Here is a 119,862-nt window from a genome sequence, read left to right as displayed (position 1 = left end):
AAATTAACAAGATTATATAAGCTCAATAAATAGTACATCTGGTCCAGTTCAAGTATAATTCAACAAATCACAGCCTTAATCCTTAGAGAAAAGAAAAAAAAACCCTGAATATAACCAGCCTAACACTAATTTAGTGTCAAAGCCAGAAACTTTGTCTGATCTAATGGGGAAAATGTTTAATTCTTTCATTTTTTTCTTCAAAGGAAGTAGGTTGCAGATTGACATTAAAGACTATTTGAGGTCAATGCAGACTTCACAGAGATGAAAAACATAGTCCCTATTACAAAAGTGCAATCTTTGGTTGAGATGTATCGAAATGGTTTTGATATATTAAGGAAGTTCCTTTTTAAATATCAATATTTGTTTGGCTAGACCTGAGCCTGCTTTGTGCTATATACATATATATATATAAAAATAAAGAGCGTGGATTATAGTGATGACAAATTATGCCAACTAAAAAAAGTCAAGAGTTTAATATAATAAACCAAAAGAAACAGCACATTTTTACACAAGCTGAGGAAGGTAAGGGGCTGCCTACAGCAGAATTCTTTCTCAGCAGAATAGGTAGTAGAGACAAGTTGAGGAGTGCCTGTCAGCATTGCATGATGGCCTGTTGGAGAGGGAAGGAGATTAGCTCTGAGTTCTCAAAGTGCATCAGGCTGCAAACTGATCATGGGCATCATTAGGAGCTAATTGAGACTTGGCATTGCTTTCAACTGTTGAAATTTTGGGGAGGAAGGACCTTCTCAGAAGGGGAAGTGCCCATTTGGCTGTTCCCAGGATTTTGCAGATTGCTGTTTTGTCAGGACAGAGCCCAAAGGGATGGGGTGTCCAAAGCAGCCCTACAAATGTCTGGCTCTGATCAGGGCTGTGGGGCTGAGCTCTGCACCTGCACTGCTCACCTGAGTCATCTCCCTCCAGAAGAGGAAACTGCACAGGGCAGAGATGCCATCTAGAGCCACCTCCTTCCTCAGTGGCAAGCAAGGGCCTGTAGCTGTGACCCAAACAAGGTGTCTGGAGCCAGGACATTTCCTGCTGAGCCTCGGTCAAGGCTCCACCTCTGGAGACTGAAACTTCAATGGCTGGGGACCAGAGGACACCAAGACCCACTGTATCAAGGAGGAATTTTGTATTCCTAATGCAACTGTCTAGGGGAAAAAAAGGAGGTTAATTGCAAGCTGTGAAAAATGGGAGTGAACCTGGTTCAGAACCAGAGGAGGGGGAAAGTAGTTTGAATCATCCCCCATAAATCCAAAAATAAGCCCCTGGGTAAACACTCATTTTAATTATTCTTCTGCTGCCAGTCAAAATCTCATGGTTACCTGCTGCTTTCCCTGCCTGCCTGTATCCACCTGTTGTCTGTTTTCAGAAAGTGTGATTTAAAGCTCTTTGGCCTGGGAAAGTCTTTGTTGTGGATTTGTGCCTTGCCTATAATAAAGGCAGTGGACCTGTAGCTTCTGCTGCACTACAAATAAAGAATAATAACAGTGATACTTTTCTCATTTGAGGTTACCTGGGGATAAAGCTGCTGGAGGCACATGACTTTGATATACAGTCAGCTATGTCTCACATCCAATTAAGCTTAACCACATGGTCTAACAAGCTCCCATTAGGCTGGTGAGAGCCCCAGTTTGATAGCAGGGTTAGCTTCAAAGATTTGATGCCTGATTTCCTTCCCTTGTGTTCAGTTTGTGCTGAAGGGCACGAAGGGAACTTCATATTCAGATGATACATGACCAGCTAGAGAGCTGCACTTTAGAAGACAATTGCACAATCTTTACTGCCATTTTCATCATCTTACAGCCTGCAATACAAGCTCTTGTCCTAATGGCCCTGCGCTCAAGTTTCACTGCGATGTGAAAAACAAACAGTCAAAGGAAAACCCAACCCTTGAAGGAAAAATACCTGGTTTGCAATATTGGTGGGTTTTTTTCTTCTCCATAGAGGAAAATAACAATCCCCCCCCCCCAAAAAAAACCCCAAAAAACCAAAAACCCACCAAAAACCAAACCAAATAGACAAAAAAAAAAAAAACCCACAAAAAACAACAACAACAAAAAAAAAAAAAAAAAAACACCAAAAAAACCCACAAAAAAACCAAAAAACCAAAAAAACAAAAAAAGAAACCACCAAAAAAAGCCCTCACCAAAACAATAAAAAAAAAATCCCCCCAAGACTAAAACTAAACTAGCTGTTTTAAATGACAGATGGACACAAGTCTTAATATACTTCAAGCCTGGACAAAGGAGGATTTAGGCTGTAATGTTTTTCATTTCCCCTCATTGTTTGGTAGGCTCTGTCTGAATCTGGGATGCAAAGAATCCCTCAGCTTTCAAGAAGCAGGAATTCCAACTATGAAATCTGAACCTACCTCTGGTAAAAATGAGTGGAAAGCACAGGCCATGGAATGGAACAGGGCTTCAGGCAACAACACCAGGCACCTCTGAGAGACACTGCCTGGCTACAGGGTACTTCAGAGAATGAGCACAGCTGCTGGCACAAGACATAATGGAACAAATACTTTGGTGGAAGCAGTTTTGGCAATTTAGCCACTTTGCAATATTGTGCAACATCCCTGTCATTCTTAGGGAAAGCTAGAACCTGCTGGGAAACTGTTTCCTCTGCACAACATCTAAAGAGGACATCCAGTACCATCAACTTTTACAGAATGAATATTAGAGAATGATGATGAATATTAGAGTCAGGCAAAGAATGGAAATGCCTGCAAATCCCCATCTGCCCAGATTGCACAGGGCATTTTATAAACTCTGGGATCAATCCTGGCAATGGTTTGCATGCGTATTCACTTTAGTACACAAAGCCCTATTGAAATGAACCAGAAACTTGTACAGTGCATTTCAAAAGGACTTTGCAAAATACTAAGCAACAACTGTGCAGAAACAATAGGTCATAATAATGCCAGAGCTGCTGGTGCATCCTGTGTTCTCAGTGCAGTGCTCCGTGAGCCATCAGTTGTTGTATTCACCTTAAAAAATTCAGGGAAATAAAATACAAAAACAATATTAGAAATCTGGCGTCTTTCCATAAAAACCAGGAAAATTCAATGTTGCCAAGCTGAGGAAAAGCAAGCTTTAAAGAAAACAAAAAGACCCCAAAAGCAAGGATCTTGAATAAAATGTCTAAAAGAGACATGGTCCAAACATGTGGCACTTTAAAAAGCCTCTCATGAGAGTTTCAAGTCTGTAAGACTCAAAGTTGGCACCCTTTAGAATTATCAAAAAGTAGAGTTTCAAACACAACGGTCCCTGGAGAACACCCTGACCACACCATGGAAAATGCTGAAACCAGAGCAGGCTGGCTGTCAGCATGTGCATTGAACTGCTCTTGCTGTGCTGGCTTCAGGCTCTGAGGTCCCTGGGACAGACTGTGGCTCCCCCAGAATTCACACAACACTGCCAGTGTACAGTCAGTGCTTGACAACACAAACATTTGTCATTTCACCAAGCTCTAAGACATGGAGGTGGGTGCTGATGGGGTTTACATTATGCCATCTACTCACTAGTTTTAGCAAAATCTACTTTTATGCAAATCCTACTTCTCACTGGGGCAAATGGCTGAAGATATTTTAAGCAACATTAAAGCCTATAAATAGTCACATCTCCTTTCCTTCCAGCGTCCACTGGAGGATGCTGAGTGCTTCTAAGTACTCCACCTGACCTGACATGTTACATCAGAACTAAAACTTTAAGAATCCCTGAGAATTCTGATTTAATCTAGGAAACCACTCCCAGCACGCAGAGTGTGAGAAAGAATTGCTCCACTTCTAACAGATATGCCAGCATTGCTTCACCGTGGGAAACAGTTTCAGGCATTTTGGTTTTTAATGGCACTCTGGGCATAGATGCATGGAACATGCTCTTTATTTCCCCTCCTCTGTACAGTGCAAATTGACAGTTATATCATAGAAATTAAAAAAAAAAAAAAGGTATCAGCATTCACTCATTACAGCTCTTCCAGTTCATCTGCATCACAGTTTTTTCTTTGCAAAGTGAGGAACGATGCCAGTGTCATCCTGAGGCAGAGGGCTGCCTTCTTCCTTCATTTTCAGGCTCTCTTCTGCAAGCTGGGATAGATACTTCTGCAATCACATAAAAAAACCAAAGCATTGTTACCAAAACTGGAAATATTCAACACAGGATTCTTTATGCCTCTTCAGAGCTCTAACTCTTCCAATATCTCAAAAGGAAAAGAAAGCACACAGAAGCCCCATTTTGGTGAAAACTCAAGCTAGAAGATATGGCTGTGTCAGGCAAACTAGCTGAATACATGCAGAGCCTCAGAAGTTCAGAGCTTTACTGTGTGCCACAGGAGGAACTGGTGACAGAACCAGGAGGACTCCACTCCCCATCAGTCTGTATGACCAGACCTCACCTCTACTCTACTCCCCTGTGCTACAGGGCAGGAACTAACTCCACTGAGTCAACTGCATTCTGGTGTGTCAGAACATAAATGTGATTTCAGAGTCTTGATTTAAAGTTTATATATTATATTTTCAGCATGTCCAGCTCAGAGATACACCTTTTGTATGAGAACATTTTGTTTTAATGGAATAATCACACTCAGTAATAATCAACACAATTTAGCAATTTGGCTAGAGTATTTACCTTTATTGTGTTTCTCTAAGATAAAGCCTTTCACTGCTTTGGGTACTCACTGAGATTTAAAAGAACAGACATGGCCAGTGAGGCTTTCAGCCTTTTGGCAGTGCTCTTAGTTGGCAGAGCTGCACGCAAAATGGATGATGAATGGGTATGGGTCTCAAAATAGTGCTCAAACTATTTATTCAAGGTCAGGAGACATAGAAATGGATGGAAAGAAACTTTTTCAGCAACAGTTAGTGCAGAGACACCTGGGAAATTCCAGCATAATAATGTAGCAGTATTCTTTTTAATTATTTACACACATCACCTCCATTATACTCAAGAATAACTGATCTACACATTATTAGGATCATAAAACTCCTATTCTAGCTATTTTCTTATGCTGATTTATTTTGAAAAGGTCCTTTCACATCACTGCAAAATTCTCTACTTGCAGGATTTCCCCAGAGTACAGTTTACTCTTTGGCATCCATGGGGAAGAGATTAAATAAGAAATGGCTGTAAAAATCCTAAGGGCTGTGTTAGAATTGCCACATTCTCTCAGATAAATACAAGTTTTGAATATAAGAGGTTCATCTGAAAGTTACTCAGCAATGGTAATGAATGGACATACCCATGGACTGCACCCTTATTACTCTGACTAGAGAGACTGGGCTGTGGAAATTACACAACTCTCAGTCCTGATCTCTGGGTGCAAAATTCCACGTGGCAAAAAGCCAGAGTAAATGTTACAGTAGTATACAGAGATATAGGGACCATAAAGGCAGGGAGACATGTTCTGTACAGCATGAACTGTAATAAATCACTAACACTTGTCCCTGCATCAGATAACCCACGCTTTTGGGGCTTTTCATGAGCACCGACCAAAATAAGACTGAGTTCTATCCACTACCTTTAGCTGATTTTGCCAGCTGTCATGAGTACCACAAACAACAGATTTGAAATTTGAGATTCAGATTAATATATAGCAAAATGGAAGTCAAGTAAAAAAATGTATATTTTTTCATTTAAATACAAGTTTTGACAATTACTGCATAAAGCCAATGGAAAACAGGATGGAATATTGCACTGAGTTGCCAAGGTAGCTTCCACCAGATGAATGGTAGCTGGAGGAAGGGATGGCAAAAATATGGATTTTTTCGACACAGGAATTGCAGTGTATCCGTAAATACAAATATCACCTGGGAAAATAATTTATTATGATGAAGAGAATTAAAAATTACAAAAAGTCTGCAAGGCTGGCAAAGAAACAGCTGATTTTTTTAATCAGTGATTGATATTATTTGAGGGGCATTGTAGTTAGATAAAGTTGACTACTTCAAGACAAAACTATCACCATTTAAACAAGGCTTTTGGAAGAAAATTGGAAAACAAGCTGTTCAGTGTTGCATCCATATCCAAACACTGAACATATATTTTGGATGTGGCTCAAGGAGATCACATGAGAGACAACAAGTAGCAAATCAGCTATAAAAGACTCAAAGCTGTGACACAATTTGGGACACTGTTGTTGTCACTGGATGATGGCATTTGGCATTCAGGAAGGAGAACAGGAACACTGCAGCAGCACTCCCATAGCTGCACTACAGAGTCCCTAGTTCCTACATTGGTGGATACACTCATTAACTTGCATCATCACAGGAGAAGCCTCATATTCCTTGCAGAATGCATAAAAGATCATTATGGAGACTAAAAGGGTTCTAGCAGCACAGGGCAGTGATTTTAAATTTGCTAAGTTTCCATTTGAGCAGGCAAAAGTTGGACAAGACATTTACTTCCTGTATGTAGCAAGATAAGAGGTATGGCTCAACAGAACAGCCTGTTTTTATTGCTGCATTTGGCAGATTTAATTTTAACAGCTTTTATAGTCTTTGTTCTTTTATCTCAAGTCAGTGTTAGCTATCTCCCACAGTACTCACTGGAAATGTCTTAATGGGGAGAAAAAGAGGTTATTTTCACACTAAGTCAGTTTTAGTTGGGCCTGTTTCTTATGACTTTAACAAAATAAGGTAGAAAATTAAAAAAGAAAAATCCCTCTTCTTTGCATGGAACCAGTTTCCAGGGGCAGGAGCTGCAATCTTTCTTTAGAATGAGTTTCTTGGGGACAGACTTGCATGGGATACACAGCCTGCACTGAGTGGTGCCACCTCTGGTGAATCCCTCTGGGTTTTTTGTTTGAAGCAAAAAAAGGAATGCTAACTTGGCACCTGTTTTTCAAGCTTGCACTTAGAGGGTCCATTATGAGCAAGTATGAGAGCTCTGTAGGAAGCCTTTGGAAGCCAGAGGCCTTTGTATAATTACAGCTATGGAATTTCAGGAAAACCAAGAAGAAAATTCTCCCAGAGAAATGACTTGACTGTGAGTGTCAATGCCTACTAGCCAGCTAAGGAAAGAGAGCTATTACTTGAACAGAAGCAGAGTTACTGCATAGTTACTGTGGGCAGAGGGAAGGAGCAGAGAAAGGAGGAGCAGCCCTGCTTTGCTCTGCCATCACTTTTGCTAAGAGTATGAGAATGCCAGCACGAGTGTGTGTGTAGTGTACACACCCTGCTCACAGGCAGGACTGGGGGTGGGAGCCTCGAGGAGCCCTGAGCACGGGACATTAGGGCAGGCAATGCTCAGGCTGTTGTGACTGATTCTATTGATGGTGCCTCTCAAAAGCGACAAAGGCAGGTCTTTGATTGAACTGCAGGCACACATGGTCTCCCTGCGCTGTTACCAACTGCTGACGTGTTTTTGTTACATTCTTATGGAGCAACAAGCACTGACATGCTCCTGCACATCCCGATGGAAATGACCCAGCAGGGCTGCTCTGCACACAGGGAGGGGATTTCAGCAGGTCACAGGAAATGCCTGACAGAGCCCATGTGTCACAGAGAGCTGCGAACTGAAACATGCTGAGAACCCACACCAACACAGAAATGGCTCTGGCTATGATATCAGACAAATGCCATGTTTAATGCTCCTGATGTTAAGATGTACTGAACTGCTGGGGTCACTGCCAGTGACAGAAACATCTGGGACCCTCTGAAACAGGGAATTAAAGATCTGACTTGCATGCTGTGCTAGTCACAAGGACCAAATGTAGATGAGAAGTCTCTTTTTACCTATGATCCAGAAGTTGATTTCAAGGACCTGAGACTGAGAAATTAGCATGCTAATGATTGGAACTACTGAAAAGTTTGTTTACCTGAATTTCACTTCATCTGAATTCTGTCTACAGACTAAAAACTAATTTTTTATCGCATCATCTACCTTACACACAAACCATTCCACAAGCTTGTTGTTAGGTAGCTTCAGGTGTGTTTTTACCTGGAGATTTTTGTAGTGAACAGTACTCCTGCAGTGACTTGTCTTTGCTGTCTCTTCATTTGTATAGAAGAGTCCACAGAGCTTGCAGTAAAACCCAGTTCTAGGCACCACGAATTCCACGCCTGTTGAGAAATTCTGAATTACATTAAAGTGTCAGTTGAAATCCTATCCCTCTCATAATAAACTTGTTTTCAAAGAAAAAAATATGCTTTTTAGTTAAATATTAGAATAGGAAGACTGAATCCTGAATCACTTCTCTGATTTCCCTAATTTTGCAATATTGAGCTGCACTTTTAAATCTTGTGTATTGAAAACACACCTTTTCTCTTCTCTCTCAGATATACATGCTTTAAGATCTATTTTGTCATAATATTGACTGGAAACTTCACTCTGTAACCTCAAGGGCTAGAAAGGCAATAATACTGTTTAGCAGTAAATACATGTTCGTTACACAGATTGCTTTTGAGGATGTACTTCTTCCAGGTGTTTTGCTCATAATCAGTATTTACACAGTAAAGCCAATACTTCTGTTTATGCTTTATGCCAAAGACTTTTAAATTACTAAGTAATTTTTCATATGTATTTCACATATAGTCTAAGGGAACTTATTTCATCTCATCAGCTGCCTTTTGCCATTCATTTGGAATGAATTAGCAATGATCTAGAATCAAAAGGCTGTTTCTTTCAACAGCTACCCGTCTGTCATAGACTCTGTTCCTTCTCTCCTCACATCTGCTCTGAGAAATAAATATAGCGAGTAGCCTTAAAGTGACATCTTGTTGTAAGCCCTGGGTATTGCAGGGGGCGGCCCAACGTACCCAGGGGAATGCTGAGCTCGGTGAAGACGTCCTCTTGCTCCCAGCCTGCTGCAGAGGGCCTTTGTTTAGGCTCTACCTCCGGGAATTCCAGAGATCTCATTTCCAAGTACCTAGAATTTGCTTAACAAATGAATAAATGCATTGAATGAAAATAGTTTATTAAAGAGATGTTTGTAAAGCTTCTTGGGAACACTTTCTGGGTGGATCTATAAATGAAGTAAAATCAGGAAAAAAATGCTTTTCCATTCCAATCAGAGGCCTGTTTAGTGCAACTCCAGCAGCTGTGCTATGGTGTGCAGTCACTCTGCTTTCTCCCAGTAGACCATTTTTCTATTTCTAATTTAATGCTATGTTTGGAGGGGGTTTTGTATTTTAGTCTATAAACAGAGCTATAACATTACACACCTCTGGCAGAAGTATGGCCTGACTGCAGCTTTTTAATCACATATATTACTGCATGATCAGTGCTGCAGCTGGGCTGACACAGGGGCTGCTGAGATGGGATGGTGGGGGCAGCAGGACCTGATGAATACAATTCTCCAAAGCTGCCTTTTGTAGGATCCCTGCAGCATCATTGGCATCTTCTCCCTGGAGCCACTCCTCCCATCCTCATCTCTCCAAGGGATAGTTCCTGCTTTATGGCACTCAGCCACTAAAAGATTTTGGTTTCTGAATAGTAGGGATGGATGGTGGGTCCCTGCTGGCTGACACTAATTGACACAGCAGGAGATTCAAGATGTGGAAACACTGGGTTGGTTTGCTGAGGTAGATATAGCCAGTCAAAAGAACAGATGATGTCCCTTCCCATGATTGTTATCATATGAATTAATTTTATTTAAAAAGAAGAGGAATTTGCTATCACAAAGCTACAGAAATACAGATAAACTGGTCTGATTCTTCTTTTTCAGTCCTTACGTCAAAGAACTACTTTACTTGCCCTGACAAAATTTCTAATGGATTGCAAATTTCACCTAAATAAGGGATATATTTTCTTATAAAACAAACATGTTTTTGCCCAAACCAAACCTTTCCTGTCTTTCAAGTCTGTAGTTCAAAGATCTACAGTTTCTGGCTATGAGAATGAATTTTTCTTCACTTTTAAATATGTCTATTGCATGATTTAAAATAAAATAATATAAAATCCTAACTGGTTGGCTTTCAAGTTAACTTTAAACCTACCCCAGGATTCCAATATTGCAGCAGAGAACTTGGAAGACCCCCAGTAAGCTGGTAAGCTAAGACACTCATGGCCTTTGCAGCAACTGAAGCTCCACTTCAGTTGATTTCTGTGCTTCTGAGCTGGCAGCTGCATTGGTAGAGGGCCTAGAGCCTTGGAGAGCAGATCCCAGATAACGAGTCCATGTCTGAAACCTGGGAAGCATGAGAGGCCCTGGAGCTTCCAGGCTCCCTGCTGACAAGCTGGAAGCTGAGATGCTGGAAACACTAGTAAATATGCTCTTGAGACACCCAACTCTTTCATCAGCTGGCTGCCCAGGAAGCCCAGGAGAGCCAACTTTGCCCTGCCCAGTCCCATGGCAATATTATCTCCAAACATGCAAAGTCTGGCAAGGTGTCTTCAGGCCAATCAGGCAAGTATTAAAAACGAATGAGTTTCAAATCTGTCCTGGAGGAAGAAGTTAGCTCAAAATCAGATGCTCACATGAAATGCTTCCAGCATTGCACTCTCAAAAATCTTCCATCAGCTTCTTTTCAAAAGCCCCTGTCCATCACATGGGCTCTGGCAGCAATTAAAAAAGAGCATTTCTGACCAACATACTCAATGTAGTTTTTCACTTCATCTCACTATGCACAGCCCATTTTCAAGTATCATGGTAAGGAACTGAACTGACTTTCAGACCTCAAGATCCCTTTTTTCCTGACAAATATAAATAGGTAGCTATGATTACATTTATTGACATTATCTCACAGCACATCCTATCAGTTATATTAAAGGCAGCATGCAGTAGAACAGGACATGATAAAGCAAGTCCTGGCAAAAGGCATATATTTGCATGAACAGGGACTGAGAAGTAACAATCTATGCACGATATCCATATTAAAAATGCTTCAGTACAGTGTGTAAGAATACCCACCTTGTCCAGGAGCCAGCCAGACATTACAGATACTTTTCTGTTGACCTTCAGAGACTGTCACTCATTTCATTGACAATTCAAAATAAATTTAGCAAGGCACTGAAAGACTTCAGCTAAACTCATGTGAACCTTGACATGACAATTATAGCAGCTTATGCCTTTCAGAAAGCTTGCAAGCTGCTTATCATATTTCCTTTACACTATTCATCTAAGAGGCTCTAATGATTTAGCTTGGCCGAAGGCACTGGGGTTCTTTTACTAAGCTGCTCCAAGGACAAGCCTTGATACTATTAACGACACTTGTTCTTGTTAGCAATAAATTTCAGTCTACCCTCAGAGAAAACATGCAAGGCTCTCTGCAGGCAGAAGGGAAAAAAAGCAGTAGTTACCCTTGGCCTCTGGACACTCTTGGCTTCCATGTCTTGTTTCTTCACTAGTGTTTTTAATGAGCGTTTCCGTAATTTCTCTGCTCTCAGCTCCTTGTGATCCCATCTGTTTGTAATCATCTATAAATGCATCAGGGAGCTGGAGAGTCTCTTCTTTCAGATGAACAGAAGGTATTTGGTGATCTTCAGGCTCTAAACGAGTGTCAGAGCTCTTATCAATTTTCCCTTCCTTCTGCTGGCAATCAGACTCCTTAGCAGATTGGTCTTCTTTCAACTCCTCTGGCTTCTGTTCAGGGTCCAGATTTAGGCTTGATGCTTCAGTTACAGCATCATCATTATCATCATCCTCATCATCTTCCTGACAGCCACTAGAAGCTGCACTGCCCTTTGCTGTTCTGAAGTTTGTTTCTAAAGCTTTATGGGCAAATTTGTCGTCACTTCTTGTTAAGTGGCTGTGATCGTTTTTCAGTTCTAGCATGGTTGACATACAGGGACACATTTCTGAAGCAGCTTTATTTTTCTGATCAACTGGGACTATTTCTTCAAGCTCAGTTATATCAGGCTCCATAATTAAATCATCTTCTCCCACTTCATCTACTGTCACTAATTCCTCCATGTTAGCAGGATACCAGGTCTCACCTTCTATTTCACTTCCACTCTCCCAGTCTCGGTCCTGTCACAGACGTAAAACATTTGAGAGATTGGTGATTATAGTTAATCACTGTAAAAAGTGGTCCTTGAAACCAGGAAAAACCTTGATATGGCCATGTCTAACTCCTCTTGTGTTTTAATTTCAAAGAGTGATATGCCTTGGTGCTGTGATTTTAAATCTTATGCACAAGGACAAAAAAAACCTCTTGAATTATCACATAAACTTCTCTTTGTGAAGATTCTGTAACTGCCTTGGGGACTGCAGTCTCTCCAGTCCTCTGCTCCTTGCTTTTCTGTAAGCAGTAGAGCAAGGCACAATGTGTTACACTTTGTTATCCAATTGATGCTACTGTGTGATCTCCCTCCTCTGCCTCCTTCTCAGTGCAATGAAAATATACTGAACCCCATTCAAGCCACTGTGGCTTTCTCTTTCCTGGACCAGGTCCTTTAAATTCACATGGTGACTGAGAAAACATGGCTTCCTTCTGCAGTCATTTCCTTCCACCAGCAAGATCCCTCTGGCAGGGACTGTGCTGGGAGCCACTGGCCTAAACTTTAGGAAAAAAAGCAGGTTTACAGTTATACCCCAAGGCACATATTCTGAAATACCTCATACATGCAGTTTCAGACTTACAGGACTTAGGCACTAATACTGGACTTGTGAAGTCTTAGAATTAAAAGGTATATCTTACTTTTAAGATATACTTGCATCTTAGATTTCAACTCCCAGACTCCTTGTGTACACACAATCTATTAATAATCTGTATTCTCCTCCTGTTTGGCTATTCCCACACTTCCCCTCCTAGAATCCTAAAACAGCATGAAAACTCTGTGAGCTGGCACTGCTCTTGCCAGGAGATCAGTTTTCTGCAGCAACAGATATCAATATCTTCCATATTTGACCATCAACCCATGACCCTACAGAAATGAAGCTGGAGGAATTCCAGGGACATTGCTGTCCCCGACTGCAATGCAGCCGTAGGGGTGCTGTAAAGCATTATTTAATTAAAACCAGAAACAATCAGAAGACTGCTATCTATAGTTCAGAAGGCCAATGTTCTAAGCAGTATTCATCATATCTCCCCTCCTTCCCCACTAACTGACCACATCTCCTATTTTTGGGCAGGGTTTGCCAAGTTACCCACCTCACTTGGGCATACATTCCTCACAGCTGCCACTGCCAAGCGCTATGTATGTGAAGCAATGTACATGAGCAAAGAGTAACTAAAAAAAGAATTCTGGAGACTTCAGGAAAAGCTGTCCCTTAAAGCAGAGGTCAAGATAAGGCAAGCTAATTTTGACAACTTCCTTCATCCAACCCCTTTATGTGGTTTTTCATGAGAGGTTAATATTTAATTTGGGAGGACATTCTACCAAACCTGAGGTTTCAATCATTTTCTCAAAGAAGCTACACCAACAATGTGTCACCAACCTTCTCTTTCCTTGTGTTTTCCAGAATCTCTCCAGATTCTTTTCCTTGTTTATTATCTGAAGGTGAGCTCTTCACTGGAACTTGCTCCTCTTTTTCAAGCTAAAATAAATACATATACATGTATACAACACACAGTGGTGCTCTAGTATGTTTCTATTCTGGGTTTAGAGAAGCAAAGTCACTCACAAGGTCACATTCTTTATTTCTAAAGTTTATGCAAGTCAACTAGGCTGTGGGAAAAGACCCAACAATAAATTCCGTTAGCAGAGCTGTAGCTGTACAAATAAGAATTAAGAAAAAGAATTTTAAACTAAATTAGAGGTGTAATTTATATCACAGAGTTGGCTGAAAGACAGGTGGGGGAGAATGTCAATTCATTAAAATTTCCAGCCTCCACTCTTCTGTTCTCTACCCACATTTGTTATGTTGGCTCAGATGTGGTAAGGAGAGCAGCAGTGTTAAACACTGCAGAAGACCTCGACTGTTTAGTTTATTGACACAGCATCAGTTGAAAATGGAATTGGTTGTACAGTTCATACTTGGGAAGAACAAAACCACAGTACTACCTCATACTTAGTAAAAGAGGGACAAATCAAAAGTGAGTCCAAGACATACAAAACTATTTTTTCCTTTTAAAATAAATTACTAGCAATAGTCCCCAGAGAGGTATATCTTTAGCAAAGCCACTGTAAAACAACTTGGAAAACATGCAGAGGAGTGTGATTTAGGATGCTGTCTGACATTTCTCTCTGACGTCTCCTCCCAGGGAACCACACACCATAGTAAAACACCAGCCAAAGGAGAAAGATGATAAAAGGTGGTACAAACATGCTTATCTGGCATGAGGCAGTGCTGCTGCTGGTTACAGACTAGTGAGTTACAAATCTAGGAAATTCCACCAACTCAGCCCCTCAGGAGAAGAAGGTCAACTGGAAACAACCAACAATGGCCCTGGCAGCACAAAGGCACAAGCAAGAGATGGAGCCCTGGTCTGCCAAGCATATCTGCAGGCTCCTGTGCCAACAGACCTGAGGGTGGATGGCAGCAGCTATCCCTGGGGGACTCCAGGGGTGGCAAGGTGGCCAAGAGCCAGTAACCAGATCTCCAAGGGGTGGGGATGTGAGTATGGGCTGTACTCAGACCGAGCAAATGAGGTATCTGGAGGTGTTCCCCCTCCTACTTCTTCCCAGTGGAGAATCAAACCCAAAAACATTGCCACTTTACCACTGGAAGTATTTCTCCAGAGATTGCATAATTTTATAGGTGAGCTGATTCAGTGGTTTCTGTCATGGGAAGAGATTTCTGCCAGAACATTGAAGGGAGTGGTGTGAATTATCCCTGCCAGCCACAGTTGAGGGTAGGCACACATGATTAATAGAAACAATTGATCTGTTGAGTTATCCAGAAAGAAATGTTTCTCATTAAAAGTTCGTTCTCCATTTTGATAGTATAGCAACCACTTCCCTGTATAAATACTGTGCACCTCTTTAAAGTATTACTTAATTTCCAGATAACTCAGTCCTCCTCACTGGCAGCAGAAGCAGGTGATGGATGCAGAAAGAGCAGCTATGGGGCATTCTGCACAGAGTTAGGAGGAGGACAATTGCCTCTTCACACACAACCTGCATGCAAATAGCAGACTGTCACTTGGTTTCATTTGCAGCTGTCTGACCCCATCCCCTCATTTGTTACCCAAAGGTTCTATGCTAGATACAAAATGATAATGTCCATATAACCAATACCACAAGAGTGTAATAGATCTGCATGGTCTGGGCAAAAACACGGACAAGATGGCCTCCCAAGACTTCTTCTGTGACTACATTCCCTAATTTCATCATGGAAAAACATTTCACATTGCTGGCATCACACCCACAACAAATTCTCTAAGATATTTCAGAAAATGTATTACTTCACCACTTACACTTCCTCTTACATATAGTTTTAGATCTCTATTTACCTCGTTCTCAGGTGGTTTGGTTTCCTTTACATCACTGCCTTCAGCAGTAGCATCTTCTTGGTCTTTTTCAGCTTTCTTCACCTTATTCTTATCACTTTGTTTTTGCCTGGAGCCCTCAGATGCTTTGCTGTGCTTCTGTTCAGCTGCCTCCTCCCTGGCAGTGTCCTCATTGTAAGAATGCCTGCGTTCCCTTAACTTTGCCTCTTCCTTCCTCTTAGATCTCCCAGGTAAATCCTGCAGCTGCCTTTGAAACTTGTCAGATTTTGACTTAGAGGATTTTCTGTAATAATCATCTTCCCTGTTCTTGTAGCCGGACAAAGGGTGAAGGGACCCAGGGGAACCAGTCTTTAAGTATTTTTCTCGGTGTCCTCTGCCTCCTTCAAGCCGTTCATCCAAATCAAACTTGTCCAGTTGTCGGGAGTAATGTTTCCTCTCGTGTACCCACGTGTCCGTCCTGTCCCTCTTCTCGTCCCCATTCTCTCGCCATTCTCTGCTATCTCTTTCCTCTTCCCGTCGAGAGTAGGGGGACTGATCCCACGCGTCTCGCCCATTTCCCCAGTCGGTCCTGCTGGTCCCCAGCGGGCTGTGCGGTGAACTGCACGAGGTGAAGCTGGGCGTGTGGGACCGGGGTGACAGCGAGCGGCTTATGGGGCTGCGGGAGCGGGGCCTCTCGGTGCCGTACCTGCTGCAGGGGGAAAAGGCAGCTACTGAAACTGGCTGACCCACTGCTGTCTACCAATTCTTGTACACTGGAGGCTCATGGGGACTGCCCTGGGGACTGCGAACCTGAGACCCCAGGCCTTTCACAGACATGCACTGCACAGCTGCAAACAGTGAACAGGAGAAAAGGCAGTGTCATAGCCACAGAGCTTAACTAAATCCCCACAGAACTGTCAAGAATACATTCATTCATTCTTAAAAGCATCTCAGAAGGGTTTAGCATTAAAAGCTTATAATATATTAATACCTTTACAATGACCCTAATGTGTATACCCATAATACTCACTCAGCTAGGGCATCTCTGACACAGAAGTGACAAAGACCACCTGTTTAAAAGAGATGTTTTTGGACTGTGATTCCTCTCCCGTTTTGCTGAAAGTTCCAGAAGTCAGAGATATCAGAAATGTACCTAAATACATTTTAATCTGAACTGCCTCCTTCCCACTTGGTCTCAAAGCACCCCCAGCCTTTATGCTTTTCAGTCAACAGGGAGGAGAGTGGAAAAGTTTCATTTTTATGCTCTTCACATGCCAGACATACCTTCTGAGACATAATCAGTAGGAAAGAATTAGTTTCATAACATGCACAGTTTCAATTGGATCTCATTATACAGGCCCTGTACCAACTATTGAACTGTATAAAAATAGATACTATATTATAAGTGAAATCCCAGTTAGGAAAGAAAATTAAATATGAGAGGGAAGCACACAGATAATGCTCCTTATATCTGCAGATTTACAGACTTTCAGTTCCAAACTTTGGAGAAACTTTACCTGTCCACTTCACGCAGCAGGTCCCTCTCCCTCTGCGAGTGGATGTCCTGGATAATAGCAGCCACATTCTTACCGGGCTTCTAAAATAAACAAAGACACTGTTTAGCATGCTGCCCTACTCTCCAAGCTGACACAGGTGATTTGTCCTTCAAGAAACAGTATCCATGCTTCACTGAATTATTCTAGAACTAGAAATACTTAGTTTCAGTGTTGTGGTTACACTCTCTTTTGCAGTTGCCTTCTCAACAGCACGATCAAAGCAGTAAAATGATACAAATGGAAAATTTGCTCCATTACGTTGTAGCAGTCTCTCTTCATATTTGGCTGCTCTAACAGGCTTTGAAAACTAGCTTGTTTTCAAACCTTGTTACACAATCACTACAGAGCATTTTCTAGGAACTGGATCTAAGAGGAAACAAACCAGACAAATTTTTCTGATACAGAATCGAATATGTATAGCAGCCTATCTCTGATCCTCTAGGTATGAACTGCCTTCTCTTGATCTCAGAGTTATTCATTCTGGATTATAGCTCTAAAGGACTATGTTTAGACAAGGAGAGCTTCAGACAAGCTAAGTGCAAGATGTATCCTGGGGTGTTGATTACTCCTAGGTAGGATGCCCTACACAGTCTGGAGTGCTCACAATTCCTCAAACACTTGGAGCACACACAGATGAGCAACATAATCATGCAGGAACTCAGCAGTTTGTAGCAGTATGTGCTAGCTCATGACTATTTCCTTCTTGGTATTTTTATTTGCTTGCTTTCTTTTGCAAAGCAAAATGATTCCGTGACCTGAAAAATTGTCATTGGAAAAGCAGAAAAATCTTCCTGGAATCTAGGCAAACTATCACATTCCTCTGGGTAACTCCTGCCTCTCTGTCAATCTCCACCACCAAACATCTGAACCCCTCCCTGTGCCACATTAGGAAAGTCTGCCCTGATTTATGAACTTTTGGCAACTCATTTTAAGTCTCCTTAAGCTAGTATACACATACAGGAGAGAAAGAGGCTTTTCCAAAGGTCAAGTCAAACTATCCAAGTTCTTTTATTTTTTTTTTCCCCAAGGCTCATAAAGGACTCTTAACATTAAATTGGAACATTACAGATCTGTTCTACAAAATAACTTTGTGCTGTGTTAGGTAATACAATATGGAGCTCTTAAGCTCTGCATTGCCAGTTCTGGTCCAAGTCACCATGAAATAAAATTACTCTCTTAGTATTACATGACAGTATATAAGCCTCTATAAATACTTTCACAAGAGCAGTGATCTCTGGACATCACTCAAGTGTCCAGAACAGAAGTGTCACACACTCTACAGAAAGTCTAAATAATATTGCTCTGGTCTGACTCTATGTTAAATGAAAAAAACCCTCATGTTTTATAACTTAGGTCATTCACAAAAAATAAAAAGAAATCAGTATTCTGTTTAGTCCTGTTACCACTGCTTGGTGTCAAGACTGCTATGGCTCAGGCATGGAAGCAGTGAAAAAAGTACTGTTCTGGGCTTAATGCCTGACTAAAAGGATAGAATAATCTTATTTTTGCTGACATGTTGTATCTTACACATGGCTGTGTTTTAGATCTTTGTTAGACCAAGGAGTCTGCTCACAATGAAGTTCAGAAGGGATTTTTGAAATAATGGTATGAAACGATCATAGAAAAAGGGGTCTCTTCCAAGAGTTACAATTTAGAATAAGAGCAAGTGTAAAAGATCAATAATATACACTGCTTAATTTATCTTTATTTCTTTTCCCATCATATTCAAGCATTAATTAGAAATCAGTAATCAGCAAGAATCTTTTAAAATGTATTCACCAGATGTGCCATGGAAACTCATATAATTTGATCAAGAATGACCATCTTACCTTCAGCTGTAATTCCTTGTATCTTTTAGACATCCTAATAAGTAACTTGTCATCATTTATCATAGCAGGTTTTTCTTTGTAGTACTGTACCATGGCTTGGGCTGCTTCACTGTAAGCCATTTCCAGAAAGGCCTAGCACAAATGGAGAAAACTTTACAATCTATTACATAACTAAGAATACAAAGTAAAAGAGAGAAAAGGCAGCATAATAAATTTTCTCTGGATGCTTCTCATGCAAAATGTCTTGGTAGTACAAAATTGGGTAGCTTTCCAGGCCTGAAACTGAGATTATAATAGTCCATTCCATTTCTCTTTTTTTCTTTAACTGCAAATAATGGTTTCAAACCAGCTATTAAAGCAAATATGTCACCTTAGAAGATGGTTCAGTTAAAAACAAAATGACTGGTATCTAATCTTCCTTGACTGGCAGTGTTCAAGGCCAGGCTGGATGGGGCTCTGAGCAACCTGTTCTAGTGAAAGTGTCCCTGTCCATGGCAGGGGGTTAGAACTAGATGGTCTTTAAGGTCTCCTCCAACCCAAACCATTCTATGATTCTGTGATTTTTACACATTACAATCTCAAACATTTTCCACCAGCATGGATTCTACATCCATCCATTTTGTCTGCTGCAGGAATGTGAGAGAAGATATTCTATTCTTACCAGCTTACACCACTGATACACTTAAGATACTTAGAGTATACTTAAGCTACTATAAAGAACAAGAGAAGTCTGAAGTAACCCTAACAAATGGCTGAGAGAAGGCAGGAAGTAATTCACTTTTAAAAAAAATTAGTAGAAGTACAGATTCACAACACTTTTTCATTAAGATTGCCAGTATTTTTAAAACAAGAACTTGTTTACATGTGGTCATGTTTACATCCTCATCTAATTCAGTGACCACCAACTTTTTTTTCACTTTGAGAGCAGACTTCATGTATTTAAGTTTCTATTACTAAATCAGAGGTTTCCCCCCAAAGACTGTCTTCATGTTTATGTCTTTATATCTTTATGTCTTTTTGCCAACAGATGTCAACCCTGGTAACCCCAAATGTACAGTACCTGATTAGTAGATTTCATGAGGATATAGTTGGTGACCTTTCCAAATGGGAGGCCCAGGTTAATGACATCATTCTCTGTGCAGCTTCCCTCAGGGAGGTTGCAAATGTGAACAACTCGACCCAATGTAGATTTCCTCTGGGGAAACTGGGGGAAAAAAACCCAACTTAAACCAATGTTTGTATGTTAGATATTTTCTCCACTAGATAACATCTTACATTTCTGCAAAAAAATTATATGCTGTGCTCACCTGCTATTAAGAAAAAATATTCTTGCATTTTTCAATCCTGGTTTAGAAGTACAAATGGAAATGGAAATGTTTAGCTGCAGTCCAATGGAGTCTCTGTCCTTGGACTTTGCATAGTCCAGAGAGGATTTCTAGAAGGCAGACACCTCCTTCAAACAGGATCAACAATACTCCTGCAAAAACTAACTACTCACTGCAGTCCTTGCTGAATTTATGGATATTGGAAATCACTGCATGGGTGTTCAGGATAGCAGGGACTAAATAAAATCCTTCTTCACGGAACACACTGGGTGGGGGGTAAAAGTGATCCCACCTGACTTGTAAGAGGACACACAGCTGTACCTGGGGTTAGAAAACCTGCTACTTTTCCCTCTAACTGCAACAACACACAGGAAGAAGGACTTCCCCCTGGGGGCACAGTGAGCAGTGGACATGCAGAGACGCAGAGCTCCCAAACTGGGCTGGCAAAGGCACAAAGCACTGGAGTGGTGATCACTTCCCAAGGGTAGAAGTCTATTTTGGAGTGCTGGGGCAGTTCTGAAAGAGCTGCCCATCTCCCTGGCATGGGAAGCAGGCTCTACACCCCCTGTGCAAAAGACATCAGGGTACAGCCAGAGAGAATGTTAATTTACCATAGCTAATGACAAGCAAAACGTCACTCACACAGGATTAAATCTTTCCAGACTACCTCCATGTTTATGACCTCTCCATTAGGATTTTACTGAAGAAGTAACTCTACCTTCATTTAAAATTGTGCCATTCAAGGGAAGATGCAAATCATGTAATCTTGTGGGATCAAGTTCACCAGAGCCATCACAAATGTTTGGCTTGTCAGCAAGTTCACAAGTTACAGAGCTAATGTTATCTTATTTACACCTCCATCCTGTTGCCTTCCCTTCAGACTTCACCACTTAACCATTTGTGTATTTTTGCTGCATTAGAACCCTGCATTACACAGTGATCTGCTACTGAGCTTGCATCTCACAGAGCCCACTCAGGTGCGTAAGGTAAGTCAAAAGAGAAGTGCAAAAGTCCAGAAGTTAGGTTTTTATTCTGGCAGAAAAATAACAAAGACCTGATCCTGAAAAAAAGATGCAGCAATTAACTCCAATTGAACAGAAAAGGTAGTGATGTCTGCACACATCTGGCAAGGCAGCATGTAGCACAGAAGAACACTGCTACAGCTGGAGAAAAAGGAAACATCAAATGCAGTCCCAGTGTAAGAACACTCCAGATCACCAATCACCTCCTGTTTGTTTTGTTAGATCTGTTAAAAGATGATATGTAAGAGTCAATTGGACTAGAAAGGCTCAGCTCTTCAGTGCCTGGGCTCCGGAGCCCACGTTCCCACACACAGCCCTCAGTACATTAAATCAAACAACTGTAAGACATTGCCACTTCCCCACAATTGGCAATGGCTTAAATGAAAATGCTATGCCATAAACTTGCTGTAGTTCTTGATTAAGAAGTGGTCACATACTCGTGCCAGAAGCCAACAGGCTGCACCAAGCAATAATCTTGTCAGCTGATTGCAGTTAAACTGGATCCATCCATTAAACAGAGCTGTAAATCATGGCCAGAAAAGGAATATACCCTTTCCATATCTACAATCAGGAAGTTAGAGGAGCTGTTACATGCCAGGTGTTGCATGTAATTTTCAGTAATACTCAAAGTTAACTTTCTTGGCAACCAATGTCTACAAGGGGTTACCAATGCAGCTGCATGGCTATTAAAAAACCACAAATCTAAAAAAAATTATGTACAACAGCAAAATGTACCTCATATTAATTACAATATTATTTCACTCATCCAATCTGGTTATTTTTAATTACAGCTGTTTTCTTACATTTGTTGTTGCTGCTTCTTGCTTTTCAAATTCTTTATCCCTTTCTTGAGCTTCACATGAAATTTTTTTATAAAGATAGTAAGAAACAGCCAATCTCATCCCTGCAGTGCTAATGGCTCACCACGCCCAAGTGAAGACTGGTAGCACTTGCCTTTTACAGAGGGATAGAGTTATTTGCAGATGGACAGCACAGAGCAAGCTCTTCCAGAAATCTGAACACTTTGTTTATGATTACATGCAGAGTCAAGTGTAATCTCCTACTGCTCAGTTAAATGGCAGCAGCTTAGCTGAAAGTGAATACTACCATGCAAAGGTGTAATAAATTATAAGCCACCTGGGTTGCAGAGTGAATGACAGCTGGCAAACTTAGTCTTAACACCTCTAATATAGCTCCCTGTTCATCCAATAGGCTTCTGAAGAAAAAAGGGATTTACAGCATCCAGGAAAATCAAAGTTATTGTTTCTTTTATGTCTCAAAATACTGCAGGTCATTCAGAAGAGGACTCCTTCAGACAGCTTAAATGATAAATAGTGACAGATTCTAAAGAGAAATGACACTGGTATTAGCAGTGATTTCATTTGTTGCGAAGTTGACAGACATGATGAAAAGGAACATTCCTCTGTGCCCACTATTAGTCCACCTCTGACCTTGGAGGCAGCTGTCATGAGCAGCTCTGCTCTTTGCTGGCCTGCACTCACAGTGCCTGTGACAGGCAGAAGCTGAAACCCCTTCAAATAACCTCTTGCACAGTAAAAACTGCACTGTAGAAAATTGGCTGGATTAAGGAAATCTGTGTGAACTTTCTGCAAGCAGTGCCTGATGAACTCCAATGAACTGGAGTGCCACAGGGACACAACTCAGCCTGGCTTTTCAGTGTCTGAGACCACATCAGGAGAGATATATACATAAAAGTTAACAAGGTGAAAAGTTGAACCCCTGGATTACTGCTGCTATTCCATGAACGCCTTAACATAAGTCTTTGGTGTGTCCAGCTCTAGTTGTAGCTTTCTGATATGTGATGAGTTTCATTTTATGAGTTTCATAGCCCTAACAACTTTGTATTTTCATTATGAATATGGTTTTTTTCTCCTCTTTTAAAATGTTTCTGCTTTGTCAGTGTAAGAACTCCTTTTAATGTTGGTTCTTTTTTCTGGCATTTTTTGACTATAGAGCTAGGAATTCAAGTGTGCATTAGAGCAATATAAAACTGGGTACCTGTGCTGAAAGCAGGCAGGGACTAATAAACCTAAACCATGGAAGGCTCCACATCGAAACAAACTTGCTGAAAGGCTACCAGTGACAGCAGAGGATATAAATACTACACTAAAATAAACTAAGGAAAAGCTAATCCAGTATAATGAACTGATCTGGGACCTCCAGGAGAATAACAGTGAAGCTGCAGCCACTGTCCATGCCACTGTTGCTACCTGGGAGAAGGACCTCAGTATGAGAGAGGCAGACAGCAATTGCTACAAATAACCAGAGAGATAGAAGGTTGTTTTATGGGCTCAATATTGAAGATAACTCAAAATTAATCTAAATCTTCATCCCAAACTGAAGCTGACCTTCCTGGGTCAAAAAGACTCAGATAATGGGGGAAAAAAGTCAATGGAAAACACACACAAACCTATTTACCAACCTCCCCAAATAACTCTGACAAGCAAACATCTGTTAGCACTGGAAAAAACAAAGCAAAACAAAAACTACAATCAAGTTCATATTCGGTCAAAATCAAAAGCATAAAAGAACTGTAGGGAAGTTGAAATAACATTCATATTCAGACTACTGCCTAAAAGAAAGCCTTCAGGGTTTTAATTCCAGTAAGCAGAAGTGGCTTCTACAAGAATCTTCTACAAGAAACAGAGACATCAATTTGCTTAGGTACTCACTCTTACCCCTGATGGAGGAGAAGAAAATGTAGGACCTGGCTGGCCAAAGGATCTTGCTGGTGTAGTGATAAAAGAGGTGCCAACATTTGGTGGATAATCTAAATAATGGATTACACACATTTCATTAAATCTTGGCTCATATTAATTGCATTAATGTGCTCAGTAAACAATGCCCCATTTACATAGTAAATAATTTCATAGTCTCTACACTAAATTATACACTGTTTTGTTGTAGCATGAAAACTAGTTATTGTTTGAAAGAAAAATAAATTCATATTTCAAAGGACACAGTATTGGCTTTCATTATTTTGTGCACAAGTTCTCAAAATTTTTCCTTTGAAACTTTTATCACATTTCATTTTAAAAACACAGTTCTCCTCAGAGACTCATTTCCTCTTCAATTAAAAAAAGTGTTTTTAACTACTGCACATACAATTATTCACCTTCGATACTTGATGGATTGAAAACTGCTGCATTATTTGGTGATAAATGCAATGTTCCATCTGCTGAGCTTAACATACACCGGATACCAGTGCTGGAAAAGAAAGAAAAGAACTTTAGGGACATGCATGATATACCAAAAACATTAAAGCTTCATTGTTAGGCAGTAAATTCCCAGTGGAAAACCACTGAAGTAAGGGATATTCTGTTAGAAATTCACTTTGAAGAATACATTTTAAAATAATACTTACTTATCTGAAAAAGCCATACATTTTTGAATGTGAAGACTTCCCTTAATGTGCTGATCCCAGTCCTACGTTGAAACAAAGAGACAATGAACACAGGAAAAATCCTGAGACAAATTTACAAAAGATTATTCTTCCATTCAGTTTACCTTATTCTAAAACCAATACTGAGATGCTGAAGAAACCATGTGATGTCAGAGCCAAGCACACCTTCAACCAATGCATTTACTGATTCATTAATTGAATATTATCAATTATTTTACAAAAGGAAACCTTCTCTGTATTAGCTTTTAAATTCAGTGTATTTCTAGTAATGAAGCTATTTAATTCTTGCTGAAGACCTCATCCTGCAAAGTGCTAAGCACCTTCAATTCCTGCAATGTCCGTAAAGAACGTGTTCAGTATTCAAGGCAGCCGGGACAGTGCTTATTATTTCACTAGATCAGCAACATTTGTGAAAGTACACTTAGCTATTTACATTTCTATGATTCAATTGAGGCAGGCATTAAACACCAACTAACAGATCTCCTGAAACTCACTGCAATGGCATTCCCCCTGCACTTTTTAAGTGTTCAGTGAGAAAAACAAATGCCCAGCATGCCCTAGACAGGGTCTGCTTCAGCCCAGCACCACAAGCTGCAGTAAACAAAGCAAAACACTTTGTAAGCCATTGCTAAAAGACTAAAAAGTAAACATGAAAGCAAATATATTCAAATACCCCAAATCCCCAGGTTTTTTAGAGATCAGGTACTATTTAATCTGCTGGTCATTTTCCTTCTTACATACATGCTGTTATAATTTTATTGTCAGGCCACCATCAGCATGAGAACACATGCCTTTGTGGTTAGGTGCTGGTCCTGTGATGTGAGAGAAAAGGTCACAAGCACTTGTTGAGCAGGGCTCACCAGGAGGCCAGAACAACCATGGATGGCTGTGGGGCTCAGAGGGCCACTTAAGTGGCCTTCTCCAGACTTGACCTAAAAAACGTGACCTACAACACACTGCCTGGGAAATTAGGAAGCTGTTTCTTGAGGGTGAGGTTGAATTTGGAGCTCCCTTGGTAATATGAACAAAAAAGTGAGAGAGAGCACAGTCTGTACTACATGTGCAGAGCAGCTTCTTGCTTTCAGGTCAAAGTCCCTGGGGACCCTGAGACCTAATTTTCTTGTGAGACACAAGGAGGACAAATTTCCTACAGAGAAATAGTTAAAATAAGTTTACAAAAAAAATGTGTTGGTTTGTTTAAGAAAGCTGCTTCCATGAGGCTGTGTTAGGCAAAAGCCTTTGGGATCAGAAAAAGAGAAGCAGATGAAACTACAGACATGGGGTTGCAACACTGGCTTGAGTACTGGGGGATCAGCTTCAAGCTCCTCCCTGCCTCACTTTGGGCCCATGAGGTGAGCTAGGACATAGCTCAGACCTCATGTTTTTACATCAGTGCTGTAATCTCACCATCTTTCACGGCAGCATGTGGAACAAAACCCGATCTCGAAGCCCCAGTAACTGCCATGAAACAGATGTACCATGGCCTCAGCAAAACTAAGGCCTTTTGTTTCTTTGTCTCTCAGGGCACCTCTGTGGTGATGGACACTGGCAGTGAGGGGTGGCAGAAGCTGGTGGCCAGATCAGTCACCTGACAGCCTGTCCAAGGGTCTGACCCATGCCCAGGGACGCCCTCAAACCACTCACCTTCAGATCGAAGATCTTCTTGTCGCACAGGGCGCAGATGTGGGGGAAGTGGAGAGGGGCCACACCGCGGAGGTCGCCAAGCTGGTGCGGCGGCAGGGAGCGGGTGGGCAGGTCGGGTGTGCCGCCACTGCGCTCCTCCTTCTGCCTCATGCGAGGGCTGCCGAAGCTCTGCGCGCTGTGGTTGAGGCGGCTGAAGGCGGGGGGGGCGGCCGTGCTGAACTTTGTGTCAGGTGTCGGCTCTTCGGGGTTGTACAGCTCGTTTCTTATTTCATACTGCTGCTGACTCGCTGACGGCCACAGGCTGTCGCCGGGCATGAGGTCAGGCTTGTTTTGGCTGGGGAAATTAGGGATATTTTCCCACTGGTTGCTTGTACTGCTGCCATGCAAGACAGGGCCGGGATCTCCTTTCGGATGGGAGCCCGTGTGTGGGTCGCTGGGGAAGGCCCGTGCTGCACCGAGCTGTGCTGCTGCCCCGTAGGACTCCTTGGGAAATGTCACTGCCGCCTCGTGCTGCAGCTGGCCGGGAGCCCCAAAGTGACTCTCGTAGCGCGGCCCTGCTGCTGGGGTGGCAGTGTGGGTGCCGCCAGCAAGGAAGCCGTGCTGGCTGGACTGTTCCCCCTCTGAGGCAAATGCCTGAGAGGTGGCAGTGACAGCATTTTGCTTGTTGTACTCATAAAATCCCCCTGCAGCAGTAGATGTGGAAGCCCCTGCTTTGCTGAGACCCACCACCACGGGTTGCTGGCCGGAGGTCGGAGCCATGACACTTCCAAAGGGATTCATGACGATTGCGTTGGGTGCCTGGGCCTGGACGGCTCCCAGACCTCCCCCTGGGGCAGTTAAGGCCGGGCTCTGGGCAGAAAAGGCAATGCCACCAGAGGGGAACCTCGCGCCAGCGATGCCAGGCCCCTGGGGCGGGCCTGCGCTGTGGCCCTGTGGGGCGCTCATCACCGTGGGGTGCCTCAGCTGGTTGAAGAGTGGCTGTGACATGGCCACTTTGGAGAGCACCTGGTTGAGGACAGTGGCAGCGGCTGGGTTGTTGGTGACAGCAGTCTGAGCCAACTTCAGCCTGTGGAGCGTGAGCTGTGCCTGGAGTTGTGCCAGCTGCAGGCTCGCCGGTGAGGGGAGCAGGGGGCTCGGGGCGCCAACAGAGAATGGACTCTTCTCCAGGAGTTTGGCAGCACTGCAAAGGATCGGCATCTGGGTTAGCCAAATTCACCCCACACCTACCTACGCCCACCTCCTGTGAAAGCCCAGCATGGGATACACAGCTGCTGCCAGAGGTTTAGTGTATCCAAACTCAGGGAAAGCAAAGCCCATACAGGCCCTCCCACACCGTCCCCAAATCAGCAATTTTCCCCCTTTTCTGCACTTCATGCAACCTGCAGCCCCCCTGCTGAGACATCACTGATCCTGACTGATTTTGTGATACCTTCATTATTCTCTTTTCCTACAAAGCAGGTAATGTGAAGAAGAGGACATCAAATGGGATTTTAAAGCCAGCCCCTCAGGTATTTCCCACCTAGCACATCTGGCTGCATAAAGCAAGAGAAAATATTCCACATGCATTTATTTTGTTTACAGTCCTTGTGTTATTAATCTGAACAGCAGCTTGTTCTGTAACAAAGCCTATAGTTTTGCAAATGCAAATATAGAGGACGAAAAAAGTGAATGAGAAGCAACTACAAACAAGCTGTCCTCAAGAGTATTCCTTGTTCAGCTAGAATCAAAGACAAAATTTCTGCAGCGCCAGCTGGTGAAAATCAAGGTCTTTATACTTCCTAGAAATAAGAGGTACACTCAGCGTTGTCCTTCAAGTCTCATACATGGGATGAGTAAATTATTGAATTGCCTGCTTGAACTCCAGAGTTGGGAAAACAGAAGATGAATTTTTCAGGCATATGGTGGTTTCTTGCTTTGGGAAACACCTTTGAGATATCTCACCAATTCCCAGCACCACCGCCAAACTATCATTTTCATGCTCCTACTGGAAAAATGTTATCCTTCACTTTCCACCACCTCTGCTCACAGACAGCACAGCTACTCACTGACAGTGAGAGCAGAGAACACTCATACAACGGGACGTGGTCCAAAGCTCAATTAATTTATATTGTAAAAATGTATTGAGTTTCAATTGAGGCCTTTCAAAGTAGCAGGAACCATGCATCAACCACCACGCAACCCTCACTGTTAATAATTGGCCAATTTGCCAAACTGCATGGATGAAGCTGTAGTTAATGATAAATGTCTTGTCAGCATGCTACATTTGAAAACCACAAATTAGGAAAACATCTGCTTAAATCCAAAGTATGACTAAGAGAAAATGAATGGGTTTCATATTTAACATTTAACTTCCACTAGCAACTGCAAGGCACATCTGTCTCCCAAAACACAAACCACTGTTTGGATAAATGCATCATTATGTAATGACACGACTCCCTGCCAGCACAGGCTGACACCAGTGCTCAGCTTCAGAGCTGAGGTGCCTTTTGTTTCCCCATGTGGTTTCCATCACTTACTCCCTGACTTGCACTTACAACCCAGTTTGCTGTAAATTTGATTATGGATGAGAGTCAGTGTGCAAGTACAGTCAAAACAACATGGAGAGCCTCACAAACCCCAGCCCGGAGATCCTGAGGACGCACAAAGCTGCTGAGGAGTGCATGTGGTGAGAGGGGATGCCACAATGGCACACGCACTGTCATTGCCACCGGGGGCCATGGCATGGCCCTGTGCCTAGGCTGTATTGTGCCACCAGCATCTGGAGTGTCCAGACTCATGGTGTGTTTTCTGGCATTTACCACAGGCCTGACAACAGTTTTATTTTATAGCTAGTTATACCCTTTGTTCTTTAAGTAGCTGCAAAACTCTTTAAAAAACTTTTACAAAGCATGCAAATAAGATCTGCCCAGTGGTCTCAAAAAGAAAAGCCAGGAGCATATAATGTTTTCAGCACAGGAGCCACAGATGACTCCTGCTCCCAGCAATCTAATTCCACTGTGCTGCAAGCCTACGCAGCAGCGTCCCTATCCCAACAGCTGCAGCCACTTCCCAGCTCTGGTGGTTACCTGCTGGATACAGGCACAGGCTCCCTCTCCAGAGAAACCTTCTCACTTGACACTGCCACAAGCCCTGAAGCTGCCTCAGCCTCCTCATGTCTTGACCAAGTTTGGAACATTGTTTCCAAGAACCTGCACCCCCAGCTGGGCAATGCTCTGGGTGCTGGCTCTCCCCAGCTCTGTGCTTGCTCCTGGGATCTGCTGCTGGGTATGGGGAAGGCAAGGCCTGGAGTGCCCTGCACAGCCACACTGGAAATTCTCTGGCCACTCCAGACCAACAGCCTTTGGACCCTGCTGTGGAGCAGGGCAGCACCAGCCCCTTGTGCCTGCTGGCTCCATCCTGGATTGCAAGACAGCAGGCCAAACCAAGGAGAGACTGGGGCTCCAGGAAACCTTACCGAAAATGAACCCATTGTATGTTGAGTACCATATGGCATTCACACCATATGGCATTCATACCATGTGGTATTCAACCATATGGTTGTATGAAGAAGCCACAGTCTCCAATCCACTTAGAGAGGGACAGAATAAGAAGGAGCAGTTGCTCCCATGCACCAATAGGTTTGGGAATGGCCAAACCCTCAAAATCCATGTCTATTATGAATTTCCAGATTTCAGGGTGTTTCGGGTTGCGAAGTTTATCCTCCCACAGCAGAAACAGAATATTTTATCATCTAACCAAGGCAAAGAAGGAAGTGCTTGTTCTTGGGTCAGTGGGAAAGCAGATACAGAGATAGAAGGTTGGAGAAGAGCTGTACATAAAGCATCTTCTAGACAGGTACCCAGATTTAAGGATTTCTGTTCTGTTGTGAAATACATGGCGCAAAAGATATACCGGGCCAGCGTGCACAGCTTTGAAAGTTTCTTTCTTTCTTTCTATTCTACTACCACAACGTTTATGTATTTGATAACATAATTTTGTAAATAATCTTGCTACAGACTTACTAACCTGCTGGAAAGTACAAACACAAGGTGAGGATAGCACTCAGCTAAGGTATTTTGTGGGTGCCATTCCCCATTTGGACACACTTCCCACCCCCAGCTCATCCTCAGGTTACTGAAAGGCAGCCCCCAGCTGCTTGTGGGGGGTCTCTGCCACAAGATGATTGAAAGCAGCTGAATGAAGCTCTCAGGGAATTGGCCTGCGTCAGACACAGTTAGCTCTATCCTGTGCAAAACATTCCCGATTATAAGGTCAGCAATGTAAAAAGTAAACAGAACTTGTCCTCTGCAATTATTTATTTAACACCCGCTGTACAGCTGGCCTACACCAGCACCACTAGGAAGGCCAGAAATGGTCTTTCTTTGCTGAAATAATGACAGGCAGGAGTGCTGCCACACAGTTTCAACAAAGAAATCCATAGCCCAGACAAGTTTTCACACAGCTCTGAGAGACAGGAGTTGAAATTGTACATTGATATCGCAGCACTCACAATGGGATTGCAAACACTGGCAAGGTCATATCACCATAAATCAATTCAGCCCACCTGCTATCGCTGTAATCTTTATTATGCTTTTAGTATCCAGGAACAGTGTCAGAGGTAAGGTATCTAGATGGCTGGATTATTTGAGCAATCCTGTCTACAAGAGTGATGAAAAGGTTGACCACAAAACATGTCTATTAGAACAGACCAACAACCTGGAGCTTGATTTTCAACTGACAAAACTAAGGGTTTCACAATGCTGCCCAGCACCTTTCAAAATTAGGAAAGAAAAAAAAATCTGGACTAATAAATTAATGATCTGAGTTACAACTATTTATATATTCACAAATATTTGAAATGCTGCAGAAGGTGTGAATTTGAATACTTTCAAAAAAAATCTAATTCATAGCAGTGCAGAATTTTTCTTGTCTCTTCCATGAATCTTGCATATATTCTAAGATTTTTGCATTCCCTCCCCAAGACATACCTTTACATATAATTACACCTACCCGTCAAAATATTCGCAAGAGAAATTTTTGATAATTTTTGTTCCAGAGTGTGCCTTTTTTCCCCCAAGCAGTCAGTATTACTATGTTAAAATTTCAGAATTAAAATGACAAGGGCATTAACATACCCAAGTATCCTAAATGCATCATCACTCTGCACTAGTACAGTATTAGATTTAAATGTGTGCAGTAGCATGCTGGTTTTTCTAAAGCTGCTTCTGAATCAGTTAGCAAACTTTAAATTAATGATTCAGGACTCCTGAATACATCACACAGAACCATCTCCTAACTATGCAAGCACAAAATAATTCTGTTATGCAGCAAGGTGAACATATCCCTTCCCTGTAATGTATCACTTATGAGAAATATACCAGGCTGCCTTCTCTAAACTCATCCAAAATAATTGCCACTGTACTAAAAAAGCAAATATGCCTCAAAAATATACAAATCAACTGTTTGATGATGAAGTTAGCAAGATATTAGCAGTAGACGTAGTTTTCAAATTAAAATGCATAATTTGACAGCACTTCATTAAAACTGCATGCTTGTATGTGAGGACAGAATCCAGCCTCTTGAACACAAGGGAACTACAACATCATATTTCAAACACTGTTAGGAGTAAAGACAAAGTTCAGCAAATTCCACAAAATATATTAATGATAATAAAATTATTATAATTACATTTAATATAATGCTGTTTTGCTGATCTTATTAATAATACAGGATCTATATTTATTTTTGCTTGTTGAATAAATCCAGCACTTAGACCAACAAAGACTGGAGCACTGGTTAAAAATGAACTCTGGAAATTTCTCCTATATTCTTAAGTTGTTTCTGGCTGATATTAAATAACTGCTTATTTTCCCTTCAGCTCCACAAGAAGCTGTTTTGTTGGGTTTTTTTGTTTAAGTAAAATGAATTTTTTTGTCATAAAAGCTTAGAAAGACTGCTGAAAGGAGATAACCCTTCACCTTCATAATTTAAACTCTGAAATCATCTACCACCAAACTTTTTTTCCTGAGCTCTGGTTAGAAATTATAAAAAAAAGAGATCATGTTTCCCAGTAAGTTCAGCTAATGATGGGGAGCACTAAAAACCTTAAGCTACTTTAATACATGTATAAGCTGCAAGTAAAACCTTTCTTATCCCAAATAATGATTTCTAAAGCCTTCCATTACACTATTGAGAGAGGAAAATAAAACATCAGCCAATGTATACATGTGCATTGCCAAGTGAGTTTTGCATGTTTGGCAATGCTAAACTCTACTACCTGGACAATTATCTAACCTAACAGTTATCTAGAAGATGAAATGTGAAATGTTATCACAGAACTGCTAACCCTGATATTTACAAAGCTAATGGGAGTTAAGTGCTTGCCTCCTACCAAGAGTCCTTGTGCTTGTGTTTTGGCTTGAAACTTTGAAGCCAAAAGGTTCTCTTGCCAGGCAGTTTTCACTAAGAAAGGAACAAGATAAAAGGGCAAAACACAGTAGCTTTGTCTTGGATAACAGTTCTTTGTTTTGATCACAGAAATAAAATTGGAAGTGATCTTAGAAGGATGGTTAGACCAGTTGCTGAAGCAGGATCAAGCTGAACTCAACCACTTGGGATATATTTGTTTAATCTGCTCTTAGGAAGCTACTTTGGTGGATATTCCATGACCTTCAGGGTCAAATTGCTCAAATCCCCTTAATTTTATAAAACTCATTAGAAGCCTATGGTGGCTGTCCGCTGACACCCTAAGCCCATCATCCCACGCCCACAGAGAAGGGCTTCTCTCACCTGTAGCTGCTGCTACCATATCTTCTCTGCAATCATCCCAGCTCCCTTCTCTACACATTTTGTGTGCTGCACTTGTTTGCAAACCCCAGGCTGATTGCTTTTCTTTATAACAGCCCTGTGGTTCCCTGTTACACCCAACCCCTTTCCTGAAGGGATATTGCCCAGATATGCTGGTTGGGAGGAATCTTGGGAGCTCAGGTGGTCTGACTTTCCACACAATAAGGACTAGCTCAGTCCTTGTTTTTTTTGACTGTCCAAAGGATTAATTGTATCACAATTTCATTTTATCCTCATCAATATTGCATCCACATTAGATCAGATCTGGTTTGTCAGGATTACTCTGAATTCTCATGGTGCCTCCAGAGCACTTGTAAACTCTCTCTTCTCAGCATCAATTTAATGGACACTTTGCTCACCCAAGTTATCAATGAAGGCATCAAATAATCTAGGGATGTTCCAAATAAGGCAACTGTGGTGTGCTTTCCATTTGCTCTCCAAACACCAGTAATTCAAGGACATGTTATCTACCTTGCAGCTCTGGTTTGCATGCTTAGGAGACCATGTTTTTTCCTCCCTGACAGTCACTTCTGCTTAAAAAAATCCAACAAAACATACTTGCATTTGCAAGAACAAAAGGGTGGATCACCTCTGGTGAGACTGATTTCTTATTAACAACTCTTGCTCTATATTTCTGGGGAAGTTATCTTGGATTGTTGTTTAAAATCAACTATGTGTTCTGGCTTCTTTGCAACAACATTTGCTTCTGTTTTGTTCTAGCTGCTTTCAGTTGCTGAATCCAGGGCCATAGAAAACAGTTGGCACTTAGAACACAAGAATAATACCAGGTACCACCGAGGTCTATGCCGGCTATCACATTTCCTGTATATGTTACCCAGTACATGTTTTATCCTGAAAATATACTTCTTATATTGTGTGAAACTCCAGATTACATACTGGGCTTATCTCTGCTTTCCCCCACACAATGCATCTCTCCACAAATAGTTAGGTAAAGTTCAGCTCTTTTCAAGTAAGGCACATATTCTAGCAAAGGCACTACATAAGGCCAAGGCTCGAAGTCATTATTTCCAAAAGCTGGGAAAGTTATCATATTGTTTCGTGATATTTAAATGTTGCTTGGTTTTGATGATGTTCCACAGTATGTCAAAGATGTCTCTGAGCACTAGTGTGCACATAGGAACATTGGTTTATATTTTAAATTTCAGCATACTAATTCCTTTAGCTATACTGCAAGCAGCTAGCTGTAACTGCTTCCCAAGGAAATGCAATCCTTTATTTACTGAAATTAAAGAAAAATATTTTTCAAAATTTATTTTAAATTTACACTAAAACCTGTCAGAAATAGCTATAGCACCAGACCAGTGCCCTCAGTAACATGCTGCAAAGTTCTAAACTAGCAGAGAAATTGTGTCACAGTTTTGTGGGGCTTTCAGGGCTTGCTATAACAGTCTAGCAGTGTCATGCTGCCCATGCCTGTCTCTCCAGCACCCTTCCTGCAACAACTCTTATCAGCTAGGCTTCAAATACCCTTTACTGGCCAAAGTCCTGGTTGGTTGGATGATCTCTGCAAACCAGCATCCCAGCAGGGGTCCTGTAAGGAGGGGTGTTGAGGGACCCCAATAACTCAGGACCCCAACAGCCACGGGCCCTGTGCAGATGATGGTGTCGGGGTGCTGAGTGTCCAAACCCCTCCTGCTCCTGCCCCAAGCTGCCAACACAACAGCACTGGGAACTTGCCTGGGACCAAGGAGCACAGAAGGTCTTTTGGGGGATGAAAAGCAAGAGAAAAGGTGGTATGGACCATAATGCAAATCCAAAGGGTGGGCAAAAAGGCAGGCACAAGGATTAGCATTGGCAGAGCCAGGTAACTCTGTGGGAACAGGGCAGGGGCTCCAGCAGACGCACCCCTGTCCCGGAGCGCGGCCGCTCTGCCACGCGGCTCCGTGCACCCGGCGCTGCTCCCGGCCTCCCCTCGCAAAGAACACAATTCTGGGGGGAAAGGATCTGGAAAACTTATTTTAATGTAATGAAGAAAAGAAAATGCAGACCTTAAAAAAGAAAAAACTCAATTCAGAAATCCTTTAAAGGTTTTTACATGAACGCATAGACAAATGCGCAACTGAAAAATAATCCTTGACATATAGTATTTGCTACAAGAGATATTACAGTAATATCTCACCACACCTCCTGCTAATGTGTTCTCTGCATGACATTGTTAACCACTGCAATAATAATAAGTTTGAATGTATCAATATCTTGCAGTGCCTGGAGGCACAGCTGTTTTCATTTGCGTGTTGAAAGTAGGAGCCATAATGTGGTAGGCAGATAATTCTTCATTTGAATAAGCCATTTCTATTTCACAGTAACATAAGACAACATAAAAGCCCTTTTACCAAGGTAATATCTTTACTTTGTAGACAGGAAAATGACATATAACTGTGGAAAGCATAGAGTACAAAGAAGGATTTTTATTTCTAAAGTAGCTTCATTTGTGTTCAAAGAAGGGATTGCCATTTGTGGGGGGAAAAATTGAAACTCTCCTTTCATTTTTAAATATTAGTGCCAATGATACATTTGAAAAGTTTAATGAAAAAGCGTATTAGTAAACTAAGTCTCTGGCAGAACAGTACTGACACAGGCTACAGAAATAACATGCAAACCTGAGCTCCCCTGTTTGTATGCTAGGTCAGCTGAAAAGTGAACAGCTTGTGACCACAAGTCACCCAGGAGCATCACAATCATTTCAGAATTAATCTAGTATCACCATCTCCCTTAAAAGCTGTTTACATGCTAGGTGCTGCTAACCAACATAGCACATGAGTGCAGGAGCAGAAATGCTGGAATAGCTCCTATCTGAAGTGGCCGAGATGGTTTACTTTCTCTTTACTGCTAATGTTGAAATGTTGGCAATTTAAAGTAATAAATTCTTTTAAAAACCCAACCAAAGCCCCTGAATCTTCAGCTATTTTTCAGTCAGATTTATGATTGGAAAGCCTTCGGCCTATTTTTCGGTTTTCCCTTTATGCATATTTTAACACAACATAAATGTTATAAATTCCTATTGTTTAGGTACTCTCACATGCTACTGGTGTACATAAATTATACATGAACCTTGTGAAGCCCCAATCTAATTCAGCTGTTACTGAAGCATGTTGCAAAGCCTTCCTGATTTCACTGTAACAAGAGCAATGCTTCTGTGCCCCTTTTTGGTTATATTTAATTTACGCATAAAAAATAAAGTAAGTTTGCTCTCTTTCCATGATGTCTTTGAAATCAGCCTTTAATACTAGGTCATTCATACTATTACACAGAAGTAATATGCAGGGTATTTTAGCCTAGAAGCTTTCATTATCTGTTTTGCAATGAATGTTGCTCACTGTTTTCTTTAATGAATTCCAATTTCTATGCTAAAGTAATTTAATGTGAATCTTAAAAGGTATATGAGAGGTTTTCTTTAATTTTCTTATGTTAGAGGGCAACAGTTGCATGAATCAGACTGAGCATGTTCCTTCTGGCAGAAAACAGCCTGTGCCAGAACTGTTGCAACTCTTTGGCTTTGAGAAGTTTAATTTATTGTCTTAAACAATAAAATGCCATTCAATCAACCTTGTGAAACAAAACATAAAACAGGACTGTGCTTAAATCTTGAACAGGAACCAAAAGAGTTTTCCACAAAGGAAACAAAATTGGAAGAGGCGTTTTGTATTAAATAACATCAATTATTTTGTTCTCTCTTTCTGTCTGCCTTCAGTATTAATTAGGAGTAACTGACAGTTAATATGCTCCAAGCTCTGCATGGTAAAATTGATTAGTATACTAAGACAGAAACTAAGAATCAGTTTTTGATGAAAAATATCAGGTTTCAGAGCACTGCATGTGGCAGCCGTAGGAAGGAAAAAGTGTGAAGATATTAACCTATCCCCAACACTGAGCTGGGCATTCGCCCACTCCTGCTGACAGAACTGTCAATGGACACGGCCAGCCACTACTTTTAGGTTAAACACTGCCTTATTTCCTCTCAATTTTTGCTTGATGGTCTGTCAATTTTTACTATAATGCACTGCTCTGCTGAGTAATGATTGTCTAAATGTCTATGGAGCTTACAGGACTGAAGAAAAATAAGTTTTTACTTATCCTACTAGCCTGCACATTAGATGTTACACCTTGTGTTATTGATGTATCTTTTAACTGCAAAACACCCTAGGACCCAGATTCAATTTTGAGTGGAAAGACATCCAAGAAAGTTATTACTGCTATTTCCTTTTTTTAAAAAAATATATTTTATTTAATACTATCATATTTATTTACCAGCCTTTACTTCTGAAAATAAAAAACTCTCTTGAAGTATAAAGTATCAGTTATTAGAAAAACCCCAAACAATAAAATGACAAAACAAACAAAAAATAATAATGCTTTGATTCCTCTTTTTTTCTTTTTTTATTCCAAAGAACTCTATTCATAGCCTAATGAAGGCATTTCCAAATTCAAACATCTTCAAAAAATTTTGGTATTTTGAGTTGTTCCACGATTTGAAAACAACTCTTTGCCCACTGCTTGTAAACAGCACTAATGTAATTCTGCTTTGTGCCTACTAACACAGACTATGAGGCTTATTACCGGGTGGTTAACCATGGCAAATCAATAGGATACAATTGGGTGTGGAATGTCTTTTAAAGTCTAAAAGCCCTTTATTACAAAAAGCTAAGCACGATAAGAAGCTACTGCCCAAAGCAGACCGTATCTTTAATCTGAAATCCCAGTTAGCTGTTGCCGCCAGAGCTGCACTTCCCTGTCTTTTCCCTTCGTTACGGAAAGAGCTGAACTTCAAAATCAAATTTTAAAGATCCTTAAGATACTCCACTTGGCACATCAGTGTCCCTCCTTGCTGAGAGGACGGGGACACAGGCCTTTTGGCAAGGCGGTGGGTGGACACGGGTGACACGACATGATCTTACCTTCTTGCAACATGAAGGGCTGCCGGGAGCAGCGAGCTGGTGCGGAGGGAGCGTGGCCAGGAGCCGATGTCAGCGTTGCGCACATGCCTCCCAGTAACGTCCCACTGACATTCTACCTGCTCTCTGCACCCCGATTATTTACAAGCTTCCTTCCAGAAAGTCACAACTTTAGGAACAAAATAACCCACCCCAAATGGAGGACTGGAAGGCGGATCACGTGGCCACCAGGAGCCCGTCCTGTTGCATTACACGCAGCAAGCGTGGATGGCAAACAATATCGGTTGATGTTTATGCCATATGTTCTCGATCTCTTCAAGTATCAGCACCAAAATCCTGCTTCTGTACAGTGTAATACCACAGGATCCTACTGGGAAGAGGGTCACAGTCTAATTAGGCAAACTGCGGAAAAAACACGGCTCACTAATGAAGACTGAGGGAGACTGAATTTTACAAAGCAAGTCCTTGCTCTGGAAGACAACAAGCATTAGCCAGCTGAAGTTTTAACAGTTTCTTAAAACACACACTCAAATAAGTTACATTTCATCCCTGGAGCAATTTGTCCAGGTTTGGGCTGGCTGCTTCTGAAGGACAGTTGAGGTTTTGAGGAAAGACACTGCTGATATTTGTTAGCTTGAGCATATTATTGCTCAAATCAGCTCTCCGCCCACTCAGAAACACTCAGCGAAAGGCAAAGTCATCATCCAGCACTAATCCACTGCCCCAAAAGTGTGCGATCGCTGACCTGTGCCACAGGTTCTGCTGGGACCCCAAAGCAAGAGGTAGCGCAGAGCCCACACACCCGCATGCAGCCTTCGGCAAGTTATCTCAGCAGGTTCTTCTCATTGCTGATCCACCTTTTCCTTGAAAACCAAAGCTTTCCAAGAACAAAATTTGCCCTTCCATAAACCCAAATATATTACGCCTTACATCTAGGGGGCAAAATCGAGGACCTTTCCCGTATTTCACACTATTAAAAAATTAACATAGACAGACAGCTTTCTATTTTCCTGTCTCTGCTTCTAACGTGACATAGTATATATGTCAATTAAGAAATAAATTCTCTTATTAATAAATAAATTAGCTGTTCTCACACATCCAAAGATCAAAATAAGGCAAATACTCCTATTTTGCCACAGGAACATAAGCCTCTTCAGCCCATCAGACAATGTTTCCTACAGCAAGAGCTTGTTAAACTTCCTTTTTCCAGCATTAGTCTGGAAACCTTTTGCAATAGCACTAGCACTCTGTATGCTACATGATCCTTCTATGGAAGATGCCATTTCCAAAATTACCTTGCAGTAAGGGAAACCACAAACTAAATCAACCTACAAGCGCGCACCTCTTACCTTAAAAAAAAATATTATAATCCTGCAATACTTCACACTCATTCAAAGTGGAGACTGGAGGGATCTCCATCCATATTTTCTAATTTTTTCTTGCCTTATTTCTTCCTTCCTGTACCACGTCAGAGAGCTCTCCCCGCCCCTCAAAAGGAGAAAACTATTGTTCAAGTTTTTGGCTTTTCTCCAAATATAAAACCCCCAAAGCTTAAGAGATGGCGAAGACCATGACTGAAAAAGGAAAGGCACCTAACAGGTGGTCCAAGGGGGTTCCTTCACACATACAACTCCCATCAGGAAACAGCGTAAAATTCAGGGGAAGGAGAAGGAATTAGTAAAAGCTACAGGGCTTTTCTACAGCCTGTCACTTCTCCCCCCAACACAGGCGCCCTCATGCTCTGCTCTGCATCTGCATTACATTAAATGGGGTGAAGAAACACAAACCAACTTTCACTCGAATGTGAACTCTCCACTTTGTGTCACCCTCAGGACAATCATGTGAAGCACATATGGCGAGCTCAGCCTGGGAACCGCACGGGACCTTTCCGGCCAGGAGCAGAGCTAATCCCCACCGCTGCCCGCACGAGGTTCATGTGACCGAGCGCTGCAGGTTCTCCCTGCCCGCAGCTGCTGGCCCAGCCAACTGCGCCCTGTCAGCAGGCGGATGGCATTCTTTCCACCGAGGCACGGCAGGCCAACGGGGAAGGAAAGCAAGGAGAGTAACACGGGCAGCTTGATTGCAGAAAACACTGCCTAACACACAGGCTGCACGGCTGCTGATCTCTCCAAAGAGGGAAAAAATTCACTCTCTCAGTTATAGGGTTTTCCCTAACCTGCATTTTCATCTGTCATCAGATACTTGAGTTTCCCTTCGCACCCAGGGAAAGAACGTGCCCCAAAACCGTGGTGTTCCTGGCAGTCTGGCAAGTCTCATCCCTGTAGCATGTCCTCACTTCATCTGTCTGCTAAGTTAGGAGGAAGAAGAAAGAGAAAGAAACAAGCAGCTACTCCTTTCCTGACTTGCTCACAAGGAAAGACATGCCATTCACAATAAATCAGTTAAAAGTTAACATCTATCTGCCTTTTTTTGGGTTTTTTGCAACCTTAAAAGTGATCAGAAGGGATCAAAAACTCCATTAATTTTAAAAGTGGATGCACTTCGGAGAGAGACTGTGAAGTCTCTCAGCTGGTTCAATTTCAGCTGGGAGCATCTTCATTGTTTTCAGATAGTCCCAATACCCACCTTTTTGGCACCTGCAAGGCCTCCTAACTGCCTGATGCCCTCTGCTAAAGTAATATGATGCTCTCTGGGGCTGGTGAGATGAGAGAGGCTCACTGGCAGTCTTTAAATATTAGTGGGAGTAGGGAAAAAAACTATTCAGACCACTTGGATCAAAAAATGAAAAAGCATAGATGAAGTAGTGCAGCTGAGAACAGATTTTAGCTGAGCAGTTGGCATACAAGGAGAGATATCAAGTCAAAGGCAAGAATATATTTGATGAGGAGGTTTAAGTCCTGTGATGCAGCTTTTCAGGAAATTTGCTCTGTAATACTCTAATTTGGGATTGTTTAGACTTGACTTTGTAATTTGGCAATCAATCTTTTTATATAAATCACCTAAGCATAATTTTTGGGTTCTGAAGTTTCTTCACTTGTTTAAAAATCTCTTTTTATCACAGCAAACATCAAAAAAATTTAGATTCTGCCCCGTCTCCAGAATTTCTGGATCATAGTATTACTGTTACAAAAACCATCAGTACGTCATTTTGAAAACATCCTGAGAAGTCAGATGCATCAACGCAAGCCAAGCAGAAATGTGACGGATCAATTTGAATATTTAAACAACAGAATTTAGAAAAAGAATTGGACTGAGATCTCCAGATGTGGGAGCATCCCCACTCAAAGAAGACTACTGAATAAAGAACACGTCCTGATATGTGGATGGAATATGAGCCTAAAAGTTTCTTGGCATAAACTACCTTCTACAGAGTGGGCTTTGGAAGAAGCTTATCTACATATTCCACAAAAATGAGCTTTAGAGTCATGCTTCTATAATAGCCAAGAAATGAGATGCTAGCAGACAGAACTGTAGTTGGATTTGCTGTAAGAATTCCCATATTTCTAAAACAATCAAATAAGTTGGGTTTTTTTTTTTACATGGAGTGCGTTTCATCCATCTTAACCTCTACAATGTAATGCACAGTAAAATAAATTATCTTCTTCACCCAATAAAAAAAAACTTAATAAACTGTCTTCACAGTGCAAGCAGAAAATTCTCATGTATTTCTTTGGCTTTTACTCACAGCCAGTCACTCTTCCTGAGCTCCATCCAGCTCCATATAGCAATATTCAAACAAATTATTTTAAAAAGGGAAGCTACGATTCTTTCTGTAGTCAGCATTATAGCCTAATTAAGCATTACAGCCTGGTCCTACAGACCAGGACAGGAAACCACCTTCCTTACTGGGCCTGGAATCAGACAACTTCATCTACAACTTCTTTATGATAGACAGGAAAAATTAACATATGTCTTGAATGTCTATATCTAAACTAGTAAGTTGAAGACCAGAAATATTCCACACAACTGTGATTCCAAAGTGTTTGGGCATCTGGACATTGACATTTTTGAACAACCACTAGCAAGACCATTCAAACTTCATAAATACTTTTTAACATGACATCAAGAAACAATGACAGACCTTAACATAGTCTTCTGGGTTTGTAAGTGCAACCACTGTTTGATAATAAAACAGGCCCACATCAATATTTCTGATTATTTTTTTAAGATGCTCAAGTGCCTGCAGAGATTGAGGCTTCCAAGATTGGCAGCATCAAATGTATCTGCTAATATATACTAGTGAAATCACAGCGTAGTGCTGCTGCCAGAGTCCAGGTCAATTCTGGTATCAGGGGGGATGAGCTGTAAAACCTGGGTTTGGGATGATAAAGAACCCTCTGGGTCACACAGTATGAAACAACTGTGTTACACCTGAGGTCAGACTCAACTCTTTAGTGGTCTTTTCTAGCTAGGAAAACCTCTGCCAAGCTGAGATTTGCTTGTGTGTCCAGCATTCACACTTCTTCTCCACCTGGTTCAAAGACTGTGCTAATCAAATACGCTAGCAAGTATTTTTGCGGCACATAAAATACAATTTAGCAAAGAAGATAGTTATACTTTAAGCATGGCCAATAAATCCCCAGTCATCCATATGTGTAACAGACGCTGAAGCCTTCTCCCTGCAGAGAAATGCTGGCTTCCTGCACTACTGCTGGCTGCTTCCACCTAAGGGCAGAGCACAGTCACCTGCTTTAATGTTTTTCCTATTTTTCTGTTGCTCCTACTAGGTTTTGTATTGTAGTCCACAGTGAATGCAGTGGTTCATTATCACACAGGGAAATAACTTGGTGGATGGGACAGCAGCTGAAGATCGTGTTCAGTGCTCAGCACCATTACAAAGAGATCCTGAGCAGTTTCCATAGGTGCACTGGTTTTCAGTTAATTAATTGGATTATCTAAAATCCTCCTGCACGACAGATCAGTCTCAAAGTCTCTTGTCAGATTTAGTAAGCCTTCAGTCAGGTCTTCCAACTATGATCCAGCCTGTGTTCTCTGTGTTGCTAATTCTTTCAGACACTTTCACCCTCTGATTTGTCTACTGAAAGCAAAGCCTTTGCTCATCACTGGAGCTTCAAAGAGAATAACACACACAGTAAGCTTGGCTGCCCACTCCAGCATTAACATACAAATAACTCAGAGGGCTATCTAGATGTCATTGATGAAAACTCAGTAACAAATAATTTAGTTGAGTTTTGTCCCATTTGGCCATACATTTGGAAAAAGGCATGGTCAGCTAGGCTTTCACCAATACAGGATGGTGTTTTCTGCAACACATCTGCTCCTGCTCAGTTATTTTCACCTAATACAATGCACTGATGTAGAGGAAATTAAAACTACGGCAGAACTGCCAATAATTTGCAGCACAAGAAAGATTCATTAATTTTCTCCTCTAGGAATGAGTGTGGCTCAGTACATGGAGCTAGACAGCCCAGCTCTTCAGCAACTCTGTCAGGAGCATGCAGAGGTACGCAAAAAAGCTCTTTCCCTGTCTTATATGTCGGTCCTGAGGGGTGTGATGGAGACAGCCAGTCCCAAGTGCCATCTGCCACGCTACATGTGAGCATCACACTCTGCTGGCCCTTCACATGCCTGCCTGGATTAGCCAATGTCAACAACAGAGTTACACCCTTCCCTATATGGGCACATGAGGGGCATCCAGCTCCATGTGCCCCACGGGGGAGGGACTGCAGGGAGAGGACAGACAAAACACAGGCTTGAAGCCTTAGGAAGCAATGCCAATCTACTCCTGACTCTTGAAACAGGATCAGAGACCCTGGGAACAGAGCCCTGGAGCAGTCGAACACACTGAGCAGATTTCGTCCTGAATATGAGTCACCTGATGGCAAGGCATAAGACAACCCAGCGTTTTGGTGCTGCCAGCCTTTTTGGTTCCTCATCTCTCATCCTCTCCACATGTTGCACAGCTGGTGTGGTGAGTACAGCGGCCCTTGAGCAGCTGAAATGATGCTCAGGGGGAAAGGCTCAAAGATCTCAGCAGTCTGGAGTATCTCCAGGCAGGGTGCATTTATCACCAGTGCCACAAAGGCAGGAGGGAACAAACTCAGATTGTACCGAGTGCTTCCCTGTGTGCCGCATCCTGGGTTTGTTCAGGAGAAGGTTGCTGACCTGCAGCATGAGCAAGGACAGGCCAATGGTCCTTCTGGCCTCCTGGTCTCCAAGAAGGGAAAGAGCACAAGCAACACTAGGTCTATGAACAGATCATGGGAAGGATACACATGTGTAAAATTAAGCTGAATGGTGGCTCGAAGATGTCCCAGGGTGGTAAGTCTGGGGGTTGAGCAGAAAATGAAATTATCAGCAAAAACACAGAGAGAGTGGTTGGTTAGAATGTATGTTCTTCCATCTGAGGCACATACTTTCAGGAAAAAAAGATACTAAAGTATTTTCACATGAATCAGCTGAATGTAAATGTGAAATATTGCATGAAAATCACAGAATAAGCCTAAGAGTTAATATCAATACTAACATCTAGGATGAACCATTTTAATAATGTCTCCACTCTGCTTCTACCCAGGAAAACATGCTGATGCAGGCTGGGAAATCTGAGGAGCAGCTCATGTGATGCAGACTCCTGACATTCCCCCAGACGTGACTAAGCTTAAACAAGTGGCATTATCTGGTGCATTTGAAAGCAAGATGTGAACAACATGATCATGGAAGCTTTTTTTGGTACCTCTCAAAATGTTCCTGTTCAGGATCAGGATGGGGTTCCTGAAGTGAAAGACGTTATGAACAAGTTAAAATTTGCTTGCAGCATTCATGGTCTTGTCAGCCTTGAACTCAGGAGAGAGTGCTGAGAGCTAACAGCATGAATGTATAAAACAGTAATTCTGTGAAAATGCCTACAATGGAACTGACACCATCTCCGTGACAAAAATAACTACAATGCCTATCACAGAAAACACAGGCTTAGCTAGAAATAGAGCCTAAAAGTAGGCACTCTTACTCAGTTTTGCAAGTTTTACATCATCACAAATACATTGATATTTTAAGTCAGCTGCCTCCAAATTTAGAATTAAATAGTAGGTCACCACAAATGCTATTTTTGAGTCATGAAGCTGAATACACAAGTGAGTTCTGTATTAACCAAAATATTGAATAAAATTAAAATAAAAATAAATGTATGATGTGAATCCCAGATGCTATTACCCTAGTGTGTGTGCTCAGCTCAGGAACACCAAGCTCAAACAGCACCTAAGCTCCTGTGCAGGCAAACCCTAAAGGCACACAGCAGCTAGAACTCTTGCACTGCACTTTTCCTTATTCTTAGCATGGGATTAATTTTATTCTACATTCATAGGTGTTTCTTAAAAAAAAAATCTTGATATTACAAATGAAGACTTCTGCTTTTGAAGAAGGTAGAGTAAAGAGATCATTCTTAATTTTAAAAGATTTTCAAGACACATATGGTTTGGAGTCAAACACAGCCTCTTCAAACAGAAACCAATGTATGTTTTCCATCTTAAGAAACTTGTAATTTGTCATCTTTCCTACCTAGACTTTTGCATTTAGCTCAGCAACTACTGGAGGTGCTCACTGGCTGATACTGCCACCCAATGGCTCGTTAGTCATTAACAGATTACAAAAAATAAAATTAAAGCAGATGTAAAGCAGAACCAGTTCTGCTTCAGCTATGGGAACAGAAATCACCTTCATAGTAGGACATTTCCATTAAAGAGCTCTTCTTAAAAATGACCATATAAAATACTCATTTGAGGATGGTGCAAATGGAGCTGAATATTCTCACTACCATCTCCAGCAACAAACATGGGTGAGTTATTCAGCTGACAAGGACAGCAGCTTCTGCACCCAGTCCTCAGCCAGGCACTTCTGAAGATGTTCCCCCACTGCAGGAGAAGGGATAAAGAGCCTCTTTCTCCTTTCTGGCTTTCTATCTCTGGCTACACTTTAGCCCTTCCTGATATAAAGAAAATCTGACTGGCCCTGAAGACTTTTTAATTCAGGGCATGGTGAGGGATCCAACAAATTATCTTGTGATCTCTGAATGTATGTATGTAGAGAAAGTAAAAGGGACTTCAAGAAGAGAAGTAAAATTAATTAAAGATTGAGGAGAAATAGAAAACTCTGTTTCCATTCCTGCAATGAAGTCCATGAGAGATTTCTTTCCCCACAGGTGGAGGAGATCCCACAGTGGGGAAAGCACAATGAAGCTTCCTGTGTGGAAGAAGATGGGAGTTTACACCTGGTGCACACCTTGACTTTGTCTTTAATTAACAGGGGGGGGGTTCCCTTCTTTCTCCCATCCCAAGTGGTCCTGAAAATGTCTCCCCATCCCAGGCTGCAAGAGCCTGACTTTGTTTGTTGGGACCCTTTCCCTCACAGCCAAGGAGGGTCAGATGGCTGCACCACAGCCCCAGCCTGGGCACCTCTTGGAAAAAGACCAGCCTTGACCTGCTCCTGACTCACAGCCACCAACAACACCCATCAGCCACTCAACAGGGAGATATGGTGAGGCCTTCTGGAAGCAGGATTCCAACAAGAAAAACAAGAGATTTTGTTTTCTCTGAAAAAAAAAAATTATTATATGTGCTACAAGGTCCCAACAATTTTACTTTAATGTAATAATTTGATTCACAAAGCAATGTCTAATAACTAGTTCTTTTTGTCATTTTCTTGTTAACAAACAAGACCGATCCTGCTTTATTTTCTGCATACAGTTATGATGATAAGCATCTTCATGTGTATTTGCTGTGTCATAAGCAGTAGTAAAATAATTTCCATATTTTTTCCCACTAAGTACTAAAAAAATTTCCTTTGGGAAAAAAATTGTAAGTGCTTTGTTATGGACTCACAGCAGCTTAAGACACCCATAAGGAATGCACTGAAGTTACAGAGGGGCTGCAGTTGGTCGTCCTGCTCTGTGTGCAGGGCATCCTTCCCACAGTGGTATTTGGTGAGTGAAGGTGGAATAACCACTAGATGGGGATGTCTGGCTTCAGAATGTTAAAGAGCAAAGAGTTAAGAACTGTGTAGCAATATCTGCAATAAAGCTTTATCAGAGTATTCAGAGGAAAAGAAAAAAAAGGAATGAGAGGAACAGAGAACACATGCACTTGGCTTCTCCATGTCTTTCACTGGATTGAGTGAAAGACCATGCATGGATTCATATTGTGCAAGGGATAAACAGTACAAGAGAAACAGGTAGAAAACAGTATCAGATCGATGTGCATATTTCCAAACTGACCTGAAAATAGTTTCAACAAATATCCAGGCAACAGCAAACTGCTGGTGTATCTCCCCAACCTTCTAGCAGGTTCTCCCACTTCTGACCATCTTTCTTCTCTGGCAAGGGATCTTTTGCAGTTCCACCTGCTTGTCCTTTTTCCCACCCTGCTGTCCACATGGATCCTCTCCTCTTCCCTCCAGCACCTGGTAGCCAAATCCTGCCACTCCCCTATCCATGCCTTTCCACCAGGTTACAGCTAGAACTTCAACATGCATCTCCTGTCTAAATGAGTGGGACCAACACCTTCATAAGATGCGCATGGCCCTCGTCCCTTCCACCATGACAGAGCTCTTCAAGTGGTTCTGCAGATCCCAGGGCTTGAAGCCTCTCTTAGATGTCCTCACCCTCAAACTCTTCATAGCACAGGCAATGCTTTTTCTTTTCCACTTTATCAGCTTTGGGGCCCACTTGCTCACTTGTCTCTCTTTCTCTCTGTGAGTGCAATGCCTTCTGCACTAAAATCCAAGGTCCCTTTTCCCTCCACCTTCAAATCCCCTCTTCCAGTATTACCCTCCTCCCCAGCAGTGGCTAAATAATCACAGAGCAGTAGAGCAGTGGGGGATTACTCAGAGATACTTAAATATTTCATATATCACTTGAAAATCTCAGTATATGTCAAGAGAAGGCTGCACTCTGAAGTCAGATTCTTTTACAGAAGACACCTGAGGAGCCCTGTTAGGAACACAGACAGATTTGGGGGTATTCCAAATAAACTGTATCTTCCTTTTTCTAAAGTTGAAAACCATTTATTCCCATAAAAGCTTTCTAACTGATATTTGTTCACATTAAAAAAAACACACGAAGCCTTTTAAACTTTTCATCTATTGCTTTTTCTTGTCCCAAGGTAAAAGGTTACAAACAAAACACCACTCTTCAATGCTTTGAAAGTAGCTGGTCATCTCCTTTTAAAACACTGTTGTGTAAGAGTGAAAAATGGCACAGAACTAAAAAAAAAGTTATTGAAAAAGTTTCCTTCAACTTAGGGAGCAAAATCTTGGATTTATTTCTAAAGCTATGTTTCAGAGATGACACATATTTAGTCAGGCTTTTATACTCTTGAGTAAGCAAACAAAAAACCAGTCTATGTTCAGCATGCTTTGTCATAGCTTTCAACTGCTGGAAAGCAAAGGTAAATACAAAAAGCACTGCAGGCTGTATTCCTCACCACCATTCTTTTCACCCAAAGATGAAATATTTATTGATCTCAGCAGTACAGACTCAGCCTTCTCTGGGCATTTGCTGTAACATATTAGAGATCTGAGGAGATGCTGTTAATGGTCACATGGGAGCCTCAGTGCATTTACAATGCAATTCTGTCACACCACTGTGACAGAACTAGTGACAGAATTAAATTTTTCAATGTAATTCTTAAACTTCCATGCCTTTACACTACTAAACATTCAGTCAGGCTCATTACAGACTTTGACACGCTCTGCATCTGACTGTAACGGAGCATTTTGTCATTTGCAAGACAGCATTCCCCATGCTCTGGTCCTGCTCAGTGCTCTGTACAACCAATTAGGCTGTGGAATTCCCTCCCATCAGGCATGAAGAAAGTAATTCATTGCATTATGCTTCAGCATACCAGTATCTGGGTGGGCACTGCTATTTACTAGAAGAATAACTATATGTGTGCATAAGAAAAGACTTTAACTACAGCTCCATGAAAGATCCTGGGCAGAGATCTCTTGAGGAGCTGCAGACAATACTCCCGAAAGGAAACCTGATTCTATCCTCGGAATTACAACATCATCCACTACAGCAAGGAAGCATAAAACAGCTCATTAGCAGCCCTATCGAGTGACAGACCTAAAGCCAGCTCCAAAGTCACCCACACCTGTCTGCCTATAGCGAGTGCCAAAAAGCCAAATTCCTTCGGGATTAGAATCCTCGTCCCTTTTCTACATCTGCATCTTACAACCCCAATTTGCTCCAGGGAATCACAGGTTTTAGAGCAGCAGGGTGCACAGCAAGAATGAAAAGATAAGCAGATGCTGTAGATCCTCCCCACAAATGACCAAATTCTACACTGCGGTGTTTTAAATGTGAAAACCAAAAATGCCATCATTTTTAATTAGCACCATTTGAAATAGCACAATATTAAGTCACCCAGCAAAAAATACACACTGGCACTTCTATTATACTGGTTCCTTTATGGTTATAAACAAAAAGGCACAAGTCCTACCATGATCTTAGGATCTCATTTATAGTAGGCACCCTGAGGTGTTCTTTTGACAGAGTAAGAACAAAGAGCATTAATAATATACTAGTTAATGTGTGCTTCACACTGAACTCCAATACCACAGTGAAAAGCCTTAATTATGATAAAGCTGAGCAGAACTCTTAAAAGCAATCCAGAAAAATCTATTTTTCCACATCATGATTCACAATTATGTGAATGTGTCATCAGTCTCCCAGGATCTGTTTTCTACAAGCAGTGGGATTTTTTAAAACATGCTTTACATACAGGCCTCAGGGGTGATCTATCAGGAAAATTGAGAGTGAGTACAGAGAAATTAAATTAACAACTGACATGCACCTGTATCTGTCAGAGATTCAGCAACAGGACTACAAAGACTCATTCAACTCTCTATAGGAAGAAGGGAACAGCCTCAGTGAGATCAGACAATTTTATCCTTCTGGAAATCTTTCCTAATTGTAGCAAACTGCTAGAAAAATAATGACGAATAGATAATACAAAATGGTAGAAACGGAGAGAGGAGAGAGATGCAATTTTTTTGAGGCATTTTAATACGAAATTTCAGATAGTTGTAATGATGTCTTGAAAGTGTGAAAAAGGACTCCTCACTAATGCCACCCTGGTTTTTTTTCCTTCTTGATATAATTAGCATTATTACTATCAGAATTTAGTGCACTGTTACAGTGAAGGACATAAAACTAGATGCAATAGAGCTGTGGTTGTACACAGCTGTAATAAGACCAATAACTCTGATCCTATAGAGTAGAATAAAATTACACAGCAGAAAATGAGAACTCCTCACACTGCCAAAACACTACAAGGTACAGCTCTGAGGTACAGCACACATGCAAGCCCACGTGTAAGAATTTTTCAGAAAAAATTACAATCTTGCAAGAAGCAAAATGAAGAAAAAGCCTTCTGAATACTTCCCTAAATGATTCCTTCTACTGCAGCAATATAAACCTAGGTGAGCTTTTTTCTAGATATTAAACTCAGCTTTAAGTTTTTATCCCAAATAACATTGAATCTAAATAGCTGAAGACCTATTTACTTGAAGAAGGCCTGGGACTTTTCTGTCTGGGAGAGAAAAGAATTTAACAACAGCCTGAATTTCTTGATCAGTTCACCACAGCTTCCTCATTGCCTAGAACTGCCTTAAATTGCAATTCTAATTGTAGGCTTAATTGATTCTTAAAAGAAATGCATGGTTTTGTTGTAAGGAAAAGATGCACTAATGCTGGAGGACCATTTAATCTCTCTCTTAACTTACAACTTGTCTAGCAAAAGTTTGAAGCACAATAATGATCCTGAAAGGAAAGTCTCAATGGCACCCACATCTAAACACCCACCTGCTTCCCCCCACTGCCAAGCTACTATGGATTCAGCACAGACACCTAACTAGCACCTTCCAAATTTTGGAACAAGCCTGAATGAACAGGAGGCAGGGCAGATCCAGAAGCAGGTTTAAGGAGGCATACAGCTGGCCTGAGAGTGGCACAGGAATTCAGTAATCTGAAGGGCTGCATTCCTGGCCCACATGAAGGGACCTAGAGCCCCAGCTACAGGATGCAAGAGCTCAGAAGTCCGTTCAGTTATGTACTAAGGAGAGATTCACACTGGAGTAAAAAGTCACATATCATGGCAAAATGTTTGTGAGAGAAGCTCAAAAGCTCCTTATTACAGGTGGGAGGGCAGTAACTAACAAGAATCCACTTACTAGGTTCCCCCTCCCTGCCAGAGCAATGAGACACTTCAACTATTTCTCACTCAGCATTTTGCCTTTTACCTTAATAAAACATGCAGAAATCTTAAGGAATTTAACTACTCTACCTGGGCTTTAAAAATCTCTATCTCTGGTTAAGAGTCTATTTCATACAAATGTGCTAAGAGGTATCACCTTCAGTAGGGTTTTTAGGAATAAGTACCTACCTTATAAAGATAATAAAAGTCAGATCCATTGGAAACAGCTGCAGGTTCTTCTAACACTTGCAGGGCATCTTTAAAGAAACCCCTCGGATCTGTAGCTGCAGTGCCAGTGGGAGAGCCCAGGGTTGTGCCTGGCCACTTGGTTACACACACAGTCTGGAAGCTGATGCACTGGATTCTGCTCTGCATCATCACCCTGCCCTTGCTCAGCCAGAACTTCAAACCCCACAGTCTGTCTGGGATAATACCTTAAATCCTAACCCATGCCTCCCTTCCAAAAAATGTACACTAACCCAATTCATTGCTTTTGTTTTATCTGTTACGCATATTCAGTGTTCAACTGCACAGTAGAGGGCAGTAAATCTTCACATGCCATGGCAGAAACCCTCCCCCCTTAAGAATTTAAACAATTTGTGAATACATTTATGACATTTTTCAGCACACTGTAGAAGTAAACTCCCACTCAGCTACACAACTTCAGCTTTCTCACCAACCTTTTCCCTAGGTGTACACACATGATTCTATTATTTCACACAAGGTTCATTCTAATGTTCTTTAATTTCAAAAAAGCCATGGGATGTACATGCAGTTTAGTGCTCTCAGATGAAGACTGACTTATTTCAGTGTAAGATAACCCAAAAACTTATGAAATGTTCAAGAGAGGATTCTTAATCACAGCTGTAAATGTGTTGACACACAGAGAGTGAGGAAGGGAAAAAACATACTTGGTGTTACTGACAGTATGTCAAACAGCATTACCAGAAAGAGATGAGCTGCAGCATGTGATTTGGATGACACTTTGAGACACAGAGATATATCTTGATCTAGATTTTGTGCCATAAAAGAGCATCCTCTTCCTGCCAAGCCTCTACAAAGCTCTGAATCTCCCTTAAGTTCTCTAATGTTCAGCATTTAACCTCTTCTACCAAAGATGCCATTTCAAGTTTTAAAACACCCCATGTCCCAGTTCACAAAAGGTACATTTGCTTAATAATTTTACAGCTACAGGTATGTCTGAGTAATTTATAGGACACATGAAACCATAAAAATTGAGCCAAGAAATGGTACTTATAGGACATGAATTGGTAGAGGTATTCCCAGTTCCCTGCCTTGGTTCTTGGATCATCATCAAAATGAATGAAGATTTGCTAGACAAGAATTTTGTTTAAGTTCACATTTAGTTAAGTGGCCATTTTTCCAGTGAAATTGTAAAATTCACGCCAGTGAGGAAGGCAGCCCTTCAAGTGCCTTCTCTTCCAGTGTACAAATTCAGCTCATCTCCAAAAAATATTGTTATGCCTGGTTGTGTTTCAGAGACTTTCATAAAAATCAGTGAGAAGCCATAGAACAGTCTCTATAAAGTAATAATGATACTAATTCAACCAGATTAATATTGTACTGACTTGTAACAGCACACAGAAATCTGGTTTACATCACATCTTTCTGACGGACTGCATTCCAAAATAATTTTGGTGCCAGCTCTCACATTCCCAAAAGTGTTTTAAAAGCCACCTTGCAACCATCTGCAGAGGTCTCTTAGCTTGCATCCACCACTTGAACACTGACTCTCTGGGAATTCTGGGCTAGCATTCAAGATCAGTACCCTGGCATCTGCACAGGGCAGTGCAGAAGTGTGAAATCTTTGGGACTCAAAACTCCACCAGAAACATCTTCTGATCACGCTTCATTTATATGAAAGTCAGTCAAACAGCTCCTGCAGTTCTGTTTCTCATGAGCAGCAGCTGAATTGCTTGCACAAAGCAATCTGCCTGCTTGCACTAAAGCAATTGCCTCTGCATTGCTCCAGTGTGCTGGGGCAGCAAGGACAGAGATTTATGCCAGGACTCACAAACAATACTGCCCTTGTACCCTCTCCGCTCCAGCGTGGGACTTTCTTGCCGGCAGTGGGGAGTGCTTACCAACAATACAACTTTTCTTTCACAAAATAATGTTGTAGATTCATTTCTCTTGTAATTTTGAAGTACTCTGTACACACATTGGATATTTTCTACTTTTCAAAGGACCCCATCAGGGAGGCCTGGCAGCCATTTATTGCAGAAAGAGAAGGCAAAGAGAAAGCTGCCTACAAACCCCAGTCACCATACAGATGAGCTGGATGCAATGCAGTATCTTCTCAAGCTGAAACTACTTGAACCCAGGAAAAAAAGTTAAGAGGAAATTTTCTTTAGATCCTCACAGCATTGTTAGAAGAAGAAATAGGAAAAACCTGCTTTAAATCTACCAATTTAGTGGGGTATGCAAAAAATCTCACTGTTTTCAAGAAACCTAACAAGAGCATTGAGGTTGTACCTATGAAAGGTCTCAAAGCTCTGAATTAAAATTTATCTCTTTGGTTTATCACCCAGCCTTCACCTCCCAGCCCCAGAGCAAAGCACACTGGCTTCACACTATTTCACAACATCTACATCATCAGGAAGAGCACAGGATCCTCTACACCACCAGAGAAATTTCAGCCCAAGACTCTCATTCAGCGCAACATAACTTGATTTAGGTGAAGCACAGAGGAACCTTATCAATTGTAATCTGATGCTACACAGCCTATGAACATCTCCCCTCTCAAGTGCTGAACTGGACACCAAACTTAAGATTTCCTTGTCAAATTTTTATAAAACTCCCTCACAATATAATCTAGTATCTGCAAAGTGGCATTATCATCCATGATTAGAGCTGAAAACTTGCTGAAGAAAAGGCTATACACCATAATTTAAAAAAAAAATAATGCCACTCTTTTCCTATCCACTAATTCTTCCCAGCCACTAAAGCATATGTCTAACTTTCAGTGGCTTACTGGTGGATTTAAGGCAGTGGAATAAATCAATTATCATTTCTGTGGGTTGATTTTTGTTGCAGTTCTACTAGGAAAAACATTACCATATTCTCACTAAATATTGACTTTAGCGTACTGCATCCTTCTATTTTGATACAACAAAGTTATCCTGCTCTTTTCCAAAGAGAAATGAAATATTTATTGGAAAGCAAGATGTATCTCAAACAGTTCTTGGTTTTTTGCATCAATTCTAGCTCCTTTACAGTCTTTATCTGGTACTGGGTCTCAGTCCTTTCTAGTGGCATTCTCCTGAAACATCTAAATTCTTCCATCAGCCATAGATTTTATTTTATACTTCCCAGAGAGAACGCCCCTGTTGATTTTTCTGTTATTGAGTGGGAAGAGTGCAGTAAACATTCTGCAAGGTTTCTTTACAAAAATCTCAAATTAATTTATTCACTTCTAATTTTTTCTTCTCAATCAAGTTTGCTCAGAAGATTTTTCTCCAGAGAGATGAAATTCACCATTTCTGAAATGCCACATCAGTGGGTTAGCCATCCAAATCTGCATATGGCTCCTCTTTGGGAAGTAGGTCAGGCTCACTGGTCCCTAGGCAACCACCAAATCTCACTCCCTTGATCAATGCATCTGCATTCCTCTTCATGACGTCTGAAATGGGTTCAGCTGGTATTGTGTGCTGTGGTTTTTGCATTAAAAGATTATTATCTGTTTTTAGCAATGCTAAGTGAGTTATTATTGGCTGCATCAGATCTCTGGCACATTAAATGGTCCATTTTAAAATATTCCATATCTGCTTTCCTTCTCCTCCCACATACCGCCATACAACAGACTAGTTCCCATTGGTCTCGGGCTTTATTTAATGGATTCTTTTCCAGACTTTGATTATCAAATTAATCCTCATGCAGTCAAAACTCAGTGGATATGAATTACTCATCAATTCTTTAATACTATAACATCCAGCTTGATTTCTTTTTTTTTGTGCTCATCCTTTCTAAGAGTCTGGATGAGCGTATGAGCAGAGGGGGAATTCACAGAGTTCACTCCCAGCAAACTGCATTGCACTACACACACGCACTACCAGGGCCTTGGAAAGCATGAGAAGTGACCAAGCACCATATAGAGCGAGGCAGGGACCAGACAGCACAATGACAGAGCTCTGTAAACCTGCTTCCACTGGGGCTGCTGAGATTCCTTGCAAGAGCTGCATCGAGTACTCAAAGCTGCTGCTCAGTCACAGTAGCCTGACCTGGCAGTGGTTCAGCCACTGAAGTATCCCATGAGTTTTATGACCTTCATCACACAAATAGTTCCCTGAGGGTTTAGTAATACACATTTCTTAAAGTCACTGAGAATATCAGTTCTCTCCTGCTGGTCTCCCACAGCACATATTTTGTATTAGGGGATCAATCTGTTCACTGCAAGCCAAGCTCAGTTTGTACATCTGACTTAGCAATAACACCCAATGCAGTAAATGAAATGTTAATTCAATGCCTTTATGTCTACTTCTTGTAATGTCAGACATGCTTTGCCTGCCAGTTTGCAAGGTACAAGGCTGCTGCATGCAGAGAGCTCTGCAGCTCCCTGGAACACAGCCCAGAGCTGGGCCTGGGCTCTGTTACTGGGCTAAGTTCTATTGGTTTATAAGAAAATAGTTCATAAAGTGCTGTATACTTTTCTTCCTTTCTCCTGACAATTATCTTCTGGTTATGGCTCTGAACTAAAACGAAAACCAAGACTGTTTTTCTTAACTGCATCTAAAACCGTCATGTACAGGTAAGAGTAAAAACCTAAAAAAATCCAATCTGCAAACCTAAAATCAAATTATGATGGAGAGGCTAAAGCCAGCTACTAAAACATGAATATTATTATGTAAAGGTAAAAATTGTATTACACTCTCTCATACTTAGTAACTACCCCTGCATGATTAAAAAAAGACATAATATAAAGGCATTAAACTCATATTTCCCATTTACATGCTCCATACTTGGATTTAAAACTGGTGAAACGGAAAAAATAAAAACAAAAATATGTGAAACGTAAAGGAAAATAAGAATGACATATTTTTCTCAATGTTCTTGCAGATGAGTAATGGGCACAAAACAGAATTTTTTTTATATTTGATTGAAAAAAATGTGTCACTTCTGCTTATCTGTCATAAAAGATACAGACTCTAAGGGAAAACTTCATAGTGATTAAAACTGGCACCTAGATCCCAGTGTCTCAGGAGAGACAAGACCAAATGCAGCCACTGACTAACGCTGGCTGTGGCCTGCCCCAGCCCAGCTGATGGAGGGAGGAACAGCCATTCCACACAAGCAATGTCAAGTGACAGCAGTTTTACCTGACACATACTCAGCAGATGCATCAACAACACAAGTGAAGCAGATGCTGCTTAGACCTTCCCTGGGGAAAGTATGAGAAATATACCTGGATTAACGCCTCACCTCCATGGGATTGCTGCACTAATCATGGCTTGTCTTAATACCAGCCTTAGCTCTCCAAAGCAGCAAGCCAAGAAGCTTAACAACTACAGGCATTTAGGGAAAACTGTCTTCATTCCTCCATATCCCACCAGTTCCAGGGACCAGGGCTTTGGGGCCTTGGCTTTGCTGTGTGACTTGTGTTCACATAACTGCAACCTTAAGATCTGCTGGGCATGACAGCCTGCAGACACAGCAGATTTCCATCTGTCTTCATCATCAAGCTGTGGCTGTCAATCCCACCAGCTTCACGGGAAACCTTGGTGTTTCCAATCAGCTTAGCCTACTGTGCACATGCCACACAGCTCCAAACCATAAAATTATTGTTTTTACAAGGGCAGTGGATTGAAAATTGCGTAAGCCCTTCAACTGAAGAAATGGGAAGCTATTGCACCAACTTAAATGCACATGTAAATGGATGAAACCATGTGCACCAGTGTCTCAGGATGTATTTGAACCTTGAAGCTACAACATATATATTTATGCACCAAAGAGAAAAGGTATTCTGTATTTCTCACACAATGATTTATACAGGAACTGTCCTTGGAGCAGCAGTTCACCACCTGATCTCTGAAGCCAGCAATGGCAGCAGCATCTTCTCTAGATACAGAGACACGACAGGTGGGAGAAGCAGACAAGACAAGATTTCTTTTAGGTGTACAAAGTTTGTATTTCATTCATGCTATTTCTGAAATGGAATAACATCAGCAAGTAGTCATGAGGCCACAAGTTAGGAAATTACATCATACACTTGGCAAGGACTGTGGGATATAAATAAACATGAACATCAAACCTTTCACAGAAACAGATGCAAAAAGGGATTTATTTGCTCTTGTGCAATTTGCAGTTTGCAACATTTACATGTGGATGTGCAAATTGTTTTTTGCTTCCCAGGAGTCAAAACAGTTCTGGCAGAACTGGGCTGTACATTGCTACACGAAGGGAAAGGGGTGGTTGTTACAAGATGCAGAGCATAGCACAGAACCTAGCTCAGTACACCGAAAATCATAAATCTAACAATGGATGTAAGGAACCTTCTTCCTCTCTCCATTTCCACATTCAGAGTAGTTACAGAAAGAGAAAATACTCTGTGTGCTACAATTTAGTACAAGTAATCCTTATAAAAAATTTTCTGCAGCCAACCTTATAATAGAAACACTCTACTTCCCTTCTTCCCTTTGGGTTATTTTAAACACATTTATACCTAGAGCCAGACCCTGCAAAAACAAAAACACAGGAATAACTTTATTACCACAATTTGTCTTACAGGTCCTTCTTGGAGCAAATGTGCACACATGCTTCTGACTTAATTTAACTCCATACAAACTTTTATTGCTTCTTCTGCTTTTCTAAAAGAATGACTTAGCTCTCTGGATGAAGGTAGGCATAGATTACTGAGATCCACAGGACAATGGACCACACTTGTCCAAAACTACTGGTGTCCTATGCCATTAATCAAAAGGGACAGCATGGATTCACTTCTGGGCACTGGAATTAATAAAATGTCAATTTAGCAGCTACCCAGTTTTCAGAATAAGTGTGAGTAGACAAACCTACCTGTCAGGCCAACAATTTGATAAATCTGAATTCATAATAATGCAAAAAAAAATCCCAAACCAACAACAAATCAAAACCAAACACCTCTTTGGAAATATTCTTAGCACTCCTCCATGCTGGTCTTTCGTAACTTTCCTTCTTCCTTCCCACTCCCACCAGGGAATAAGCAACAGCCTCGAGATGTTGAAAAATTATGCAAGTGAATCCCATCCCTTCCACTGACATCCCTACTTGCATGGGGATAGCACTTTGCAGTGCTACAAATTCCAGGCAAAATATTTCATCATATCTTACTGCCTGGCAACCACCCCAAAATGTAGAGGTTTTGGTATGTACTCTGCAAAAATACACAGAATCAATTCTTACTGTTCAGCTCCCCCCATCTTACAACACTGTCAGAGCTGGAGAAGTCACCTCAATCTGGATTTACCACATTAAAGACTTCTATCGCTGGCCTTGCCTCCCCATAATTAGCTTTTGGTATTTCAATCTGCAAAATCTCTTCTTTATTCAAGAACTCCTATGTGCTTTAGTACATCTGCTTAATGATGGTTTTGCTGTTTCAGATTGTTGGCTATCAAGTGCAATGTACTTTTTACAGGAGAGCAAGGAGAAGGAAGACAAGAATGGAGCAAACCCACCCAAAGCAGGACCATGACACTGGCATTTTCTTATGTAAATCTTAACAGATTAACACATGCTTAACTAGCAGGAGGTGTACACACATGACTTCAGTAAGCCTTCCACAAGTTAAACCAATGGTGCTCTACAGCAGAGAGGTTCATTGCTCACTGAAGCTTAGGTAGCTACTGTTTGAAACAATGCACAGATTAAATAACTGCAAATTCTAGAAACATGCCAGGAAGGCTGGACTGCTAGTCTATTCTAAGATTTGTTGCATTTCTCTGTCTTGCAGCTACAATTCATAACTATATGCAGAAGTTCTGATTTCTAATCATTAATTGGAATAATGATCATCTAAAAGTAACGATCCTGCACCACAAAATTAATCTAAACACAGAGAAACAATTTCAAGTAAATGGCAGTCTTGCTGACTGAGATTTTATAGATGTTGCGAGGATATTGCTTCCTTGCTTCTAGCACTGCCATAATTTTAAGACACAAATCTAAACACATCTTTATAGTGTTGGCCTTCAGCCTTCACACTTGGCTGCTGTAATCACTCCTCTCCTAAATTTTTCTTATTTTCCATAACGATTTTATTTAGATCACGGCCTCTTACTCATTCTCTCTTGCAGTGCAGGTAGTAAAGCAGAAATGTTATTTAAACACAGAAATCCTTAAAGTAGATTTCAGTGGAGTTAGAGACTATTTTTAGCCCACCTAGCACAGAGATTCACTGAAGTGTTTACTAGCTTGAACATAGGTCATAAAGTCTGCATTTGTCGGTACCAAAGACCACCTGCAGTTTAGATTATTTATGATCAGTGACAACTGGGTATTACTCTCCAACAGGCAAATATATTTAACCCTTCTCTATGAGCCATAAAGCTCTTGAATGGACACTGCAGTAGTGACCTTTGTGTGTCTCTCACGAGTGTCTTTCCATCCTTGTGCCTCTGGAAACATACAGGGGACTTGCTGCCCTCAGACTTATAGGCTTTTCTTACTGCTCAGATCAAAAGGGAAGGCCCAATTGGACATGCAGGGCCAAAATCCCTCAGGAAATGCCTGAGAAACAACAGGCAAATTATCTGGAAAGCAAAACAAGCCCATCTGCAGAAGATAGTGGAAAGAACTTAAGAACTGAGACGTGAAAACTGCATATGTTACTGTATGTCCAGCACTTCACATTTTATCAATTTCAGTATTATTTAATCTCAAATTAACCTTGCAGGTAACTATAAGTCCCTATGAAATAGTCAGATATGAAATGTAAAGCCACTTACTTTGCCAGTATAGTCAATTATCTCTACTGCCTTTATTACCTATTATATTTGTATTTGTTTCCTGTGGTCGGCCATTGTCTCTTCACGTTCCTACGGCAAATTCATGAAGATGTTCCTAAAAGAGTCTCCTTGCCCACCTCTCCCTTGCTGACTGCTCAGGGTGGGAGGCTGAAGGAAGTTGCCAAGGGCAACAAGATCTTAATTGATCAGGTTTGGGCAAATACAAGAATTTGATCAGAGATAGTGATCTACAGGATCAGGACTCAGTGACTCCATTGTAGGTCTTCTCTGCTCTGTTAAAGAGAGACTGCATCTTAGCCCAGAAAACCTGCTCAACAGTTCAACCCTGTAATAATACTAAGGATGGAACGATGAATTAATGGTTTTTCAAATCAAGGAAGTTCTCCCTGGGAATACTGCCATTGTTATATTTACCTACTGCAATACAAATATGATAAGCTTAGATTTGTAATCACCCCTGGTTTCCTCTACAGTCAACAGATAAAACTGGTGATCAACAAATAAAGTCACATGATGCTTATAATTTGGATTTTGGATTGCCTGGATTAGAAACAATGTAACATTTCTCTATGACTTCTTAGCACAAGAAACAAAAACAAGTTTAGTACTGTTTTATAAGCCTAATGAATAGAATAGAGCTTTTGAAGTCAAAACAGATTCCCATTTTTTCTCCTCTTTATAATCAATTAATGAAAAATTATGCATAAATCATCTTGTGTCTAAACCAGGTGCACAGCATCACCTGGAACCAGAACCCATTCTCTAAGCACAGAGAACAAATCTGAAATCTGACTTTCAAAACAGAATGATCACTCCATTCCTCACCAACTCCAGTACCATATAAATTACTCTGGATGAATTCTCATTTGTTATTTGGGTGAACACAAGTCTTCTTGCAATTAATGTCCATGAAAACCCAAGCTTAGTCTGTGTCACTTGTCATGCCTAGATGACTACTAACACTTATAATTTTACACAGTGATTATCTATCATGTAAATAACTACCATGACCTCCTCAATGTCAGTCCTTAGTACATCAGAGCAATTAGAAACAACAATCCTGCTGTTACTCCAAACTTTGATGAAGCCAATAGAAAGATTTCTCTTTATTTCCAAAAATAATAAATTATTTTAACTATATACTCATGGCTTTAAAAATGTTGCCTCTGAATCTTTAATTCACTTGTAATCAAAATATTCTTTGCAAAAGAACAGGGCAAGACAGCCCTGGCAGGTCTCCTGGGATTTCCTGCCAGACCACTGAAGTCTGCAAGGTTGGGCTTCTGCTTCTCCACCATCATCACCCACCAACCTGACAAGCCCTGGGAGAGCTGGCTGTGGACAGGGTTTTTGGGGCTGGTTTGCTGGATCTTAGTCCTAGGCAGTGCATGACTGCATTTTGCATTTGTGGAAGCAGGAACGTGAAGCACTTGCTCCGCTACTGGCTCCATCCTAGGAACTCAGGCACATGCTGCTGAAACTGCCAGGAACTCCTGTAAAAAGAGGGCTTCTCTGTAAAGAGCTCCTCCAGCTCAGCCTCCTAAGCAAAGACCTCAGATGCAATGCAGCAACAGATTCAGAGCCAGTACCTCTCTCAAAAAGGAAGCTCCTACTTGCCTCATTTGAGAAGTAAAAAATAACAAGTCAGAAATTTTATATCTTAAATGCTTCCAAGAAGTAGCCCAGTAGTTATGATCACACAATACTTGCTGTCTTTTTTCATAGAGGGGCACTGCTTTAACAAGCAAGCTGACACATTCTGCACTGGCTTTATCTTCCAAATGATTTCAGGTTCTGTGCCAAAGTCAGCACATTATAATAATCTTGCCCTGGAATGGAATGTGGGAGAAATTATTTATTACAGATATTCACATACATATGTACTTCTCGAAATAATCTGATGTTTGCTCATAGTAGTAGCTAGAACAATAAACAGATTAACAACTTATTATCTCTCTCTTCTGTGAAGATTATAGTTCTCTGCTCCTTGGCAAACACTTTGTGCAACAACATTATGTTTCATTATGCATCACTGTCACATACTTTTGTGCGAGATGTCAAATTTGGTACAAAAACCTTTAAAGTGAATTAAATTTTATGCAGTTTCATTCAACTGCTTATTGATGCCTTAAATTATCTTCCCAATTCATATTCCTGACAATGCAGCTTGAACTGCAGAAGACTTTGAAAAGTAACACTTGTTCACAATTCTTGAATTAGTTTACACTGCTGAGCCTCATGGAGCCCAAACTTCCGCCTGGTTGCACAAGTGATTTACTAAAATACACACAACTGAAATTAAGGATTCCAGATTTACCACTGGGATATTCTGCTGCATTCCCACTGATCTCCATAGCATTGGTTAATAGCAAAGGTCACTTTGCATTCCAGCACGCTTGAACAACCCCCTGAAGAGCCATGCCTGGGGCTCTGGAGAGCTTCTGAAGACTAACAGAGCAGAGGGGAGGTGAACAAGGACAAGATGTCGCTGATGCCTTGAGGTATACCTTCATAAACAATCAGGGAAACTCTTTAGAAAGAGATTGAGTTCTAACAGGTTTTCAGAGATCTGAGTCATCAAGAGAAAAAACAGGGCACTTTGTGCTAATTTTGTCAGAACTTACTGATTGCCACTACTATTTAATCAGCATACTTAATGTCATTCATTACGATGAGTATTCACTTACTGATGAACAAACCTTCCATCGCATTTATCAGCAATAATCACTTCTTCAGGGGAAGGCTGAAAGCCTCACAGCCCTCTGATGAACATGCTAAAGTACACCAAGATAACCAACAGTGAGAAACTGAAATTGGCTGTTTAAAGATTACGTTCAACTGGCTGACATACATCTCCTCAGACTCTCATGATGTCTTGATGAGAGATTAAAAGCCCTTTTGGCAGTGTGACCTCTGCATGTGTAGGGTAATCTATATATCCTGCATATCAGATCCCTGCCTCTCTTGTCCCCTTTAAACTAATTTTCAAGCTTTCTGTTCTGCTTGGCTAAAGATAAAGGGGGTTCAGTGCTATACAGGTGAACACACACAGAGCTCCTGCTGCTTTTGGGGAAAGATCAGAAAAACAGTGCAACTCCTACATGTTCATATAAAAAAAGTAGTAAAATGTGAATTAAAACTATGTTAGAGGAATAATGTGTTTTGGGAAACAAAACAGCAGATGATCCCCAAATTTAGGTTTATCCCATCATGCAATCAGGCCCCAAATTTCAGGAGAGCCCGAGAAAAGCTGCTACAGACCCAGGAGAATGGAGCTCTCCAGCTCAAGTGTAGCAGACCTAGGGTTCTGACATAATGTACAGGGATTAAGCAGTGGCCTTCCAATACTATTTCTAAAGATTAGTGTAAGATTTCTTTATGATAACATAATTATGTCAAGAGTCAGTCCTGTTTCTTCTAGTCATCAATACTTTTATGCACTGTCATTAATACATTTCTAATTTTCTTATTCCTTTGGTGTAACACCCTTTTCTCACACAATCTTATTGTATAACTTGCTGGCAAATGTATCTACCAGGGAATGAAACACAGAATTTATTTGATGTTCCTATGTTACTGCCCTGGTGCGGATGCTTCAGCACAGAAGATTTTCAGATTATCAAGATGGGGTAAGAGGAATGTAAAAGTTAATTCCTAAGATACTTATGGATCTGGCAGAGGCCAAGCACTAGAAAAGACGCATGAAGGAGAAAGGTTGTGATGGGGATCTGTGTCACCAGAGCTCTGGAGTGCTGCAGTGTATGTTTAAAGAAAGCCTTTCTTAGAATTGCAAGGATCCACATGGCACAGTGCACACATGGTGCATAGTATGGCATTAACTGAGGAGAGGATCTGAACAAGGAAAACATCGGCACCTTCTCCTTTTTTCATGGCTACAATGTCTCCTTCACAAGAGAATTAGGTGCCCCATCTGCATCAGAGCTAGCGCTGGCCAATACAAAATTTTTCTCCTTTCCTAAGGACAAAAGCTGCTTTGAGAGTTGAACTTGAGGTTATTCTGCTCACAGTGTACTTCAATAACATTTTTTAAAATTATCTCTGATGCAATTTTCCTGGTCTTTAGCTTATTATGGTAATATTTGCATTTTTCAATGTCCTTTCAGTGAAAAGCCACAAGTAGGAGACCAAAACTGATCATGTATATAAGTACCACGAGAGACCTGACAAAAATAACATTTAACCAGTGAGGAGGCGCCCACAGGCCATATGCATGTGGGTTTACCCATTTCACTGTGCATGACTTGGCTGTGTAATACATATTTTACATCAGCTCCTGCCCTGACGGTGTCCACATCAAACCCTTGTAAGAAGATGAACAAGCTCTTAGGAGGATATGAAATTACTGACACAACAGAACACACATAAGCCATGGCTTAATTCAGCAGTGTCCTTAGGTGCCACCTTTTCCTAGAGTATTTCCAGCTTCCACAAAAGTTTCTGGAAAGCAAGAGAGCAATATTTAAAAGTCAGCAACAGTTTAACTTGAGTCTTACACTATTTACATCTATTTATCTTTTTTTCCTTGTAAGGTTTCCATGTGACAGGAGAGTAATTTGCAACTGATAGCACTGAGATGCATGACTTTGCATACATTACCCACTATGGTGCAGCGTAGAGATATTTCAAGATAGCTTAAAATAAACTGGCTTGAGCACAAGAAATGGGTTGAGATGTAACAACACAGAGCTCTGCCCACAGCTTCATGCATCCCAACAAGTACCAAAAGCAACTGGCACAGCTTGCAGATACATTAGGCTTGGATGAGTGCCGACCTCTGCCACTCCTACCCCTTTTTGAGCAGGCATTTTATTCCATGTTAACAGCACTTCTGCAGAGAAGGCTTAGGCTCCTGCTACCCATGTCCTCCGTGCACAGCCACTTGTCCCCAGTCCTTGCAGCAACACCCACGCCAACATCAAACAGGCAAACCAGCCTGCCACATGTCACAACAGCAGCTGTGGCATCTGCAGAGAGCCTAAACCCCTCCCTCAGAACCCTACGGAGACACTGGAGATCCTGCACTGGAACAACCACCATGGTAACCTGCACTGTTACCACACTGGGCAGGGGTCAATATGAAAGTAAGGAATAAAGATTTCATGTACCTCAAAGGTGATTTACAACAAGTGGAGAAGGGGAAATGAGACAGGAAAAGCTATTTTCCTCCACATTTGTATGGCATGTGAAATTTCCTTCTTAGCATACCAGGTCCCTTCAGGATATAAAAACTGTAGTGACTGAAGAAATAACAAGATGATGACATAAGAATCAAAACAAAAATTAGGTGTCTGAGGCACAAAACTATATTAATACTTTTGAATTTAAAAAAAAAAAAGTTTTGTACAATTTTCAACGTCCTCTTCATGGCCTGAGCAATTATATGCTAAATGTTATTAAAACTGCAAATATCAAAGAAAGAGAATCAGACACACTCATTCACTGAAATTCCTGATTATGTAGGAAGAAAGTATCAAAACTCCAAAGAGTTAAAGGACCAAACATTTAGTGTACTTTCAAATATCAAGTTCACACGCAAATCATCAAGTTTATCTCTTCCCAGATTCAGGGATGTGATCCTTTCTGTCTTTAAAGCACTTCCTAAACAGCACTTCCACAACACAATCTAAACAAACAACCCACTTGTATGCAAGAGTGCATTTTATGATCTGCTACACCAAGATTTCCTGAAGTGTGTTCAAGAAAATGGCCACATGGAAGAGGATTTCTCTTCACCTGCACAACCTAATTAATTTTTAGTTGCTTCTGGTTTTTTGGGAGGTTTTTAATGCTACAGTTCAATTTTTACTCTACTCCCTCCTCCAATCAAGAAAGGAATCTAGAAATTTAAAGGGTAAATCCAGGAAAAACTCAAAATTATTACAGAGGCTTACATAAAAGCAAAAACAGCCGCAGTGGATTAATGTATTTCCTTTCCCACAGCTTTTTCACTTAAACCATAACTGTGCATATTTACTGCAACTCTTCCATCTGCCAGCGGCATTGTGCTGACACATCCGGCACACAGGCTGAGGGCTGATGGCAAGGAGACAGGTCCCACCACTGCTCTCAAACTTTGTGATTAATATAGCATGAAAACTGGTGAAAAGCCACACTCACAGACATTGCTGACTATCAACAGTGACCCAAATCCCTGTTATTTCAGTCCTTTATTCTAAACTTGAGTCAAGTCTTTAACAACATAAAATGCTTATAAACAAAAACTAAAATAGATTGTCATCAAAAGCTTAAAGGTTATAATCAGACTTGCTCCTTTTTCTTACAAGTCCTGCATAGCCTGTGTAGAGAAAGAAGAAATAGCTCATGCAGACATTTAGTTTTTCTTTTATGAAAAGCAGTACAACCAAAGAGGAGGTACTTACCTTTTGACAAGGTCAAATAGAGTCCACATCACTGTCAGAGTTTATCCTTTGAACCCAATCCTTTCAGCAGGCATATATATAAACACACACACTTGACAATATGGGAAGTGTTACTGATAGATAAGTTATGTAAATGATACAGCGTACTATAATCACCTCTAAACTTATTCTCAGAGTTCAGATGCTTCTGGAAGAGATCAACCAGCCTCAATGTCACTCCAGTGACCCAACATGACAAACCCACTAACTGCAGCAATGTCAGAGTAGCTCTTACAATAGCTTGGTGACCTCTTTGAAAACCTCTCTCCAGCCTAACACTGGCCTGAAAAAACCTAGCTCCTCCCCAAACTGAAAAACGCATATAAAATGCACGTATTTTGCTTCCATGTAGTGAACTTCAAAAAAAGTGATATTTTCTTCTCTTGTTTGTGATAGCAAGTCTGTTTTGGAGGGGTGGTTATTTCTGAAGTGTCATTCTTAATTACTAGTAAACAAGCTGACTGCAATTCTGACACTGAATTTCACCCCTCTTTCATATTTTCTTTCTGTCCAACACTTTCTACATGACCAAAATGGGCAAACTCACAGCAAAGTGTGGCCATTTTAGCAGCTTGAGAAGGCCACCAAAAGCAACATACAATCCCAGTTGTCAAGAAAGATGAAATCAGAGTCTTCAGACTACTGGAAAATACAGCCATCCCAACCACCCTCATCCTACTGATGCACCAAGCAACAGCAACACAGCCAGAAGTGGATAAAGTAAACCCATGTAGCTCCCATACCCTGGTAATGTTGACTTCATCCAGAGGTTAAAGTAATGTAGTCTCATTTGCTGAGAACAACAGGCAGGCTTGGTGATACAGATGTTTATTCACCGGGAATACAAATCGGATATATCAGTTTGCTGTGCAGACGTCAACAAAAACATCCAAGCTCATACTTCCAACTGTGCTTTACACTAAAAACCATGGTGTGAACACAGACAGTCTTTCCCTGCCCCATGACGTTTCCTGGCAGGTGCTTTTTCCTTAGAGACGACTATTATCATTGATGACGAACATCAATGCTTTTCATGCCCATTTAAAAAGAAAAAGCTCCAAGCTTTCTTAACTCTCTGCTATAAAACTTAATCATTTACATCTTAGCACAAATAATATTTCCATGTGCCACAATAGTTCCATCTGATATCAAGCTGTGAAAAAAGAATCACCTACTGATCTTGACAGGCTTAAAGGTAACAAAATGACTTTTGGTCAAGAGCGTCAGTTAGGACAGCAATCTCATAAAGGATCCTTGTAAGAAATATCACCCATTGCTGTTCATAAACACAAGCCTGGTTTGGCTATATTCAATTACAAGCAAAGAAGGATAATTAAACAGTTCATGATATGGAATGACTAAAACATGTGCAATCTTATTTTTATTCTCTGCACCTGTGTTTTCTATGGCTTAAACTATAATACTGATCTTTTAAACTGCACTCAGAGAGTATCCCAGAACATTCACATGGGAATGACACGTTCCATTTTTAATTAATATGTAAATTTAAAAGGACGCAAGATACTGCAGAGCCTTGCCACTAGCCAAAGATATATTGGCTAATAACCATTAAGATATTTACTCTTGTGTCAAGACGAGCCAAGTACTTCCAGAAGTAGTCCGTGCGCCCAGTTTACTTGCCAGTGTTATTTTTCTCCTTTGTTCTCTCCACCTGTATTTTGTTTTTTTTCGCTGCTTCAACTCATATTATTTAATCCACAGTGTAATGGGGACCTCTAGTAGCTCATTTTTCAAAACGGATTGTAACCTCTACCCGTGTAAGCTGCAACTGCATTTTCCAGCGCTCGGGGCAATGAAACCACAGAACCTCGGCTAAAGCCCTCTAATCCTTAACAAACTCTTTGAGGTGGAGGCTCGCAGCGCTGTCGGATGCGCGCAGGGGACGGCACGGGCAGCTCTCGGTGCCCTGGCGGTGCCGGGGGTGGCAGCTCTGGCTCCGAGGTGGCCGCAGGACCCTCGCCTGTCCCGGGCGGCCGCGCTGGCAGCGCCACCGGGCAGGGAGGGCCGAGCAGCCCCCAGGGCCGAGCCAGGTGGGTGATTCCGCACTTTACTGCAACTGCCCACTCCTGTCCCAGCACCGACAGGCTGCTTCCACCCTAAATATCGCGGGAAACATAGCATCCTCGTGCTTTTACTTAGTTATTACATTTTTAATTAATTTTGCAGTATCATGGTAGATTACTGCGATGTCTGTCGTTTCATCTGCCCTATATTCCAGCCATTGCTTTTTACAGATCTTACAGGAGCTACAAAATAATTGTTAGCTATTTTTATTTTGCATGTTCCTTAAAAGTACTTGAAAGAAAAGCACTGGGAGTTGGTTTGGATATAAAAATTGAAAGTAATCTAATATAAACTTTATTTTTTAAAAAGCCAGTTAGTTTGAAGCCTCCTAAACTCAAAGAAAAAAGAAAGAAGAGACTGCACGATATGTGTGTTTCTAGGCAGGAAATTCATAATATACACAACTGCTCTTTATTTCCAGTTCATTTTCAAGTGTGTGGGTAACACACTACAATATTTTTATTTGGCAAACACTTTCTCCTAAGGTAGAAGAACAGAAATTGCTCGATAAAGAAAAAGTACAGTTATACAACTGAATGAAAACTCATCTACCTTCAAGATATTTAAACACATACAAAGAAAAACAAATTTATATCCTTAAAAGTTTTTACATGCACCCTTAAACCTACTGTAATAGTTAAGCATAACCATTAGCTGACTTCTCTATTATAATGTGGACTAGTAGTAATTAAAACTATTTATATAATGATCTATTATACAGCCGCCACAAAAATCTAATGTCAAACACATCAAAGAATTTTCTGACACAAAAAGGTTATATTATTCAATCTTTGTGATACACTGACATTTAACTATAACATCAAAATGTTTTCGCACTTCTTCCCTGTACACTCTGGATAGCACAGAACTTTCTGAGCTCAGTGAGGATTTCAAGAAAATTTCTTCATTGCCAGTATTGACACACATATATTAACTTCCGAGAAACAAAAATTATTTAACATTTTAAGTACTCTCACATATTATTTTTCTTTTATACTACCAATCAATGGCCCTTCATATTTGCTATACTTTCCTTATACTGTCCTTCTTAGAAATATACTTTAAATTTACCCAAAAAAAGTTTGAAAATACTTAACTGAAAAAGATAACAAAACATCAATTCAGGCTAGGTATTACTATGTTTTAAAAACAAGCATCTAAAATAAGAAAAATTACTTTTAGAGAATTCACAAAGAATGAGATGTTTTAAATAATATTTTCCTACTATGACAGCCAATACCTAGAATTATTTTCATTGTGCTTTATTCCAACAAACCAACAGCATAGCAGCTTCTAGCTGTATGTGTAACTCAATCATCTCAGAACAGCAATTCAGAAAAACAAATTTCTTAAATGTTGAATAGATTGCCAACAGCATAGTAATGGAAAATTATTCTAAAAGTTATAGCAACCATGATACTTTCTCCCAAGTGATTAGGAAAACATCTGTTATTTACATTGGGATTTTTGTTTATAACAGTTACTCTTTCTTTTCTTTTTACCTCTACGTGATATTTCATTTCACAGTAAAAGGAAGTGCATAGCCAGTTTTAGATTATGAAGGATTACATGGCATTAAGACTGTCAGAAGAAAGAGTGAAGGCAAACTGCGAACCAGCCAGATTAACACCAATGCTGTCACCAGGATTTTCCTTCCAGCGCATAACATTTAAATTTAAAATATTCTTTCTTTTTTTAGATTTCAAACGTAATCCTTCAAACAGTCTTATCATAATCTTTATTTGAACTTATGATATGTCCAGTGCTAAGTTTCAGTATTTTGCAGACTTCTCTCCTAAGAAGGATGTAACAAACCCATCTAAGGCATTAACTCTTTTGTAATTTGTGGCTTCTTAAAGATTTTTTTAAGATGACAATTATACAACATATGAAATTTAACATTAATTCTTAGTAACCAAAGCTGAATACAAACCAATTTTAATACTCTGAGCACATCAATGAGACTTGTACTCAAGAAAACCAGCAGAAACACAGATGATTGAAATATCCATGAACATTCTTAACTTTTGGGATTTACCATAAAAATGAAACAGCAAGAATAAACACACCCAATTACCCCTCAACAAGTTCTGCATCATCCCCTTAATTGCAGGTTCTTTCCAATACTAAAAACAAGTTTATATGCTTTTAAGATTATATGCTATCCTACATAATGAGAAATGAATACAAAAAGCAGTCATTAACACACCTAACTACAAGTTTCAATAACACAATTTCAATTATGGTTGTCAACCCTTTATTTTCAGAGCTTTCCTACAAACTTTAAAATTCCAGAAATAAAGACGACTGTAACCACATATTTTTACGACAACTGTTTTGTAAAATTTACCACAACATGTATTCTGAAGCAGATTATTTATTTTTATATCAAAATTTATTTTATATTACCACTTAATATGCAAGCAATTAAGCCACTGATTTAAAAAAAATATCTTTGAAATAGAAAACAGATTTTTTTATAAGTTTCCAGACAAGTTTGTAACAAGCATTCCTTAAATCTAGCAGTGTTCAGAGTCAGGCCAGAGTCGCCCATTTATGGTTTCCCCACTCCAAATAACACAAACAAAATAATATATACCCAACAAATCTTTTTTTATATGATACACAAAAACCAAACCTGAATATAATAAAAGTAAACAGCACTATTATGTAAAATTTTGACAGCATTCTCTGATAGCACATTTAGTTGGAAAGAGAGACAGATTAATTAAGATGAAGAAGTACAGAAATACAAATTGTCTACCAAAATATTTCTTCCTTTTCTTATCTAGCCATTTATCTTAGAAACTGCTGAAATACATTCCGCTAAAAGCCGACTGCTAATATAACGTACTTGGGCCATTTTCACTGTGCACTGATCAGAGGAAACACTTTCATGCTCTACTGAAAATGCACAGGTATTTTTTAGCACTCTTTCAAGCCCAGAAAGAACTTCCTTAAACAACCTGATTGTGCTTAATGTTTTCTGCTCCATTGAACATTCACACAAATTAAATCAACTAAACCAGAAAGTAATCAACAAAAAAAAGGCCTAAATTTGTTTTTGCTTACAAAATTCTGAGTGGACAATGAAATGCAGTAAAAACTACTCAAAGATTTTGCTTGTTTGTTTATTATTTTGTTTTATCATTTGTTTTGGGTTTTTTTTTTAATGAAATCTAGAATTAAGCTAAACAGTCTCCCAGAAGTTATTTGTTTAAATTATTTTACAGTTTTCCAAGGGAAAGCTGGGTTCAGATTTTATTGTTCAGGACCTTCAGTGCAAAATCTGCCCAAACTCCAATGTCCCACACAACACAGAAACCTGGCCTTTAAAGGGATTTAGTCTATCAGAAATCAGCTCCAGAGATAAGATTCAAATGCTGGGTCTAGTAATTCCAGGTGTTCTCAAAGCCACGTTAGCGTCACAAATGGAGAGGATTTTACCCTTCCCCACATCCTGTTTACAGAGCAGATGTGGGGGCTCCCTGGACCCTGACAGACAACTCTTTGTTCCCAGTTGACTGGAGGGCTTCCAAATGTTCCTGCTAAAGACAACGGGGTTTCTCTGTCCCAGTTGTGTTATGAAGGAAGGAAAATTGCTAATTCCATTGGCTCTTTAGGGGGCACGTCTCAATGATAGTGGTCAAGGTTACCAACATCTCTACAGGTTTCACAGTTGGCTTATTTTAAGGTGCTTTTTGGTTTTTTTTTCTCTCAAGTCTAGAAATACAAGTAAATGAATTTTTATGAATAACCTCTCTAGGATTGAAGATGTACTGATGAGAATTAATTTGGCTTGGGCTTTAAATTGTCTCATGCCATCTACTCATAAAGGAGTATTTGAAATCACTAACTGAATGCAATGAGCTATTTTTCCTGTGCAACAAAGCCAACACTCCCTTTCTTTAGCCATTTTATTGAGAAATACAGCATTTATTCCCTCTGCTTAATACTGGATATTAACACCTATTTTGGTTAGATACCAAACAGCATGCAGAAGATTCCTTGGAAGGTTTCTTGAAGCAAAGATTCAGAGAAAGAATTGCTAATTCTAAAATAGAAATTTTCAAGCTCCAGGGGGACTAATAAATAATATACAGAAAACCTCAAGCCAACTGATTTTGGAAACTTGGCATTAAACTAAAATTCTGAGTGAGTTGAACAGAAGTCTCTAAAATATTAATTTTTGGTACAATCTCACCGAGCAATATGATGAAGATAATAAAAAGAATACAAAATGTATTTTCATGCTCCTGAAACGGAAAGGTTCATACTGCTTCCTGCTCTTCGAGGGTAATAAGTAGGACATATTTACTGGCATAACTTATTGGATAATTTGGTCATTTATTGGAGTTCTAAAACAGCATGATTTGCTTAGTTTTATGTCTATAATACATATGCACTGAGTAAAAAGGCACTTTTTAAGTGCACATGTAAAGAACTGTTCCAGAACTATTTATTCCTACAGAATACAATTCCATTCTGATTTTATTAAATGTACTTTAACAATGGCTTTGGAGTATTTGAGATAAACAAATTTCGTGTCACATCAATGTGGTATTTCATATATTGTGCAAATGAGTAATTTGTATCTTAAACTCCTTCACAGGTTTGCTCCCAGTGCTGTACACAGCAGGTCGTTGCCTGTACTGAAAAGTTTTGCCGCAGTTTAGCAGCTCCAGTTTTCATTCACACAACGCTGCAACAGCGACAAGATTATGAGTTTTCTTTGTCACTCCATTTACTGCGAAGCATTTTACTGAATCCATATTGAAGACCAGCAGTAAGATCTGATAAAAAAAGTAATCTTTCCAGCTCTCGCTTCAGCTAAAATAAAAGCACACGGGTCATTGCTTTAGAAAGCAAACTCCAAGCAAAGGACAGCAAAATACCACTGAAAGAATGGCTCTGATACTCTGCTGACTTGTATTACCTGTTTGATACATGAAGAGCCTGAAAGCTGGGGTTTGGAAAATTTTACAAGTCACCATGACAAATTTTAACATAAAAAACATCAATGTATTGCAGATGTTAAGCCATTTCTACTAGTCAAGAAGATTTTCAAGATAGGTGGTTTAAAAAAAAAAACCCAATTCTCCAACTGCAGAGGTGGAGAGGACCTGGCTGGGACCAAAGCAGCTCATTCTTTACCACAGTTAATTTTTTCTGCCCTTTTTTTTTTTTTTCCCCTTCTAAGCTTCTTTTCCTTTTTTTGTCAGTTGCAAAATGGGTTAATGACATGAAAAATTGTTGACACTTTCATTCGGCAACTTCACAGATCTCTAACCAGGAGCCGCGTACAATCCACCGGAAAAACCGACAGTACAGTATTTAACAGGTAAATGCTTTTGTATCTACTCATCTAGTCCTAGGAATCACTGGGGATTAATCTACATTTACACTCTATAGGATTTGGGAGTGCTTCAGAAAAGCCTATGCTGCTACATTTGCAATTTTTCATAAGAGCATTTCACAAATCTGTGTAGTCAGAATTACAAACTCCCAGGACAAGGAGTGACCACATTGTCTGATTCGGATTTTTTAGTTAATAACTAGGACTGCTTTTAGTTAATATAGAAGCATCACTTGTGGGGATGACAGCAACAGAAACCATTTATGGTAATAGAGATACACCAACAAATTTCTTCTGGAGGGTATGAAGATCTTTGTTGCTTCTGGAAAAACAGGGACTTAATTAGGCTACAATTTATTCTGTGGTTTCAACTTCTGTTTTTCACCAGACACTCAGAAATTATCTATAGTGATATGAGTAAGAAGTATGACATCAAGGAAATATCTGTTCAGCTCTTCTAATTACTTTTTAACCTTACTCAATACCAACTTGCAGCACTTTTTTTTCATTCGGTACAAAAATACTCTGAGTTAGATTTCATAAAACCCATTCTAACCATTTTAAAACAGTTCACCTCAGTCCATGAGATTAATATTGCAGATAAATCCCATTTAGACAGAAAGCAGTTAATACATTGAAGATGATCAGAGAAGACCTTATACATGCACTACTGGACTGTGTAAACTGCCTCTATGATAACTATGTTTTCTCTGATTAAGAACTCATTTTGAAGGAATTTCAGTTTTCCTTTGTTCACAGCAGTATTTTCCCCTCATACAGAGATTTTCACCCATTGACTAATAAAATTACATAGATGCAAGTGTTAAATAATAGTTTCTGCAAGGCTTCACTAACACAAGGTCAAATATGTATTATCTGTCACCTTAATTTTCTTTTTCAGGTAAAATTTACCACTATATTGCAAATCACACAATAATTGCTCATGTTGATAGGCATGTGAACAATTGGCATAAAATAACCTTCATAACCCCTGAAAAGTGTATTTTGTATTTACCATGAGAAAAGTATTCCTGTAATGTATTTTCCATGGTATGATTAAGTTGAAGAGACAAAGGCAACTTAGTGATTATTAATAATTACATTTTTATACAGTCTGAACACACAAAAAGAACATTTTCATTTTTAAATTTTGCAAATGTGTCTTTAGATAGGGAACCATTCACCAGTTAAATGCCTATTTTGAATAAATTTTTTCTTCTATTTGCTCCTTCCCTTCCAGTAAAGGAAGTAGCTATAATATGTAAGAGACTGAAAACAGAGGAAAAACCACCACTTTGCCAAAACCACCTATATTTATCCATAGTGATAACAAGGTGCAGTCTCTTAAGGGATTTTCTTCTTGTGCATTATTTATAGCTAAAAATAAAAAATAAATTTTCACAGTTACAGTTTATTTACATTATTTATTTACATACATTTCATTCTATTTTTTAAATACCAACATAAATAAAACCAATCAAAGAATAAAGTTTCTCAGAGATATAATTCTTTATTATTAACCCACAAACAGAGAGAAGCAACTATGCAGTTAACCTGCTTTGCTCTTTCAACACTGCAGCGTCCAAGAATTTGGGCAGGGGGCAGTGTCAAGCCAAAACACTAAATGATTAAAGAAAACCCATAATTTAACATAATGTGAGGGAACTGGCCCACTACCACACTCCAGCACTGACAAAGCACTTTTTTCATGCATTCTAACAGTTTGCACAGAACTTTATGTTCTTTCAAAAGCTTCCTTCAATGCCTTACCTTTATGAGGGTCTATATTAAGTTTTCACCATTTATCTAACAAAAACATCTTTAAAATAACGCACGCAACTAACTTCTCCTTAAATAAAACATTATGTAATTACAGTGGCCCTTCTTAAAAAGGAATTAAGAGGAATTAACTACTTAATTAAAAAAAATATCCCAAATGCACCAGAAAAATACATGTTGAAAGTACACCTATTGTACAAAATCAATAAATAAACAAATAAATGATGTTTATAAATTTTTTTATACTTCCAAAATGTTTACACTAATTCATGCTTTTAACAGGTCTCTGTTTAAGGAAGCATGATTTCTTATGGCTTCCTGGTCTCACTAGCAGTGCTCTCCCACAGCCCTGTAGCTCACCAAGCCTTGCTAGAGACTTTAATGAACATCCTTAAAAATAGAGAAAAGTTTGTGACTTCTCCTATCTAGGTCTTTCAAATGCCAGCACTATCAAGCAGACACCCCAGGACCCAGGAAGGATAAGGGTATGTTGTCAACAAAGGAAAAAAGAGATAAGGCCTTCTGTGCCCACCCCCCTGACCTAACAAAAACCCAGGACTTGATGATGGTCTCCAGGTCAAAAATAGACTGTCTGCATCTGAAAGCAGCAGAGAACATTTCCACAGTTATCTCATTCTTAGTTATTTTGCAAACCACATTAAGGCACTTCAGAAAAACAGCACCCATATCTGCTGTGGAATCATTTGGGAACAATTCTGAATTATATTTAATAAAAAGCATGTTTTTCAAGAGCAATAGAAGCAATTAAGAAAAATAAATCCTACCCTGAAGTCCGTTCTCTTGTGCATTATGCTTTCAATAGGTGTCTTCACAAAACCACCACTAACCCATTCCACTGCAAATTAAAACCAAAACACATACACCTCCCTCTGCCTTTTTCACTCAACACAATATCCCAGACTGAAGGCACAAATGCTTAACAAAATATTGGATAGCCACACAGCAGTGAGACACACTGTGTTCTCCTTCTTATATATCAAGGAAAAAATAGCATTAACTACCAAATGTTATTCCAAACATTTTCAACAAACCAGTATCATCAAGTCAAATGAATACACTACCTTTTCTGATTCATTATCTTTGGTTTTGCGTTTCTCCTCTTATAAAATTTTGTCTGCTTTCTTCTGATAAAAACTCAGTAATTCCCCATGTTCTTGCTGAGCACTCATGTGAGTTTACACGGTTCAACTGCTTGTGTTGTCCAAGCCAGTATAGCTTAAATCCCAGTCAGCCAGGAAGTCAGGCAGATAAGCACTGGCCTATGGAAAATTTATCTTTTGAAAGGGAACAGAGTGCTTGAAACAGAACTTAAGGTCAGGACAATCTGTAAGTTAATGTAAACTAGAGTTTGTAGATGAAGGACCCAGTAAATGCATTGAATGAGATTATCTGCCAGGTTCCACTAGCTGTTCCCAATTATAAATCAATTCATTTTATTTAATTTGAATAGGCCGATTTTGGATCCACACTTTCCCCACTACAGAATTGCATAATTTAATAATAAAATTAAATAAAACAGATTTTGAGATTTGTAGTTTAATTAACACAAAGGTGATGGGATACTTTTTAGCTGAGATATGCAGATTTCCCTGCAAACCAACAGAAGAAAAAACATTTTCCAGTGGAAGGCTCTCTTGCATAAGAAACTTTTTTCTTCTTTTTTAAGGAAAATCTTTGCTTTTATTTTAAAATCATATATTCTAAAATCATCCGTTCTATAGACTGAGTACTGAAAGGTTGTTTCCCAAAACTATACACAAACATAAATTTCATAATGTGTTTTAAATTCAAGATGAGAAAGTTTCAGAAAATAATGAATATTTGCCTTTCAAAATCTTCAGGTATAATGGAATTCTAAGACATTGAATAGTTGCAGAGAGAACAAAATTTCAGTAAATCAAGGGGGGAAATAATGTGTAAATAGTAACTGAAAGCACAGGTATTATAAAGTAGGATTTAACTAATCACATTTGACAAAGTATCAGTGTATAGAACAGAACAAAACCACTCACTAAACCAATGAAATTAACATTATGCAATTATGTTTGTTCTTCACGGTGACTTCAACTTACGCAAAAAATTTATATTCACAAATTTGAACTAAATTAAATTAATGAATTATATCCAAGCCTAATAGTCGTTTAATGTTTAAAAAAAAAAAAGGCTTTTCCTGTATATACTCTAAAAAATAATTCAAAATACCACTAAGGAGATTCAGACATGCCTGAATAGCTTTCATTATATAAATGAAACTAAATTCTAAGCTAAATATTATACATGTTTAGTTTAGAAGTGATAAGGAATTTGACCTGCCTGTCTCCAATCTGAGATTCTAACCCCACAGGAATTTCTTTTGCCAGAGAAATTAACTCTGGCTTTTGGAAAAGGGTTTTTCAGTGACACGCGATCTTCTTGATGGGATACAAATAAAAACATGTGTTCTCCTTCTGCACTACATATATATTCAAGAATGGGAAACAATTTTAAATCTGCTCATAAAGTATTGGCTTCTTGAGCTAATGATTTCACCTTCTGTGCTCCAGATATCTATAGAACAAGCACAAAAACGGGACATTTCTGCAATTGTCTTGAAGGGAAGAAATACACTGATAGAGTAAGCAAGAATAAGCTACAATATGAACAAATGTGAGACATTATTTTGTTAAATCTAAATAGAAAATATTTAATTACAATAAAGTTGTCTGATGTGCTGCAGTATGTTACTGTTGACCGATGGATAAACTTAAGTGATTTAGTGATTTTCCATTTTGCTCGTCCCATTTACAAGCCAGTTGTACATCACTTCCCACTAAACTACTCAAAGAGTCTCTGCACAGGACAAGACTTCTGGATGGTTATTGGTTTGATCTTATCTATGATCAATGGGAAGTAAATAAACAATACAGTTTGATATCCTGTTCTATTATTTCTGCAAAAATCTACTTTTTCTGTAAGTAGAACAAAAGACCATGCCCTGTGACTGCTTCATAAAAGCCTTCCCCATTAAACAGAAAAAGGGCAAGGTTAATATGCACAACCTATTGTTTAATGACTGAAGTGATTTATGCAGGATACATGGTTTATAGTTTGCTCTGTAGCTTTCCTATATAAGTTACAGTTTGACATGGCAGATTTATGTAAACACAGCTCCTAAGAAACAACGACAAAATACGGTACCACATTACTGGTTAACAAAAATTGCCTAATTTCAATTAATCAGAAATTGAGAGCTGAGGTGGGAAAGAAAAATGTAGTTAAGAATATTAAAGGAACATCTAAATAATTAAAAAAAAATCTCACTTGTATCTGAATAATTGTTTAACCTATTTGTGCTAAAATGATCCTGTACTACTGCTGCAACTGAATAGATGCATGAAAGTATTTTAATCATATTATGCCTAAAGAATTTCTTTCTAGACAGAGAGCTTTTACTCTGACATATAACTTCGAACTTTTAAAATTAGAAGATGATGGCAAATATGCAAAAAGCAGAAGAGAAGTAAAATCTTTTAAAAACAACGTATTTTGATCAACTGATTTTCCTACTGGCAGTACCACTTTAAACTGCGATGGAATTTTAAAAACTGTCCCAAGATATCCAAATCAAACTCAGGGTATCTAACAAATTTCTCAAGTTTCTATGACTAATAGTGTATCCCAGAGTTGATAGTTATGGGCTAAATGTGATCCTGACCTTTTGCGCTTACGGCTGCAAGCCCTGCAGTCTGTGCGCTGAGCCAACACAAAATCTATGCTTACAGCAGCACTCTGCACACCAACAACCCTCCCAGGCAGGATCCCCACTCAGTTTATAGCCTCTTTAAAATACAGCAAAGGCTTCCTAGAATCACAGAAGGTTCCCTACTCCTCCTCAGTAAAGTAATGTCTTTTGCAGTTGCTCCCTCCTTGATCAAGAGAGTAATTTTTTTTTTTTTTTTTGAGGAGAGACCCTGTAATGCTAGAAAGCTGCTGTTAATAGATCATTTTAAGGCTTTAGATAAACGTCACCTTTCAAACTTCTATCAAGTCTGGAAATCTCTGGTCTCTCTCAGTCAAACAAATGTGGAATTTCTATTCCTACCATCTTAAACCAACTCAGTGGGCTGGATTTCTGAGCAAAAACTCTTCAAGGTGTCCAATCTACTGTGATTCTCTATGGCATTTCTTAAAAACAGGAAGAAGCAATGAATATTTCTACTTTGTGCCTTATATAAAAGGTTCAGCTGTTGAGGAAGAAGCAGCCAATTATTACACCAAAAAAAAAATCTAAAATCAAAGAAGGCTTGGTAAAGGAGAAGAAACTAGGAATATTGCAGATCCAGGCATGGCAGGACATCAGGAAGACTAAAAAGATCTTGAGTGGGAGAAAACCTGATGAAAAAGTTGCTGAGGAGCAGAGAAGGAAAGGGAGAAGGGCACGAAAAGAGCATCCTTTCAAGACCTTTTCCCAGCTCTGTCCACGCTCTCAGCCCTTAAATCACAGGTGAGTCCATTCACCACAAACTCTTTGCAAAAAGAAGCAAAAAGGTTACATGAAACCGAGCACCACAGCTCTTCCCCTGGGCTTGCAGGAATATTTAATGAAAACTGTAATGAGGTCTCTGCTACCCTTCAATTTCCAAAAGCCACTGTCATTAATTTTGTTTCAGAGGACAGGCTGAAGCAATCAGAATGGCAAAGCACTTCAATCACCAGCAACACTGCAGTGAGCAAAGACAGCCTAAGTCAATAAACAAGCCTGGCTGAGTGACTACAAACAACAAATACTTCTTATGAGCAGCCAAACTAAGATCATCAGGAAACTGTAAAATGAGACATGTGCACCATGCAAACCTCTCCTCTTTCCACCCTTCCCTACAAGGCGTTGATCTGACACTGAACTGTGGAATTCCCCAGAGACTTGATAAAGGAAAAATAAAAACAGATACCAGCTAATCAATGCCATGCATGATAAAAACCAGATGAGGGAGTCACTGGGTAAAACAGCACCACACAACCATTAAAAAAACAACTGTGCTGGAAACCGCTCTTCTTTCCAGTGTTTCCCAACTCCTGCTCCAACCGTTCTTGCCTGAAATCCTATAGACAGGGTAGAAAGTTGATCTGATCTGGCATAGCACTAACCCAGGGATCTGAGCCTGCCAATGGCAACCTACGGGCAGATGGATATTCAGATAACCACAAGATACTAAACCCACCTCAAGAAATTTTCTTGTTTCCAGAAGCTAGTTAAAACCATGTATTTATGTCTCTTTTGCTATTCTTCTCTCCATCCCATTTTTCTGGATTTAAGCAAAGGGTAGGATAGTCCAAAGAAGCGCCTACAAAACCCACTCTACAGGATAACTGCCAACAGACTGAAACCTCCTACCCCAGCCCTAATCTCACTTGAACACTTCTTGTATGTGGGTTCAAATGAGAAACCCTACACAGCTGAATGTCAGGATGCACAGGGAGTTTTCCTTCCCCATGTACTCTTCAAATCCTCCCTCTTCACAGCAACACTGCACCTGTCCCAGCACAGTACCCCTGGCGCCTTCAATTAATGCTGAGAAAATCCTGAGTTAAGTGCCTACTTAAATTTGATGGGTTTGCCATTCAAATGATGGTCTGTCAGTCTAATAAAAGCACCAGTTAGTAAACAACATTACTGCACGAACACTGGCAGAATTATGAGCAACTGCAAGCTGCAATTAATTTGACCTTAGCTACCAGGCCCACACAACCAGTGATGCTAATGCTGTGATTTTATTTCAGATCAATGTAAACAGCAACAAATCAACATTCCTGCCATTTCTCCAAAGAGGAATCAAAACTACCCAGTGCAGCTAGGGGAATTTGCAATTGAACAGATGCAAACTACTTCATAGCCCTGAGGAAAATGGAATTCATTCACCAATGTGTAGCTTGAGCTAAGATAATCCAAGTTGCATATCCAGTTCTCGAAGAGCTTTGAGCAGCAATCAATCTTCCTGCATTCACCAAGTGATTTGTTAATCTGCAGTTTTCATAACATAATAAAGAACATATGGATTAACCAGCTATTGTTCATAACAGCCTGATGAGCTTCTTAGAGTCTCTTGGTTACTTACTGACTATAACAGTATCCAGTGCAGTGAAACAAACTGGGCAGTATGGATTACATCATGTTCTACCATCTGGAAAGCATTACAATATAATCACTAATACTGTGAAGCCTCCTGAATCCATTCTTCTTTTATAACACGACTGTTTGAGTTCCAGAAAGAGCATCTGAAGAGTGATTTGTAAAATATGTTACTGAAATCCTAAGTAGGATATTGTTCTTAATAAAAACCATACCTAAGTACAAACTCAATTTTCAGCTTATATCCTTAACCAATTATGTACCAATGCATATCTCCACCAGTAAGTTTTCTTGCTAAATCCATTCTTGCAGTGGATTAGTTAGCTCAGAGGAACCATACTGGGATAGAGCTTTCCAGAGCCAGCACGGAGATTGGAACATTCCGCAGTGCCTGCTTAGCACGCTCTATTAGGTGAGCAGAGAGACTCTAAAGAGTGATGGCATAAGACAACACAGAAAGCTGGGTCACAGCTCAGGGAGTGGGTGGGACAGACTGACAGTGGGCAGAGCACTGCAGTCCCAGGTATTCCTGGTCTATCCACTACTCCTGTGCTGATGGGCAGAAAAAACTGCTCACAGTCAGCTGCTGAAGAGAAATGCTGCCCTGAGAATGCACCACAGAGCAACTCAGCAGACAATGTGTTTTGTATAGTCACAGTCGCCTTTAGTGTCACCCACTTTTCCCAGGATAAATGTCCAGCATCCTAGCTTATTCCTGGCCCAGGATGCACATGCTGCAGGGCTTGCTCCCACTACAAGAGAAGCCAGCCTTGCCAGCAAGGGACTAGCACAGCTTCTGACATGAGAAGCCAAGTCTGCACAGCAGCCCTTAGATCCATTTCTGTGAAACTTGTTCCACAGCTGAAAGCCAACAGGGGTCAACAGCATGCAGCAGTTTAGTTTCACAGTGAATCCCCTTTACAAATAGCCCTGGGCTGACAAATCCCACCGTGCTCCTTAAGATATCTTTTCCAGTAAGACAAAGCCAAGCCCTTAACAGGGCAACCTGCAGAGAGCTCAGTAAATGAAACCTCTGGATTGGCTTTCCCAGGCCGTCATCCCCATTTTACTTCCAAGACTTCAGTATCCCTAAGGAGATATGCAACAGAGTGATTATCCACAGTTGAAGAAAATATATCTTATGTCTGTGTGTATATATATATAAACACACACACACACTCTCCACACAAAGCCACATTGATACAACAATCTCAACTCTTATGATCTCCAGCTCTTCAAACAATCAGGTCAGGCTAGCCTTGTCACAAATTGATTACAAATGTGGTAAAACCTATAGAAGGAGTACTTTCTAGAAGTTACTGTAAAAGTTAGGTGATGTGACAGGTCATGCAATAATCTGAAATCTCAACTGGAGAAAAGCAAACCATTTGTTTCTAAAATTGTGCCCTAGAAATATAGTCAGTTTCTACCATATCCATGGTTTGACCCAGGCACCCCCAGAAATTTGGTAAGAAACCAAGAGATCTTTTGGGCAAAGTAGTTTATCATATACATCCTTGTTCCAACACTGATTTTATGCAATTGACTGGTGAAAAGAGCATAGGCCTTTTTTGATGGCACAGCAGCTGTGTGGGAGACCAGGAGTATTTATACACTGGGAAAGGTTAGTAATATTAATAGCTAAAATTGTGCATAATCTCTAAAACAAGAGCTCCTTACAAAAATAAAACTGTGCATAAGTGCACAAACATACACACCCTACAAAACACATGCACACATAAAAATATTAATGTATTACACACACCTCTATTACTAACACTGAGATAGATGCTTTACCTGCATGAGATGCTACACAAAAAAGTCTGTTTTCATTATCACATCACATCACATGACAAGAATTTTGTCATTATTTTTATTAATTTCAGTCAAAAGTGCTTTATGACTTGGCCCCTTAGTTTTATTACCCACTTAAACAAATAAAATTCACGTGCCGTTTTTGGAATAAAAAGGAGGATGTTTCAAATTCTTCAAATTAAGTCTACTATTACAACTATTTAAAGCCCAAATATGAAGACAATGTTAGAATTTTTATAGTCTTTTTAAAACCAAATGTATAACTCAGCTAATAAATCTGTTTATCTGAGCTCTGCAGCATTCGAACAAATGGATAAATGCTCAAGCTGCTAAAAAACAGATAGAGTTTCTAATTCTCCAGTTACTTAACCCCATCTATTGAAAAGGACATTAGAGAATTCAAAAGTATCTGCTTTAAAATAAGATAAAGCTAGTAAGATATTTTTAAACAGGCTATTTTTAAACTATTACAAAAATAGGTTTTTGCCACCTTGAGAAGTGTACTTTTAAGATAATCTAGAAGAACAATCAGCAATTCTTCTAGACCTGCATTCATAGAATTCTCCTTTCCTTTTCAGTACTCTTCAATCAATGTTGAAGGTAATTGCTGTCCTGATCACCAGCTCATATTGAACAGATGAGCACTAGTAAATCAAAAGCTGTCCAGATCTCCTACTGTGGATCAACATATACATAATGGCTGCTTGCCCATGACTGGAAATCCTGATAGCTTAATGCTGTCAGGTGCTTCATTTCCAGTGGCCAAAACATAATGTAACATTCCAGAGGACAAATTTTTCAGGCTTCATTTCAAGCACAGAAGTATGTGAACACCATTAAAATGCACTGATTTTGCCAAGATGCTTTTGTCAAGCATGTGTTTCACTAATTCATTTACAAAAATAAACATACAAAACTAATCAGTTTATTAAGCTAAGCAACAGCAGAAGATGCAGACAAAGATGACAGAAGCAGAAGTTCTGCAGGTACTGTCAGTTTGGCATTTTTACATTGGACTGCAGTCTCAGTTGGAGAAAAGACAATCTATTAATGTAATTAGCATTATTTTTGTTAAATTGTCTAGGTGAACACCACATCTGCATTGAACTCTGAAAACTAAATTTTACATCTCTCAAAGAATAAGCAGTCTGTGTATTTCTTTACAGGATGTAATAGGCCCACATAAATCTTTGTGCTGACAAATTATCAATCTGAAGTAAAAAATGGGCAGCAGTACAGGAGAACATGAACAGAGAGACAGCAGCCAGCCAAGGCAGGAGGATTTACTGAAGAGATGGTTTGCCAAGGGTTTTCTGGAGAGGGCAGGGAGGGGGTGAAAGCTTGGAACAAATTAGTGGGCAAACTGTTCCAAGCACCAAGATTGGCACAGGAAGATGTGTCCAAAAGACTGTGACTCCAGGTTTGTGTTACTTAACATCACTGTCTGGCTATCTAACTACACTGACACAAACCACTGTGAATAGCAACATGTTTCTCACCAGTGATAGAAGTGCCCTGTCATCCAATACCCAAATCTATGAAATCTCTGGTATTTCTGGTAAGATGTGTGAAGGTGTCCAGCAGTCAGAACAGGCTGAATCCCAAAATGGGATTTGCCTGGGCAGATGTAATCACACTTACTGCCATGCCCAGGTACCAGCCACCCTGCAGACAGTTTGTAGCAGGCCATTTACTCATTTAGCTGTCAGGGGTAGGAGTGCAATACACTCCCATATGCAAGCTGCAGGGGGATGAGGATGTTGAAGGTGATGCCTTTTAAAACCGATCACCTCACCCAACTTCATGACAGAACACAAAGGACCCCCATGCAGTGGAGTCTGATCACTGCTTAGCCAGACATAGGAAACTGCAGGGAAAACTCTTCCCAAAATCTCTGACACCACAGCTACTCCCCACTGACAAAAGCAAATGAACCAGGAAAACCCTGAGAAGGTTTTTTCCATTTTGCACTTTGGTTAAGATCAAGAGCAGTTACATGAGTATGCAAAGAAGCGCTGTGTTCTCTCAGGAGTGTCCTTTCCAGTGACAGGGGTCAGTTGGGAATAAGTCACACAGCCTGTGCTTCAAACAGCTGAAAGTCAAAGAAGTCAAGGGACAAATGCCACAGGGAACAAAGACAGCCTTTCCCTTGGTACCTCTGGGTGCAACACTGGGTTCTGAACACCGTGTTCATGGACAGGATGTTTTGGCTGAGCTGGGAGCGGAGGGTTTGCAGGAGGAAGCACACCCTCTGCAGGCTGAGACTGAGCCACTGGAAAACAGCAGAGCTCTAGGCAAGCAAAGGCAGCTCACTTTGAAAGGAAGTTGCATGGATTTTTTTCAAACTCACTGATATGCAGGAAGAAGAATTCAGTATATCTAAATCAGCAGAAAAGTGCTACAAATCTATGGTATATAAGCAGTTCCACCGCACCTCCTGTTCTGGGATCACATCATCCCTTTCACACAAACAAATGAAAAGACATAAAACCAAAATAAAATAAGAATAACCTCGCACAAAGCAAAAGATGTGAAGAAATGAAAGAATAAAAAGACATTCCCTTTAATTTAATATTAATACCTTTTTTTGAAGTGCACTTTCTCATTATATTTTCCAGAAGAACACATGGAGCAGATACACAAAAACCTTACCTACTTGCTAATTTTTTAACATATCAAAATAGATTTTAAACACTTACCATGAGGTTTCCATCACTGTAAATAATAACAAAGCTACAAATTAAGCATAAAACTAATTAAACAAACATCAAGTAGCAAAAGTGTGTCTACAGAAAAGATTAACATAATTATAGCTCAGCAATTTGAGAAGAGAATATTTTGAATAAGTAGGTAATTAAGTTAAGAGAGGCCTAAAGAAAGATTTCACACTCACATTCATATGCTGAAGCAGTTTAAAAATAGAGAGCAAGAACTGCCTGACTTCATGTTTTAATTTTAGCTGGGTGATGAGCTGGTCCCAAAGACAGAAAGGGACAGCAGGATTTTTTCTCAGCAAAGTGCCCTTCGTATTTTTATGTGAAGGAAATGCAGTATGTTCTATTAATATCCTGTTGTGGCTGTACATAAGCCTAGGCACCCTTTCAACCAGGAAAAAGTTCTGGTTTGCTTCTTCAAATCACTTCACTTTCAAAGACAAACACAGAGATTAGAGAACCTCCCTACTGCTGTGGCCACTTCACAGGTAAATAACATCCACACAGGAGTAGACACTTTGTTTTCCCATTAGTCACCCACTGCAATTACTAAAGCTGTAATTTTCTATCATGAGGAGGGAAAAACAAATTATTTGAGTTTGCACCTTAACTTCATTCTCATTTTAATTAAGAGGTGGGAAAAAAATGTCAGCACCAACCAGAAAGGTGGGTGGGTGCAGGAGGCAAGAAATGTTGTTTGACTTAATGTTGGCATTATGCCTAGGCTCTCCCAAGGAAGCTGGGAGAAGTACACAGACTTTTCCCACATAAAGGAAGATTCTGCTCTGGGTTTGGCTCCCTCATACCTCATACATTTCACTTTGCTGACACTTCTCTGATTAACCTAATCCAAGCAAAAGCTCCCCATTTTGAGGGAGCCCTGCCCATCCAACACAGTTTCAAGCTGGCAAATTTTGACACCAGGGCAGAACTGAAATTCTTCTTGGTCAATAGCATCACACTGACAACTTTTCTGTCCTTCAGGGAATGGTGAAAATGAAGACTAATCAGCTTGTAGATTATTTTTCTGGCATACTCTTTCCAAAGTGTCAGCTATGCAAGTGAAGGTCAGATTCTCCCCCAAATCCTCAAGTGTCACAAAAGCACATTTTTACCTAAGAATAATTTTCTTGATAGATGACAATGCTTAAAACCTAGGTGGGAGTCTGAGTTAATCCTGCAGTGAAAACAAGCCTGCTAAGTCTCCCATCCTCTTCCACAGTTACATTCCCTTGCTTGTATTTTAGAGCAACAATCAGAAAGATTCTCCCTCTTACATTCGGCATTTATTTACAGATTCATCTGAGGCTCCACCTGTAAAATTTCACATACTTTAACACTGGTCATTGATTCATTCCAGGGCCTTCTGTGAGCCAGCATTTGCAAACTCTATTTGCCAGGGAAGTGAAATGCAAGTCAGTTGAAATTTGCATTAACAACCTGCTGGTCAGCACTTCCTAGGTGAGGATGCCCTGCCATTATGATCTTTAGTGCACTGTCTTAATGAACGGTGTGCCCAAAAGCACAGAAGAACCATGCCATCCCTTTTAGTGATCTGCTTCCCATCCATTTAGCTCTTGAGGAAATAAAGCAGAACACAACACTTAGGCAGCTGAGCCTAGGAAGATGTGTAGTTTGTTTACATTCATATAACCAATACCTTTTGGTTTTAATCTTAACAGAGTTTTGAATTTTTAATTACCACAATGTGGCTTTTCCCCACAATCCCACCAAACCAAATCCAAATTTATGTTAGAAATTCCATACAATTCCGAACATTTTTTTCCATTATGCTGTTCAGATGAAGGTCACTGTCTTTTCTCCCAGCAGAAGCATGCTCTGCATTTCATTTGTACACATGAAATGAGCTCATTTACTCTTATCACTCCTAGCATTTCTAGTTTAAGTGTCAGATACCAAAACAGGCCCAGGCATCAAGAGCACTCTATCCCCACCATTGGAATGACAACTTCCACTTGACTTCTTGCATCAAATGAAGTTAAAGCACTTGAAACTAAAGACTGAAGAGATGACCAAGTCTTTTTGTTTTACTGCAGACCCCTCTATTTTAGAGATGCTCCCTTGCAAGAAACTTGTTGGCTGATATTTTTCCTTTCTCCTGCTTAAGTTCAACACAAAGTTTGTGGGAAGAGATCATCACTCACTGCATCACTATTTATAGTTACTTACTCTATCGTTATCCTAACAAGACCTTAATCAACAAAGCTTCTGATCCTCCTAAATTAAAATTGTAACATAAAGGCATTTGTCTGAAAGAGTTTTTAATATAAATGAGATTTCTGCTTTTCTTGCTCTAAATTTAAAAAAAATACTGAAAATTCAAAGACCAATTCTTCATTATTTCCTTTCCTAAATCATTCAGATAATGCTTCGCTTTCACCCTCCTGTATAAACAAATCCTTCAAGGATTCTAGGTATGAGAGGTTGGTTTTCTGAGGCAGAAGACAGAAATATTCAATTTATTTTTCTATCTCCTGAAGAAGGAAAAATACCCTTTGAAATACTTTACCATGCAGACACACCTTCCTTCTACACAGCCCTCTTCAGCAAGGTAATACACCAGACTCCATCAAGGGGCAAGTACATTTTTGGCAAAGCAGTTCAGATTTCAGAGGGAAACATACAAAATATTCATTGCTTGCTCAAACAAGCATTCAAGTCTGAGTTTGCTTCGGAGTCCGCCCAGCAGGATCTAAACGTAGGGGAATGACAGGAACCTCTCTGGCTTTATTAGGCTGTCAGGCAGTACTATATAAGAAGCATGCTCCAGGACTTACTGAAGATGCAATGCAGTCCCTACAGCACTGGCTTTCCTGCACGTGAGGGGGATGTGTTCTCCAAGCCAGGCTTCCAGGTGATCCAGCAACATTCCCACCATCAACGCCTGCTGCCCCCGCCACTGCCACCCATGCAGTTCTGTTCTTAGAGCAGTGCTGACTCCTAAAAGCTGGTCACTCTGCCAGCTTCACTACAGATAAATAAGTACAATTACCTCAGGGAACTTAATTTAAGAGCTGCCTCTCTGTCTCACACAGTTATATACAACTCTGTCATGTTGAAGCTTGAAGATGCATTTTTTCCTGCTCCCGTGAGGGTTTTGTTGCTTCTTAAGAACAGGGGCTGCAGGTGGAGGGCTAAAAATTATGTATTTAAGTCTCCTCGAATTACTAAAATGTCTAACCCCAGATCTGGGGTCCATCTCTCACAAGTCACACTCTTGGTCAGTCTCTGTTTTGTCCACCAAGAGCCAACCAGCAAGCCCTCCTCCCACACTGTGCTATTTGTGCAAACTGCTAGCTTAGAGAAAAAAAGTAAATACAGAGCTGGTTTACTTCTTGTGAGGTCCCCCTGGCATCCAGCTAAGAGGTGAGAAAACTAAATATAACAAACTTAAAACTACAATTATTGTAAGGGAGTTTGTTAGAGCCGCTCTGAAGCTCCTAATGGTCTGCTGGGGATTTATGGATCAGCTGTGAAAATTTACTCACAGCTAAAACTTGCCAATCAAGTCCTTGGCTTTGAACACTGCTACCAACTTCTACATAACACAGTTTGTCAAAAGCAAAACAGTAGGTTTTAATGTTTCGGAGAAGGGTATGAGAAAAATCTATCATACTAAGCAGACCAATAAGACAAGCATGCAGAGGCTCCCTTCTGAATGTTTGCATCTTTGTATAAAAGGGTCTTATATTTTTACAGAGCAGGAGGAGATTACAAGTGCTGCCAAAATACACAGTAAGAGACAGTATGTTGTACAGAAAAGACTGCAAACTGCTGTCTTGCAGTTTAAGACCAGATTCCCTCCATAAATTTTGCCAGCGATCCAGAAAATAATATTATTTGCTGGTATTTTATGTTCTTGCCATATGGATGGGGGTATAATATTTATAAAAGCTTCTCTGAAATTGTATCTGCTATTTGCATGTTATTCCATTTTAAAAGGGCAGCAAAAATAACAAACAAAAAATCCTGAGAACCTACACAGAAAGCAAAGCAAGTAGCCAGCTTAGATGAGAGACATAAGACCATGCCTTATTTCTCCCAAATGCTCAGCACAAATGAGAAGACAGCAGTGATGGCCCCCTGTAAGGGCAGCTCTGTGCAGAGGAGCTGATGGGCTCTTTGTAGACCCCTCTCCACCTCCAACTCTGCAAATCCCTGCAGCTGGTGAGGCTTCAACACTCCAGAGTACTGGTTTGAAAACATGTCAGACTTCTAATATGTTAGTAAGCACCACAAAGGAGCATGTACCCCTACTCCTCCCTGCACAGATCCATACTCTTTAAAAATGGAAGTTTTAATGCTTCAAACTTTCTGATATTTACTTTGGCTTCTACTACATTAGGTCTCTTCTGTCAGCAATTACCCCAAGAAACAAACACTAAAGAGTCATGAAGCCTTGCAGATTTAGATGATAGGATCTGATCTTTTAAAGCCTTACACACATAAATAATCCTCATGTGTATGAATAAGGCTTTAGAAGATCATGGCATATACACTATATCCAAAGAGGAATTCAAGTCCTATTTACCACTGACAAGCAAACATTTGGCCACCTAACATTATTTATGCAATTTATAACATTGTTATACTATTTTGTATATACTAATATATATATGTTATATATTTATGATATAAAGACATATTGCTTTACTCTGCACATGTATATTTTAACCATCTACACAAAATCACAAAGTCACTTCTAGCCCTTCCAAATTTCAACTTATGTCCTTTTTTTTGAAGGGAATTCAATCTTTTAGTAATCTGCAATGCAGATTACTAGGTTGAACAGAATTGATCCCAAGCCTTGTAGAAGTCTGATCTAACAAAGATACATGACATGGGATTAATTTAAATTTCATTGTCAAATCTGGAGTATTTAATTAGCAATTTTTTATCCGCCGGCAGCTGGGAAAGAGGAGGTACATTCAAGTGCAGAAAGTGAGTTGACTTGAATTCAAGTACCACAGAACTTTGATTATTTTATTACAACATGTTACCTATGAACCTGTTTGCCCATGCCAACCAAAGAGGTACCTATATAACCATTAGTTACTATTCTGTAGTTCTCACAAACATGTCCACCTCTAGATACAACAATGACATTTTGCTGAGTGTAATGCATGGCACAGTAACCTGAGGCAGACCTCCTGGTTCATCTGAGAGTCAACAGAAGATGCCAACAAAAGGGTCAGCCCTGTCTGCACCATGAGAAGGTGTTGCTACACAACGCAACAGTGACCTTGAATGAAGCAGTAAGTAAAGAAAAGAGGCCAGTGTTTGGTTGTGAGTTGGCAGGACGGTGGAAAATTGTAGGTGACCTTAAAAGGATGTGCCATGAGAGGAACACAAATGGATGGTGCAGAGCACATGGATAGCAAGGGTGTGAATGTTAAGACGTGTTAATGGAAGACTTTGAAAGATAAGAGGAGCCTAGGACTGAAAAAAAATCTCATCCTAGTTCACTAATATTTCTCTCTATGGTTTCAGGAGATGACAGTCATCTTTTCTCCAAATGTTATCCTTAGACTGAATTGTGCATACTCTCAGACAGAATTTTATGTGGAGGAGCAGAGGAAACCTCTGACAATCACGAGAACAGCATCCAAACTGCAAACCAGGCAAATACCCATAGCTGTGCCCAGCCCTGCAGGGACTGGAGCAACCTACTCTGTACCAGAAGTTAATCTGCTCTCACTCTATTGTGAGAAAGAAGGGTGAGAAAGACATTAAAATATTTTTCTGAAAAATGAGGCCAAAAATAGAACAGTAAAAGCTGGTCAGTGTAAAACTGCATGTGTCATCAGCCTAATAAAACTACTTGGTGCATCTTCCCTTAGAGGGAAAACATGTTAATCAGCAGAGACAGAAATAAGATTTGTTCCTGCAGAAACAGACAGTATTTGTTATCTCAGTAAAGCCAATGCCAGCCATCAAGCCACTTGTTGAAGAGGTACTTAAAGCCTGTTTCCTAACACAAATATTAAAATATAAGTAAAAATGCACTGCAACTCCTGCACATTTCCCAAGTGTCCTTAACTCATAGACCCCATCAACTCACATGTGTCTGCGCGTCCAGGAAAAAAGCAAAGGCATGACAAATAAAACTGTAGCTTTTGACACTACCAAATTCAAGACATTTGACATTGCTTGAATTCTAAAACTCTGCATCCTAATCTACAGAAAATCACAAGTTTCATGGTAAGCTGAGAAAAGTTAAGACTAGATAACACCAGATGCTTTTGTTACGTCAAAAGCTGGTAAGTCAGAGAAGGGACCAGGTGATCAGAAAGCTGTCAGGGAGCTTGCTCATCAGCTGCCCAAAATGACATTTTCTCTGTTCATTCTGGCCAGCAGAAGATATTACTCAAGGGAACACAAGTTAAAGACTTCCTTATCCTGTCCCTGTCTTTTCTTCAGAAGAAGTAATCCAGAAGTGGAATCTCTCCCCAAGGAGTGATTGTCATTAAGATTTCACATAACACAGGCTTTAAAATCATGCAGGAGATAGACTGCTCCTCACAACCAGCATAGCTACAGATTGCTGTCACCCCCAGAGTCAGCAACGCTCATGGCATCTTTGGAGCACTCTGCAGAGGCTGGTGGGACAGCTGCACATCTTTAAACAACCGAGATAGTAAAGAACAAATCTGAACTGCATCATTCATGCAACATCATTCATGCAACTCCACCCTGGTCCTGAACAGGCAACTGAACAGGGAGTTGCCTGTTCAGGTCATCTCCCAACACAGACATGGAGAAAACTAACAACAAATGCATCCTCCTTGTAGTTCCTTAGATGCACAAGATAATTGTACCACAAGCTGCATATTCAAAATCAGTTAAACTCACATTTCACAAGTTTGCAGACACACACCCAGAAATGCAGTTATCCTGATGCAAAGTAACTCTTGTGCACTCGTACCTACTGATCCTTTAAGAAAACAAGCCTTTGCCCCCTTCCTGCAACAGAATACCCGATGCTTTATTTCCACATTTCTTCTAAATAGGCAAAAGGCATTTGTAAAACGGGCTAGGCTTGAGCTGTCAGAACAGAACAGATATTAAACGTTTCTAAAGCCCAAAGGGAGACGTTTTCTGGTTTCCCCCTCTGTGTCAAGTGACAGCTCCACTGTGATGGGTCATTAGCGTGACAAAGGGAAAGCAGCTGGACATAGAGAGGGGCAGAGGCTAACAGAGCGATTACATCCTTAAATCAACTATAAAATGTTACAAAGGACGAAGAGGAGGAAAAAAGGGAGGAATAAAGTCAGTTTGATAAAGTGTCTAGCTGCAAATCATATGAAATTAATTCATCTAAATAAAAGAAAAAGCAAGACAACTTACTCTTCTGAGAAAGCAGATTCTATTTGAAGGAGCATTTTAAAGTGTTTGACATTATTATTTCATGTAAATAACCCATTTTTCCTTCCTAAATAAATTTCTACAATCTCTATGAAGTAAAATAGTATCTTTGAAGATCTAGTTCTTCCCATTTTGATAGCCAGCAGAAAAGATCAGAACTGGTTACTGAGGTTTTTCCCATCTCCATTTTACTTTCCTCCAAATGAGATCAGGAAGATTTTAGCACCACAGCAATAGCAGTAGCTCAGCAGGTCACATACAACTCTTACTGTTAGGTGCACACAGCTCTGAAAGGACAAGTGGTGAATTAAGAGGAAAACTAAAGGAACATATTTTCCAACCTTCCCGCTGATATATTAAATTTCCAGTTAAAAGTAACATCCAGGCAACTGAGTTTTACTAAAGAGGACTCCATTGTCATGTGTTGTATTCCAATAGTCACTTAGTATATTTCTTCTTAAAAATTGTGCATTATTAAAGTTTTCACTAAAGGTGGCATCACTGCTGTTATGTCTCTCTCCACTAAAATTTGACATTTCTGGGCAACTAAGAATTGATTGATAACTGATAATAAAAGTCAGATTACTTGGAAATGTTTGCATGCAACACATTCCTTCTAAATTCTTTTGTTCTGACTCCTTTCTGCTTTAGTACCTCTGTGCTCTCTCTTCAGTCTTTTTATTTTGCCTTTCTGCCAGTAAGCTGTTGGGTTCTAAATCAGAGATTAAAGAAAAAAAATCAACCAAACAGAACAAACCCAAGTCCCAAACTCCACACTTTCAATCATTTTTGTTTAAAAGAAAGAACCTCCATATGATTAAGATTAAGTAATCTTAAACCTTTGTGTCACAGCTGATATAAAGAAGGGGTCATTGTTTTCCATCAAAAAAAGAAAATAAATTTTAAAAGAAATAAATAAAAAAGAAATCTTAATTTCATGACTTGAAGATAATTATAATCACTGATGCTGATTTTGGAAAACAACTAAACTTAAAAGTGAAGCACCCTCCGTTTGTCCCTGTCCCCTCCATTCACACACACACATTTGTTACACACATTCAGCATTGAAGTCCTGATTCTTATCTCAGGTGAGGTGTAAGAAGAGTCTCAATAATTACACAGCAAGAAGCCAGACTATTCCAGAAAAACTGCATTTTCCCCCACTGCCTGTTTCATAATATACAGAGACAATAAATGGCAAACACAAGGAGGAGCTTAACAATGTGGGTTTGCTTCCCACATTCCCTGGCCAGTCCCACACCATGCTGCTTTTACAGCTCCTGTCCCTTGTTTTGGTAAAGCTGCTCAGCTAAGACAACTACAGCCCCCTCTGTTTTGTTTTCATCTCCAGTCAGGGCTGTAAGATTTGTCTCAACACAAACTCCGTGAGTTTTCAGAGCCCTATCAGGTAGAGGAGAAACTGAGATTTTGGAGATGTACTTTAAAAGGCAAATAAATATGGAAAGCCTGTATCAGTAACAGTAAGAAGAGAAACAGTAAAACCAGTGTTTCTCCTTGTTAAGTATCAGCTTAGCCTTTGCCATATATGCCAAACTATTTGCCATGACTAATGTATATAATGGGAGTACATTTCATATTTTATCTCTCCTGAGAGACTTTGAGTCAGGGAGGGAAAAAAAAAGGAAAGGAAAAGGAAAAAGAAAATCCCACACTACACAAAACAAACAAACAATGATGACAATGATAAAAACCCCGCATGTTTAACATAGCGGGCTAGAGTTAAAAAAAGATAAATTTTTTGAGATAATTTTTCTCAACAAGTTTTCTCCTTGCTGCTGTAGAGAAATAAAGGACTCAAAGCACTCAGCACCAGCCTGCTGCCTCCTCTCTGCCCCCAGAACTGGCACAAACTGATGACAACTTGGGCGCAGATGTTGGAAATTCCATCTTCCTTCCAGAGGAGCTCAAAATCTCCAGGGCACAACCCCTCAGGAATAAAATATTAATTTTGCCTTTCCCCCCATTGTTTTAAGGTGCCTTTTATTCAATTTGTAAACCAAACATATATTCCTACATCAACACAGGGAGTTAAAAACTGCTCTATTTCCACTGGACAGATATGACCCATGACAAATCGTTAGAACCAAAAGCATACAAAGAGTTGGATTTCAATACAATGAGGTCTCCTGTAATAACAGAGTTTACTCGTGACAAATGTTTTCAGCAAGAACTCTCATAGAAAGCACTCTTCATGCAATATCTCTGTAGTTAACCCACAGTCACCACTCAGTCCTCTCTCTCAGTTGTTTCCAGCTAGTTGCTCTGTCAAACTGCAATAAATCACACACCTGGAATTATTAATAGGAGTCTCCACTCTCTCATGCTGCTTAGTCACTCCAGCCAATCTAACAGCAGGTACTAAAATTTGTCATACACTGACCTGTCATCTAAAACTAACATTTTGCAGTGCAACTGCACATTATAAACGAAACTTTCAAACCATATCAATTTTCTCATAAGAGCAGACTTACCAAGAGAGGGGGGAAAAGCCCCAAGACAACAAACAGTTCCAAACACACATTGGTCTTTGCAGAGATATCCAATACGTGTTTCACTTGCTGGCACTATAGACCCTACCCTGCTTTTCCACTCCTTCCACACAGCAGCAGCAGAAACCAGTTATGAACACTGGCCAACACCATTACAATGTTCTTCTTCTCAGTCTTCTTTATCTCATACAGAAGGGTAAGTTTTTATAAATCATCCTCTGAAGCATGTAAATTCAAGTTTCCTTTTCCCAGCAATTTCTCATTCTCAGCTCTACAGCTTGAGGGCTTTGACTGCAATAAGGATTTTAGTTTTGGAAAATAAGAAGTATTTACCCATCAAACATCACAACAACCTGCATAGATAGAATGCTTTAACTCTGTAAATCTTATCATTGGACCTTTACTATCAACACAACTGACGTAGTCACTCGGGGAAAAAGTACAACATGTAGAGAACATATTTCAATTTATATTTTATTGTAGTTGGATACTACCAACAGAGAATTTCAAACTAGAAGTTCAGTAGTACTTTTATAGTAAAATTACATTATAAATTTTAAAGCAGAGGAGCATTTAAAGAATACAGTGCATGCTACCTGTGTTGCATGAGTTCAGCCAATGTAGCTGCTAAGACATTTCAGATGTCCAGTTTCACTTAATTTTAATCCTTGTTCAAAGCTCAGCACTCACAATGAATCTTCATCAGCTGCCCATGTAGGAAGCCATTTTTTAAAGTTACGTTGCTCTTCACCTAACTGTAAACCTTTGTAACAAAACTACTAAAGGGGAAGAAAGAAGGAATCCAGAGAGCTTTTAAAGTTTAAATGGGATAATGAAAAATGCATATTTTATATGATATTATACGGAAAGATTTCAAACAGGGAGGTGTTTTGTTAAACACCACAGAATATTCTGCTCTATTTGGCTCTGAATTAGCATTCTGCAACTGCACATTTGTTTACTGCATCTTGGAAAGCAAAAAGATAGCAATTGTTGAAAAAAGTCAAGAAAAACAAAATGCTCAGAAAACAAGATCATTGTTTTCTTTCCTGTAATGAAACCATTACTTCATTTTGTAGAAGAATCACTGCTTTGATTCCATTGTATTTTACCAGACATAATACCTGTACTAGCGTATCAGAAATAAACTTGGAAGAGCAATTCTGGACATTCCCTAACATCTCCCTTTCAATTGAACTGTACATTCAGTTTGGATTATAAAATACCAAGTTATTACCATAAAAACAAAGTACAATTTGCCTGCATTTCCAATTCAGTGCGTTTATTAATCAGGTAAACAGGCACACACCAAATTACGCCACAACGGTTACAAAACTCTAAGATCGAGTTGCAGGACCTTAGATGGAGATGTTCGGTGTTTGCCACCCTACGTCACATTAACATGACAAAGAACACTCAGAAGACTGCATCTCTCTCAAATCTTTCCATTAAAGGTAGGGTCAAAAGGAAAGCATTTCAAGTTTTCCCGCTTATAATCCGCTAGGAAGCATGACTAGCAAGAATGTGATGCCCTTATACGTAACACACACCACACGAGAAATTAAATTGTGAAGTATTCTCCACAGATCTACCTATCTGACTTGCAATACGCAGCAACATAGTCTTGGTAATTGTGAGAAAATGAAGGTCAACTTTAGAGACTGTAGTTTAAGATTTAAGATTGATTTTGAGTAAGTGTAAATCACTCTGTGGGTGTACAATAAATCTCTTGTACCACAGCAACAGCCCAGTGGACTTAGGAAGAGACAATTAGTATTTCAATTTCAGTGCAAATCTCCAAATCTGTATTTCCAATCAGAAATAAAAATGTAGGTAACAAGAACCTTGAATGTTTTCACGATTAAGCTACAAACCATGATTTAAAAACAAACAGACTAAAAGAAAATAAAGCATCAAATTTATGGACCACATTCTGCAGAATGTTTGAAAGTCCAGTTATTTACATATTTATAAAAGCTGATGTGCTTCCCAACTGAAAATAACGTTCATACGTTAAATTTGCGGTAACATCAACACATTGCACTTCTGTCTATCTGTACGTGTGTGTATTTTGCAAATGTGAGAGAATTGAAAGCATTTCCTCCGTTAATTACATTGTTGGGTTTTGTTAAGAAGGTGATAATGGAGATGCCTAAGCCAGCGCCTTTGCTGAAGGAGTTGTTGCAGGAAAGCGGCTCAAGCCCAGCGTCAAGGCCGTGGCAGCTCCTCAGTGCTTTGTCATACTCGCGCTTTGCTTGAGGGCCGCACACGGGCTCAGTCCACTTGGCGGTCTGGGACTTGATATCGAAAGCGGTTCTCAACCTTCACCACTGCGCAGCACCCAGTGTCCGGCTCGTCAACTCAAATCTTAAAGTAATAGAAGGCAATTCTAACAGCTCCATGGCCGGGTATTTGTTAGCAGATTAAAAGCCCTTACCTCTTCTAATACGTTACGACTCGGGGAAAACTCAGATACAGTGCACCTAACCACCTTGAATCAGCACAGATCATCAGCTTAGGCCTTACTCATGCTTCACCTATTAGCTACAGAGCATTCGGTTCGTCCTCAAGTTTCTCATTTAGCCAGATAAGTATCACTGGCACCACTGCATCTGTGTAGCAGAAGTGCTTTCTCCCCTATTTCTGGGTGGAAAACAAAACAGCAAAATACCACTCGCATCACTGCACTCATTAATAAGACTTCCAAACCCGCACAGGTTACTTTCCCCGGGACACTTTCGCAGAGATGCGATCGCTTCTGACACCCCAGGAGCCCCTCGCTCCAGGCCTGCCGGGGGGACGGCAGCAGCGGAACGGCGGCCGGGCAGGCGGCACACACCGCCGCGGGACAAGCGACGGAAACTTCCCCGGCCCAGCTCCCGGGCACGGAAGACGCGGTGCCGGGGCGAACCCTCGGCAAACCGACACGAGCGGCTTTTCGGGCAGAAAACTTCTGAGGGCAGCGAGGCCACTGCCGGTCTTTAGGGGAGTCCGTGCCCCTAACAGCGGGGACGGGCCCGCCGCCACACGCACGGCGAAGCCAGGCTCAGCCCGGTGGGGCACCGCTCGGCCAGGGCCGGTGCCGGGCCGACCCTCCGCCCGCCCGGCTGTCAGTCTGGCCGCGGGGGGAGGGAAGGGGGGCACCGCCACCAGGGAGGGAGAACGACCCGCGCCTGCCCGCCCGCCCTCCCGGCGCGGCGGAACGCGGGGCGGCTCTTACTTGTGGAGGAGCTGGGGCAGGCTGGGCGGCGGCGGCGGCATCCCTCGGCTGGGGGCCCCGCTGCGGGCATCGCTCTCCGGCGGGTCAGCGCCGCGGGGAGCCGGGGCCTGGCTCATGGCAGCGGCGGGGACCATACGGGGCGGCCCCTGCGGCGGGAGGCGCGGGTGGCCGCGCAGCCCTCGGCCGCGGCGGCGGGAGGGAGGGTGGCAGAGAGAAGGGAGGGAGGGGGCAGAGGACCGGCCCTGGAGACAACCGCGCTCCCCCCCGCGCCCCCCCGCCGGGCTGGCGACGGCGGGACAGGCAACCCCCTGCGACTGAGCCCGCCCTGCCGGAGGGCTGCGGCCACCGGCGGGGGCGGCTGGTGCTGCGCGGAGCCCCAGAGGCGCTGGCGGGGCCGGAGGGAGGGGCGGGCGGAGCCCCCGGCCCGGCCCCACCTGGGCGCCGGGCCCGTTCCCTCCCTCCTCCGCCCGCACCTGCCCGACGGGAGGGACCCACGCCCCGCGGCGGCCCTGCGGCTCTGCCCTGTGTCCCAGCCGGGACAGGGTGGATCGGGCGCACCTGTTCGGGGCAGGCTGGCTCGGGCGCACCTGGCCCTGCCCGGGATGGTCCCGGGGGCCGCGCTTGGCAAAGGACGGGCTGTACAGCAAAGAGTGAGCAGTATCATCCCCTTCACCCTCCGGCAGTAATTAACGATCATTAAATGCCAAGGACATGGGGAAAAGCGTGTGTACTGTTCTAATTTCTCGCTGGTAACACCTTTGAAGAATGTAATCAGTCATTTATCAGATATAGGCTCTGTCGGCTGATAGAAAACGGGAGAAGAGAGTCAATTAATAAACCTTCTCGAGTAGCAAGTAATCTCTACAGCAGACCCTTCTCCCCGTCTGGGCCCAACCAGGATGGGCTTTTAATAAAGGATGTCGATCCTGGGCTCTGTGCTTCCAAACACATACCTTAGCGCCATCAGGACCTACTCAGGAAGGCATTACCTGCTACTGTAATAGCACAGGACTAAGGAGTGGAATTGCTGCCTGATGATACAATGTGACAAAAAAGTTTTACCTGTACGCGTTTTGGGAGGAAATTTCAGGTGACTGATGGAGCAGAAATTGCACTCTGGCATTAAACAAGTAACACTGAGAATGTTTCTTCCATCTCTTGCTCCCTTTGTAAGGTCCTGCGTATTAGAAAGGGACAAGTCAAAGACCATTTCAGTACTTGCTCCTGCACTACCTCTGCTTGCCACGCACCCTCCCCCCAGCACACACACACACACACACACACACACACATACCCCGAGGTAAGCAGAAACATCCTGGCTTCTTTGAAAAATTAATCCTAATTCAGGAAGACAAATTTTGAAGGGGTCAGGTTCTCCTCCCCTGCACCTGGCACAGTCATTTACAACTATGTAGCCTTCTAAATGGGAAGAAAATGCCACCTCCAGTGACTGGAAAATTTTAAGTTAGTTGCATTAATCACGTACTTTACACTTTGCAGATGGAGAGCACCAACCAGGTGCAGGGCAGTGGAGAATTGGGCCAGATTGCAGTTGCACAGTTACTTAATGGTAATGTAACACCAAATGCACCTTCTAAAAATGAATAGCCATCAGTACTTGTTTAGACACATTGACTTACACTATATTCTAAGAAATACAAAAAATGGAGCTTCACATCCTTTCCCACAAGGAAAAAAATTTGCAAATTATGTGTTTTCTGGTTCAGTGAGGGCCAAGGGGTGGTCAGCACAGTGCAGCTACAAGATGCCTGATCTTCCAACAAAGGAAAGGTAAGGTCTAACAGACAGATGAGGCGACTCATGGGAAAAAAATGTTTAACACGTAGGACCATCTCTGCCCAAGGTTTAAAGCAAATCGAGGTGTCCACTGATCATCCACAGAAAAGTGGCTTTGTGTGAATTTCCTGAGCAGCAGTGAAAGCCCTTGAGACCAAGCAACAGCCAACTGCTGCCTGTAATTATTTGAGGAAGTGAAAGATGGTGACTCATGGCTCAGAGGGCAACAGGAGCACAGCTATGACACTAATGCACGGCCCTGGATTAGAAGGTGGATAGTCACAAGAACGTGTTACTTCGCACAGACATATTACATCGCTTGTAATAATGGATCAAGTGTGTTTTACTAGGCACTACTATTGCTGCACTTAATACATCCACTGTACAACTCAGCAATCAGTCTCAGCACGGGGTCCTAAAACTCTGCAAAGATTTTCTCCATTTATTTTAACAGTTCTCATCCCTATGTTTGCTTCTTGTCGAGGTTTTTTGGTTTTGTTTTTGTTTTTTCGTGTTTGTTTTTGTTTGTTTGTGGGTTTGGTTTTTTTGTTTGTTTTCTTTCTCTTTTTCTGTCATATCCCCATGTTTTGGCTTGGCATGATCTGGTGTGACAAAAGCACTGACCCCTCACCACCATCTGGTCCCTGCCTTACCGTAAGGCAGTAGTAAAGGCTCACTGAGGTTGTCCTACAGGGAAATAAGTGGGTGGGTGTGAGCAGGCACAGACTGACCAATGTTCATGGACTCTCTTATTCAAGAAATCAATATAAGCAGTTTTCTGGCAAAACCTTACAGTATTTCTGGTGCACTGCCATAAGAGCAAAACAACAGTGGCTGGTCCAAAAACCACACTTTTAGGGTCTGGGTTTGGCAGTAGAAATGAACAAGTGCTAACAGCTATACAAGTTCCCATTCTCCTAATATGGAACATAGCTATGCACATGGAGAAATCAGAACACTAGGTTTTTTCCACTTGGCTAGAGACACATTCTGTGTTTGTGTAACAGTCAGCTAATAGAGATTTTGTTAAAAATATTGGCAAAACACTGACTTTCCTGTTGCTGACTTTTTATGTATTAAATATTTATGATTTTAGATTAAAACTGCTGATTTTTTTAAAGTATCTATGCCAGGGTATTAATGAGACCTCATGCAAAAAACACTCCTGGCTAATAATTTCAGCTGAGATTAATATGTTTACTGCATCTCTCAATACAATTATACAATCCCCACCTCTTACAATGCCTTTTTGGAGTTTCCAGTTGCAGCAGTCTGCATGCTAAAACTGAAATCCTGATCTAACTGCTGTTCTAACTTGCATGAGGATAAATCAGATGCAGCTCTCTGGTGTAAATGAACTCACACCCAGAATATTCCATTTTTAGGAGCAGATCAAGAAAGGCACAGGCAGAACTCAGAGAAAAAGAAAGGGATCATAAAGTAGGACAGTGATGGAGCCAGGCACACACAGATACTGCATCCCCAAATAGTTCAGCATCAAACAACAAAAACAGCAATGATTTCATTGCTTTAAGAGCTTATTTAACTCTAGAGTTACACAGTAGTAAGGAAACACATCTAAGAATAAAAGATGTCAATCTGCCTATTAGTCTGACTAAGGCCTTTCATTGGTTCATGCATAAATCTGTTATTCTGTGACCTGAAATTTAATCCTTGGAGAATTATTTGCCTTAATTTTAATCTTCTGAAAATTAATATATAATCAACTCTTCATTATCAGGGAAAAGAAGCAGTAGAAAAAAAAGAAAGATGGAAAACCTAGATAACGTGAGTACCTCAGGGCCAGGGCTGGCCCAGCTGCACATATTGTGCCCTGGTGTAAATGTCCTGCTCACACAAACTGCAATGAGCAGCAGCAGTTTAGACACCACTGTGTGTCTAACATGGTTTATTCCCAAAGTGGGTAAGGGACCCAGACTCAATGGAGAATAAACTCTGTTTTTTACTGTTACTACTGTGCACAAGTACTGCAATTCATATTTATAAAGCGTGATCTAGATAGTGTTGTGACGGTTCTGCAGCAGCAATAGTCATTAAAATACAAACATGATTTCATGTGGAATGAGATGTCATCTCTGAAATAGGACTGAAGTAACATAAGTATCCAGTTGCAGGAATAAAAGACTTCATCTAGGAAGAATGGTATCGTACTCCTTAACAGACTGTGCAGAGAGGTAGAAAAGCACTCTCTTACTGAACTTCCAAAACTTATGAGGGAAAATTCAGGTTAAAAAAATGAAAAACACTTCAGTCAGTTTATGGTAATCCATGCATCAGGTTTTCCCAGGTTACCCTGAACCCTGTTTCTGGAGCTTGCTGTACCTGTTTTCTTGTTCTCTCCGATCATCGTTTGGATAGAGAAGCTGAAGACTGAAGCAGAAATTTCCAGTGCCTGGGTATGTGAAATTCGCCTTCTGGGTAAGTCTCTATTTACTTCTATCAGCTTCTCCTGAAAAATATTTCAGTCAGCACCACTTTTGATTTTTTTCTTTTCAGTGATTTTCTTTTCACTGGATGTGAATGGCAACAGGTGGCCACAACTGGTAGGTTCTTTTGCAGTTACTCTGGCTTTGCATTTTCCTGCACCTGTGTGGGCTCTGCTGCTCATGACTGCATGTCATTGAAATGGTGCTATTCAGAAACCAGGCTACATTTATAAAGGATCAGGTAAAATTTAGCTCAAGCCTGCTAGTTGCTTTATAAGCAAACAAACAAAATTTCTTTCAAAATTTTTGAAAGCAGAAAGTTTCCTAATAGTTTGAAAGGAAAATACAAGGGAGATCTAGTCCTTTAGAATTAGGTTGTTACAGAGCAGATGTTTTTGTGGGAGAACAGAATCACCTGAAGAATTTGATTAAACATATTAGGTTAGGAGCAAAATAATCAACCCATGAATAACCAGAAAATGAAGCTTACGAATGACAGATACAGCCTGGTCCCAGACTTCTGAAAGGTGAAAAACAAAACTCAGGGGCTGGACTGACTGCTGCAGTGTACAGATCATGTGCTTTCAAGAGTCAAGCAGATCAAGATGCTAAAGGATAACCTTTGGAGATAAGCTATCGATACTCAGTCATGGATAGCTGAGACTTTCAAATGTGCTGGGACAGCCAGCTAATGAAAGGCAGCTAATTGCAGATTTTTAAGCCTGATGCAGAACAATGTGGAATAAACTAATGATGTCTTTTGCAGGTACTGTGAGAAGCTGTGTATTCCCTCAGCACCTTCAGCCAGTGACAATATAATCCTCAATTCACATATTATAAATTTAGAAAACATTGGAATGTGCAACTGATCATACCTATGAGGTATACACACACTCTGATCCCAGAATACCGGCTTATGTCATTAATGGCTTGTATCATGCTCTTTTCTAGCTGCAGAAATTCAAATGTTTACCATTTTAACTATTTTAGCCAACTGCTTAAAGAACAACAAAATGTAAATAAAGAAAACATAATGGCAACAGTGAAAAATGAATGTTAAACCACTCTGAGGGGAAAAAAAGGACTTTTAAAACAATCCTTGATGTTACTCTCATCTCTTCAGATAACTGAAATATGCGTGTTAATAACCTGACTTATCTTTCTGTGCTTTCACTACTACAAACTTCCATTCATATCATGGTGTAACTGGTCTGCTTCCAGTCATCCTCACTTCTGATTCTAATCCTTCATGGCCCCATAAGCACAAAAGAATTAACAATAAAAGCTTATTTATTTGTTTACCCCACTCCTTTCTCATGTATATGTGGGGAGTTTTTCCTCTCATCGCCAAAGTGCTAGGTAATAACTATCACATTTTCACTATTAATAAAAATACCCATCATTAATATATTTAGTACAGATTTTACTTCAGTAATTTTTCATTTTTAATATGTAAAAGAAGTAATATCCAGACATTAAAAAGCTTAATTTTTCAAACCTTTAAATACTAACTCTTCTTTATGTGTATGCAGGTTCTAAGAGTATATGCATAGCTGGAGGAAAAGTCTAAACTTAATGGTTTCTTTACCCATGGTAAAACGCTGATTTTTGTGTAACTGCTGAGTACCATTTGATAATGATAAATACTACTGACACACAAAGACAAACTAAGTATAAATTAGATTACAAAGTAGGGTTTTTTAATATTTTATATGAAGGCAAGTGATTTCTGGAAGTCTGCTTAAGTAGAACAGCACCAAAGACTGCACAATTTATGCGCCTATAAATGATGTTAAGTTATAGTGAGGATATGGTGGTCTGTTCTATGGCAAACAAATCCCTTCCTGGGACCTCTCACTCGTGAGAGATGTTCTGCAGGACCGAGTTTTTGACAGACCCCATGTACGAGCCCCGCCTGCTGGCATGAGCTGCCGAGGTGCCCTGCCTGGGAGGCTGCGGAGCTCGGCAGAGCCGAGGCCAGAGCTGCAGTGCCTCCTGACGGAGCGAGGCAGGGCTCCTTCCCCCTTGTCCGCTGACAAATTGCACAGCTGTGGTGTTACATGTCAGCACTTGCAGCGCGGATCTCCGGAGACAAACCAGGAATGTTCTGCATGCCAGACAGTGGCGCTGAGCCATTACATTGAGACAACCTTCTTGAGGGAACCGTGGGCCCTGAGTGAACAAGAGTGGGGAATCCACTGACATTCTGACCTGCAGCCATGTAACCACAGGCAGTCCAGTGCAGCGAGGCCAGCTCTGCAGCTGAAAGAAAAGAAGTCCTGCAAAAGTGTGCCAAATCCACGTAGCATTTGCTGCATAGATACTACAGTGATTTCAAACAACTCATGGCATTTAGATAAGGTAGGTGAGACTATGTGTCCCTGAAGTCTGAGATATGCTTTCATCGACATTCATGGTGAGCTCAAAGTTATTTGATGATGTTTATCATCATCTGGAATACTTCCAGTGGAAAACATGATCTTGCTGATCTGGAATCTAACTCAGCTCCTGCAATCTATATATTCAGGGTAAGAGTCAACAGAGAAATGGACATTGACATTTAATGCAGAGAAGCAAAGGACTCTGAAGTTACCTGAAATGATCTGCTCACCTGTTGAGGTCATCTGCTAAAATTAGCCTTTCAGTTTAGAACCTACAGCTCTTTTTTTTTTCACTGAACTACCACTGCTGCTAACCTTTCACAGGCTCCTTCCCCTTAGAAAATCTACAAGGACTTTAAAAGTAATTTCCCTGTTAGGAAGCTGAAGAATATGCAATATATAGGATTGTAAAATAAATTTTGTAAATAATTATCATAGGGACTGAAAAATGAAACAGCAGTATTGAAAGAAAATTATAGAGGGATAAAACTGCAAAATTTTATTATAATCATGGAGGAAAACACATAACTGTTATTACTGTGATGTCAAATTAGTTTATTGAAATGTGCCATCCAAGATAGGGAAATACTAATAATAAAAAAACCATTTTGACTTGAGTACTGGAGGGCTTCTCCTTTGTTACTTCTCACTTTAGTAGTGAGTTTACCTCTTTCTTTATTGGCAACTTGTGAGGGAGAGCATAGAAAACAAACAGCAAAGATAAATATTGGGGTAAAAAGAAGAGCAATAACTCATGTTCTCAGGTAACACAGCAAAAGCTCCACCATCAGAAAATAATCTTAAAAGAGAACTAGTAGCATACTGTAGATGAGGCTACAAGAAGATGAATGCATAGCTTCTTGGAAACCTTCACTCACAGCTGGTATGAGTAGTCTGCTGTCAAACTAGAAAGGCGTATAATGTGGAAATCTGCAAGGGTTAATTCCTTTTCCTATATTGTTATTCAACGTCTGGGTAACGGAACAGATCACACGTCTGAAATGTGCATGTGGGGTAAAGTGCTACAGGCAAATTGGAGCACAGAAAGAGTCTTCAGAACAATTTGGAGAGATCAGAGAAACTGTGAAGAACACAGGATCCAGCTGAGGAAGGACAGATGTTAAGTCCTGTACTTAGGAAAGGAAAATATTGTTTGGGAAAGTACAGGATGGGGAATGACTAGACAGAAAACAGTTGTTCTGAACAAGACTTGGGGGTATTACAGAGGATCACAGCTGAACATGAGTCAACAATATCATGCAAGGAAGGCATCCATCAACCTAAGCTATATAAATAGGAGTTTTGCCTGATGTAATTCCCTTATTTTTCTTGGTAGTGATAAGGCCTCAGTAAGAACACTACATTCACTCTGGCAGTGGTACTTTCACTACAAAATAGATTTAAAAATTCAGAAGAAAGTATAGAACTAAGCAAAAGCCTGAAAAAGAAGAGTCACAAAAAATGGATGATGGAAAGGGCATTGTTCAGTCTAGAAATTAAAAGACTGAAAGCAAAAAATAACATTTAAAGAGAATGGAATAAATTGGTTTTGAACCCCAGGGTGAAGAAGATAGGGGAAAGTGGATTTGAATCACAGAAAGAGAGGTTCAGATTAAATCTGCTAATTGCAAATAAGGGAATATGTCAAATTTTGAAACACCTCACATAGCAGCTTTAAAATAGGTTGCACAAACCATCTCTCAGGAATTAATTAAACATGATCCAGCTATGGGGCAAGAGCAAGGATTAGGTACACCTAGGTGGCCCATTATCCATGATTATTGAAGCAAGCAAACTCTGGAATGGCAATGAAAAATCCATTGGAAAGCAAGAAGAGCAAAAGTTAATAAAACTTATGTAGTTTGCAGGTCCAGCAAGTCTTCATAGTCCCTACAGGTCCATGGTTCAGGTGGCTTGAAGATGCCAACAATGTATATTAATAAAAGGCACGACCATACATCTAAAGAGGGTCTTGAAAGTGATACAGTCAAAGTAGGGAAGGAGAAAAAGCTGTTTTCTTAGGGAGAGAGAGAGAAGCAGAGATCACACAAACATTTTGAATGTTTGTATTTGTTCCTAGTGAAAGGGAAGTCATACAGTGTCTCTAAGGAATGAATGCATCACTCTCCCAGACACAGAAGCCATTGCAAACACAGGCCCTAAACAGAAAATAAAATTTCACACATGGAGTAACCCTTAAATTCAGCCCCATCCAGGAAACCTGAACCAGAGCCCAAGAAAATCTTAGTTTAACTGATGCTTGTTTAAATCCAAGTTATTAAATATTTTGGCTAATAGGCAGTTCAAGTAAGAGTCTTGAAGAAGACATGTCTCTACATACAAAATATAAAATAAATATGATCATATCAGGATAGTTTGCACTTAAAGAATCATTTCTGAAAAGTCAGATGCTTTAATCCACTCATAAATGCAGGCCCTTTTCCCTCCACTGTTAAAAAAAGATGTGTGATGAGACTGTGGCCAGCAATCTCAGGGTTAAAGAAGTGGCATAAGCCCCACCCCATCAGTCACAGTCCACAAAGCTTTTACTTGGACTGCCCTTGGCTGTGATAGCACATCATTACTAATCTTCCAAACATTGCACACATACAATCTGGAATGCAAGGCCTACCATGCAGTCTGCAAACTGACCAAAGCAAAGCCATTTGATTACTTCATGCTCGGGATACGAGAATAAACAAAAACAGCCTTCAGCCAGGAAAAGGCTAAAGCATAAAGTCTACCTAAAATCACATATGAAATTAATGATGCTTTCTGGAAATGCTCATTTCTGGAAATCTCACAGTGGTCTCCTTGAACCAAAAAACACATAATCCATCTTAGGCACTGAAAACTCCCTTACCTTTCACAGTTCACAGAGAAATCTATTAGGCTGTAGTTACATTGATTATTCCATTTGTTTTTTTCTTTAACAGGACAAAAAGCTATAAATAAGAAAAAGAAGCTTTTAAAATCATGTCTTTCCTCTTTCTTTTTTCCCCTTTCCTCTTGTTTTTTCATAGAGAACTTGACATGTCACACAGTCTTTTTCAGTAAGCTGATCAATTGCCAAAAAATATGTAGCCTCAGGCAAACTTTATCAATCAGCTCAAGCTGAACTCAGCTCAGAAGAAAGGTAATACTCCTGAAAGAATTACATAATTTGTCTTGATTTTTCTCACAAGCACAGTTGTGTCCTTACCTTCTCCGTTTCAAGAGACACCAAAACTGTAAGCAGAGGCACAGACATTACAAGTGAGGTTAATGCTTGAAAGAAGCAGGAAAACTCCTCAAGACTCTGTGATTAAAAAAAAAAAAAAAAAGCCCATTGATAAGGACAGGCAGGAGGAAGGTAAGACAGAATCCAAAGGGAAAAATTAAACCATAGTTCAATAAAAGTCTAAGTAATTGAAAATAAATTCGAGTAAAGAGAAATGTCAGGAAAGTTCAAATTCCTCTGCCTTTTCAGAGGATGAGGTTGAACTGCATGTTCCCATCTCTCCAAAGTTACATTAATTTCCAGTCTTCTGAGTTTCTGGGACTGGTCTCTTCCTTTTGTATGGAAGCTACTTTAGCTAATATAAATATATAAAAGGCAAAGCAGCAGGAATTCAGTTCAAATGCAAGTTACCTCTCCTGAAGTCTGACTCTGGTGAAGGTTTCACAAGATCAGTGATTATTTTTCTTTCTCTTTTTTTTTTTTATTTTGGAGTAAACATGTAAACATAAAACTAATTCCTTCAATTCTTAAAATATTTGCATAAAAGTTGGTTTGGGTTAAGTGTAAACAAAGTGGAATTTGAACAATGATCAGAAGCAGTTATTTGGCTGAAATGTTTGCTTACAGATGAGCTTTTATAGTATCTGAAGCTAAACTGTCTGTCCTTTCCTAGGATATTATTAGAGGGCAAAGTATTAAAAGTCCAACTCTTAAGTAAATGGTCCATACAGGGATTGAATCCACAATTTTGGTGTTGTTAACACCATGCTCTGACCATCTGAGCTGATCTCATTTCAGATGGCAAAGGCTCCATCCCACAGAGTACTGCCCAGCTCCTGTGCTTGCAGAGCTTTCTTGACTGCACCAAAACCACTGCTAGAGCTTGTGAAGGGTTAGAGCAGCCAGAAAGACCCAGCTCACTGGGTCTGAAGGGTGCAGAACTCACCAGGAACCTCCATCACCTCAAGGGAGTGGCCCCAGTTACACAAGTTACGAACAGCTCTGCCATTCTCCAGGCAGTGAGAACAGATCGCCTTCTGATCCACATAAAGGCTGGATAACAAAATATGTAAGTGATACAATAAATTGCTTAACAGTAACCTAGACTTCCATTGAGGTATCTGCTTCATTATTCCAGCTGTTGGTGAGTTTATGCTGGAAAACATGAGGACTGGTGGCCTGTGACATTTTATCAAAACTAATCTGACTACAGATGCTGTTTTTTAAATCCTAAATGCTTAATCCTAATATTTTAAATATTTTTCTAATTGTCTTGACAGCATCCTACAACTATAAGCACCACAGGTAAAATAAAAATCTTTTTTTTTTTACATTAGCAGCTCATAACACATTTCTGAAAAGAGCCCTAGTGTGAGGCTACACAGAGAATCTTTCACACTCTCTTCACTTGGAGCAATCCCATTACAATATCTGGCCCCCTTTCTGGATATGGCTCTGAATGACTTGCTTTGAGCCATTCAAAAATTTTGTGGTAGACCTGGGTGTTGAAAGTAGCTCTCACAGGGGCTGATCCAGAGCTTATTTAAGTCAACAGAAGTCTTTCCAATTTATTTCAATTAATTCTGAGCAGGTTCTGAATCTCAGGGCACTGCCCTTGCTGTGGCAGCATGCTTTTTATACTGCTCCTTTTATACACCTATCATATTTCTTCCAACAATTCTTTCCAAATTAAATTCCCTTAGGGTGCAAGGGAACATTTCAGAGAGATGAGGGACTGTAAGCTATCTTATTCTCATTGAAATCAATGTGACTTGGATATCTGCAATGTGTGCCATTTAAAATTTTCCACTTAATCAGGCCAAACCTTTCTGCAATGGCTTTCCCCATTTTTCTCTCTTTTCTTTTCTGTGGATCACTTTTGCAGTCTTTTCTGATGTATAATGGGAAGAAGACAGGAGATCTTAGCACAGATGGACACTAGACATTGCTGAGAGATTGATACATGAGAAATCTATCTGGAAAAGTACAGTTACAAAAAAATATTAAAATGAATGAGATTGGTTATTAGTTCAGTTGTGATCCTCCAGTTTTATCCTCTGATTCCAGAAGCACACACACAAAAAAAAAACTGGCCTGCTGCCATGATAAAATAGGCCTATCATTTTCCAGTGGTTTAAATGTGGGTCAAAACATTTAATCAGACAATATTAATTTATTTTAGTATTCCCTGGGGAAACCCAGGGTGACTTTAACAGAGAACTCCTTCTAGCTTTTGAAACAAAAAAGAAATGGAAGGACATCCACTGTGATTTATTTTCTCTGGATGATCAGTGGAGAAATTGGATATGCATGACACATTCATTTAGTCCTCACTTCCCTTTGATGATTAGGGCTGAATTTTCATTCTGGTATATGGGGATTTGTGTGTGTCACTCCAAACAAGTGTCATACATCTAAGTCCAAATGTAACTTTCTAAGAGTGAAGTTCAGAGACAAGAATCTCCAGTGTAAGTGGCCAAAATAGAATATTGCAATAGCATGCAAGTAATACTTATGCTCTAACATTGAAGCCTGAGCCTCACAAAGGCTTGACTGAATTTGTAATTAAGATCCTTTCCCTAGCTTTGGTGAAAAAGCACATTGGAAATACATGCAGACATCAACCTAATTAAATCTATAAAAATTGATTAGCCATTTCAAAACATCTGTTACTTGGTCCTTTGCACACTATTGCAAATAACCTCAATAATGAGGTGTGACCAATGGCTTTATAGTGGGAGGATTGCAGCCTCAGGCAAGGGAGGCTGAAGAGGTCTAGCTATAGCTCACACTGATTGCAGTGAAATGCTGGGTCTGTGTAGTTAGATGCAGGAATTTAATTTGTCTATATCATTTGTTTATTAATATAACCTTTTAAGAGAACATCAGAATTGGATAGAAATGTAAGCAACAGTTTTTCCAACAAAATCCTTTACCCTTTAGAAAGAAAGAAAGAAAGAAAGAAAGAAAGAAAGAAAGAAAGAAAGAAAGAAAGAAAGAAAGAGAAAGAATTCTATGGAACTGAGTTAATGGAATGAAGAAAAGAAAGTTATATAATGGATTATAAATGTTTGTAATTGCTTCTTGCAAACTCAGAGGCAATTTGAAAGGCTATTGCTGTGGCATAATATTTTCCAGTTTCCATTCAGTCCCAATGTCAAGTGATACAAGCAATAAAACTCTCCCTTACCTTCCCCTGTAAGACTATTCCATACATTACATTGTGAGCAAGTTTTATTTTTGGACTGTGATGAAGACCTCACAAGATCAGGCCAGCAGCAAGGCACCAAGCACGTGGTGGTGATGCATCACATGGATTCAAAAACCTTGCCTTCCACCACTGCAGCACCAGCTGCACCCATTGAAATGAGCACTTAATTAAAACCACAGCACAACTGCATTACTGTTTAAAACCTAAAGAAATCTAATCCTCACTAAATAATCACACTGCACTCAGATAATAAACATCTGGTGGATCTGTTTTGAGATCAGACATGTAGCACCCCTGGACAGGTCTCAGCACTAGAGGAGTCAGAAGCAAGCACTCACACCCACATGTGCACTGTGAGAATGAGAAAGGCTGACCTTGAATGTGCCGAGCTGCACCCAGCAAAAGAGAGGGGGCAAGAGCAAGTAACTCCAACTTTGAGGATGCAGCAGCTGTGCAGCTGCCTCAGCTTCATTTGCAGATAACCATCCTAGGCTCAGCTCAGGAGAGGAAGCTGATACACTCAGTATCTGAAACACCTCAAATCTTCTGTGTACATCTATTTTATGTGTAAATCTGGAGAAGGGAAAATAAAAGCAGAATTAAAAATATAACTTTTGGTATCCAAGACTTATGTCTTTATGTTTAAGAAAACTGAGCAATTTTACTCAAGTGGGAAAATGCCATGGCTTTATTTCAGCTGGGAAGCTTAAAAGAAATTGCTTGGGGGAAGTGAGAGAAGAGCAAAAGTTTTTAATAGTCATTGTCATGCGGAAGGAGTTAAACAGAAAACATTCTCTTCTGTTATTCCTCTTTTTGGAACTCCAGGCATTGGTGTTCAAAAACCTTGGCAGTGGAAGCTCCTGTGCCAGCAGGAAGCCCAGACTGCAGTACACTGAGAAAACTTAAGTCTGATAATCCTCACACAAAATTTCTGTGCTGGGCATTGAATATTGTAATTTCCAGTCCACACAGATAAACCTGGGCTGGAAGAATGACATAAAACAAACCCATTCCCACTGAATGGGCTGTTTCAGCTCTAATTCTGCATAACAGATTGCACAATACACTCAGGGAAGCTGTTTCCCTCAGCATCTTCATCAAATAATCCACTAACAACAGCCCATGCTCAGCAGCAAGGGATGGGCAGACTACAAACTGATGACATGCACTGTGTGGCTGCAGCCCTTCCCCCAGGCTGCTCTCAATCCCTGTTTGTCCTCTCACAACTCAGACTATTTTCCTGACAGTCTAAGCAGTGGGTGAGAGGTCTTTTCCTCACCAGTTCAGCTCAAGGGCTACAAGACAGGACTTTTGCTGGAATAAATGGGACTCTTTTAAATGAGCAACTAGCCTTAAAACTTTTTTGAATGATCCTGGTAAGATTTTTCATAAGGGCATATTTTGTGGTGCCATTATAAGATGTCAATTTTGGTGGAAAGAAGGTTAAAACAAACAGAACACCCAATTCCCAAACCTAGAAAAGCCATCTCAGAAACTGCAGTTGGGATCACACCAATGAACATGATTAATGGACCCTCAATACTGTTAAAGTCTTGTTGCAGGAAGAACTGTCAGCTTCCATAAGTTTTGTTTGGCTTTAAATGTGTTTTTTAAGGAATTGGGTTTTTAGGTCAGAGCAGATATGCAAACCTGGAAATAATTTTGCTTTTCACACCAGCTATTAATACACCCTACAGAGTTTTATTTTGGATTTTATTAATTTCCCTGCAAATTCTACAATTAGATGGGTTAAATGGCACATTTTGTATTAATTATTACACTGATAGGGGTTGAAAGTACTTACCCCACAGGTTTATATCTCACTGTACACCCAAGGCCTCTGATAATCCTTCACATGTACACTGTGCATCAAATGTTGCTTCATTAGAATCATGCTTCCTCAATTTGCTTACCAACAATCTTTCAAGGTAGCCAATAGCTGTGTGGTAAGCCACACTAATCAGAGGTGGCAAAGGACAATAAACCACTCTGGAGCAGACTTCATTGCCAACACTCATCCATGTTTGCCTGCAGCTGATTTTTACTGCAACTACTTTTCCTCTTTGGTTCCTTCCCTAAAAACATATGACCTAGATCAATGTGTAAGAAATTACAGAAGGGTTGAGTTCCCCATAGAAGTATTTTCATCATTTTACAAAAACAAAACAACCATGAAAAACGAGATATTTTTCCAACTCCTTTTTAGGACAGGATTGTTATTTGTGTATTTCATCTGAATAGTTTTTAAGTAAAATTATTGATTTAAATTTAAGAATTAATTTAATTCATTTTAACTTTTAACTCTTCCAAAATTTCCAAAAAAACTACAGGAAAGCAAAACACTTAACAGGTGCAATACAGACAGCAGAAATACCTGTACATCCCATTAATTTCGACTTGTATTTCTATCACAGTTCACAGCTTCATCTTCTATAGCCGTATCCAGGCATAATGCTGCTCTCTTTTGCAGTAAAGTGACATGAAAACAGCTGTTAGCATTATAAACACATGACAATTTCCAATTAATTTCAAAATTAAATAAGTTCTTTTCCAGTAATTCTTTGATGCCATCTAATTTTCTGCCAGTTAGTAAAGTCCGAGAGACAGAAGTCACAAAGTAATCTGAATTTTATGGTTCTGAACTTTTCTTCCTTACAAGGAGCAAACAATTTTTTGCTTTGGTCTTTGAGGGATTATTAGTATAGAGGAACTATTATAAAAACAATGAAGGGAATGTTTGATTTTCATTTTAAACATAAGTCCATCTCTGTTCTTGAAACTATGATCCCTTATGCTGTGGCATACACTGAGAACTGATCAAAAATTGTCTCAAAGGCTCATTAACACTTCAACACTAAAAAAAAGCACAGGAGAACACATTAAACTTTTATCAGTCACTCCAGGACCAACCCCCATTTCCTCACAGTATGGTTACATGCAATGGAATAATTTTCTCTTCCTCTAGGTTGTTCCACAATAACTCCCAGTAAAGTCACAGAGAGAGACTTAAGGGATTTTTTTTTAGCTAAATTCCATCAGGAAGAACCCAGGCTATGTCTGTGCTGCCTGTTACAGAAGGGCCAAGGCTCCTTCATGGCAGATCTACTAATTCCCTACAGTGTGGCCCCACAAGTGCCTGTGAATGTACACCCTGGGCCACGTGTGAGGGGATGGCACAGCACCCAGCCTCATGTGCCAAGGCAGGCAGTCATGTGGCCTCACATACCTGTGACTGCTCTAAGACCAACCTTTTAGTGCAGCATGAGCAGAACCTCATCTCAGAGCAGTAATCTCATCTGTTAATAGACAAACACAGCTGAGTCTGGGCAGGCTCTGATCTTTAGAAGAGGCTGAGTGAGAACAGGGGTGAGAACAGCTATTTGTATTTGATTATCAGCCTTCAGCATCAATCTCTTCAGCTACTTCACATCCAGACAGGACTGCTTGGACCCACAAGACAAATCTCTGAACACTGCAGCCAGAACAGGTGCAAAAACATGTAGTCAAGCTGGGAAAAAAAAAAAAAAAAAAGGAGAGCTGAAAATTAAAAACCCTTTGGAGTTGTTGGGTTAAATTATATTGTGCATAGAATTCACATAGCACTACACATAGCTTTTCCTTATCAGAGGTAATCCTGATCTAAAATAACACAAGAATTATTTATTTTCCAGACACGCTATGCCTGCTCTTTCATCTACTTGGTACATGTAGGAATTTCCTCCTCTTCCTCATTTCTGGTCAACTTCATTACATCTCATTCCACCAATCCCTCTGCTAGCTCAGTATCACCTCTTCCAGAGGTGTTAATGTAAATCCACGATGCTCTGTACCATCTTTTAGTCCTATCGCTGCGTGGCAGTTTCAGATTCTGATTGCGAAGTTGTTCCTGGCCCTTTTGGGTACATACAACTGCTTTGAAATATGCTTTGCAGGCATCTTTAAAGGCCAAAAGAGAAGCATCAAAGAAAAAGAACCTACAGCCTTCTATTTAAAAACAAAGCCCCATCATTTCCATACAGTCTCACTTTTTTTTTAATACTTGACTCATCATCTTGTAACAGCACTGGCAATACTACAAAAGTCACTTCCCTGAGGAGCTGCCCAGGCTCTTGTATATCCCTGTGATGGCTGCCAACAGCAGTAAATAAACTTTCCAGTCTTATACTAAAGATCTAGCTATTTACAGTAAGCCTTTCAAAAGATTCCCCAAGTGCTTGCAGACATTTTACTGATACATACAGTCTTTTGCATCGACACGTTTAATCTAAAGCACAATTAAACTCCTTAGAAAAATTCCCATTAATCTAAGAAATCTTTGGATCAAGTTCTAAAGTTACTAGTGCTAGCCCAGTTTATAAGTGTTGACCTTCATACCTGTTTGGCTGTTGATACTTATATCACTATCATATATTTTTATTTCAGGCAAGGAGCACAATGGGATAAGCCAAGATAATTTTACTTGGCTTTCTATTTTTGTTTCATCAAAGCTTGCCTCTGTCTCAGTATGTCTAAGTGCATCTGCATTTAACATTTTAAGACCTATGCTCAGTTCAATTTGGTCAAGTGTCCTCTGCCATTTTAGTTGCAAAGCAGGAAGTGTCTCATTTATATTTGAAAAACTAGTCCTCTTGTTAACTTTGGGCTTAAATAAAGCACTCTGCAAGCACTGGCTCTGTGCGTGAAGGAAGTTCCTATTATCGCATTCTTAAATTTACTGTAAACAGATCCCTCCTCCTTGCATGGCATCTCAGGCCAGTGGGTGCATGACATACTGGAGAATTACCCTGGGAAACTGAGGACTGAGCCCTCGAGGGCTCAGCAGCGAAGGTCGCAGACCCAGCCTCCAGACCTTGACCTTGGCTGACTGTGTGACAGTGCCAACATACCAGGCAAGAGGAGAGTGGGGGAGAAGGGTCAGCAGACATTGGAGACAGATGGCCTAATTCATCATACACCAGAAATAAATAATAAAAAAAAGCTGTTCCAAGCTTTACATGCACAGCAATGGTTGTAAATTCCACAACTGTGGAGACCTGCCAAGCCATTATACACATACCCATACTGCAGTCACTGGGTATAGCTCCTGAAAGGTGAGCTCAGGAGAAACTGCAAAGCATGAAGGGTGCTGAGATCTCAGGAAATTGGTTCATAAAATCATCATCCAAGTCCTAGTGGAAAAAGAGCAAGCAGAAGTTTGGGACTGATGTGATATTGTGTAAATTGTCTGTGGATGTGATACTAAGTACTTTATACCTAATAAGCTTCTTTCAATAATAATTTTTAAAATTTATTTTGCTCTTAATAGTTTCCAAATTGGAGCTATTTGATGGCATGTCATGCTAAATAAAGTTCTCTTGTCACCAAGAAGAGTACCTCATAGGAACTGGCAAGGCTGGTGATGCCACTTTGGGAGGACGGAATGCAAACCAAACAGAGTTTTCTCCAGATCATGTGTTTTGGTTTCTCTGCAGAAAGAGCCATAGAGCATCCTGGATGCTGTCTTTCAAATTTTGGCATCTAGAAATCCACAAAGAAGGAAATACAGTGGCATCAGTAATGGTGTTTTTTGCACAGGCTGACTGCTCAAAGTGGTCTTGTAAGCACAGCTTCTCTACAAAAACAACAGCAGCCATTGAGCTACTGAATGTCACAAAGCAAGTGCCAGAGAGCTTGACCATGGCCTTCATCCAGCCCTTTAGCTCTCTTTCTGCACAGTCCAACATCTGTGCTCTACACAATAGAGAGTGATTAATACAACCTCCACACTCAGCCAATGTAAAAACCCACACATAGATCCAAGGGTTCCATTCAGGGGTTCCTTAGGAGCATGGATGTGGATAGCTCTGCAAATTCTTGTCACTAATCTGAAACTGCAACCCACGGAGCAGCCTTTCCTTTTGCTGCCAAGTGACCTTGGAGGGATCAGACAGGAGAAGGAATTCCTTTTTGTACAAGTAGGTTCAACAAGAAAAATGCATTTAACAATTCAAGTATCCCTATCTGACTGCCAGTCTCCAAATGTGTGGTTCTGGGTTGGTCTCCTAGAAGCTGGTGCTGAGTCAGAGAACCAGCACAACACATCCCCTGCTACCTCAGAGCCACCACAGACACTTCTCCTGAACTGTTACACAGCCAAGATAAAAACCACCCTGAAAACCTGGCTGTCTTTTATCACACCAGCTGTATGCATCCATGTTTTTCCCTTGTCTCACTGCACATTCCAGAAACAAGCCCCAGCTGCATCACTCAGCAACTCAGACAGAGGGATCAGACAGTGAAGCCCAGGTGTAGTGTGCTGAATATCACCAGTGATCCCATTCTGACAATTTATTCACTGAGGAACTGCTCTACATCCAGAAGTACCCCAGCCTCCTGAGGAAGAGGGAGGAGGAACTACAAGACAAAAGCAGGTAAATATTCTCCAGTTTTCCCTCTTACTCTAGCTATCCACCAAATTATTTCTTCATGAAAACAAATCCTCCTCCTCCTCCTCCATCCAGCTGTTAATCTATGCTTTGCCCTTCACCCTGGACACTGAGGGAATATTTATGTGATCAATCTTGACATCTAATCTAAGAATGGTTCTCTTATGGCTTGGGTCCTTGATGTCTTATGTAGCAAATTGAGATGCCTTACCAGGACATGACACGAAATAGATAATTTTGGATTCAGGTGCCTCACACTAATAGAAACCCAGTTGTTTTATTTCCCCTCCCTCTTTTGAAGAAGCACAGTTGTAGGGGTTCCTCTCTCTTTTACTCCTCCAATTTGCAAGAGGCTTTTTACTAGATTTGCAAGACATCTAGATACACAGACCATTGTTCTTGAAAGCTTTGAGATATATTCTGAAAGTACAGTTGTGAACACACCTTTTAGAGTGTCCCTTATTAAACAAGGGATTTAAATGTTGCCATACTTCCAAGTTGTGCATGGATCTACCCAGGTACCCATCTGAATCTTTTTTTAGCATCAAAGCCATCTTAGAAGTTTCAGCATAAATATCTTTGTGGGGTAAGAGAGAATTCATGAAGGCAATGAGACTGAATAATTTAAAACTTGGTCTCACAAGCACTGCCTGGTCCTCCAGAGTATTTTTTTTGTTGGAAATTTGTTCTCTGAATGAACCAGAGAACAGCACCAATCAAGTAGGATCAGCTTGAACCTCATCCTGTGTCTGGTATGGCTCATCCAAAACTACTAGGGATCAAAAATCCTGGAGCACTGACTAGAAGGTGGTCAAATAATTGCCATGCATAAAAGAAAGAGGCTTGAGAAAAGATTGTTTGAAAGGGGCTGTAGCCGTAATAATGATTGAGCTTCTTGGTATCCTTTCAAGAGAAATAATCTACACTGTAACTCATCAAATATCCCCAAAGTTGTTATCTACGGGCAAATATACATGATACTATTGTAGGAAAGCAAACTGGGAAATAAGGGTTGAGACCCAGAACTGACGT

The 119,862-nt window shown here is 40.4% G+C and overlaps 1 protein-coding gene across 1 annotated transcript; it reads right to left on the bottom strand.

Annotated features, from left to right (window-relative positions):
• Positions 1–3,885: 3,885 nt before the first annotated feature.
• Positions 3,886–99,483, bottom strand: RBM20 (RNA binding motif protein 20). The gene is made up of 14 exons (XM_058810725.1): positions 99,350–99,483; positions 26,048–27,227; positions 24,365–24,426; positions 24,116–24,207; positions 23,673–23,770; positions 19,693–19,836; positions 18,633–18,764; positions 16,765–16,844; positions 15,272–15,956; positions 13,315–13,413; positions 11,235–11,904; positions 8,753–8,872; positions 7,935–8,056; positions 3,886–4,099 (listed from the first exon to the last, which is right to left on the bottom strand). The coding sequence occupies exons 1-14, from the start codon at positions 99,481–99,483 to the stop codon at positions 3,989–3,991; spliced, it is 3,729 nt and encodes a 1,242-aa protein (XP_058666708.1). The 3' UTR covers positions 3,886–3,988.
• Between the last annotated feature and the right edge of the window lie 20,379 nt (positions 99,484–119,862).

The sequence above is a fragment of the Ammospiza caudacuta genome, chromosome 9, assembly GCF_027887145.1.
Source record: "Ammospiza caudacuta isolate bAmmCau1 chromosome 9, bAmmCau1.pri, whole genome shotgun sequence".
NCBI lineage: Eukaryota > Metazoa > Chordata > Aves > Passeriformes > Passerellidae > Ammospiza > Ammospiza caudacuta.
This window is presented reverse-complemented; position numbering and strand designations above follow the sequence as displayed.

Excerpts from the sequence above, each read along its gene's own strand:
- RBM20 (XM_058810725.1), bottom strand. The coding sequence starts at position 99,483 with ATGGTCCCCGCCGCTGCCATGAGCCAGGCCCCGGCTCCCCGCGGCGCT. Across the intron at positions 11,905-13,314 it reads AAAACACAAGGAAAGAGAAG|GACCGAGACTGGGAGAGTGG; the intron begins GTTGGTGACACA and ends CGTCTGTGACAG. Across the intron at positions 8,873-11,234 it reads AGAGTGTCCAGAGGCCAAGG|CAAATTCTAGGTACTTGGAA; the intron begins GTAACTACTGCT and ends TCATTTGTTAAG.